General features: G+C 45.7%; 1 protein-coding gene across 4 annotated transcripts; it reads left to right on the top strand.

The window, feature by feature from the left end:
- Positions 1–44610: 44610 nt before the first annotated feature.
- LOC141257939 (cysteine-rich venom protein-like) lies at positions 44611–117550 on the top strand. Of its 4 annotated transcripts, none has more exons than XM_073672941.1 (8): positions 44611–44935; positions 59559–59626; positions 65609–65728; positions 82407–82497; positions 88956–89101; positions 92409–92503; positions 97855–97940; positions 117314–117550. In XM_073672941.1, exons 2-8 carry the CDS (start codon positions 59567–59569, stop codon positions 117436–117438), a joined length of 723 nt encoding a protein of 240 aa, XP_073529042.1. In that variant the 5' UTR covers positions 44611–44935; positions 59559–59566; the 3' UTR covers positions 117439–117550. The 4 variants fall into 4 exon arrangements, with proteins under 4 accessions (XP_073529042.1, XP_073529044.1, XP_073529043.1 ...); XM_073672943.1 differs by lacking the exon at positions 44611–44935 and adding an exon at positions 50458–50730; XM_073672942.1 differs by lacking the exon at positions 44611–44935 and adding an exon at positions 52353–52522.
- Positions 117551–144179: the final 26629 nt, after the last annotated feature.

Raw genomic sequence — 144179 nt, 5'->3', positions numbered from 1 at the left:
TTTTTTGTTAAGTATATAATTCCATATGTGTTAATTCATAATTTTGATACCTTCTGTGTGAATGTACAATTTTCAAAGTCATGAAAATACGGAAAAATCTTTAAATGAGAAGGTATGTCCAAACTTTTGGTCTGTACTGTATATGTTATGAACTGCTACAAACACTAAGGAAAGATAGGAAAACTGTCCCTACAATAGGACTAAGCTGATTCCCTACGATGCAGCGGGGGACCTGTTCCTTGTGAACAGACCCGCCTAAGTCCTCGGCTAGTCTGAACGCAGACCTATAGATATAAGGGAGGGGTCCCTACAAGAACTAAGGACTGGGATATAGTTGGACACCTCCTAGCAGAAATTGAAGCAGAGCAAAGACAAACAAACAAACAAAAGTACTAGTGGTCAAAAGACCAAGCAAACTACAGAGTAAGGTACAAGGCACCAGGCTAGCTTAAGAGTAAATGTAACACTGTAGTCCAGCAAGGCCAGGAGGGCGGAGCTGGATTATATAGGCAAAAAGTCATGTGACCAGCAAAATAGAAAAAGCTAACAGGAGGGTTCTAACAGTATATATACCTAAAAGAATAATATCAGTAAATAACTATGTACACAGTGAGGTATGTATGATTTACATAGAAATATAGATTGGAGTGCCAAAAAAAGGATAGCCTGAAAAAAGGCTAAAAAGAGTATATGAAATGATAGCAACAAGATAAATTTGGCCTGACCATCAAACACACCTGACATGCTTTTCACAAGTGCTTTGTGAGGGATCGCCCTGCATGTTTTTTATTTTTTGGTTCTTGTTTTAAGCTTGTACTTTGAGACCCTCTGCTATACACAGGGTTACATTTTTTTGGCTTTCTAATACAAATGTAGCGTTCCCTAAACTAAGTGCAAGTGTATCAACACAGTATCTGTGCACCCAGCTTGTATTCCTGACTTTCTTCTTTAGTGCTACTAATTGAAACAAAGGTGGAGCTCGATGCTTCTGAATTCCAATGCAAAATTTGTAACAGTACCCCCACCTTCCAGCTGCCATTTATGTTAATGATGTCATCTTAAGTGGCTAATAAGTGTTTACCTGCCAAGGTATGACTCGTCCTACCCAAATGTGACTATTAGTGTTGAGCGATACCTTCCGATATCGGGAAATATCGGATCGGATTGGATCGGACCGATACCGAAAAAGTATCGGATATCGCCGATTCCGATACCGGAAACCAATGCAAGTCAATGGGACAGAAATATCGGAATGAAAATAAACCCTTTCTTTCCTTGTAGGTTAATTCTACATGAAGGAAAACAACTGAGAATAATGTAGAATGTATTGGGGGAGGTGGGGGAGACAATAAAGGCATAGAGGTTTAGCCCAATCAAATGGAATAGCAGGAATTAATATTTTTTTTAAGACGTTCTGAGTTACGAAATATTGACTATGTTAAGTATTTTTATATTTTGTCAGATATTTATGTTTCACTACTTCCATGCTCTTCACCTTCTTTTTTACTTCTCCCACACTTTCTCCTTCATCATCCTCAGCATCTTTTTCATCCTCTTCTTCTTCACCTTCTTCATCTTCTTCTTCTTCACCTTCTTCGTATTATTCTTTTTTTTTACATTCTTCATATTCTACTTCTTCATCTTCTTCATATTGTTCTTCTTCATCATATTCTTATTTGTGACAGGCATTCCTGTAGTTGTTATCTATAAAAGGTTAGACATTACACCTTTCGTTCTGCCCGTCACAAAAGATTTACAACAGGATTGGTCCGCGTTCAGTTTGGCCTGCAGCAGCAGGTCTTTTCCAGGGGCACCACGAGGAGGAACGGACTAACCCCCATACACTGCTTAGTCATCTTCTGCTTATAATTTAGATATTATCTTTAGCTCTGATTTTTAGTCTTATGCTTAATGTTCTTCCGCTTTTTGTTCTGCAGCTTCTTGTATTTCTGCTTCTTGGTTTTCTGTCTCTTGTTCTTCTGTATCTTGGTGCTTGTCTTCTCTTCTTTGTCCTCTTGGTCAACTTCTTCAGGGTGATCTTCTTGGTCTTCTTCGGGGTGGTCTTCAGGGTCGTCGTCTTCGTGGGTCCTCGTCTTCGGGGTCCTCGTCTTCTTCGGGTTGGTCTTCTGGGTCCTCGTCTTCGGGGTCCTCGTCTTCTTCGGGGTGGTCTTCAGGGTCCTCGTCTTCTTCGGGGTGGTCTTCAGGGTCCTCGTCTTCAGGGTCGTTGTCTTCGGGGTCCTCGTCTTCTTAGGGTTGGTCTTCAGGGTCCTCGTCTTCAGGGTCCTCGTCAGGGAGACCCAGAGTGATTACCAAGAACCATTTCAAAAAGCTTGAACTTGGAAATGTAGCAGAAGGTACAAGAAAGCTGAGGAACTACCGAGAACCAGCTGACGGTACTGGAACCCGGATGGGTAGCAGAAGGTACAAGACCCAATGGAACTGCCAAAGACCAGCTGACGGTACTGGAACTCGGTTACTAAGAAGGAGGTACCTGTGCCAGAAAGCACTACCAAGGACCAGCAGACGTTGGTGGAACTTGGATACCGAGAAGGAGGCACCTAATCCAAAGGCACTGCCGAGAACCAGCTGACGGTACTGGAACCCGGATGGGTAGCAGAAGGTACCCATGTAAAAAAAAGTTCAAGGCTGCGAGCCGGCCGCAGTTACCAAAACCCACAGTCCTACAGGGGGTGCTTGTCCTATTGGCACTATGGAACCAGCCTTCATTGCCAGATCCCGCAGCCCACATAGGAGTCACCTAAACTGCAGGCACCATTGAGTCGGCTAACCCGACCGCAACACGACAGGACAACGCATTGGAGGCAAAGTGACGTTGACACTACCCGGAAATAGCTGGCGTGCTGGAACCAGGCTGGGCAGGAGGGAGTACCCGTGCCAAAGTCACTGCCGAGAACCAGCTGACGGTACTGGAACCCGGATGGGTAGCAGAAGGTACAAGAGCCAATGGAACTGCCGAAGACCAGCTGACGGTACTGGAACTCGGTTACTAAGCAGGAGGTACCTGTGCCAGAAAACACTACCAAGGACCAGCAGACGTTGGTGGAACTTGGATACCGAGAAGGAGGCACCTAATCCAAAGGCACTGCTGAGAACCAGCTGACGGTACTGGAACCCGGATGGGTAGCAGAAGGTACCCATGTAAAAAAAAGTTCAAGGTCGCGAGCCGGCCGCAGTTACCAAAACCCACAGTCCTACAGGGGGTGCTTGTCCTATAGGCACTATGGAACCAGCCTTCATTGCCAGATCCCGCAGCCCACATAGGAGTCACCTAAACTGCAGGCACCATAGAGTCGGCTAACCCGACCGCAACACGACAGGACAACGCATTGGAGGCAAAGTGACGTTGACACTAGTGTTGAGCCACCCCCGTAGTGTTCGAGTTCGGTTCGGTTCGTCGAACACCCGTGTGTTCGCCGAACTGTTCGTCGAACTGTTCGTCGAACACCTTCGAACACCGTTAAAACCAATGGCAGGCAAACAAAAACACATAGAAACACATAGAAAACACCTTCAAAGGTGTCCAAAAGCTGACAAACTGCTCAGAAGACACAACTAACACATGGAAAAGTGACAAGTACATATAGTCATGCGAAAAGAAAAGAGGTGGAGGAGTAAAAGGAGGGGGAGACACAGATATAGGCATGTCATGCCCTTCTAAAATCCAAAAAGTGAGAAACCGACACGTTCAGTCCGCTCCTGCCCGTGCCACCTCCGTGTCGCCGGGTTTGTGCCAGAGCCGCGGTGAACCCTGACGGCCAGCCCCCCTCTCCCAATACTGGTGCCTGTCCGCTGGTGGGTCGAGCGAACCCCCCTGTGGTGGAGGCAGCTCTAAGCTTTTTAATTTAAATTGTCTCTCTAATTTGAATGAATACACTTTAAATCCATTTACAAGGATCTATTGGAGGGCAAGTCTCATGCCAGCAGCCGCGTAATTCCAGCTCCAGTAGCGTCCACTAAAGCTGCTGCAGTTAAAAAGCTTTTATAAGGATCGAGCTCGGCTGTCCACCGCAAGGCATCCTACTGCCAGTCCCAGCCCCTATGCCTTGGGGTGCCTCCTGATGCTCTTCACTGAGTATCCCGTGGTCCCGAAGCATTTCCTTTGAAAAAATTAAGTGTCCAAACTACAGGTGGTGTAGCTTGCTTAACAGCCGGGATAATCCGCTGACTAGCAGACACTGCTACTAGGCACAAAGTATTTCCTGGACTAGATGCAGTTAAAAATTTGTAATTAGATACTCTCGTTGGATGCTGAGAAAGCATTCCATAGAATCTCCTGGCACGCCATATATGATTCTCTTAAAAAGCTTGGGTTAGGGGTCTAGGGGACCCTTTTATAGCCAAAATCACGGCCCTGTATCACAATACGTCACCTAGGCTGAAGATAAATGGAACTGTAGCACCCTGAGGGCTCGGTTGCTACAGAGGTATTGCACCTCACCCAGAGGTGTGATATCTCACTCTCAGGTAAGGATGGAGTGTGGATCAGGACCCGACACCTGCATGCATTACAACACATTGCCGTGGGGCAGGGCGACCAATATGCCTCTGAGATGGGCACGACAGTCTCTGTCCCTGGCTGGAGTGGGGGGAGGGAACACTGAGGAAGGGGAACCCTGTAGTGCAGGAGCAGGGAGGAAGCAGTTCCTGGGTGCATTGAGAAGGGAGTATAAAAGGTGGGCACCATCTTAGTTCAGTGCAGAGAAGTCTGAGCAGAAGTGGCAGGGAGCAGGGGCTCTGCATGAGCTCTGCTCCGGAGGCGGGCCTAGTAACAGAGGCCCAGGCCTGGAAGAGGGAGAAGGAAGGAAGAGGAGCGGAGAAGGCTCCAGGAACGAGGAATGAAGGGATCCCAGGGGTGCGGATGAGCGAGTCGCCACCGCACGCCCGAATCCACCTGCGTGGAGGGGTCAGGCCAAAGGGGGAGACCGGTCCCCGAAACTAGTGGAGGCAGGAAACTACCCTCAGCTAGAAACCGGAGGCTGTGACATTTTATGTGGCGCAGCCCCTCGCTACACCCGCTAGGAAGGCACCACATAGGGTCAAGGAAACTGGCGCCAAGTTTACCAAGAGGAGGCCCGAGGCAGCCGGACAGAAGGGTTGGTAAGAAAGGCCAGACAAAGGACACACAAAGGGGGTCCTGTGAAGCGCTCCAAAGTTATCTGGGAGTTGTCTGAGCCCCTCACCTGGTGAGCACAGTACGACGTGGGCAGCCGTTACCTGCAGACGTGGTCTGGATAATAAGAACTGTGAGTAAAGGCCCTGGACTGCATCACTGACTCCGTGTCGTTACTGCTGCTGCCCTGCACCATCACCCCCATCCTCCGCATACACTGCCCTGAGGCTGTACTCCTCCCGTGGGGAGTTATGCTACGCTCTGCTGCACCCACAGCACCAGCCTCAGCGGTCTGCCCTGCAGCGGCGGTTCACTCTGACCGCAATCCACGGGTGGCGTAGTCGGACATTTAAACATCAAAACCACATAAATAGTTCCGCCACTGGTTTGACCACCCTGAGCCACGGAACCGGGTCGCCGCCACGAAGACTACAACCACCAGCATCCACCAAAAAGGGTCCGGCTCCAGGTGTCCCAAGGCCCAGGGGGTGCATCAGAACATTTTCATCACCTTTCACAATCACCAATGGGACAAGACAGGGATGTCCTCTGTCCCCTCTCTTATACATCCTAGTGACGGAGCACCTGCTCTCATCAATTCGCCATAACCCCAATATTAGGTGGATTGAGGTGGGAGGCACCGAGTACAAGTGCTCTCTATTTGCTGATGATGTCCTAGTATATATCACTCAATCACATATATCCATCCATGCTGTTATGGCTGAAATAGATCACTTTGTTACATGGTCAAATTTTAAAATCAATGCAGCGAAGTCTGAGGCCCTCGATGTCTCCCTCCCCAAATCCATATAGGATTCCATCCAGTCCAACTTTCCCTTTGCCTGGCCCTCACAGGGTATCAAATACTTAGGAATTCCTATTCATAGAGACCTCTCCCATCTATGTTATCTTAATTTTGGGCCCTTTATTGAACAACTCCATACAGACCACGGTTGGCAAGTTAGAACTGTAAGATTCACTATGTGAACCACTGGTGTTTTGTGGAAAAGCACATGTACACTGTGTTCCAAATTATTATGCAAAAAGTGTTTAGGAGTGATAAGGGATGAATTTGTTTTTTTGTCAGTTAAACTCATTGACGGTGATGTGTGTCAGGGCTCTTTATATAACTGTAAGCAATTGCAGACACCTGTGCTAATTAGTTTGGCAGGTGTGTCCAATGAAAGGCAAGACTACTTAAGAAGGCTGTCTCACATTATTAAGCAGCCTACATTTTCTGCCAAAATGGGAAAGAAAAAGGATGTGTCGGCTGCTGAGAAGCAACAAATTTTGGAGTGTTTAGGTCAAGGCATGACTACAATCAACATTGTGCGATGATCAGGATGAAGTGTCTTGGCAATCAAGAAGTATGTAGCTGATTCACAGTACACACGTGTGCGTGCTGATAAGGGCAAATTGAGGACTCTTTCCTACAGGCAATTACGTCAGGTTAAAAGACCAGCGGCAAAAAAGCCTTGTCATAGCAGCAGACAAGTTTTTGAAGCTGCTGGTGCCCCCAACGTCCCCCGAACAACAAGATGCAGGGTCCTTCAGAGGTTTGCAGCTGTGCATACGCCATCCTGTCGACCTCCTCTATCCACTTCACACAAGCAGAAACGGCTCCAGTGGGCTAAACATTACATGAAGACTGATTTCAAAACTGTTTTGTTCACGGATGAGTGCCGAGCAGCGCTCGATGGTCCAGTGGGATGGAGTGGAGGATGGCTGGTTGATGGACACCCCACGCAAACACGGCTACAGCGCCAACAAGGAGGAGGTGGAGTAATGTTTTGGGCTGGAATCATGGGGAGAGAGATTGTCGGCCCCTTTAGGATCCCTGAAGGCGCTAAAGATGAACTCCATAATGTATGTGGATTTTCTCAAACAGCACTTCCTGCCATGGTTCAAGAAGAAGAACCGTGTATTTCACAGCAAGATCATTTTTTTGCATGATAATGCACCATCTCATGCTGCACATAAAACATCTGCATCTATGGCTGATATGGGCATAAAAGGGGACAAACTTATGGTGTGACCCCCATGCTCCCCTGACCTCTACCCCATTCAGAACCTCTGGAGCATCATCAAAAGGAGTGTCTATGATGGCGGGAGGCAGTTCACATCTAAGCAACAGCTCTGGGAGGGTATTCTGTCCTCATGCAAAACAATTGAAGCAGAAACCATCCAAAACCTGACAAATTCAATGGACGAGAGAGTTCAGAAGCTCCTTTCGAACAAGGGGTCCTATGTGAAAATGTAACATCACCTAGAATAAAGTTTTGAGTTGAAAACTGTTTGATTTCAGTTTCTATTAACCTGCTAATGCTTATAATTTCAAAAATGACAATTTTTTTGGTCTTTATTAAAATGAAAAGGTTGATCGAAAAGTTTGGGGGATCTAAGAGTGTGGCAACCCAGTAGTCATGATTACTTCGAATTCTGACAATATGAGGGTCATGTTGCAGGTAGTGCAGCAAGAAGGCACTTATGTGTCTTGCGCATCTCGGAGCCCCAAAATTATTTTCCGGGCTAGATGCAGCTAAAAATTATTATTAATTTTAAATCTGGTGGAGCTTAGTATAGATGGCCTAATAGGATCAGTGCTGCACACTGCTATAAAGCCCAAATTATTTTCCAGCCAAGATACAGATAAACATGATTAGTAATTTTAAATCTGGTGGAGCTTATTATAGATGGCCTAATAGAATCAGTGCTGCACACTGCTACAAAGCCCAAATTATTTTCCAGCCAAGATACAGATAAACATGATTAGTAATTTGAAAGCTTAAAACGGTTGGTAGGGTGATTTTAACCAATCATCAAGCTTTTACTCTCCCCAGGATGACACAGTGGTAGAAAAGTCGTTTCGGATCCATGATTTGTTCATCTTTATGAACGTGAGTCTGTCTACATTATCAGTGGAGAGCCGGTGCGCTTATCTGTCAGCACACCACCAGCAGCGCTGAACACACGTTCAGACAGAACGCTGGCTGCGGGGCATGACAAGATCTCCAAGGCGTAAGTGGCTAGCTCCGGCCATTTATCCAGATTGGAAGCCCAAAAAGAGCAAGGGTCCAGTGACACAGTCATGGCTTCAATGTTTACTTGGAGATACTCCTGTACCATCGTCTCTAGGCGTTGACTATGTGTCAGACTTCTTGTCTCCTGTGTCCTTGCAAATGATGGGCTAAAAAAGTGATGAAATGATTCCGCAAAATTGATGTTACCAGCAGATACTGTGGTTCTGTTACGGTTTGAGTGCTGAACACTTGACGGTCCCACGGTTGGCAAGTTGGAACTGTGAGATTCACTACGTGCACCACTGGTGTTTTGGGGAAAAGCACATGTAAGATTCTGCAACAGTCTCTGCTGATACTCCTGCATGTGTGCAGCCCTTTCTATGGCAGGAATAATTTCGGCAAATTTACTTTTGTACCGGGGATCTAACAGTGTGGCAACCCAGTAGTCAGGATTATTTCTAATTCTCACAATTCGAGGGTCATGTTGCAGGTAGTGCAGCAAGAAGGCACTCATGTGTGTTGCGCATCCAGGAGCACCAAGTCCCTGTTCTGTTGGTGGCGAGGTAACAATCATGCTTCCTTCCTCTGTCCTCTCCCCCCAACCTCGCACAACAGAAATGTGATCAAGGTCTCCCTCATCTGATGAGTCTTCCATCAGTTCTTCCTCCACTTCTTCCTGGGCTCCTGCACCTTCCTCACTAGTTTGGCTGCTACCATGCGCCCTGGTAAAACCATCTCCCCCACCCTCACATGCCTGCCGCCTTGGTGCTGCCGACCGTCTGGACCTTGCAGATGTTAGCCCTTCCGCATACAACTCCTCCTCCTCTACTTCCTCCACCTCCTCTTGTGCCACCACCTGACTCCGAATTCTGTTTAACATGTGCTCCAGCATGTAAATAACCGGAATAGTCATGCTGATAATGGCATCGTCAGCACTAAACATCTTCGTCGCCATTTCAAAACTGTGCAGAAGGGTGCATAGGTCCCTGATCTGAGACCACTCCTCCAGCGTGATTTGCCCCACCTCTGGATCTCGTTGGCCCAGGCTATACGTCAGAACGTATTGCACCAGGGCTTGTCGGTGCTGCCACAGTCGCTGCAACATGTGCAGAGTTGAATTCCACCGGGTAGGCACATCGCATTTTAGCCGGTGAAGTGGCAGGCCCAACGACTTCTGTAGAGATGTAAGTCGCTGAGCTGCGGGATGCGAACGGCAGAAGTGAGCACACAGCGGCCGTGCCCTCTGAAGAAGGCCATCTAGTCTGGGATAGTGGGCTAAAAATTGCTGGACAACCAGGTTCAACACGTGAGCCATACAAGTGTCACGGGTGTGTCGCCACGAAGATCGTCACGATTACACAGCCTGACTTCTCGCAGCTGAGTTTTTGGTGCTTTGTGTTTTTCGGCAGTGAGGGAGTTAACTCTCTCTCTCTGTGCTAGACGAGGTCCAGCCTCGCCCAGCTGCAATCAATGCTGCTGTAGTGGGACTCCTTCAAATGCCTGCCGGTCTGTTGGGGAAGTGTCGGTGAAAGCATTTCATGCAGACTAACTGAGCGGATCGTGGTATTTGGAGTTTCAGAGATAAGTGTATTTAGAGTGTTTTTTCCCTTCCTCGCTTTATCATTTATCTCCTTTCCCATTGGTGTTCCCTCTGTTGTAGTTGTGTAGTTTTTGTATGCAAGGTGGTTTTGGTTTTACCCTTGTACTGTCTCGTTCGTCTAAGTACTGAGTGTGGGCATATTATTACCTGTCCCCTTTTGTTGTGATCGGGGTCCTTCTCAGGACTAGATTACTTAGGTGCAGGGATCCTCAGGAGGTAGGGGTTACGCTGGCGGCCTGGACCTCTGTACCTTTAACAGTACCTCCAGGTTGAGGGATTAGTCAGGGCCCCAGCTTAGGGTCAGCTTAGGCCCCCTACCTCCAGTACACAGAGACAGCGTGACATTTTCACCGACCCCTTAGATTTTCTCCAGCTACCATGGATACAGTAGCCGGTCTAGCTTGGCAGTTGCAGGGTTTGTCCATGGAGCTGGCGGACGTTCGGTCCAAGGTTTTGTATCCTCAGGAGCAAGCCGGACCAGAACCTAAAGTAGCTCTCCCTGACAGGTTCACTGGGGGGCGGGACAAGTTTTTTGTTTTCCGGGAGGCATGCAAGTTGTACTTTCGGCTGCGGCCTCGGTCATCGGGGAGTGAAGAACAAAGGGTGGGAATTGTCATCTCGCTCCTACAAGGGGACCCACAATCTTGGGCGTTCTCTCTTCCCCCGGGCTCCCCGGCTCTCCAGTCAGTGGATAGGTTTTTTGCTGCTCTGGGTCTTGTATATGAAGACCCGTAACGGATCTCCCTTGTTGAATCTAAGTTACGTAGGATCCAGCAGGGAGATCGTCCGGCGGAGGAATTCTGTTCGGAGTGCCGTAGGTGGGCCACTGACACTCAGTGGAATGACCCGGCTCTTAGGAGCCAGTTTTGTCAAGGTTTATCCGACAAATTACAGGATGTGTTGGCACAGTATGACTCTCCCGCGTCACTGGAAGCCGCTATGGCCCTTGCTGTTCGCATTGACAGACGGCTTCGGGAGAGGTGCGGGATAACTCCACCCCCTGTGATGACTCCACCTCCTACAAGGTCCCCTCATATGGTGGTTCCCCTGGTCAGTCCAGAGGAGCCTATGCAATTAGGAGGGACATCATTTCGGGGGAGGGGACCGGTGGTGCGCCATAAGACAGGAAGGTGTTTCTTCTGCGGGAGAAAGGGACATTTTATTGGGGGGTGTCCATCCCGTCCCTTGCAGAGTGAAGAGTCGTCGGAAAACTGTTGATCCCAGGTTGTGTGGTGGACGGCAATCTGGGAGTAGGTATTTCGTCCCTAGGTTCGTCTCAGTTTCTCGCACCGGCGGAGGTGGTGGTGGGTACGAGAACTGAGAGGATATCTGTTCATCTGGATAGTGGGGCCGGGGCTAATCTGGTGGACGCTCGGTTTGCCCGGGTTCAAGGTATGCGATTGAGTGAGTTGGCTAAACCCATCCCCATATTCTCGATCGATGCCAGGCCTCTCGGTCAGGGAAGTTTTTTGCAAGCTGTGCATAACGTAAAACTTCAAGTGGGGGCGATACATAAAGAACTGTTGTCTTGCTACGTGTTGGAGGGTCTTCCCACTCCTATAGTGTTGGGCCTTCCTTGGTTAACTAAGCATAACCCGGTTATTAATTGGCAATCTAGAGAGATAAGCCAATGGAGTAAATTCTGGAATAAAAACTGCATGAATACGGTCATCGGTGCGGTTACTCCTAGGGCCTTACCTCCATTTCTGGTGGACTTTGAGGATGTATTCTCGGAGAAAGGGTGTCAGGAACTACCTCCTCATCGCGAGTATGACTGTTCTGTAAAACTGCTCCCTGAGGCCAAGTTACCTAAAGCTCCCACTTATTCCCGATCTCTTTAATCAGATCGTGGGCGCCAAATGGTTCTCTAAGTTGGATCTCAGGGGGGGCGTACAATCTGATTAGGATGAAGGAGTGGGATGAGTGGAAGACGGCGTTTAACACTCCGGAGGGGCATTATGAGAACCTTGTCATGCCATTCGGTCTGACTAATGCCCCGGCGGTGTTCCAACACTTTGTTAATGACATTTTTCGCCGCCTGGTGGGACAGTTTGTTGTCATATATCTGGATGATATCTTAATTTACTCGCCGGATCTGGTGTCTCATCAGGAGCACGTTAGGCAGGTGTTACAGATCTTGCGGGATAATAAACTGTATGCCAAATGGGAAAAGTGTGTGTTCGCCGTACAGGAACTCCAGTTTTTAGGCTTCCTGGTTTCAGCGTCCGGTTTTCGTATGGACCCTGGGAAAGTGCGGGCAGTTCTTGAGTGGGATCGGCCAGAGAATCTTAAGGCACTACAACGTTTCCTGGGGTTTGCTAATTATTACCGGAAGTTCATTCGTAATTTCTCATCCATGGTTAAGCCTCTCACAGACATGACTAAAAAGGGGACGGATTTTTCTAGGTGGTCTAACAAGGCTTGTCAAGCATTCTCCTCCTTGAAAAAATGTTTTGCCTCGGCACCCATACTCATTCAACCTGATGCGTCACAGCCATTCATTGTAGAGGAAGACGCTTCCGAGGTAGGGGTGGGAGCAGTATTGTCACAAGGTTCGTCCCCTGGTAAGTGGCATCCGTGCGCCTTTTTCTCTAAAAAATTGTCGTCCGCTGAGAGGAATTATGATGTCGGCAATAGGGAACTCTTGGCCATTAAGTTAGCTTTTGAGGAGTGGCGCCATTTTTTAGAGGGGGCAGTCCATCCGGTCACCGTCATCACCGATCACAAGAACCTGCTATATCTGGAGTCCGCGAAACGTCTGAACCCCAGACAAGCTAGGTGGTCATTGTTTTTTACCAGGTTTAATTTTGTCGTTACATATCGTCCTGGGTCAAAAAATGTAAAGGCGGATGCCTTATCTCGTAGTTTCCCTGGGGCCGGGAATACGGACGACCCGATTCCTATCCTTCAGGAGGGGGTGGTGGTTTCGGCAGTATGCTCTGAGCTTGAGGAGGAGGTATTGGAGGCTCAGGGGGACGCCCCTGTTGGACCTCCGGGGAGACTGTTTGTTCCAGATCAGTTGCGACAAAAGGTGATCGAGGCACACCATAACTCAGTTTTTGCGGGACACCCGGGGAGTAAAGCAACTGTGGATCTCCTCTCGCGTCGGTTTTGGTGGCCTAACTTACATAAGGAGGTGGTAACTTTTGTCGCGTCCTGTGGGGTTTGTGCGTGCTCTAAGACCTCACATACCCGTCCGTCTGGGGCCCTCTTACCTTTGAAGATCCCGGAGCGTCCTTGGACTCATCTGTCTATAGACTTTATTACGGACCTCCCTCCGTCTTCGGGTAAAAAGGTCATACTCGTTGTAGTGGACAGGTTCAGCAAGATGGCACATTTTATCGCTCTTCCTGCTCTTCCTAATGCTAAAACTCTTGCGCAGGTGTTCATTGGGGAGATTGTGAGGCTTCACGGGGTACCTTCCGAGGTGGTGTCAGATCGAGGGTCTCAGTTTGTGTCCAAATTCTGGAAGGCGTTTTGAACACGGCGGGGGATGCATTTATCGTTCTCATCGGCTTTTCATCCTCAGACCAATGGTCAGACGGAACGTATGAACCAGAGCTTGGAGACATATCTCCGGTGTTTTCTGTCAGAGAACCAGGAGGACTGGGCTTCTTTCTTACCTCTGGCAGAGTTTGCTCTTAATAATAGGCGGAGCGAGTCCACTGGTAAGTCCCCGTTTTTTGGGGCATATGGTTTTCACCGCCAGTTTTGTACTTTCAGTAGGGGGGGCTCTTCGGGTGTTCCTGAGGAGGAACGATTTTCCTCATCACTCGCTTCAGTATGGGGAGGGGTGCTGAAGAATCTGAATACTATGGGGAACCGATACAAACGTATGGCTGATAGGAGGAGAGTGTCTGGTCCGGACCTAAGTGTGAACGATCGGGTATGGTTGTCTGCCAGGAATAAAAAACTTAAGGTTCCCTCCTGGAAACTGGGTCCCAGGTTCATCGGGCCATACAGGATCAGTTCTATAATTAATCCGGTGGCATTCCGTCTTGACCTCCCCCCTACGTTTAAAATTCACAACGTGTTCCACAGATCGTTGCTTAAGAGGTATGTGGCGCCGGTGGTACCATCACCTTTACCTCCCCCTCCAGTGGTGGTCAATGGTAACTTGGAGTTCCAGGCTTCGAAGGTCATCGATTCACGCTTTAATCGCCGGTCCCTTCAGTACCTGGTTCATTGGAAGGGGTATGGTCCTGAGGAGGGGATGTGGGTTCCTGCGTCGGATATTAACGCAGACCGATTAGTTCGGGCCTTCCACACGACTCACCTGGATAAACCTGGCCCTGAGGGTCCGGAGGCCCCTCGTAGAAGGGGGGGTACTGTCACGGGTGTGTCGCCACGAAGATCGTCACGATTACACAGCCTGACTTCTCGCAGCTGAGTTTTTGGTGCTTTGTGTTTTTCGGCAGTGAGGGAGTTAACTCTCTCTCTCTGTGCTAGACGAGGTCCAACCTCGCCCAGCTGCAATCAATGTGGCTGTAGGGGGACTCCTTCAAATGCCTGCCGGTCTGTTGGGGAAGTATCGGTGAAAGCATTTCATGAAGACTAACAGAGCGGATCGTGGTATTTGGAGTTTCAGAGATAAGTGTATTTGGAGTGTTTTTTCCCTTCCACGCTTTATCATTTATCTCCTTTCCCGTTGGTGTTCCCTCTGTTGTAGTTGTGTAGTTTTTGTATGCAAGGTGGTTTTGGTTTTACCCTTTTACTGTCTCGTTCGTCTAAGTACTGAGTGTGGGCATATTATTACCTGTCCCCTTTTGTTGTGATCGGGTTCCTTCTCAGGACTAGATTACTTAGGTGCAGGGATCCTCAGGAGGTAGGGGTTACGCTGGCGGCCTGGACCTCTGTACCTTTAACAGTACCTCCAGGTTGAGGGATTAGTCAGGGCCCCAGCTTAGGGTCAGCTTAGGCCCCCTACCTCCAGTACACAGAGACAGCGTGACAACGAGGCACATGTGTGACATTGCCCCGGCGAAGGGCCGCACCCAGGTTTGCAGCATTTTCGCACACGGCCTTCCCTGGTTTCAGGTCCAGTGGAGACAACCATTCATGAAATTGGTTCTCCAGAGCTGACCACAACTCCTCAGCTGTGTGACTCACATTTCCCAGACATTTCAAAGTAAAAACCGCCTGATGACGTTGAGCCCTACTGCCAGCATAGTAAGAAGGTGTGCAGGATCCCTTCTGCGCAGTTAGAAAGCTTGTGGCATGACCAGACAGGCTTTGGGTGCAGGTGGAAGACCGAGAGGAGGTTGAGGAGGCAGAAGCAGTGTAGGAACTTTGACATAAAGAGGATTGACGCACAACTCGTGGGGACGGCAAGACTTGGACAGCAGCCCCTTGTCCTGCTGTCACCATAGTTACCCAGTGCCCAGTCAGCGACATGTAACGCCCCTGTCCATGCCTACTCGTCCAAGTGTCTGTGGTGAAATGCACCCTGTCACACACAGAGTTTCTCAAAGAAGCGGTGATGTTGTGTGCGACATGCTGGTGGAGTGCAGGCACACCTTTCTTTGAAAAGTAGTGCCGACTGGGCATCTGGTACTGGGGCACTGCGACGGACATAAGGTCTCGAAAATCCTCTGTGTCCACCAGGCGGAAAGGCAGCATTTCTGTAGCCAAGAGCTTGCAGATGGTGAAATTCAACCTCTTAGCTTTCTCATGGCTAGGAGGAAATGGTCTTTTACTTGTCCACATCTGAGGGACCGAGGGCTGGCTATTGTGCTTAGACGGGGTTGATAAGGGTGTCCCCGGCAAACTGCCGGTCTGTGAGGAAGATGCAGGCGGACATGTTAGGTTGCCTTGATCCAAAGGTGGTGCTATCGATGTCGGACAGCGCTCAACACCAGCTGGTGTTACCACCTCCAAAGAAAATGATGACCTGCCAATCACGCTGGCTGTTGCGGGTAAAGAGGTGGCAGGTCTGCGCCCCAAAACAGGTGTGACTGCTGTCCCCCCAGTCACAGAGGATGAAGAGGCCGCGGATGCACAAGATATGGCAGTCGATGGTTGGCCCGGCCGGCTAGGCCGCATTGTAGCACACTGAGCTTCCCACTGCAACTTATGCTTCATGTCCATGTGCCGGTTCATGCATGAAGTACTCAAACTATGTATTTTTGGCCTCTACTTAGCTTTTGCTGCCAAATGTTACAGATAACACAAGTTGGGTCATCTTTATCGATCTGAAAAAATGCCCAGGCTATGCAAGGCTTAGCACCCATGTGACCTGAAGAGCCACCACGACTTGTGGTGAGAGGCAGAGTTGTGTTTGAGGATGCAGTTGTTGACGTGCTTCCAGTACTACGTCTCTGTCCAGGAAGGCGCAACCTGACCTCGTCGTCACTAGCATCTTCCTCCACCTCCTCTGCTGACCTCATCTCTTGTCTGACTGTGGGTTGACAGTAAGTGGGATCTCCAACCTCATCATCATCACCCTGTGCGTTATCACACCCGTCGTCCTCAGAGCCAACCTGTTCCTGCCCTGACAAAAAACTAAAGTTGTCGCTCCAATCAGGTATTTGAGTCTCATCATCGTCTTCCTCATTGTCTCCACCAACAGGAGTTACAGTTTGGGAATGAGGGTCTACATTATGGTCAGAACCTTCTGCGTCTGGTCCTGGATCATAAAGATTCTGGGCATCAGTGCAGATCATTTCCTCGTCTGGATTCACAGAAGCGCTGGAGTCAACCTCTGATTCCCAGGCTATAGTATGAGTAAACAGCTCTGCAGACTCAACCAACTGTTCTACCTCATACTCAGACGGGCAGCTGGAGATTTGGGAGCTGTGAGGAAGCAAGTGCGATTGGGGTGACACCTTTGAGGACTGGAGTATTTGTGATGTTGAAGTTGATGTGGAGGAGAGCCCACTTAAAGGAGCACTTGATATCCGTTGAAGCACCTGCTGTTTTTGTGCCTCATCTGGAATTTGTAGCGATTGGCGTGGCCGTAAGAAAGGGATCTTATCACATTGTCCGCTAAAAGAAGTAGACATTTTAGTTTGGCTGGAAGATGGTCTTTCTTCTGCAGATGTTACTGTTGCTTTAACACCTACCCCACGGACACAACCTTTTTTCCCCTTCCCAACACGCCTATTCCCCTTTCCACCAGCAGCAGGCCTTTTTCCACTCATTTTGGTGGTTAACTAGTTCACAACTCTGAAGTTGTTTGCACAAAAAAACAATGGATGGGAACCGAGCAGAGCTGAGTGGCCAAACTGTGGTATTAGGCCAAAACTATTGGCTGGGTTAGATGCAGAAAAAAATTATATTCGATTTGCAACCTGATGGAGGTCAGTATAGATGGACTAATAGAACAAGTCCCACACACAGCTAGAAGCCCAAATATTTTTTCAGAGGTAGATGCAGAAAAAAATATATTCAGTTTGCAACCTGATGGAGGTCAGTATAGATGGACTAATAGAACAAGTCCCACACACTGCTAGAAGGCCAAATATTTTTTCAGAGTTAGATGCAGACAAAAAATTATTTTGAATTTGCAACCTGATGGAGGTCAGTATAGGTGGACTAATAGAACAAGTCCCACACACTGCTAGAAGGCCAAATATTTTTTCAGAGCTAGATGCAGAAAAAAATTATATTCAGTTTGCAACCTGATGGAGGTCAGTATAGATGGACTAATAGAACAAGTCCCACACACAGCTAGAAGCCCAAATATTTTTTCAGAGGTAGATGCAGATAAAAATTATTTTTAATTTGCAACCTGATGGAGGTCAGTATAGATGGACTAATAGAGAAAGTCCCACACACTGCTAGAAGGCAAAATATTTTTTCAGAGGTAGATGCAGAAAAAAATTATATTCAGTTTGCAACCTGATGGAGGTCTGTATAGATGGATTAATAGAACAAGTCCCACACACAGCTAGAAGCCCAATATTTTTTCAGAGGTAGATGCAGATAAAAATTATTTTTAATTTGCAACCTGATGGAGGTCAGTATAGATGGACTAATAGAGAAAGTCCCACACACTGCTAGAAGGCCAAATATTTTTTCAGAGCTAGATGCAGAAAAAAATTATATTCAGTTTGCAACCTGATGGAGGTCAGTATAGATGGACTAATAGAACAAGTCCCACACACAGCTAGAAGCCCAAATATTTTTTCAGAGGTAGATGCAGATAAAAATTATTTTTAATTTGCAACCTGATGGAGGTCAGTATAGATGGACTAATAGAATGATGCTATGCCCAAAAGATTTTACTTCACTGGGTGCAGTAAAAAAATTGGTATTCTATACACAGGTGGTATATCTTGCAACACAGATAGGCTACTCCCCTGACTAACACACTCTGCAATAGGCCAAAAAGGATTAGCTTTGCTAGATTCAGCCAAATGCTGTGAAAAAAAACACAAGAGAGAACTGAGTATACAGCATATAAAAAAGACTTTATTAATAGAAGTATAGATACACAATATTATAAATATAATGAAATGATGCAGATAGGGAGACGATACAGAGCCACAAGGGCGCAAATAGGGAGACAATCTGGAGCCACAAGGGCACGTAATAACTATCCACGACTAACCAAAATGGTAGGATAGTGTAATGGAGGGAAAAAGGGGAGGGAAAGAGGGGGGGGAAGGGGAAAAAGAGCGACCCAAAGCAGCATATGCTGATAAATGGTAAGATAGGAGAGGTATCTATAGAAGCATATCAGTACATTAAATAATGGTAAATACATATCCCATTTTTCCCCCTAATGGGGCCAAAGTAGATAAAATCCATATATAGGATACACTCACCAAAAAGGTCACCAAGGGGCGCTCAAGGAGGGGGTCAGGGAACAAGGCAGGAGCAGACCAGTGTGGAACCTGCGGGCCTCGACGCGCGTTTCGCGGGTTTGCTTTATCAAGAGGCGTCACGGTGAAAGCGCCGACATCTTTTTAAATATGCCCCCAAAATAGGTCACATGTGCACACTTGAGGCCGGAGGAAAATGGCCGCCAACCGGAAGGCGTAAGCGGCGCATGCGCGGGAATCGTCAAACCGTCCCGCCCCCAAAACGCCCGTCATGACGTCGGCGCGAACCCGGAAGTACTAGGAGTAAAATTCGGGGTAGCGCCGACACCAAGGAGACAGGCGCCTGGGACGCCCGGAAGGCGAGTAGCCCCGAGCATGCGCACCGCCAGACAAGGGGGCCAATTGTGCACACCAAGACATTAATGTCCACACATGTATAACAACATTCCAATCAAAATGTGACCAGTGTCGCCTAAAGCATATACAGACAATGCAATTATATAAATTAGGACACACAAAAGACAACAAATGCATGTGTAGAGAAAGGGGAGCCAAAAATGTCCACGACACAAGGGCAATCTAAAGACAGCATCCAAAGATGTCAGTGATCATCCATTTCACCATCTCCAATCCATGTCAGCGGACATCACTAGAAGCGGGCTTCACAATAGATACAAGGTCCACAAGAAAAAAACTGTATATACAAAAGAAGAAAAGATTAGAAAAGAAATAAAAGGTAAAAATAAAGAGTAGACAATAAAGGATAACAAGTAAAAAACAATGAATCAATGTTAATAAATATTAAAAACAGCAAAAGCAAAAGCAAAAGGGGCTCACTACCTTGAGAACATATGTACAGGAGGGGCCACGGGAGAGCATGCAAAAATGGAGTATAGACCGCATAAACAGGAATATGGTCAGAATGACAAAATTTATTGTTCCATAATATCCAAAAAAAAAAAGATGTAGGGACTATCACTCCTATAGAGGCACAGGACAAAAAATGGAAGGACAATGTATGTCACAAAAAAGGTGAAAAACCAAGGTTTTCATTCAGACCCCGCGGTGCCAGGGTATTAAGGGTGATGATCCATCTCGCCTCCTTCTGGCGAGGAGGCGTTTAGCATTCCCACCCCGAGAGCCAAGACACACCTTATCAATCCCCCGCACTCGTAATGAGCGGGGGTCACAGTTATGGACGGCCTTAAAATGCCGTGGTAGTGTCTTCAGCTCTCGGGGGTCCGTGGCAGTGCGGGCAGCGCCAATGTCCCGGACGTGTTCCCGAACTCTGATTCTAAGCTCCCTACTGGTTAATCCTATGTAGATTAATTGGCACTCACATGTGGCAAAATAGACCACATGTGTAGTGCCACAACATATATAATGACGAATGTCAAATTGGCGGGAGCCATCAGAGTTGGAGAAAGACGTACAACGTAGGACATTGGCGCATGCGACGCAATGACCACAAGGGAAAGAACCCACCGTGGGACCGCGGGATCCAAAGAAATTGGGGCGCGAGGGGACGTAGTGGCTGGAAACCAGAACGTCCCCTAGCGTCCTCGATCGACGTGGCGTCATGTGAGGAAAATCGCCTAGACAGTCCCGAAGGGAGGGCTCCGTGTGAAGTATACTCCAATGTCGAGAGAGGATCCGCCGCATAGCTCCCCACTCATGGTTGAATGTGGATATGTAGCGGATCCTCTCAGATGTCCCATGTCTAGGATCTAGCCAACACCTGCTCTCTTGGCTTCCTTAGCCTATTGAAGGATCTGAATGGCTCATCTCTTGATACCATGGAAAAGGAGATTGAGTCGATTCAAACACAAATTAAAAAAGAACTGGATCCCATTAAACTGAAGCAGCTGAATGACGAGATGGACCTGGAGTGCCAGAGATGGGCGTAAGATATTCACGCCAATAAACTTAAAAAATTGCAACGTGATATTCACGATAAACAATCAAAGAGTGTTTATAGGTGGCGGATTCCCTTGGATAGATCTCGAGTTAGATCTCATAACGACCGTCCCTCGCGCTCCAGGTCCTCCTCGCTCGCATCCACTGCTTCTACAAGTGAACAGCCGTCTTCTGACAATCTAATCACCCGACGGGTTCCTGAGGTCCAGCAGATTTCGAGGATTAAGACGCGACCCTTCAATAGGAGGAAACCTGCCATACCCTACCAGGTTAGTGAGTCTAGGGGAGGGCTCCGTGTCATCAACCTATCGTCACACATTCTTACCCGGGCACAGATGGAGGTCTTGGGTTTAGGTCTCTCTTTTTCACCTACTAATGCTTTTGATTATTTTACTGCCCTCAAGGACCTCCATCTGTTTGCCCGGAAACTAATTTTACATAAATTACATTCTAGAGCACCTGGTGAGGGATGTCCCCTGACTGTGAAAGAGAGCGAGGCCCTACGCAATCTTGAAGATCTTCTCCTGGAGCAGCAGGAGCCATCTAGTACAGGTACACGATTGCAATGTCGATACCCTAGATCAACGAAGTTCCCTCCTTTGTCTCTAAGTCCGGCAATTGAGATCTTTGTTCGCTTGGTGACTGAGGAGTTGCGGCGCCTCCCCACATGGAGACGCCGTGACAACCTCACGTATCACCAGCGCATAGAACTTCACCAATTACGATCCTTGCCGGACATTGTCATTAAACCGGCAGACAAGGGAGGGAACATTGTTCTTTGGCCCTGCTCCATGTATGAGAAGGAGGCACGTCGTCAATTAAGAGATATTCATACTTATACCAAGCTGTCATATAATCCTACGTCTTCTTTCTCTGCCACACTTCAGGGCATCCTTGGGCGGGCCTGTAATATAGGTATCATCGATCAGCGCACTGTGGAGGCATTAACGGTCCGCTTCCCTAGGATGGCGACCTTTTATCTTTTGCCCAAAATTCACAAGGACGCCCTCAACCCACCTGGACGTCCGATTGTGTCAGGAATTGAGGGGCTATGTGGCCCCATTTGTCAATATATTGACTACCACCTTCGTCCTCTTGTAAGCACTCTTCCTTCTTATGTCAAGGACACGACGGACGTCCTCTCACGGGTTGATGGCGCCCTTGTGACAGATGGTACCCTTATGGTCACGGCCGACGTCGAGAGCTTATACACATGCATCAGCCACGATCTGGGCCTGTCTGCGGTGCGCCTCTTCCTGGGGGGCTCGGACCTGGATGGACCTTCCAGGGAATTTATCCTTGAGCTCCTCCATTTTGTCCTCTGCCATAACTATTTTCTTTTCAACGACACGGTAAATCTTCAGAGACGTGGCACGGCCATGGGTGCGGCCTGTGCCCCCTCGTACGCCAATCTCTTCTTGGGTGCCTGGGAGAGAGAGATTTTTGGCGACGAGGGGGTGCAGGGCGCGGACCGGGTCGTGTCATGGATAAGATAAAAAGATATATAGATGACATTCTTTTCTTTTGGCTGGGGACGGTGGAGGAGCTCGACGACTTCATGTTAAGATTGAATTCTAATACTCATTCAATTAGACTTACCTATACCCATCATTCTAAGAGGATTGACTTTCTCGATATCACCCTTGCGGTGGATCTGGATGGTCGAATCCAAACAGATGTATATAGGAAGCCTACTGCAACAAATTCCCTGATACATGCCTCTTCGGCTCATGATTATTCCACCATTAGAGCCGTCCCAGTTGGACAGTTCCTCAGGATGAGGCGCATCTGCTCAACTAATTCGTATTTTGAGAAACAGGCTACAGATCTTGCTGATCGCTTTAAACAACGTGGTTATAGCAATCGATGTATTCGCCGTGGCTATAGGAGGGCCCGCAGCACACCCAGGGACCATCTTATTCATCCCTCCCCGGTGCCTAGACATGGGACATCTGAGAGGATCCGCTACATATCCACATTCAACCATGAGTGGGGAGCTATGCGGCGGATCCTCTCTCGACATTGGAGTATACTTCACACGGAGCCCTCCCTTCGGGACTGTCTAGGCGATTTTCCTCACATGACGCCACGTCGATCGAGGACACTAGGGGACGTTCTGGTTTCCAGCCACTACGTCCCCTCGCGCGCCAATTTCTTTGGATCCCGCGGTCCCACGGTGGGTTCTTTCCCTTGTGGTCATTGCGTCGCATGCGCCAATGTCCTACGTTGTACGTCTTTCTCCAACTCTGATGGCTCCCGCCAATTTGACATTCGTCATTATATATCTTGTGGCACTACACATGTGGTCTATTTTGCCACATGTGAGTGCCAATTAATCTACATAGGATTAACCAGTAGGGAGCTTAGAATCAGAGTTCGGGAACACGTCCGGGACATTGGCGCTGCCCGCACTGCCACGGACCCCCGAGAGCTGAAGACACTACCACGGCATTTTAAGGCCGTCCATAACTGTGACCCCCGCTCATTACGAGTGCGGGGGATTGATAAGGTGTGTCTTGGCTCTCGGGGTGGGAATGCTAAACGCCTCCTCGCCCAGAAGGAGGCGAGATGGATCATCACCCTTAATACCCTGGCACCGCGGGGTCTGAATGAAAACCTTGGTTTTTCACCTTTTTTGTGACATACATTGTCCTTCCATTTTTTGTCCTGTGCCTCTATAGGAGTGATAGTCCCTACATCTTTTTTTTTTTTTTTTTTTTTTTGTGGATATTATGGAGCAATAAATTTTGTCATTCTGACCATATTCCTGTTTATGCGGTCTATACTCCATTTTTGCATGCTCTCCCGTGGCCCCTCCTGTACATATGTTCTCAAGGTAGTGAGCCCCTTTTGCTTTTGCTTTTGCTGTTTTTAATATTTATTAACATTGATTCATTGTTTTTTACTTGTTATCCTTTATTGTCTACTCTTTATTTTTACCTTTTATTTCTTTTCTAATCTTTTCTTCTTTTGTTTATACAGTTTTTTTCTTGTGGACCTTGTATCTATTGTGAAGCCCGCTTCTAGTGATGTCCGCTGACATGGATTGGAGATGGTGAAATGGATGATCACTGACATCTTTGGATGCTGTCTTTAGATTGCCCTTGTGTCGTGGACATTTTTGGCTCCCCTTTCTCTACACATGCATTTGTTGTCTTTTGTGTGTCCTAATTTATATAATTGCATTGTCTGTATATGCTTTAGGCGACACTGGTCACATTTTGATTGGAATGTTGTTATACATGTGTGGACATTAATGTCTTGGTGTGCACAATTGGCCCCCTTGTCTGGCGGTGCGCATGCTCGGGGCTACTCGCCTTCCGGGCGTCCCAGGCGCCTGTCTCCTTGGTGTCGGCGCTACCCCGGACTTTACTCCTAGTACTTCCGGGTTCGCGCCGACGTCATGACGGGCGTTTTGGGGGCGGGACGGTTTGACGATCCCCGCGCATGCGCCGCTTACTCCTTCCGGTTGGCGGCCATTTTCTTCCGGCCTCAAGTGTGCACATGTGACCTATTTTAGGGGCATATTTAAAAAGATGTCGGCGCTTTCACCGTGACGCCTCTTGATAAAGCAAACCCGCGAAACGCGCGTCGAGGCCCGCAGGTTCCACACTGGTCTGCTCCTGCCTTGTTCCCTGACCCCCTCCTTGAGCGCCCCTTGGTGACCTTTTTGGTGAGTGTATCCTATATATGGATTTTATCTACTTTGGCCCCATTAGGGGGAAAAATGGGATATGTATTTACCATTATTTAATGTACTGATATCCTTCTATAGATACCTCTCCTATCTTACCATTTATCAGCATATGCTGCTTTGGGTCGCTCTTTTTCCCCTTCCCCCCCCTCTTTCCCTCCCCTTTTTCCCTCCATTACACTATCCTACCATTTTGGTTAGTCGTGGATAGTTATTACGTGCCCTTGTGGCTCCAGATTGTCTCCCTATTTGCGCCCTTGTGGCTCTGTATCGTCTCCCTATCTGCATCATTTCATTATATTTATAATATTGTGTATCTATACTTCTATTAATAAAGTCTTTTTTTATATGCTGTATACTCAGTTCTCTCTTGTGTTTTTACACTCATTTTGAGTAAGCAATTTCTAGTGCGACCATGGGGTGTGAGTTGTGGTTTTTCCGCACTCCATATTCGTGATTTTCATTATGCTGGCCATAGTGTTTACTATTACTTATCTCTGTGTTCTCACAGTTTTTCATAGGCCAAAGATGGACTTTCGAGCACGGGACGATACCTGGCTCGCCCAACTCAATGAAATATCGGGTGACGGTGCAGACCAAGCGGAAGGGGGTTCGGGGACACAGCAGGGGCTACGGGACAGCATTGCTAAATTTAAATCACTCCTGAGGCGCAGGACACGTACATGGTGGAACAGGGCCTTCCTAGTCAAATATATTGAGAAGGCCCTGATTCCACGTGGTTTGCGGGTGCAGATCTTCCCTTCTTTTCCCATTGAGGATGAGACTTTTAAAGACAAATGGGAGGATCTAGCCAACACCTGCTCTCTTGGCTTCCTTAGCCTATTGAAGGATCTGAATGACTCATCTCTTGATACCATGGAAAAGGAGATTGAGTCGATTCAAACACAAATTAAAAAAGAACTGGATCCCATTAAACTGAAGCAGCTGAATGACGAGATGGACCTGGAGTGCCAGAGATGGGCGAAAGATATTCACGCCAATAAACTTAAAAAATTACAACGTGATATTCACGATAAACAATCAAAGAGTGTTTATAGGTGGCGGATTCCTTTGGATAGATCTCGAGTTAGATCTCATAACGACCGTCCCTCGCGCTCCAGGTCCTCCTCGCTCGCATCCACTGCTTCTACAAGTGAACAGCCGTCTTCTGACAATCTAATCACCCGACGGGTTCCTGAGGTCCAGCAGATTTCGAGGATTAAGACGCGACCCTTCAATAGGAGGAAACCTGCCATACCCTACCAGGTTAGTGAGTCTAGGGGAGGGCTCCGTGTCATCAACCTATCGTCACACATTCTTACCCGGGCACAGATGGAGGTCTTGGGTTTAGGTCTCTCTTTTTCACCTACTAATGCTTTTGATTATTTTACTGCCCTCAAGGACCTCCATCTGTTTGCCCGGAAACTAATTTTACATAAATTACATTCTAGAGCACCTGGTGAGGGATGTCCCCTGACTGTGGCAGAGAACGAGGCCCTACGCAATCTTGAAGATCTTCTCCTGGAGCAGCAGGAGCCATCTAGTACAGGTACACGATTGCAATGTCGATACCTTAGATCAACGAAGTTCCCTCCTTTGTCTCTAAGTCCGGCAATTGAGATCTTTGTTCGCTTGGTGACTGAGGAGTTGCGGCGCCTCCCCACATGGAGACGCCGTGACAACCTCACGTATCACCAGCGCATTGCACTTCACCAATTACGATCCTTGCCGGACATTGTCATTAAACCGGCAGACAAGGGAGGGAACATTGTTCTTTGGCCCTGCTCCATGTATGAGAAGGAGGCACGTCGTCAATTAAGAGATATTCATACTTATACCAAGCTGTCATATAATCCTACGTCCTCTTTCTCTGCCACACTTCAGGGCATCCTTGGGCGGGCCTGTAATATAGGTATCATCGATCAGCGCACTGTGGAGGCATTAACGGTCCGCTTCCCTAGGACGGCGACCTTTTATCTTTTGCCCAAAATTCACAAGGACGCCCTCAACCCACCTGGACGTCCGATCGTGTCAGGAATTGAGGGGCTATGTGGCCCCATTTGTCAATATATTGACTACCACCTTCGTCCTCTTGTAAGCACTCTTCCTTCTTATGTCAAGGACACGACGGACGTCCTCTCACGGGTTGATGGCGCCCTTGTGACAGATGGTACCCTTATGGTCACGGCCGACGTCGAGAGCTTATACACATGCATCAGCCACGATCTGGGCCTGTCTGCGGTGCGCCTCTTCCTGGGGGGCTCGGACCTGGATGGACCTTCCAGGGATTTTATCCTTGAGCTCCTCCATTTTGTCCTCTGCCATAACTATTTTCTTTTCAACGACACGGTATATCTTCAGAGACGTGGCACGGCCATGGGTGCGGCCTGTGCCCCCTCGTACGCCAATCTCTTCTTGGGTGCCTGGGAGAGAGAGATTTTTGGCGACGAGGGGGTGCAGGGCGCGGACCGGGTCGTGTCATAGATAAGATATATAGATGACATTCTTTTCTTTTGGCTGGGGACGGTGGAGGAGCTCGACGACTTCATGTTAAGATTGAATTCTAATACTCATTCAATTAGACTTACCTATACCCATCATTCTAAGAGGATTGACTTTCTCGATATCACCCTTGCGGTGGATCCGGATGGTCGAACCCAGACAGATGTATATAGGAAGCCTACTGCAACAAATTCCCTGATACATGCCTCTTCGGCTCATGATTATTCCACCATTAGAGCCGTCCCAGTTGGACAGTTCCTCAGGATGAGGCGCATCTGCTCAACTAATTCGTATTTTGAGAAACAGGCTACAGATCTTGCTGATCGCTTTAAACAACGTGGTTATAGCAATCGATGTATTCGCCGTGGCTATAAGAGGGCCCGCAGCACACCCAGGGACCATCTTATTCATCCCTCCCCGGTGCCTAGACATGGGACATCTGAGAGGATCCGCTACATATCCACATTCAACCATGAGTGGGGAGCTATGCGGCGGATCCTCTCTCGACATTGGAGTATACTTCACACGGAGCCCTCCCTACGGGACTGTCTAGGCGATTTTCCTCACATGACGCCACGTCGATCGAGGACGCTAGGGGACGTTCTGGTTTCCAGCCACTACGTCCCCTCGCGCCCCAATTTCTTTGGATCCCGCGGTCCCACGGTGGGTTCTTTCCCTTGTGGTCATTGCGTCGCATGCGCCAATGTCCTACGTTGTACGTCTTTCTCCAACTCTGATGGCTCCCGCCAATTTGACATTCGTCATTATATATCTTGTGACACTACACATGTGGTCTATTTTGCCACATGTGAGTGCCAATTAATCTACATAGGATTAACCAGTAGGGAGCTTAGAATCAGAGTTCGGGAACACGTCCGGGACATTGGCGCTGCCCGCACTGCCACGGACCCCCGAGAGCTGAAGACACTACCACGGCATTTTAAGGCCGTCCATAACTGTGACCCCCGCTCATTACGAGTGCGGGGGATTGATAAGGTGTGTCTTGGCTCTCGGGGTGGGAATGCTAAATGCTTCCTCGCCCAGAAGGAGGCGAGCTGGATCATCACCCTTAATACCCTGGCACCGCGGGGTCTGAATGAAAACCTTGGTTTTTCACCTTTTTTGTGACATACATTGTCCTTCCATTTTTTGTCCTGTGCCTCTATAGGAGTGATAGTCCCTACATCTTTTTTTTTTTTTTGGATATTATGGAGCAATAAATTTTGTCATTCTGACCATATTCCTGTTTATGCGGTCTATACTCCATTTTTGCATGCTCTCCCGTGGCCCCTCCTGTACATATGTTCTCAAGGTAGTGAGCCCCTTTTGCTTTTGCTTTTGCTGTTTTTAATATTTATTAACATTGATTCATTGTTTTTTACTTGTTATCCTTTATTGTCTACTCTTTATTTTTACCTTTTATTTCTTTTCTAATCTTTTCTTCTTTTGTATATACAGTTTTTTTCTTGTGGACCTTGTATCTATTGTGAAGCCCGCTTCTAGTGATGTCCGCTGACATGGATTGGAGATGGTGAAATGGATGATCACTGACATCTTTGGATGCTGTCTTTAGATTGCCCTTGTGTCGTGGACATTTTTGGCTCCCCTTTCTCTACACATGCATTTGTTGTCTTTTGTGTGTCCTAATTTATATAATTGCATTGTCTGTATATGCTTTAGGCGACACTGGTCACATTTTGATTGGAATGTTGTTATACATGTGTGGACATTAATGTCTTGGTGTGCACAATTGGCCCCCTTGTCTGGCGGTGCGCATGCTCGGGGCTACTCGCCTTCCGGGCGTCCCAGGCGCCTGTCTCCTTGGTGTCGGCGCTACCCCGGACTTTACTCCTAGTACTTCCGGGTTCGCGCCGACGTCATGACGGGCGTTTTGGGGGCGGGACAGTTTGACGATCCCCGCGCATGCGCCGCTTACGCCTTCCGGTTGGCGGCCATTTTCTTCCGGCCTCAAGTGTGCACATGTGACCTATTTTGGGGGCATATTTAAAAAGATGTCGGCGCTTTCACCGTGACGCCTCTTGATAAAGCAAACCCGCGAAACGCGCGTCGAGGCCCGCAGGTTCCACACTGGTCTGCTCCTGCCTTGTTCCCTGACCCCCTCCTTGAGCGCCCCTTGGTGACCTTTTTGGTGAGTGTATCCTATATATGGATTTTATCTACTTTGGCCCCATTAGGGGGAAAAATGGGATATGTATTTACCATTATTTAATGTACTGATATCCTTCTATAGATACCTCTCCTATCTTACCATTTATCAGCATATGCTGCTTTGGGTCGCTCTTTTTCCCCTTCCCCCCCCTCTTTCCCTCCCCTTTTTCCCTCCATTACACTATCCTACCATTTTGGTTAGTCGTGGATAGTTATTACGTGCCCTTGTGGCTCCAGATTGTCTCTCTATTTGCGCCCCTGTGGCTCTGTATCGTCTCCCTATCTGCATCATTTCATTATATTTATAATATTGTGTATCTATACTTCTATTAATAAAGTCTTTTTTTATATGCTGTATACTCAGTTCTCTCTTGTGTTTTTACACTCATTTTGAGTAAGCAATTTCTTGTGCGACCATGGGGTGTGAGTTGTGGTTTTTCCGCACTCCATATTCGTGATTTTCATTATGCTGGCCATAGTGTTTACTGTGAAAAAATCTTGCACAGACCTGCCTGGCAAAAACTGATAGGAACTGATGTAACCTAGTCCTGAAAAGGACTGCAATTACAATTAGTCTTTACTCCCACAATCTATCTATTTAAGAGCACAGACCTCCCTGATAAAAGTTGTAGGAAATGCTGTAACCTAGTCCTTAAAAGGACTGCAATCACAACTATTCCCTACTCCCAAGCTATCTGTAGATTTGTGCGAAAATTGGCTTGAAATTAACAAGGTATAGCGCACACAGCAACAGCGGTGCCATCTAACACGCAGCTGCAGCAGTGAGAAAATGGTGGCGACGGGGAAAATGGCTTGGTCTTATAGGGCGAGGACATGTGACATACACTGCCAATGACACATGCCCTTGCTTGTGTGAAAAACAGCAGTTCGCTCCGTGTGTGCGCTGCTGATAGGCTGACAGACTGCACCTCCCCTCTGCAAATGCGGGAAAGAGAAAAAAAAATGGAGATCTTCATTATTCCTGCAGAGATCCATCCCCTGCCCCTCCCCCCACCCCGCTGTACACTCAAACTGCGTATTAACATTAATTTTCATCATTACTGAGAAAAAATCCAGTTATGATTTTGGTGCACAAACAGTTATCGAACATAACCTCGAACAGCCAAATTTTTGTCAAATCGTTCGTGTTCGCCGAGCGGCTCGAACACCGCCCAAAACAGCTCGAATTTGAGATTGGCGAACAGTTCGAGTAGAACAACGCTCATCTCTAGTTGACACTACCCGGAAACAGCTGGCGTGCTGGAACCAGGCTGGGCAGGAGGGAGTACCCATGCCAAAGACACTGCTGAGAACCAGCTGACGGTACTGGAACCCGGATGGGTAGTAGAAGGTACAAGAGCCAATGGAACTGCCGAAGACCAGCTGACGGTACTGGAACTCGGTTACTAAGCAGGAGGTACCTGTGCCAGAAAGCACTACCAAGGACCAGCAGACGTTGGTTGAACTTGGATACCGAGAAGAAGGCACCTAATCCAAAGGCACTGCTGAGAGCCAGCTGACGGTACTGGAACCCAGATGGGTAGCAGAAGGTACCCATGTAAAAAAAAGTTCAAGGCCGCGAGCCGGCCGCAGTTACCAAAACCCACAGTCCTACAGGGGGTGCTTGTCCTATTGGCACTATGGAACCAGCCTTCATTGCCTGATCCCGCAGCCCACATAGGAGTCACCTAAACTGCAGGCACCATAGAGTCGGCTAACCCGACCGCAACACGACAGGACAACGCATTGGAGGCAAAGTGACGTTGACACTACCCGGAAACAGCTGGCGTGCTGGAACCAGGCTGGGCAGGAGGGAGTACCCATGCCAAAGTCACTGCCGAGAACCAGCTTACGGTACTGGAACCCAGATGGGTAGTAGAAGGTACAAGAGCAAATGGAACTACCGAGGACCAGCTGACGGTACAGGAACCCGGATGGGTAGCAGAAGGTACAAGAGCCAATGGAACTGCCGAAGACCAGCTGAAGGTACTGGAACTCGGTTACTAAGCAGGAGGTACCTGTGCCAGAAAGCACTACCAAGGACCAGCAGACGTTGGTGGAACTTGGATACCGAGAAGGAGGCACCTAATCCAAAGGCACTGCCGAGAACCAGCTGACGGTACTGGAACCCGGATGGGTAGTAGAAGGTACAAGAGCAAATGGAACTACCGAGAACCAGCTGGTGGTGCTGGAACCCAGGGTAGGTACTAAAAACAGAGTGGAGCCAGAGGTGTAATTGGAGCAAGTTTTAAATCAGTAGTCCAGTGGATGTGGACAAAGCAGGAGAATTTGCAGGACACACAGCAGGGGAACAGCTGACGTTACTGAACCCCAATAACACTGGAGCAAGCGTTGACTGTGGAGACGGCACTTCTGAGCAGCAACTAGCGGTATTGGAGCCCAGGGTAAATACTAAAAAGAGAGGAGCCAGAGGTGTATTTGGAGGAGGTTTTAAATCAGTAGTACAGTGGATGTGGACAAAGCAGGAGAAATTGCCGTCCGCACAGCAGGGGAACAGCTGACGTTACTGAACCCCAATAACACGGCAGCAAGTGTTAACTGTGCAGACGGCTCTTTCGAGCGCCAACTGGCGGTGTTGGAGCTCAGGGATAATACTGAAAACAGAGGAGCCAGAGGTGTATTTGGAGGAGGTTTTAAATCAGTAGTACAGTGGATGTGGACAGAGCAGGAGAAATTGCCGTCCGCACAGCAGGGGAACAGCTGACGTTACTGAACCCCAATAACACGGCAGCAAGTGTTAACTGTGCAGACGGCACTTCCGAGCGCCAACTGGCGGTGTTGGAGCACAGGGATAATACTGAAAACAGAGGAGCCAGAGGTGTAATTGGAGCAACTTTAAAATCTGTAGTAGTGAGAATGTGGACAGAGCAGGAGAAATTGCCGTCCGCACAGCAGGGGAACAGCTGACGTTACTGAACCCCAATGACACGGCAGCAAGTGTTGACTGTGCAGACGGCACTTCCGAGCGCCAACTGGCGGTGTTTGAGCTCAGGGATAATACTGAAAACAGAGGAGCCAGAGGTGTAATTGGAGCAACTTTAAAATCTGTAGTAGTGAGAATGTGGACAGAGCAGGAGAAATTACCGTCCACACAGCAGGGGAACAGCTGACGTTACTGAACCCCAATAACATGGCAGCAAGTGTTGACTGTGCAGACGGCACTTCCGAGCGCCAACTGGCGGTGTTGGAGCTCAGGGATAATACTGAAAACAGAGGAGCCAGAGGTGTATTTGGAGGAGGTTTTAAATCAGTAGTACAGTGGATGTGGACTGAGCAGGAGAAAGTGCCGTCCGCACAGCAGGGGAACAGCTGACGTTACTGAACCCCAATAACACGGCAGCAAGTGTTGACTGTGCAGACAGAACTTCCGAGCGCCAACTGGCGGTGTTGGAGCTCAGGGATAATACTGAAAACAGAGGAGCCAGAGGTGTATTTGGAGGAGGTTTTAAATCAGTAGTACAGTGGATGTGGACTGAGCAGGAGAAAGTGCCGTCCGCACAGCAGGGGAACAGCTGACGTTACTGAACCCCAATAACACGGCAGCAAGTGTTGACTGTGCAGACAGAACTTCCGAGCGCCAACTGGCGGTGTTGGAGCTCAGGGATAATACTGAAAACAGAGGAGCCAGAGGTGTATTTGGAGGAGGTTTTAAATCAGTAGTACAGTGGATGTGGACAGAGCAGGAGAAAGTGCCGTCCGCACAGCAGGGGAACAGCTGACGTTACTGAACCCCAATAACACGGCAGCAAGTGTTAACTGTGCAGACGGCACTTCCGAGCGCCAACTGGCGGTGTTGGAGCACAGGGATAATACTGAAAACAGAGGAGCCAGAGGTGTAATTGGAGCAACTTTAAAATCTGTAGTAGTGAGAATGTGGACAGAGCAGGAGAAATTGCCGTCCGCACAGCAGGGGAACAGCTGACGTTACTGAACCCCAATGACACGGCAGCAAGTGTTGACTGTGCAGACGGCACTTCCGAGCGCCAACTGGCGGTGTTTGAGCTCAGGGATAATACTGAAAACAGAGGAGCCAGAGGTGTAATTGGAGCAACTTTAAAATCTGTAGTAGTGAGAATGTGGACAGAGCAGGAGAAATTGCCGTCCACACAGCAGGGGAACAGCTGACGTTACTGAACCCCAATAACATGGCAGCAAGTGTTGACTGTGCAGACGGCACTTCCGAGCGCCAACTGGCGGTGTTGGAGCTCAGGGATAATACTGAAAACAGAGGAGCCAGAGGTGTATTTGGAGGAGGTTTTAAATCAGTAGTACAGTGGATGTGGACTGAGCAGGAGAAAGTGCCGTCCGCACAGCAGGGGAACAGCTGACGTTACTGAACCCCAATAACACGGCAGCAAGTGTTGACTGTGCAGACAGAACTTCCGAGCGCCAACTGGCGGTGTTGGAGCTCAGGGATAATACTGAAAACAGAGGAGCCAGAGGTGTATTTGGAGGAGGTTTTAAATCAGTAGTACAGTGGATGTGGACTGAGCAGGAGAAAGTGCCGTCCGCACAGCAGGGGAACAGCTGACGTTACTGAACCCCAATAACACGGCAGCAAGTGTTGACTGTGCAGACAGAACTTCCGAGCGCCAACTGGCGGTGTTGGAGCTCAGGGATAATACTGAAAACAGAGGAGCCAGAGGTGTATTTGGAGGAGGTTTTAAATCAGTAGTACAGTGGATGTGGACAGAGCAGGAGAAAGTGCCGTCCGCACAGCAGGGGAACAGCTGACGTTACTGAACCCCAATAACACGGCAGCAAGTGTTGACTGTGCAGACGGCACTTCCGAGCGCCAACTGGCGGTGTTGGAGCTCAGGGATAATACTGAAAACAGAGGAGCCAGAGGTGTAATTGGAGAAACTTTAAAATCTGTAGTAGTGAGAATGTGGACAGAGCAGGAGAAATTGCCGTCCGCACAGCAGGGGAACAGCTGACGTTACTGAACCCCAATGACACGGCAGCAAGTGTTGACTGTGCAGACGGCACTTCCGAGCGCCAACTGGCGGTGTTGGAGCTCAGGGATAATACTGAAAACAGAGGAGCCAGAGGTGTATTTGGAGGAGGTTTTAAATCAGTAGTACAGTGGATGTGGACAGAGCAGGAGAAAGTGCCGTCCGCACAGCAGGGGAACAGCTGACGTTACTGAACCCCAATAACACGGCAGCAAGTGTTGACTGTGCAGACGGCACTTCCGTGCGCCAACTGGCGGTGTTGGAGCTCAGGGATAATACTGAAAACAGAGGAGCCAGAGGTGTAATTGGAGCAACTTTAAAATCAGTAGTAGTGAGAATGTGGACAGAGCAGGAGAAATTGCCGTCCGCACAGCAGGGGAACAGCTGACGTTACTGAACCCCAATGACATGGCAGCAAGTGTTGACTGTGCAGACGGCACTCCCGAGCGCCAACTGGCGGTGTTGGAGCTCAGGGATAATACTGAAAACAGAGGAGCCAGAGGTGTAATTGGAGCAACTTTAAAATCTGTAGTAGTGAGAATGTGGACAGAGCAGGAGAAATTGCCGTCCGCACAGCCGGGGAACAGCTGACGTTACTGAACCCCAATGACACGGCAGCAAGTGTTGACTGTGCAGACGGCACTTCCGAGCGCCAACTGGCGGTGTTGGAGCTCAGGGATTACAGTACAGGTGGTAGAAACATGAACAGAACAGGAGACCTGGATACTTTTGCCAACAATTATTTATTCTGGAAGAGGACTGGCAAATTCATGAGAGATCCAGGCCTTGTTCATTTTGAGAAAAGTAAGCCGGTCAACGTTATCGGAGGATAGTCGCTTGCGACCGTCTGTTAGTACACCACCTGCGGCACTAAAGACGCGTTCCGATAATACACTAGCAGCAGGGCAAGCTAGCACCTCCAATGCATACTGACTTAGCTCTGGCCATGTATCTAGCTTGCAGACCCAAAACTTGAAGGGAGAAGAGCCGTCTGGGAGTACACTAAGAGGGCAAGACATGTAGTCTGTCACCATCTGACGGAAACGTTGCCTCCTGCCGACTGGAGCCGTCTGTGATGGTGTAGACATTTGTGGCGGGGGGACACAAAATTTTGCCACATTTCGGCCATACTGGTCTTGCCTTGTGCTGAGGCGCTGCTTCTGCTCCCTCTTTGTGCAGAGCTTCCTCCACTGCCTCGACGCACTGAGCTGCTTTGTAAAGCACTAGCAGCACTGCTCTCGGTTGGAATGAAGAACATGATGGAATGCACCAGTGCGTCTTGGTACTCCCGCATTTTACGCTCCCGGTTCAACGGTGTTATGAGGCTTTGTAAGTTGTCCCGGTAGTGAGGATCTAGGAGGGTGGACACCCAATAATCAGCCGTGTTGAGAATGTGGGCAATGCGGCGGTCGTTTCTCAGGCACTGCAGCATGAAATCAACCATGTGCTGCAGACTGCCAACTGGCCAAGAAACGCTGTCCCCTGCTTGAGGCGTGATCTCTGCCTGCTCTGCATCACCCCACCCTCGCTCTAGATACTGACTACTAGAGCATTGTGTACCTCCCTCCTCTGGACAGATGTCTTCCTCATCCATTGACTCCTCCTCATCCTCCTCACAAAGTGTCCCCTGCCTAGGCCTTTGTGAGGAACCACGTTGCGCAGACTGTAGAGAAGCAGATGGCATTTGTGACTCCTCATCCTCCACCTCTTCCAAAACCTTGTCCCTTAGTGCTTGCAGTGTTTTTTCAAGCAGGCAGATAAGGGGGATAGTCATGCTGACTAGTTCATCATCTGCACTCGACATCCGCGTGGAATAATCGAAGGCACGCTGCTGCAGCTGGTACTCCATTACTGCTGCCTGCTGCTCACACAACCTCTCCAACATATTTAACGTTGAATTCCACCTGGTGGGTAGGTCACATATGATGCGATGTTCCGGAAGACGTAATCGGCGCTGCAGAGCTGCAATGCGTGATCTTGCATTGCTGGAACGCCGCAAGTGAGCGCACTCTATGCGGACCTTGTGAAGCAGTGCATCAAGATCCGGATAGTCCCTCAAAAAACTCTGCACGATCAAGTTGAGCACATGTGCCAGACATGGGATGTGAGTGAGGTTGCCTAGGCCCAGAGCTGCCACCAGATTTCGGCCATTGTCACACACTACCATGCCTGGCTGGAGATTCGCTGGCACAAACCACACGTCGCTCTGCTGCTTGATGGCATTCCAGAGCTTCTGCGCTGTGTGGCTTCGATTCCCCAAAGAAATTAATTTTAATACGGCCTGTTGACGTTTGGCCACGGCTGTGCTCATATTGGTCACCATAACAGGTAACCGTTCACGGGTCGATGTGGAGGTAGACCGTGACGGCTCCTGCAGCGCTGATTCAGAGGAACTGGAGTATGAGGAGGAGTCAATGTGTACAGACTGGATTCCTGCAATCCTTGGAGTTGGCAGAACACGTACAGCGCCACTCTCAAGATCTGTACCCGGCTCCACAACATTTACCCAATGGGCAGTGAGGGAAAGGTATCGTCCCTGTCCATGCTTACTGGTCCACGCATCGGTGGTCAGGTGGACCTTGCTACTGACGGCGTTTTGTAGCGCATGTTTAATTTTTCCCTCCACATGATGTTGCAGGGCAGGGACGGCTTGCCTGCTGAAATAAAATCGGCTGGGCACGTTGTATTGTGGGACTGCCAATGCCATAAAGTTACGGAATGTGTCAGTCTCCACCAGCCTGAATGATAGCATTTCAAGAGCCAGTAGTTTAGCAATGCCAGCATTCAGAGCCTGTGCTCGGGGGTGGTTTGCCGAGTATGGGCGCCTTTTCTCCCATGCCTGTGCTAACGATGGCTGTAGACTGGCCTGGGAGTGTGAGGATGACTGGGAAAGTGGTGCTGTGGGTGGAATTACACTGTGTCTCTGTACAACAGTGCCAGAGATTCTTCCATGGCGATCCTGTGAGGAAGCCGAACCAGCTGTGTGTGAGCTGGAGGAAGAGGCTACAACACGAGCTGAAGAGGTGGTAGGTGGCGCTGTAGGTTGGCCTAGGTCTTCAGTGTGTTTTTGTAACTCCACCACGTGCTTGGTCCGCACATGTTTCCACATATTTGTGGTATTGAGGTTGCTGACACTTTTCCCTCTTTTCACCTTCTGATTACACAGCTTGCATTTGACAAAGCAAATGTCATCTGCAACTGTGTCAAAAAAGGACCAGACACTGCAAGTCTTGGGAGCGCCCGCTTTGGATTTTGGAAGAGCCATGCTCCTAATGGGTGCCGAAGTGGAGGCTACAGGCAACCAAGTCTGCCCCCTCCCTCTCCCTCCTTTTTGGGCCGTTCGGGGAATCTCTTCCTCAGAGCTGCTCCCACCACCTTCCTGTCCCTCACGCCATGATGGGTCAAGGACCTCATCATCTACACCACCCTCTTCAAACAACTGCTTCTCCTGGGTAGTCTCGACAGCACAGTACGCACCAGAAAGTGGCACCTGAGTCTCATCATCAGATGCGTACTGAGGTGTGCTGCTGACCATAGGCACTGGCCCACCCGCCTCTTCAGATTCAGAGAGACAAAACGGTTGCGCATCACTGCATACTACCTCTTCTTCAAATTCTCGAATTCTGCTTGGCTGGCCCCCTCTTTCCAAGCCAAGAGATTCAGAGAACAGAAGTAGAGATGGCTCCTGTCCAGGGCTCTCTGACTGCCTGGGCAATTTGGCAGGTGGTGACGAGACAGATGGGTGCTCTTCAGTGCTCAGGACCTTAGAGGATCTGGAACTAATTGAAGTCGATGCGTTAGCTGCCATCCATCCGACAAGGAATTCAATTTGGTCCTCCCGCAGCAGTGGGGTACGGCTAGCTCCTACAAAGCTGCGCATAAAGGACTGTTCCCTGGTAAAACTGGGGAATGCTGAGTCACTGGTGCCCGCAGCAGGCACAGAATCCCCACGTCCTCTCCCTGCAGGCACAGAATCCTCACGTCCTCTCCCTGCAGAAACTCCACGCCCACGCCAACGCCCACGACCACATGCCTTACTCCCTGCCTTCTTCATCTTGGTAGACTGATGAAGATAGGCAGAAAAGTACTAAGGGCTTAGTGTGCTTATTCCTGAACAGCTGCTAACAGGTATAAGAAACACTAATTTTATAAAGTGTGGACTAGACTTTAATATGAGCTAATGTGGCCTACACAACTGTAAAGTGGAGTGTTTGGTGAACTTTATTTAGGTTTTTTTTGTCACAAAAAGACATTGGATGTTCCTAAAGATGTAATAACGATAGTATCACAAACTTTTTGTAGCTATTACAATGTAGGAAGGTAACCTACAATGCAATAGATGAGGCTGCAAAAAATAGGCTAATACTAATCTGGCTGGGGCTGCAGGGCCCAATGCTGCAGAAAGGCTCCTCTAACTACTCCCATATAGTGTGTTTGGAACCAATTTAGCTGAATACGGATGGAACCACCACACTAATAGGAGAAATCAGGAAAAGTTATGAATTGGCAAAAAAGGACAATGTATGAGGCAGTGACACACACTGAGTGCACTACAACCAGACGTGGTTGAAGCACACACTACAGGGTGAGCTGCACTCACACACCAGACCTTGCAGACAGCGGTGAACAGTACAGATGCAGAGCACTGTGCACTAGCGCTGCAAGACCAAAAAAATTTCTCTATCTACTCCTATATAGTGTGTTTGGAACAAATTTAGCTGAATACGGATGGAACCACCACACTAATAGGAGATATCAGGAAAAATTATGAATTGGCAAAAAAGGACAATGTATGAGGCAGTGACACACACTGAGTGCACTATAACCAGATGTGGCTGAAGCACACACTACAGGGTGAGCTGCACTCACACACAGAGACCTTGCAGAAAGCGGTGAACAGCTCAGAGAACTGTGCACTAGCACTGCAAGGCACAGCGATTTATAAAGTAGCTTGGGTAAAGCAGAATAGACCAAATAGGTAGCTTAAACTGTCCCTCAGAACAACAGCATCCTATCCCTAACTGAATTCACAGCAGAGTGAGCTCAAAATGGCGGCGGCGGCTTTTAAAGTGCATCATGACATCATTTCAGCAGCCAATCACAGCCATGCCATTAGTTAAGATGCCTACATGCCTAACAGGATGTGCCCACACTTCTTAGGATCCTCATTGGCTGAATAAAATGAAAATGGCTCATTGCATTATGGGAACTTCCGATTCCGGTATACGATATTGCAAAAGTATCGGAATTAAGTATCGGAATTCCGATACCGCGAATATCGGCCGATACCCGATATTTCAGTATCGGAATGCTCAACACTAGTGACTATATATATATATATATATATATATATATATATATATATATATATGTAGCACCCTGAGGATTCGGCTGCTACAGGGGTATTGCACCTCAACCCAGAGGTGTGATATTCCACTCCCGGGTAAGGATGGAGTGTGGATCTGAGCTCGGTAGGCTGCATGCACTACATACATCCCATTTCCGAGGAACAGGCCGACGGTACTCCCACTTAGAAATGTGCAGGTACGACCGAGTCTGTTCCTGGCTGGAGTGGGAGGGGGGTGGAACATCCCAAGTAGTGTAGGGGCAGATAGGGGGAGCAGCCTGGGTAAAGATAGGAGCTCATTGGGTGCTGGTCACCTGAGCTCACACATAGAGGGTGTATATAAGGTGGGCACCAACTAAGAACAGGGTCAGTTGCAGAGAGAAAGTCAGCGAGCGGAGGAGAAGAGAGACCCAGAGTGAGAGAGGAGAGAGAGAGACCCAGAGGGGGAACCAGAAGAAAAGGACTCCAAGAACCCAACTTAAATCCCCGGGTGAAGAGTCGGCACAGGGTACCGGAACCCAAGCTGGTGGGGGCAAAAACACTCCCCAGCCAGAGACCGGAGACCGTGGGCAGCGTTTGTCACGGTCACCCACCACATCCACCACGAAGGCATACCACGAGGAGGGTCAGGGAACCCCAGGCCAAGGGTCTCCCCACAGAAGGCCCGAGGGAGCTGGACCTGGGTGGATCAATAGTGGGGACGGCCAGAGAAAGGACAGAAGGAGAGCTCAGGGTCACGCTCCGGACTTATTTGGGAGTTGGCTGGATCCAGAACCTGGTGGACGCAGCACGGCTCGGGAGGTCACTCGAAGCTGGAGTGACCGGAACATCAGCAGTGAGTAAACATCCTAAACTGCATAACCCGACTCTGTCTCTGATTGCCGTCTACACTGCATCACCACAACTCCCATCCTCTGCACCTGATCCCCCTGAGGCTATACCCCACCCGTTGGGGGTTATACCATCACAAGCTGCACCTACACCATCAGCCTCAGCGGACCCTGCTGCAGCGGCGGCCATAGTGACCGCAACACAACGGGTGGCGTAGTCGACAATAAAGAACTTATAACATCTGTAGGACTGCCACATACAACTGAGTTTGACACCCTGGGCACGGACCGGGTCACAGCCACTCGGAAGACTACAACTCCCATCTGATCCGGCTCCGGGTATTCCCCTAAAGAATATGGCCCAGGGGGTGCGTCAACTTTGGCGTAGTCGGCAGGATAGCGTGCCCGCAACACCCGGGTACTGCGTGCCTGAAGAAAAGAACGAGTTTACCTCAAAAAGAAGTCTCCTGCCGGTTCCGGAGGGTCCCCGCCATCGGACCCCATCACCAGTCGATTCCCGCCGGTTGTCCGCCATTAACAGCTTTTTCCCGCCATCTGCAGAGTTTCCCGCCACTGGGAGACGATTCCCGCCATTTCCAAAGGTTTCCCGCCTTGGAAGAGCGGACGCCATTATGGGCGTGCCAGAGGGTGGCGAGAGGCCACCTCCCATCGTGGGCCAGGACCGAAAATGGCGCCAAAAGTGGAAACCGCCCCCACCAATAGAGACTGTGATGCTAGAGGTGTCTGTCAGCGTGAAAGAACCGCCCCTGGAGCTGACAATCACCAAGTGGCCCCGGGACCGCCCTCGAAGGGGGAGGAGACGAAAGGAGAGAGCAAAGATGGGTGCCGCTTGGAGCAGTCTGGAGCGAGCGCACCCGGAGGCAAGAAGCCTGGAGAGGAGTAGCAGAGAAGCTCACCCGGAGATGGCCAGAGAGCAGAGCAGCACCGGCCCGCTGGCCAGGAGCCTGCTAGAAGGAGAGCAGAGCAGCACCGACCCGTTGGTCAGGAGCCTGCTGGAAACCACGACCCCACTAGGCCTAGTGGAGGTCCTCGCACAGCTCCCCCGAGACCGGGAGTGTGCACAGACTGCGCTGGAGGGCCTCGCACGGAGGATGGCCCGGGTGCAGCGAGAGACGTTAGCGGAGTGGAGCCGAGAGATGGCCCAGCAGACAAGAACCCGTCAGCGGAGCACGCCACCCGAGACGAGGAGACAGACCGCCTCTGAGGATGGCGCAGGAGGACTGAAGGCCGGAGACGGCGCCGAGAAGGGAGCCGAACGAAAGGAGGCAGGTAAAGGGGACGTCTCTACCCCAAACCGGGAAACCGCGTACCTGCCCCAGCTCCCCGTCGCAGAGCCCGAAGTCTATCCTGCCGTGCCCGTCGCTGCAACGTCACCGCCGCAGACTAGGCCTCAAACGGGAGCCGCGACCCCTGTGACGTCACACGCCTCGACCCTGAGCGTGACCAAACAGGAAGTAACACCAGCCTGGTCGCAGGGCCTAGAATTCCCGGGCGTCGCATCACCAACAGCGCCCCCTACCTCCGCGGAGCCTCCGGCCTGGCCGCAAGGCCAGGTAGCCCAGGGCGCCGCCGTCCTAACGGTGCCCTTCACCTTCCAGGTGCCCCAGGCCTGGCCGCAAGGCCTGGGCAACCCGGGCGCCACCACCACCGCGCCCGCACCCGTAAAACCAAGGGTGCCGCGTCTGGGAGTGTACTTGTTTGCCCAGCACACGTGGCCGGACGGGCAGCCTTTCATCTGGCCCCAGAAATATTATGAACTGGAGCACCAGAGGAGAGTTGGGGCCATGTGTGCACCCCTGATTCCGGCTCCGAAGCCCGTGATAAGGATCTCGCCCCCGCTTGAAGAGACCCAATTTGAGTGGGACCCCACCGGAGAAGACCTAATGGGGTTCACTCAAGAAACCAGGGCAGCTGCAGCGGAGCGTGCTGCGTGCTGCCGACAGCAGCTCGAGGAGTTTGCGAGGGAGCGGAGAGAGAGGCGGGTCCGGGAACAACAGGCCCAAATAAGGAGCGCCGAGCAGAAGAGCCGAACCAGGAGGGACCCCCGTGCAGCTCATGGTCCCCCTTCCACCGGGACTGTGATAAAGTTTAACATGCAGCATGGGTGGGGCTTCATCCGAGACCACCACACCGTAGGCGACGTCTTCGTAACCAGGAGAGACGTTGAGTCCCACCTACCGGAGGGACACAGAGGTCGTGACCTTTACATCGGGGACGAGGTCACCTTCACCCGGCACAAGTGTGCCAAAGGTCCCTACGCCCTCCATGTGCATCGCCTGACGGAGGAAGAGCTGCGGTGTGAGGAGGAAGAGCAAGAGGACCCGGACGGGTCTGAAACTAGAGCCAAAGGTAACAATAAAGAAAGAGCAGGAGGAATCCGTCGTTAAGTACAGCGAAGCAGGTGCTGTAAATAGTTACCCGATCGGGGTATAAAGAAACTGTTACTGCAAATATACTCCCCGTTGGGACCAGCTGAGTGAACTGTTTACCCGTTTACCCTTAATCCCACAGGCTGAGGACTGTGAGCAGCCATTCCCTTTCCTTCCATACCTGGCCGAGGACTGAGAGCGGCCATATCCCTGTATATAGTTGCGCGTCCTAAAGCGCCCCCTACCGGTTTTATAGGAAAACCAGTTTTCTAGAGAGACTGTCGCACTTTACCCGGTCACACGTTGCACAGTGACCGGAGGAGGAGCCAGAGGCGACGAGAATGTTTTATAAGGAAGAATGTTTTATCTGCTAAGATATGTTGTTTTATATGTTTTATGTTGTTTATAAAAAAATTTTGTATGTTTTGGTGTTTATGTCTTACAGCCCGAGGACGTGCTGTGATTTACCAGGGGGGAATGTAGCACCCTGAGGATTCGGCTGCTACAGGGGTATTGCACCTCAACCCAGAGGTGTGATATTCCACTCCCGGGTAAGGATGGAGTGTGGATCTGAGCTCGGTAGGCTGCATGCACTACATACATCCCATTTCCGAGGAACAGGCCGACGGTACTCCCACTTAGAAATGTGCAGGTACGACCGAGTCTGTTCCTGGCTGGAGTGGGAGGGGGGTGGAACATCCCAAGTAGTGTAGGGGCAGATAGGGGGAGCAGCCTGGGTAAAGATAGGAGCTCATTGGGTGCTGGTCACCTGAGCTCACACATAGAGGGTGTATATAAGGTGGGCACCAACTAAGAACAGGGTCAGTTGCAGAGAGAAAGTCAGCGAGCGGAGGAGAAGAGAGACCCAGAGTGAGAGAGGAGAGAGAGAGACCCAGAGGGGGAACCAGAAGAAAAGGACTCCAAGAACCCAACTTAAATCCCCGGGTGAAGAGTCGGCACAGGGTACCGGAACCCAAGCTGGTGGGGGCAAAAACACTCCCCAGCCAGAGACCGGAGACCGTGGGCAGCGTTTGTCACGGTCACCCACCACATCCACCACGAAGGCATACCACGAGGAGGGTCAGGGAACCCCAGGCCAAGGGTCTCCCCACAGAAGGCCCGAGGGAGCTGGACCTGGGTGGATCAATAGTGGGGACGGCCAGAGAAAGGACAGAAGGAGAGCTCAGGGTCACGCTCCGGACTTATTTGGGAGTTGGCTGGATCCAGAACCTGGTGGACGCAGCACGGCTCGGGAGGTCACTCGAAGCTGGAGTGACCGGAACATCAGCAGTGAGTAAACATCCTAAACTGCATAACCCGACTCTGTCTCTGATTGCCGTCTACACTGCATCACCACAACTCCCATCCTCTGCACCTGATCCCCCTGAGGCTATACCCCACCCGTTGGGGGTTATACCATCACAAGCTGCACCTACACCATCAGCCTCAGCGGACCCTGCTGCAGCGGCGGCCATAGTGACCGCAACACAACGGGTGGCGTAGTCGACAATAAAGAACTTATAACATCTGTAGGACTGCCACATACAACTGAGTTTGACACCCTGGGCACGGACCGGGTCACAGCCACTCGGAAGACTACAACTCCCATCTGATCCGGCTCCGGGTATTCCCCTAAAGAATATGGCCCAGGGGGTGCGTCATATATATATATATATATATATATGTAAAAATTTGTACTATGTTTGGATTTGACTTATTAACCAATATTAATCCTCTGCACTTCCCTTTTCTATGTTCACCTGGTCCTTGCTTCCTGGTCTTGTCCTTGACGCATCGGTGATCTGCACTACCCCTGATTTTCTAGGACTCCACTCAGTAAATCACTATTCACATCGGTGACCAAACTTGCCCAGGCTACTACTGGTTGAGATTGGTCACCTACATGGCCATGGTTTGCTGAGTGGAGTCATAGGAAATTGGACTGCTATAAGTGAAAAATTGAGACCAATAAAGTTCCTTGCACAATTTGTTCAAAATTTGAAATTTCACTTTAAGTTTTATTTTTTATTTTTTTAGAATCCCATAATCCTCTTTAATATTGACAACCAAACCTATCTCTTCACTATCCCTTCAAGAGTGCATTGTTTCTTGGACATTGCTAGTAGAAGATACATGAGATGTTCCCTTCAGGTAATCCTGTGCTTTGCACGGTACTGCACTTCACATTCTGTGCGGCTCCTGTATGTTTACTCTAATAAGACTCACTTGTTTAGTTTGGCTTACTGGTATTATATTGTGTCAGACATATCAATTGTAAGAAAACCAAGTCTGCAGAAGAAGAAAAACCCAAGAATAGAAAACACCTTGAGAAAATATTGTTTCATCTAAGGGAACTCCTGAGGATTAGTGCTGCGTGGGCACAAATATTTTCATATCAACAAATTATATTCAAGGGCATGTTTGAGGCTGCACTATTCCAATATATGGACCACATCTGATATTGCATCTAAACCCTATTCAAAGGAATCAAGGTACACTGCAAAAGCACACGTTATCTGATACTGAATACTGGAATCTGCCTGACTTTTGTTACCGACAGCTGGACTAAGCAACTGAAATCTCATCTCTTTCACGTATGTATTTGTGCCTTTATGATATTCCTTATAACAATAGTGTGTCCAACTATTGTCAAATGGTCTAACTCTCCTCTTGCTAAATATTTATTAGACAACCACTTAACCATTCGGGGGGGAACCTAAGTCTTTGGGCCAGAATAATACATTATCTTTAAAAAAATGACTACTTGAGATGAATATGTGCTATTTTTTTCTTTTTTTGGGTATCAGAGCATAGTGACAAATGGGGTCAATGTCTTTACCTTTGGAAGTCTCAGAGGATAATGTCATCCATTTTTGAGACCACTAGTTGACATAAAATAATGGTTTAGCTGAGGTGGGCCCCGTACCTCCACACCACCTGTACCCCGTACCTCCACACCTTGTACCTTCACACCCCCTGGGCCTCGTACCTCAACACCTCCTGGGCCTTGTACCTTCTTACCTCCTGGGCCCCTTACCTCCACACCTCCTGGGCCCCGTACCTCCATACCACCTGTAACCCATACCTCCACACCTTGTACCTTCACAACTCCTTGGCCTCGTACCTCAACACCTCCTGGGCCTGTAACCTTCTCACCTCCTGGGCCTCGTACCTTTGCCCCTTGTACCTTCACACCTCCTGGACCTCATACCTTCTCACCTCCTGGGCCTCGTACCCTCTCACCTCCTGGGTCTCGTACCTTCTCACCTCCTGTGCCCCGTACCTTCACACCTCCTGTGCCCCGTACCTTCACACCTCCTGTGCCCCATACCTTCACACCTCCTGTGCCCCGTATCTCCACACCTCCTGGGCTTCATACCTGCAGCAACATAGATTCTCTGCCTTCTGGCTCAGAAAGCCAGGGAACAGTAACGGCAGCTGGGTGACTACCACATACTTACTATGTCCACTGGTGAAATACGGATGCCTCCCCTGGGAAAAAAGGTTTAAAAATTAGAGGAAAGAAAAATAGCTGCGCCATAAGTCAATGTTCAATCCTTTAGTAAGTCTTGCAATATCACTAAGGATTTAAGCTAAATAGTGATGAGCGAGCATGCTCATTACTCGAGATTTACGAGCATGCTCGGGTGTTTTCTGAATATCTTCAGCGTGCTCGGTGTTATGTTTGAATCACTCCCGTGCGCATGATTTGCGACTGTTTGACAGCTTTAATACTGTTTCTTAGGCATTCGTCACATGTATTAAAGCTGTCAAACAGTCACAAATCATGCTCATGTTGGAATCACTCCATAACACCGAGCACGCTGAAGATACTCGCCGAGAGGGTTAACAGAACATAACTCGCTCATCACTAAAGCTAAACCAGAGTCTCCACCAAAAAATACCATCACCTGCTTGATTCTAGCCCCCTTTCAGTACAGAGCAAGGTTTGGTGAAAAGTCTTTGATGTGAGTCTAAAGGGGCAAAATTTTACCTTTTAGAGATCCCCATCAATCTCTAATAGGGGACAATTGCAGAGATAATTTGCATTATCGTTTGTCGAGGGACCATTGCTTATCCTATAAGATTGTTGGCCTTCACAAGGAGAAACATGACTTCCCAAAACTCACATCAATGGCCTGCCATTCATTCAACTGGGAATTTGCATTGCCAAAAAGGCTCACATGACCACAGATGCACCAAGGTGGGTTTCCCCATAATGACATGCAGCTCTCACATCACATGAGGCCACACAATCAATGAGGAGGGACTATCATAGCCTGGTTAAAGGAAATGTGTCATAATTTAAAATTTTGTATTAATAATTATTGATTATATAGTCAATTTCGTTTTCATACAATATTAAGTGTACTCGTTTAACAGTTTTTTATTTATTATTTTTTTTATTCAGCCAATTGAATTTGCTGGTGTGTAAAAACATTTACACACACTTCAACTATGGCAGCCCCTGTACATAGGAGTCTGTGGTCGCTGTCCAACCGCATCTCTTACACTATGGCTGCCTCCTACAGTGACCTGTTCACACCCCCTGGGCTGTCCAGGTCACAGCTGTGTGCCAAATTCTTGAAAACCTGCAATGTAGCTGCCAGCTCCATTTTTCCTCTGTCACGTCCCACAGTGCTCAACGTGATCAGTGACAGGAGCAGAGGTCCGGGATGAGGTGAGTATCTGCGGTGGTGAGCGGTGATCAGCAGCCTGGAATTAGGGTGCTTCCACATTGTGCTCTGTGTCCCCGTAGGGGCATACGTCTGAAATACCCCCACAAAATGGGGTCCGGACATATGTGCCGATGGGGCCATAGATTGTAATGATGCAGAAAGATCGAACATGCGCTCTGAGGTGCATCATTTTCGGGAGTATATACCTGCTGGAGGTGGACACTCAAACGTGGTAGACTGCATCTGAGAGTCCTCCTTCAATAGGCGTATATTTCCTAAAATGATGCACATTACAGCGCATGTTCGATCTTTCTGCATCATTACAGTCTATGGCCCCTTTGGTGCATACGTCCGGACCCCATTTTAGGGGGATATTTCGGTCGTATGCTTCCACGGAGATACAGAATGCAATCTGAAAGCAACCTCAGTAATATAATTCAGGCTGCTGATCACGGCTACCCCTGCAGCTACCTAAAATAAGGACTCTGCTCTGTGGGAAGAGACCTGAGATAAGACTTAATCCATGGAGATATATGAGATGTCTCCTGTGACACGGGCTACACCCTATCACTGGAACACGAGGAACCAGAACAGAAGTGTTGTTTCCTCTCGCCCACATCACCTATATTGTAAATCAATGCATCTCTTGTACTATACTTTGCACAGTTTGTTTGTGATAATATAATAACACTATCCATTATTCAGGAATTTAATGCACAATGCTCAGGTATAAGTGATGACAGGAGAAGACCAGCCCTATATTAAATATTTATGCAGATGGGATATTCTATTCTTGTAAAGTGAACAAATTCACAGGATCCACAGCAACCGCCATTCAGAATAGGTGTTATCACAGCTCCTCAACATCACTTTGCAGTCCCCAAGAAAATGGCTCCACACTGTGATCCTAAACTTCATCCTCCCATATCCTTTTGCAAACGCCCAGAAGAGGAGGAGAGGAGTGACGTCACACACATATGAGCAGATCCCATCCACTTTTACTGCAGTCCTATTGCGAGCTAGTTGTACACTAGGTTTTCGTGGAAAATTTCAGCATTTTCTCCACCAAGTGTTTAAAAGCAGAAAATATCAAGCTTTTTAAATTATTTTTCATATTTTACTCCATTAAAAAAACAAATTATAATATTAAAAAAAATAAAAACATACTTTTCATTTTTTCAATTATTCAAAACTTATTTTTTTTTTCATGGCACCTTCCATTGTTTAAAACCAAAAAATCCTATAGCTATTTTTTGGTGAATCTGTATAAAGAAGAAACATCACACCTCACAGTTTAACCATAGAAGTAAGGAGAAAATAAAAATTGACGAGAGATTTCAACGCAAGATTGTGCGGATGGTGGATAAAGAACCTCGACTAACATCCAAACAAGTTCAAGCTGCCCTGTAGTCCGAGGGTACAACAGTGTCAACCCATACTATCCGTCGACGTCTGAATGAAAAGGGACTGTATGGTAGGATACCCAGGAAGACCCCACTTCTTACCCCCAGACATAAAAAAAGCCAGGCTGGAGTTTGCCAAAACTTACCTGAGAAAGCCTAAAACGTTTTGGAAGAATGTTCTCTGGTCAGATGAGAAAAAAGTACAGCTTTTTGGCAAAAAGCATCAACATAGAGTGTACAGGAAAAAAAAGAGGCATTCAAAGAAAAGAACATGGTCCCTACAGTCAAACATGGCGGAGATTCCCTGATGTTTTGGGGTTGCTTTGCTGCCTCTGGCACTGGACTGCTTGACCGTGTGCATGGCATTATGAAGTCTGAAAACTACCAACAAATTTTGCAGCATAATGTAGGGCCCAGTGTGAGAAAGCTGGGTCTCCCTCAGAGGTCATCGGTCTTCCAGCAGGACAATGACCCAAAACACACTTCCAAAAGCACTATAAAATGGTTTGAGAGAACGCACTGGAGACTTCTAAGGTGGCCAGCAATGAATCCCATAGAACACCTGTGGAGAGATCTCAAAATGGCAGTATGGAGAAGGCACCCTTCAAATATCAGGACCTGGAGCAGTTTTCCAAAGAAGAATGGTCTACAATTCCAGCAGAGCATTGTAAGAAACTCATTGATGGTTACCGGAAGCGGTTGTTCGCAGTTATTTTGGCTAAAGGTTGTGCAACCAACTATTAGGCTGAGGGTGCCAATATTTATGTCAGGCCCATTTTTGGAGTTTTGTGTGAAATGATCAATGATTTGATTTTTGCTTCATTCTCTTTTGTGTTTTTTCCTTGCAAGCAAATGAAATGAAGATAATAATACCAAAGAATTTGTGATTGCAATCATTTTCAGGAAGAAACTGAGTATTATCAGATAGAATTGCAGGGGTGCCAATACTTTTGGCCACCACTGTACATATGATGATGTAATTTTTATATTATTAGAGCTATGTTTGCATTAAACAGCTTGAAAGTAGTTGGATGCAGTCCTAGAAATCCTCAGAGTGTTACACACATATTTTCAGGGCATTTGGAGTACACGTTGCTAATTGAGTTTGTTGCTAATTCAAATATGAAATGATCTGCTCATCTCTCACTGATATCTAATTAGAGGCAAAACCATAAAACATCAGTCTCTTGCTCTTGGAAAATAGTCTAATTTGGCTTATGTCATCAGATATAAAGCAAGGATGGTTAAAGGGAACCTGACAGCTCATACATGCCACCTGATCCTTGGGCAGCATGCATCAGGCACCGGCTGTATGAATTCAGCCATGTATATTTGCCTCTGAAGCACTGTGGCATTTCAGAGAAAAACCTACTTTACAAGCCACCGGGAACAAGCTGCATGGGTGACTAGTCAGAAAGACGGTTCCCTGGCGGCATTTCCCCACCCGCTGACAATGACTAACAGATATCTCTATATACACAAAGGGAGAGACCTGTCACTCAAGGGGAGTGGTTGGAGTGAAGTGCCTATCCGAGTACTCTCTTGTTCGATTGGTCCCCAGTGGCTTTCAAAGTATGTTTTTCTCGGAAACGTTACAGCGTTTCTGTCAAGTCTATCAGAGGCCACAGGCTCAAAAAGGCCACCTCTGACAGACATGGCACAAGTGACTCCATCTGGCAGATTCCAAAGGAACATTGGCCTCTACCCTTTAACCCCTGAAAAGAGATATCATCTTAAAACAAAGTCCACTGAATTGCTTTCACGGAGGAGCAAACCAGAGGCAAGAGAATAGTTGTGTCAGAACCAGGAGGTCGGTGTAGAGACAAAATCGTAATGAGAAAGAATCATTAAAATCCAAGACGAGGTCAAAAATCATGAATGTACACTCGGAGAATAGCAAAGCACAACTTAAACAGAAGCAAAGTCAGATTATAATTGGCAGTGTACAGCAGGATTTCATGAGCTTAAATAGCTTGCAACCCCACCCAATTCACACAGTAATTAACTTTATATTTCCCAGTCTGAAAGGAAACAACAAGTCCCAGAGGACAAAAAACTAGAACTGTCTACTTGTGTCGCCTGCAACCAGAGTGCGACATATGAAGAGGATGGAAGGGCAGGCATCAAAATAGATGTGACCGTTTCAGAGTCAAAGACTGGTTGAAATTCTGGGCAGTATGGATCAGCTGTCAGCTTCCCTTTATGGGTTTGGGCTTTGATTTATAAGGTTGCTAGTGTAACCTCTAACGGTGGCCACTAGAGACATCATTTTCTTTCTTCTGGAGAAGAGCTAATTTGGAAATCCATGTAAGTAATACACTAAAGATTTTCTAGATAAAGTGATTCTGATGTCAATGTGTCTCATCAGCACTTTTCTCTCCAACTGTTGGTCAAAATTTGTTGAGTTTTCCTATGCTTTGCCATAATTTACATGACTGTATGGAACCATACTTATCATTGTTCCATATGGTGTTGCTGTTTATGGCCAACTGGTCTGGGTGTAGTAAAATATAGTCATCCATATTAGGTCATTCTTAGTTATTGGAGGAGAAACTCTAATTCATGACTCCCCTCTCCATGGTGGCGCAGTAGGGGAAGGAGACACTTGGATGCATCTGGTCACTGAAGGTTTGAACAGGATGTGAACATGTGTTCAAATTATTTTCCAGGGGACCAGTTTTACAAAAAATGGATTTTATAATTTGGACAATCCCTTTAAGTAAGACGGCTTCCTAATTAAACTTTTAAAGGGACAGAAAACCCTTAACAAAGTTATGACATTCGGTTGAGCACAGGTTGTTCTAATTCTAAGATCCCTAGTGATTGGTAGTAAAGATCCCAGCAGTAAGCCTTTAGTTTTCCCGCAGAGCCACCACAGGGTAATTAAAACATTACACATTTTTAATCAACCTAATTAAGCAAGATTCTTAATAGACATTATCTGCTTTGGCTAACGGTAGAGTAAGGTCACACGACTGCTTTCTCTACATCCGAGAAAAGTGGTCCAAGTTCTCTGGTCATACTTTGATCAGAGTTTGATCAGAGAGGCATCAAATATCATTTGAGTGTGGTCCAATTTTTTTTCAAGGCTCTATAGACTCACATTGTCGATTTTGACCGGACACTCTGTTCAAAGTCAGAGTTGTCTCCAATTTTTTCCGCAGACCACGGGGACATCTGCACAACCCTAAAGAATATTATAGGCATGAGTGCTATCTGTGAAAACCACTGATAGCAGTCACCTGAGAAAATCAGTCTTGTGCTCAAGACCTAAGAGAGAATCCTCCTCTATTTACCCAAAATAATTTATAGTTTAATATGAAAATTGCCTCCTCAGAGAGGCTCAGGACTTGAACTCTATAGTGCCACCTGTTGGAAGCAGCAATCCTACAAGTCATTATCGACCCTTAACGAGTCAATATGACTTAGGATAAAAGCCAAATCAGAATCTCAATTTGCACCACAATGTTTCTGGGTATTACCCCTCATCAGTGTAAAGTATGAGAACTGATTTGGCTAGGTGAGAGGCTCCCGACTGAGGTCTAAGGGGTAACGTTTCTCCTTGTGTAGCGAGACTTACATTATAGTATTTAATACATTTTTTCTTTTAACTCTAACAACTCTTTTAATGAAACGTAATTAGTTTAATCTCTTTTTTCCCTCAGGCAAATTTGAAGATTGTCCTTTACCAATTTTAGTGTCACAGTATTACTTGCCATAATCACATTTTTTTTTTTTTGCCCCAATACATGGCTCGATGTCCAGATGCGGCCGGGCTGTTTGCACAAGGACATCCTTTTTTTTTTTCTTCCTTTATTTCTATCATTGTTGCCATAAACAAAGTGTGTCCATTTCTCAGAACGTAGGAAGGGTTTCTTCTATGGATAATCAACAATAAGGAAGTTTTAATGACATTCTCGTGCGATCTTATAGGCATATTTGCAGAACACTTGTGTAACCTCGGTCATTGTCTTGTGGCTTTTTAAAATGTAAATTGCTTCATCCGTTTATGACAAATCACAGGATGTGCTTCGTACATCAGCCTTATAAATAGAGCATCAGATCACATTTTACTCATCACTATAATCAAAGACACAAGGTACGCAGATTCTCCTTCAAGAGTCAGGTGAGAGTTGGGGAGCAGCGACAGCCGGGAATTCACTGCTCCTGTCCTATTTAAGCTTATATTTATTATATTTTTATATTGTACTTATACAATTTTTTACTTTATTTCTTTTCCTTTAAATATGTATTTTGTACTTATTTTACATTTTTCAATGCTTTGTCCAAAGGGGAAAATATATATTTTTTTTGTATAAGCATGGATGTTTTCAAAACAATAAATGGAAGCCTTCTCCTTGGTCCATCATTCCCATGATTCTGGTGGTCTGCACCATATCCGGGAGCAAAGTCTGTGCCGCCCGGATGTCAGCAAGACAGCTAAAGCCGGATATTGGCTGCCGCAAGCAAATGACTACAACATGCATTGTCCGATGACGTTCTTCTCTAGACTCCTGCGGCACTGGTTTTAACTGTCCTGTCAAAATACGGATAGCACAGGCATTGTTTCAGCAGCTGGAGTGGACCTCTGGAATGACCTACGCTTGATCCATGAGGATGACGAAGGTGAATTTGTTGTTTTGCGAACATTTATTTATAGGCGTGAAAACAATGTCAAAATTGTAAGCTTGTAAAATTTGAAAAAAGGGATTGTCCACTTTGTGAAATCCCTTTTAATTAGAACGGTCTACTAAAATTAAGCTGATTATAGGATATACTGATTCTAAGAGCAAGTGTTTTATTCTTTTACTGCTCCTCTACAGGTGGAGTAAGGTACTACACTGTTCACATAAAATTCAATGATTTGTCTATGTTTGGTTCCTCCCGAGCAAGCGATGCCCATTATAGCTGTTCTTCACTCAGACTAATAGCATTTGGAAATTGTATATCTATAGGTATAGTTTATATTTAAGGTGCATTTACACCTGCCGACTTCAGCCGTTAATTACTTTCATGAATGAGTTATAGCAATGATTTTCAGCCTGCTGCTTTCCAGCTGTTGTGAAACCAGAACAACCAGAAGGGCCAGAGAAGGGCCAAAAATTGAGGTCCATAAATTTACATGGTGAAAGTATTTAATTTTTTTTTTTGAAAAATTAACATTTTGGGTTCAGTAAGCATATAGATAGAGTTCCCATCCATAAAGCAACAAGTAACTCCAAAACAAAAAGTGTCTCTCTCTGGAGGACATGTCCTCTCCTGCATGATACATACATTATCTCTCTCTGTTTCTCTCTGGAGGACCTCTCCTTTTCTGCATCATACATACATTGTCTCTCTCTGAGGGACCCGTCCTGTCCTCCATCATACATACATCATCTCTCTCTGAAGGTCAAGTCCTGTTCTCCATCATACATACATTGTCTCTCCCTGGAGGACCTGTCCTTTCCTGCATCATACATACATTGTCTCTCCCTGGAGGACCGGTCCTGTCCTCCATCACGCATACATCGTCTCTCTCTGGAGGACCTGTCTTGTCCCGCATCATACATACATCATCTCTCTCTGGAGGACTTTTCCTGTCCCGCATCATACATAGTCTCTCTCTGGAGGACCTGTCCTGTCCTGCTTCATACATACATCATCTCTCTCTGGAGGACCTGTCCTGTCCCGCATCATACATACACTGTCTCTCTCTGAGGGACCCGTTCTGTCCTCCATCATACATACATTGTCTCTCTCTGAAGGACCCGTCCTGTCCTCCATGATACATACATTGTCTCTCTCTCTGGAAGACCTGTCCTGTCCCGCATCACATATACATCCTCTCTCTCTGGAGGACCTGTCCAGTCCGGCATCATACATACATCCTCTCTCTCTGGAGGACCTGTCCTGTCCTGCATCATATATACATTGTCTCTTTATGGAGGACTCATCCTGTCCTCCATCATACATAGATCGTCTCTCTCTCTGGAGGACCCGTCCTGTCCTCCATGTTACATACATTGTCTCTCTCTCTGGAGGACCTGTCCTGTCCCGCATCATACATACTTTCTCTCTCTCTGGAGGACCTGTCCTGTCCTGCATCATATATACATCCTCTCTCTCTGGAGGACCTGTCCTGTCCTGCATCATATATACATCGTCTCTTTATGGAGGACTCGTCCTGTCCTCCATCATACATACATCGTCTCTTTCTGGAGTACCTGTCCTGTCCTCCATCATATATACATTCTCTCTCTCTGGAGGACCTGTACTGTCCTCCATCAGATATATATATCGTCTGTCTTGGGAGGACCTGTCCTGTCCTGCTTCATACATACATCGTCTCTTTCTGGAGGACCTGTCCTGTCCTGCTTCATACATACATCGTCTCTCTCTCTGGAGGATCTTTCCTGTCCCCCATCATACATACATCGTCTCTCTCTGGAGGACCTGTCCGGTCCTGCATCATATATACATCGTCTCTTTATGGAGGACTCGTCCTGTCCTCCATCATACATACATCGTCTCTCTCTCTGGAGGACCTGTCCTGTCCTCCATCATACATACATTGTCTCTCTCTCTGGAGGACCTGTCCTGTCCCGCATCATACATACTTTCTCTCTCTCTGGAGGACCTGTCCTGTCCTGCATCATATATACATCCTCTCTCTCTGGAGGACCTGTCCTGTCCTGCATCATATATACATCGTCTCTTTATGGAGGACTCGTCCTGTCCTCCATCATACATACATCGTCTCTTTCTGGAGTACCTGTCCTGTCCTCCATCATATATATATTCTCTCTCTCTGGAGGACCTGTCCTGTCCTCCATCATATATATATCGTCTGTCTCGGGAGGACCTGTCCTGTCCTGCTTCATACATACATCGTCTCTCACTCTGGAGGATCTTTCCTGTCCCCCATCATACATACATCGTCTCTCTCTGGAGGACCTGTCCGGTCCTGCATCATATATACATCATCTCTCTCTGGAGGACCCGTCCTGTCCTCCATCATACATACATCTTCTCTCTCTCTGGAGGACCTGTCCTGTCCTGCATCATATATACATCGTCTCTCTCTGGAGGACCGTCCTGTCCTCCATCATACATACATCGTCTCTCTCTCTGGAGGACCTGTCCTGTCCTGCATCATATATACATCGTCTCTCTCTGGAGGACCCGTCCTGTCCTCTATCATATATACATCGTCTCTCTCTCTGGAGGATCTTTCCTGTCCCACATCATACATACATCGTCTCTCTCTCTAGAGGACCTGTCCTGTCCTGCATCATATATACATCGTCTCTCTCTGGAGGACCTGTCCTGTCCTGCATCATATATACATCGTCTCTCTCTCTGGAGGATCTTTCCTGTCCCACATCATACATATATCGTCTCTCTCTCTAGAGGACCTGTCCTGTCCTGCATCATATAAACATCGTCTCTCTCTGGAGGACCCATCCTGTCCTCCATCATACATACATCGTCTCTCTCTGGAGGACCTGTCCTGTCCTGCATCATATATACATCGTCTCTCTCTGGAGGACCGTCCTGTCCTCCATCATACATACATCCTCTCTCTCTCTAGAGGACCTGTCCTGTCCTGCATCATATATACATCGTCTCTCTCTGGAGGACCCATCCTGTCCTCCATCATATATACATCGTCTCTCTCTCTGGAGGATCTTTCCTGTCCCCCATCATACATACATCGTCTCTCTCTGGAGGACCTGTCCGGTCCTGCATCATATATACATCGTCTCTTTATGGAGGACTCGTCCTGTCCTCCATCATACATACATCGTCTCTCTCTCTGGAGGACCCGTCCTGTCCTCCATGATACATACTTTGTCTCTCTCTCTGGAGGACCTGTCCTGTCCCGCATCATACATACTTTCTCTCTCTCTGGAGGACCTGTCCTGTCCTGCATCATATATACATCCTCTCTCTCTGGAGGACCTGTCCTGTCCTGCATCATATATACATCGTCTCTTTATGGAGGACTCGTCCTGTCCTCCATCATACATACATCGTCTCTTTCTGGAGTACCTGTCCTGTCCTCCATTATATATACATTCTCTCTCTCTGGAGGACCTGTCCTGTCCTCCATCATATATATATCGTCTGTCTTGGGAGGACCTGTCCTGTCCTGCATCATATATACATCGTCTCTCTCTGGAGGACCCATCCTGTCCCCCATCATATATACATCGTCTCTCTCTCTGGAGGATCTTTCCTGTCCCCCATCATACATACATCGTCTCTCTCTGGAGGACCTGTCCGGTCCTGCATCATATATACATCGTCTCTTTATGGAGGACTCGTCCTGTCCTCCATCATACATACATCGTCTCTCTCTCTGGAGGACCCGTCCTGTCCTCCATGATACATACTTTGTCTCTCTCTCTGGAGGACCTGTCCTGTCCCGCATCATACATACTTTCTCTCTCTCTGGAGGACCTGTCCTGTCCTGCATCATATATACATCCTCTCTCTCTGGAGGACCTGTCCTGTCCTGCATCATATATACATCGTCTCTTTATGGAGGACTCGTCCTGTCCTCCATCATACATACATCGTCTCTTTCTGGAGTACCTGTCCTGTCCTCCATTATATATACATTCTCTCTCTCTGGAGGACCTGTCCTGTCCTCCATCATATATATATCGTCTGTCTTGGGAGGACCTGTCCTGTCCTGCTTCATACATACATCGTCTCTTTCTGGAGGACCTGTCCTGTCCTGCTTCATACATACATCGTCTCTCTCTCTGGAGGATCTTTCCTGTCCCCCATCATACATACATCGTCTCTCTCTGGAGGACCTGTCCGGTCCTGCATCATATATACATCGTCTCTCTCTGGAGGACCCGTCCTGTCCTCCATCATATATACATCGTCTCTCTCTCTGGAGGACCTGTCCTGTCCTGCATCATATATACATCGTCTCTCTCTGGAGGACCGTCCTGTCCTCCATCATACATACATAGTCTCTCTCTCTGGAGGACCTGTCCTGTCCTGCATCATATATACATCGTCTCTCCCTGGAGGACCTGTCCTGTCCTGCATCATATATACATCGTCTCTCTCTCTGGAGGACCTGTCCTGTCCCACATCATACATACATCGTCTCTCTCTCTAGAGGACCTGTCCTGTCCTGCATCATATATACATCGTCTCTCTCTGGAGGACCCATCCTGTCCTCCATCATATATACATCGTCTCTCTCTCTGGAGGATCTTTCCTGTCCCACATCATACATATATCGTCTCTCTCTCTGGAGGACCTGTCCTGTCCTGCATCATATATGTGACGCGCCCCCTGGGCCGTGGGGGGTACCTGGGGCCGGGCCTTGTAATTCCTGGGGGTTGTAATCACCGTGGCTGCGACCCGGTCTGTGACCCAGGGCGGTCAAACCAGTGGCAGTCTATGTGTATAGGTTATATAGTCCGACTACGCCACCTGTGGATTGTGGTTAGGGAGAACCGCCGCTGCGGAGCAGTCCACTGAAGTTGGTGGTATGTGCAGCAAGTGTAGTATAACTCCCCACAGGAAGAGTATAGCTTCAGGGCAGCGCAGGTGAATGATGGTGGTTGTGCGGGGCGTCCCAGTGCAGTGAGTGCTGGCGTGGTAAGAAACACGTAGACAAGTTGATGCAGTCCCAGGGTCTTTACTCACGGTTATCTGTTTCCAAGTTACACTGCAGATCATAACTTCCCACGTCGTGCTGTGCGTACTCAGTGAGGGGCTCGGTCCACCCTCCGGTATCTCCAGAGCACTTTTCAGGACCCCATTCTGTGTACCTTTCTCTGGCCTCTCTCCTTGTACCTCACACCTAGCGGCACCTCTGTCCAGTGTCCTCGGGCTTTGGCGGATGACGTGTGTTCCGTCCCCTGGCCCTATGTGGCTACCTTCCTGATGGCTGGTGTGGTTGGCCTGCTGTACTTAAAGTGCTGCAGCCTCCGGTTCCCAGTTGAGCCCTGTAGTCTCTGCTGGCTGAGGGATCCGGTTCCCTTTCTTCTGGTACCTCCAGGCAGCGGCGGGCGTACGGGTGGCAGCATCACAGCCCGTACCCCTGGGGTCCCATCTGTTCCTTTCCTGGAGCCTTCCTGCTCCCTCTTTCCTCTCCTTTCTCCTTCAGGCTCAGGCCTCTTGACGAGGCTTGCCTGCGGAGCAGAGCTCGTACAGAGCCCCTGCTCCTACACTCTCCTCCTCTGACTGAACTCTCTGAATGACCGACCTAAGATGGCTACTCTATTTTATATACTCCTACTCCAGTGCTCCCAGGATCTACGTCCTCCACCCATCCACTACCTAGTTCCCCTTCTCTAGTGGTTCCTCCCCACTCCAGCCAGAAATCAGGGACAGTTGTGCTTCCCCACAGGAGCATTGTCGCCCTGTCCCCCGGAAATGTGGTGTAGTGAATGTAGTGTTAGGGTCCTGAGCCATACTCCTTCCTTACCTGAGAGTGAGATACCGCACCTCTGGATGAGATGCAATACCTCTGTGGCGACCGAACCCTCAGGGGCGCCACATATGCATCGTCTCTCTCTGGAGGACCTGTCCTGACCCGCATCATACATACATCGTCTCTCTCTCTGGAAGACCTGTCCTGTCCTGCATCATATATACATCGTCTCTCTCTGGAGGACCCGTCCTCTCCTCCATCATACATACATCGTCTCTCTCTCTAGAGGACCTGTCCTGTCCTGCATCATATATACATCGTCTCTCTCTGGAGGACCTGTCCTGTCCCACATCATACATACATCGTCTCTCTCTCTGGAATTCCTGTTCTGTCCTCCATCATATATACATCGTCTGTCTCTGGAGGACCTGTCCTGTCCTGCTTCATACATACATCGTCTCTCTCTGGAGGACCTGTCCTGTCCTGCATCATACATACATCGTCTCTCTCTGGAGGATCTTTCCTGTCCCACATCATACATACATCGTCTCTCTCTGGAGGATCTTTCCTGTCCCACATCATACATACATCGGCTCTCTCTCTGGAGGACCTGTCCTGTATCACACATCCTTCCCAATGATTTAAATGGGCACAGTGTAATACTTCATTTCACCTGTTGATGGAGCAGCACCACCCATTGCAAATAAGTTATACAGTATGTAACAAAATAAAATGTCTCTTACAGGAAGAAAAATGGGGATTTTTACCCTTTACTTCTCAACCCTTCTTATGGCCCATGTGGTCCAGATTCAGGTATGTGCACCTTATAAACATATTTGTAGGAATATTTTTAAATGTATTTTCTCAGATGAAAAATTTCACACTGTAATCTGCATTCGTAATAAATATCTCGCTTAACCCTGATGAGGCTGGAGCTTTTTCTTTGAATATTCATGTTATTCATGTTTTTGCTGATTTCTAATATTCTAATACTTTCTGCAATATGTGTATTACAGTCAATAGTGTTTTCTATGACTTATACAGTTATATGAAAAAGTTTGGGCACCCCTATTAATCTTAAGCTTAATGTTTTATAAAAATTGGTGTTTTTGCAACAGCTATTTCAGTTTGATATATGTAATAACTGTTGGACACAGTAATGTTTCTGCCTTGAAATGAGGTTTATTGTACTAACAGAAAATGTGCAATCTGCATTCAAACTAAATTTGACAGGTGCATAAGTATGGGCACCTCACCAGAAAAGTGACATTAATATTTAGTAGATCCTCCTTTTGCAAAAATAACAGCCTCTAGTCGCTTCCTGTAGCTTTTAATGATTTCCTGGATCCTGGATGAAGGTATTTTTGACCATTCCTCTTTACAAAACAATTCCAGTTCAGTTAAGTTTGATGGTCGCCGAGCATGGACAGCCTCTTCAAATGATCCCACAGATGTTCAATGATATTCAGGTCTGGGGACTGGGATGGCCATTCCAGAACATTGTAATTGTTCCTCTGCATGAATGCCTGAGTAGATTTGGAGCGGTGTTTTGGATCATTTTCTTGCTGAAAGATCTATCCCCTGCGTAACTTCAACTTTGTCACTCATTCTTGAACATTATTGTCAAGAATCTGCTGATACTGAGTGGAATCCATGCATCCCTCAACTTTAACAAGATTCCCGGTGCCGGCATTGGCCACACAGCCCCAAAGCATGATGGAACCTCCAACAAATTTTACTGTGGGTAGCAAGTGTTTTTCTTGGAATGCTGTGTTTTTTTGCCGCCATGCATAACGCCTTTTTGTATGACCAAACAACTCAATCTTGGTTTCATCAGTCCACAGGACCTTCTTCCAAAAAGAAATTGGCTTCTCCAAATGTGCTTTTGCATACCTCAGCCGACTCTGTTTGTGGCGTGCTTGCAGAAACGGCTTCTTTCGCATCACTCTCCCATACAGCTTCTCCTTGTGCAAAGTGCGTTGTATAGTTGACCGATGCACAGTGACACCATCTGCCGCAACTTGATTCTGCAGCTCTCTGGAGGTGGTCTGAGGATTCTCCTTGACTGATCTCACCATTCTTCTTCTCTGCCTTTTTGATGTTTTTCTTGGCCTGCCACTTCTGGCCTTAACAAGAACTGTCCCTGTGTTCTTCCATTTCCTTACTATGTTCCTCACAGTGGAAACTGACAGGTTAAATCTCTGAGACAGTTTTTTGTATCCTTCCCCTAAACAACTATGTTGAATAATCTTTGTTTTCAGATCATTTGACAGTTGTTTTGAGGAGCCCATGATGCCACTCTTCAAAGGAGATTCAAACAGGAGAACAACTTGCAAGAGGCCACTTTAAGTAGCTTTTCTCATGATTGCATACACCTGGCTATGAAGTTCAAAGCTCAATGAGGTTACAAAACCAAAAAAGTGCTTTAGTAAGTCAGTAAAAAGTAGGTAGGAGTATTTAAAACAAGAAAATGATAAGGGTGCCCATACTTATGCACCTGTCAAATTTAGTTTGAATGCAGATTGAACATTTTCTGTTAGTACAATAAACCTTATTTCAAGGCAGAAACATTACTGTGTCCAACAGTTATTATGTATATCAAACTGAAATAGCTGTTGCAAAAACACCAATTTTTATAAAACATTAAGCTTAAGATTAATAGGGGTGCCCAAACGTTTTCATATAACTGTATATGTTGTTGCCTATTCTGTTAATCAATAATTAATAAAAACAGCCTAAAAAAGCACAAATAACCACAACAAAATGAATAGGAGTTGAGCTGCAATTCTCGACAACCGGGACGTGAGTTGGGTTTGCTGTTTCGCTCTGGATACCACTTCCATTCTGCAAGCAGAACGTCTGAAAATAGCTGATTTGTGCAAAATGTCTGACGGTCCTCCAGACCCCAAATGAGCTGTCATCAAAAATCAATATAGTGGACAACCCCTTCAAAGGGAAACAGCCGATTAGGAGCTCTTTGTAAGAAAAATACAACTCTTAATTTTGTTGCTGACGGTGGAGAGCCATGAGTTTCCCTAGAGCCCTGTGCCATTGGGCAACTGATTGCCAAAATAGGTCCTTCTTGGTGTCATCAAGGGAAACTAAAGTATCAGAATAAGTGAATGCTCACACACTGTGTTTCTGCAGTGTTTTTTCAGCACCAAAAACAAGAGTGGTGGCAGGAAAAACGCTGGGTACAATGCGCACATTTCTGTTGAGTTTTTGCTAGTTTTTACTTGCAGTTTTGCAGCATTTTTACTTGCATTGTTTCCTATTAATCTGAATGGATGAGAAAAGCAGTAAAAATGTTGAAAGAATTGACATACTGCGAATTAAAAAAAAAACACAGCATGCGAATCATATTTTTTGACATCTCATTCGCTTTGCTGGTATTGTAAAATGCAACATTTTTTCAGCACATTTTTTTTCTGCGGCAAAAATGTTGCATTTTACAGTTTACGTACATTTTACACACCCCAAAAGACGCAGGTGTGAACATACCCCAAGGATACAAGGTTATAAGGATGGCATGTTAGATGGCATCATCGATATTGTGGCCAGAACAGAGATACAGGTGCATCTCAGTAAATTAGAATATCATCAAAAAAGTTAATTTATTTCAGTTTTTCAATACAAAAAGTGAAACTCATATTATATACAGTGCATTGTGAAAGAATTTGGCCCCCTTGAACTTTTATACCTTTTGCCACATTTCTGGCTTCAAACATAAAGATATAAAATTCAGTTTTTTGGGGAAGAATCAACAACAAGTGGGACACAATCATGAAATGGAACGAAATTTATTGGATATTTTAAACTTTTTAACAAATTAAAACTGAAAAGTGGGGCGTGCAATATTATTCCGCCCCCTTGAGTTAATACTTTGTAGCGCCACCTTTTGCTGCGATTACAGCTGCATGTCGCTTGGGGTATGCCTCTATCAGTTTTGCACATCGAGAGGCTGAAATACTTGCCCATTCTTCCTTGCAAAACAGCTCGAGCTCATTGAGGTTGGATGGAGGGCGTTTGTGAACAGCAGTTTTCAGCTCTTCCAACAGATTCTCGATTGGATTCAGGTCTGGACTTTGACTTGGCCATTCTAACATCTGGATAAGTTTATTTTTGAACCATTCCATTGTAGATTTTGCTTTATGTTTGGGATCATTGTCTTGTTGGAAGATAAATCTCCGTCCCAGTCTCAGGTCTTTTGCAGACTCCAACAAGTTTTCTTCCAGAATGGTCCTTTATTTGGCTCTGTCCATCTTCCCATCAATTTTAACCATCTTCACTGTCCCTGCTGAAGAAAAGCAGGCCCAAACCATGTTGCTGCCACCACCATGTTTGATAGTAGGGATGGTGTTTTGAGTTTGATGAGCTGTGTTGCTTTTACGCCAAACATCGTTTTGCATTGTGGCCAAAAAGTTCGATTTTGGTTTCATCTGACCAGAGCACCTAATTCCACATGTTTGGTGTGTCTCCCAGGTGGCTTGTGGCAACCTTCAAATGAGACTTTTTATGGATATCTTTGAGAAATGGCTTTCTTATGGCCACTCTTCCATAAAGGCCCGATTTTTGAAGTGTACGACTGATTGTTGTCCTATGGACAGACTCTCCCACCTCAGTTGAAGATCTCTGCAGTTCATCCAGAGTGATCATGGGCCTTTTGGCTGCATCTCTGATCAGTCTCCTCCTTGTTCTGGATGAAAGGTTAGAGGGACGGCCGAGTCTTGGTAGATTGCAGTGGTCTTATACTCCTTCCATTTCAATATGATTGCTTGCACAGTGCTCCTTGAGATGTTTAAACTTGGGAAATCTTTTTGTATCCAAATCTGGCTTTAAACTACGTCACAACAGTATCTTGGACCTGCCTGGTGTGTTCCTTGTCTTCATGATGCTCTCTGCACTTGAAACAGAACCCTGAGACTATCACAGAGTAGGTGCATTTATACAGAGACTTGAGTACACACAGGTAGATTCTATTTCTCATTACCAGTCATTTAGGACAACATTGGATCATTCAGAGATCCTCACTGAACTTCTGGAGTGAGTTTGCTGTGCTGAAAGTAAAAGGGCCGAATAATATTGCACGCCCCACTTTTCAGTTTTGAATTTATTAAAAAAGTTTAAAATATCCAATAAATTTCATTCCACTTCCCGATTCTGTCCCACTTGTTGTTGATTCTTCCAAAAAAATTAGAATTTTATATCTTTATGTGTGAAGCCAGAAATGTGGCAAAAGGTAGAAAAGTTCAAGGGGGCCAAATACTTTCACAATGCACTGTAGAGTCATTACAAACAGAGAGATCTATTTCAAGTGTTTATTTCTGTTAATGTTGATGATTATGGCTTACAGCCAATGAAAACACAAAAGTCATTATCTCAGTAAATTAGAATACTTTATAACAACAGCTTGAAAAATGTTTTTAAAATCCAAAATGTTGTGCTACTGAAATGTATGTTCAGTAAATGCCCTCAATACTTGGTCGGGCTCCTTGTGCATCAATTACTGCATCAATGTGGCAATGTGGCATGGAGGCGATCAGCCTGTGGCCCTGCTGAGGTGTTATGGAGGCCCATGTTGCTTTGATAGCAACCTTCAGCGTGTCTGCATTGTTGGGTCTGGTGATTCTCATCTTCCTCTTGACAATACCCCATAGATTCTCTATAATAGATTCTCTATGGGGTTAAGGTCAGGCGAGTTTGCTGTCCAATCAATCACAGTGATACTGTTGTGTGTAAACCAGGTATTGGTACTTTTGGCAGTGTGGACAGGTGCCAAGTCCTGTGGAGAATGAAATTTCCATCTCCAAAAAGCTTGTTGCCAGAGGGAAGCATGAAGTGCTCTAAAATTTCCTGGTAGATGGCTGCGCTGACTTTGGTCTTGATAAAACACAGTGGACCTACACCAGCAGATGACATGGCTCCCCAAACCATCACTGATTGTGGAAACTTCACACTAGACCTCCAGCAGCTTGGATTGTGGCCTCTCCACTCTTCCTCCAGACTCTGGGACCTTAATTTTCAAATGAAAATTGGAACTCTGGGACCTTGTGGAGTGTGTCAATGACTGAATTATGGACATCTGTCAAGTCAGCAGTCTTCCTCATGATTGTGGAGCCTACTGAAACAGACTAAGGGACCTTTTTAAATGCTTAGGAAGCCTTTGCAGGTGTTTTTTGTTAATTCTTCTAATTTACTGAGATAATGACTTTTGTGTTTTCATTGGCTGTAAGCCATAATCATCAACATTAACAGAAATAAACACTTGAAAGAGATCACTCTTTGGGTAATGACTCTATATAATGAGTTTCACTTTTTGTATTGAAGAACTGAAATAAATCAACTTTTTGATCATATTCTAATTTAGTGAGATGCACCTGTAGTATCTTGCTGCTAATTTAGTTCTTGGCCAACTGCCAAAAGAACCAGAAGTTGTTTTTGATCTTTTTTCAGCTTTTCTTTGATGCAGAGTTTACAGAGTTTGGAACAAGATGATGCCTAATGACATGTTAGGTCAAACCCCTAATTTTCTTCATAGTCTTAAATTGTACGACTATTTACAGCCCGTCGCATAGTAATTACAACAATCCTTTTAGGATCCAGCCCTAGAATGTGGCTTTTCTAGAAGAGAGCAGATTATAGGATGAGAAAGTCAACACCTAGAAGATCTCAGACAAGAATTGTGCCGAGAATTTCTCGGATTCTTGATGTTGGGATTTCATCCTCTTATAACCCTTCCATATTCTTACAGCCGGACTCTGGAAATATATTATCTGTCTACTGTTCTTCTTTTAGGCTTCTGATCCATTGGCTCGTCTATTAACAAATAAACCTGAAGTAAAGAAAGAGATTGTTGACTTAATGAATAAACTCAGAGCGAAAGTCGTGCCATCCGCAAGCAACATGTTACAAGTGGTAAGTCGTGTCATTCGCAAGCAACATGTTACAAGTGGTAAGTCGTGTCATTCGCAAGCAACATGTTACAAGTGGTAGGTTGTGTCATTTGCATTGCATGCTTGAAAACAAAGGTAGCAACTTGTTCATCCTCCTTTCGATGTAGCATGCGTCAACTTTTTACTTTACTACAACTGTGTACAAGTTTTTAACATTTAATAGGTTTTCCAGTTTTATTATGTAAAAGTTCATCTGTTTCAACTTAACGTAAAATTAACTTACCAATGTGATGCCAGCCTCCTTTTCCTTTCCTCTTTATACCATATTGGTCTTACTATACATCGAAAGTAGGAAAATTGGGAGCAAGTTTGGGAATAAATTCAATAGAATAACAGCACTAGAGATGGGAGAATCGATTTGCAGGACTCCGGGTCCATCGGCCCGATCTGTAGTATGTGACAGCTGGACGGGAGTCCTACAAATCTCCTTACCTCCAGACTGATTGACCATACAAAGACACATATACCATAAGCATCCTCCCAACAGAGTACTACTAAATCATATTTTCTACAATGCTGCTCATCATTCCGTAAAGGGAATCCATTAGCATGTTTTTGCCATGTTATCTGAGAACAGAATGATGGAGGGGCTGAGAACCCTGATTCCTGTGATGTGTTACTTGCTGGCCTGCATGCTATCATTTTGATACAATTCCTGTTTTCTCTGCTGCAGTTCTAGCAGTTCTCAGAACACCGAGCTCTGTGTAACTCCCCCCACACCACTGATTGGCAGCTTTCTGCGCACACGGTACATTGACAGAAAGCTGCTAATCAGAAAAAAAAATATCTGGGTAAATACAAAGGCACTCCCCAGTTAATTACATATCCTACACAAAAACAGACTAAACTGCCAAAAGTTATAAAAAGTACCATTTTATTAAAAAAACACATACATAGTATATAGAATAAATAAAAGACAAATTAAAAATGGATGTACAAGCAGTAAGGAAGCACTTGCATACTGGTCACCATAAGGGTGTAAATAATAGATAAGTAGCTGCCTCTACCAAAACCAACTAACCATGATCACATAACATATGACATTAAGGTAATAAATCACCCAAATCAATATATCAGATCACATAGTATACCCTATACCATCATTCTATGTTGTGTTAGATGACAGTCCATTCATATAGAAACAAAAGGCAATACATAAAAAAAACACAAATTCCTCAAAATAGAAACTGGTTGAATCAATCATACAAATCCAGTGCATGCACGTGCAAATATAGAGGTAATAATACAGTGCAAATAAAATATATATTAAATAAAGCACTGTGCACTTTGCTGGGTGTGTGATAGAGGGATGGCATAATAGTTATTGTAAATGGGAAATATACAATTCAATATGGGAGCTTAGGTGAGCGGTAAAAGGGTATCAATGAGGCATCAGAGAGGTATACCAGAGTAGGAGTGCAACCAGGAATCACCCATGACGCGCGATTCACTTCAGTTTCTTCAGAGGGGTTTGGGGTGGGGTTATACAGAACAGCAGGACTAGAATACACAAGACACCTAGTCTTGTAGTGATAATCTCCTGCTGATAAAACACTGATTATATTAAAACAACAAGCACAAACTAGTGACACATCACTGGAATAAGGGTCCCTGCTTCTACATCATGCCGTCATGCTGCTCTTAAATTACATAGAAAAAAAACTGCTGGCGGATTCCTTTTAATCATTTTGGGATTTGTCAATTCAAGGGGAAAAGTAAGAAAGAACAAATGACAGTTCTGTTATAGATGGTCACAACCACGAGATCTCTTAGTAAGTTCTGCCTTAGTTTACAGACACTTTTCTTCTTTTTAGAAGATATACTGATTTAGAGAAACTTGCGAAATGGATGTTAGAACTCTCCTGTTAGATTTTTTCTATCTTGCTGGTCACATGACCTTGTTTGCCTATTTAATCCTGCTCCGCCCTCCTGGCCTTGCTAGACTTCATTGTAATTTCTACTCTTAAGTTAGCCTGGTGCTTAGTTACCTTTCTCACTCAGTTTAGCTTGGTCTTCGGACCTTTATGTTCTATGTTGTGTGTTTGTCTTTTACTGCTACAATTTCTGCTAGGAGGTGCCCAACTTTATCCCAGTCCCTAGTTCTTGTAGGGATCCCTCCCTTGCATCTATAGGTCTTCGTACAGACTAGCCGAGGACTTTAGCGGGTCTGATCGCAGGATCAGGTTCCCCGTTACATCGTAGGGATCTAGCTTAGTTCTATTGTAGGGACAGATCTCCTTTCTTTCCTTAGTGCTTGTAGCAGATCATAACAATGGATTTTCTGTCGACATATGTTGGGGAAGAAAAGATTTGACGTGCCCAATAAGTTAGTTTTTAGATTTCGACACATTGGATATTTGTCGGCCAAATGATAGTCCAGCCGAAAGCTATTTCCCCAGACTCCCCAATACTTTAGGAAAGTTTGGCTTGACCGAGTCTCCTATGTTCAGTATGAGTGAATCGCTGCTACATTCCTCTGTCAGCGGCATATTATGAAGAGGAAAAAAAGGATTAGCCATTGGGAAACCAATTGGATCTTTTATGTCCCCATCATTATCTTTCCGGGAGATTGGGGATCCCATACAAGTTAGACTTTTATCTGGTCCTGCCAATATCGGGATTACGATACCAGGATTCTTCAGTCTATTGGGAAGGAGCCCTACACTGTTTTTCCCTTATTCTGGACACATGAATTCTCACCTGAAATGAGCATGTGTATGCGGATCTATCATCGTATTCATATCATGGGTAGAGATGAGCGGTCTTCGACCCGAACTGTTCGCCAATCTCAAATCGAGCTGTTTTTGGCGGTGTTTGAGCCGTTCGGCGAACCCGAACGATTTGCAAAAAATCTGGCTGTTTGAGGTTATGTTTGATAACTGTTCGTGCACCAAAATCATAACTGGATTTTTTCACAGTAATACTGTTAATCAATGTAAATAGACAGTTTCAGTCTTTTTCTTTCCCGCATTTACAGTGGGGAGGTGCAGTCTGTCAGCCTATCAGCAGCGCACACACGCAGCGAAGTGCTTTTATTTCACACAAGCAAGGGCATGTGTCATTGGCTGTGTATGTCACATGTCCTTGCCCTATAAGACCCAGCCATTTTCCCCGTCGCCACCATTTTCTCACTGCTGCAGCTGAGTGTTAGATGGTACCGCTGCTGCTGTGGGCGCTATACTTTGTAACTGTGTGAATTGCAAGCGAATTTGCTCTTAAATAGACAGATAGGTTTAGGGTGTAGGGACTAGTTGGAATTGCAGCCATTTTGAGGGCTAGGTTACAGCAGTTCCTAGCACTTTTTGCCAGGCAGGTCTGTGCCAGTGCTGTGCAAGTGTTTTTCATAGCATTTTGCTAAATCTAGCTAAGCCAATCCGTTTGGGCCTCTAGCAGTGTGTGTTAGTCAGTGGAGTAGCCTATCTGTGTTGCAAGCTACACCACCTGTGTATCTAATACCAATTGTTTACTGCACCTAGCCAAGTAAAACCTTTTGGGCATACTAGCAGTGTCTGTTACTCATTGTAGTAGCCCATCTGTACCAAGCTACACCACCTTTGTATTTAATAACAATTTTTTACTGCATCTAGCCAAGTAAAACCTTTGGGGCATAGTAGCAGTGTCTGTTACTCACTGTAGTAGCCCCTCGGTACCAAGCTACACCACCTTTGTATTTAATAAAAAATTTTTACTGCATCTAGCCAAGTAAAACCTTTTGGGCATAGTAGCAGTGTCTGGTAGTCAGTGGAGCAGCCCATATGTACCAAGCCACACCACCTTTGTATTTAATAATAATTTTTTACTGCATCTAGCCAAGTAAAACCTTTTGGGCATAGTAGCAGTGTCTGCTACTCATTGTAGTAGCCCATCTGTGCCAAGCTACACCACCTTTGTATTTAATAACTATTTTTAACTGCATCTGGCCATGTAAAACCTTTTGGGCATAGTAGCAGTGTCTTTTACTCATTGTAGTAGCCCATCTGTACCAAGCTACACCACCTTTGTATTTAATAACATTTTTTTACTGCATCTAGCCCAGTACATCCTTTGGGCCTGTAGCAGTGTCTATTACTCATTGTAGTAGCCCATCTGTACAAAGCTAAACCATCTTTGTATTTAAAAATAATTTTTTACTGCATCTAGCCCAGTAAATACTTTTGGGCCTGTAGCAGTGTCTGTTACTCATTGTAGTAGCCCATCTGTACCAAGCTACACCACCTTTGTATTTAATAACAATTTTTTACTGCATCTAGCCAAGTAAAACCTTTTGGGCATAGTAGCAGTGTCTGGTAGTCAGTGGAGTAGCCTATCTGTACCAAGCTACACCACCTTTGTATATAATAACAATTTTTTACTGCATCTAGCCAAGTAAATCCTTTTGGGCATAGTAGCAGTGTATATAACTCATTGTTGTAGCCCATCTGTACCAAGCTACACCACCTTTGTATTTAATAACAATTTTTTACTGCATCTAGCCAAGTGAAATCTTTTGGGCATAGTAGCAGTGTCTGGTAGTCAGTGGAGTAGCCCATCTGTACCAAGCTACACCACCTTTGTATTTAATAACATTTTTTTACTGCATCTAGCCCAGTGAATCCTTTTGGGCCTGTAGCAGTGTCTGTTACTCATTGTAGTAGCCCATCTGTACCAAGCTACACCACCTTTGTATTTAATAACAATTTTTTACTGCATCTAGCCCAGTAAATACTTTTGGGCTTGTAGCAGTGTCTGTTACTCATTGTAGTAGCCCATCTGTACCAAGCTACACCACCTTTGTATTTAATAAAAATTTTTTACTGCATCTAGCCCAGTAAATACTTTTGGGCCTGTAGCAGTGTCTGTTGCTCATTGGAGTAGCCCATCTGTACGGATGTGCAGCGATACTAAATAACCAATGGTGCACAAGCTTATGGCCTCCGTATTGGGCAGAACAAGTGCTGACAAAAAAACAGACACTCCTGAAACTCTTCCCAATAGTGAAAAACAGACAGCATAGCCAGAACAATAGACAGAATTTTTAGAAAATAGCAAAAGGCAATGGTACTCATCAGCCAAGGTTTCAAGAAAAAATGCACACCAGGACACGGCCGGCCCCCTTTTGTTAGAAGGAGGTAACACAGGTGCAGAATGCTAATGAACAATCGCCCTCAACCACTCTCACTGGAGGGGCGACTACCCAGCACTAAAACTGCACACAGATGAAACTTGCAGTAGGGTGCAATTCACACACTCGCGGCACCGTGCCTAGCCAGCATCCTATTATACGCCCGTACTATTCGACTAGGCGGGATGCCCGGCACCCTATCCGTGCATCGCAGAGTTGTGAAGCCCCCACTCACAAGGTCACCATTACTGGGCCTGGCCGTGCCCTAGCAGATAAAAAAAAGTGCAAAAAATATCATATGAGGTATTAGTTGATATTTTGGCCAAAATACGTAAGCTCGCAACCCATCGTCAAGGGTCCTCACGGTTTTGCGAGTCCCTACTCTAATATTAAAAACAGACAGCATAGCCAGAACAATAGACAGAATTTTTAGAAAATAGCAAAAGGCAATGGTACTCACCAGCCAAGGTTTCAAGAAAAAATGCACACCAGGACACGGCCGGCCCCCTTTTGTTAGAAGGAGGTAACACAGGTGCAGAATGCTAATGAACAATCGCCCTCAACCACTCTCACTGGAGGGGCGACTACCCAGCACTAAAACTGCACACAGATGAAACTTGCAGTAGGGTGCAATTCACACACTCGCGGCACCGTGCCTAGCCAGCATCCTATTATACGCCCCTACTATTCGACTAGGCGGGATGCCCGGCACCCTATCCGTGCATCGCAGAGTTGTGAAGCCCCCACTCACAAGGTCACCATTACTGGGCCTGGCCGTGCCCTAGCAGATAAAAAAAGTGCAAAAAATATCATATGAGGTATTAGTTGATATTTTGGCCAAAATACGTAAGCTCGCAACCCATCGTCAAGGGTCCTCACGGTTTTGCGAGTCCCTACTCTAATATTAAAAACAGACAGCATAGCCAGAACAATAGACAGAATTTTTAGAAAATAGCAAAAGGCAATGGTACTCACCAGCCAAGGTTTCAAGAAAAAATGCACACCAGGACACGGCCGGCCCCCTTTTGTTAGAAGGAGGTAACACAGGTGCAGAATGCTAATGAACAATCGCCCTCAACCACTCTCACTGGAGGGGCGACTACCCAGCACTAAAACTGCACACAGATGAAACTTGCAGTAGGGTGCAATTCACACACTCGCGGCACCGTGCCTAGCCAGCATCCTATTATACGCCCCTACTATTCGACTAGGCGGGATGCCCGGCACCCTATCCGTGCATCGCAGAGTTGTGAAGCCCCCACTCACAAGGTCACCATTACTGGGCCTGGCCGTGCCCTAGCAGATAAAAAAAGTGCAAAAAATATCATATGAGGTATTAGTTGATATTTTGGCCAAAATACGTAAGCTCGCAACCCATCGTCAAGGGTCCTCACGGTTTTGCGAGTCCCTACTCTAATATTAAAAACAGACAGCATAGCCAGAACGATAGACAGAATTTTTAGAAAATAGCAAAAGGCAATGGTACTCACCAGCCAAGGTTTCAAGAAAAAATGCACACCAGGACACGGCCGGCCCCCTTTTGTTAGAAGGAGGTAACACAGGTGCAGAATGCTAATGAACAATCGCCCTCAACCACTCTCACTGGAGGGGCGACTACCCAGCACTAAAACTGCACACAGATGAAACTTGCAGTAGGGTGCAATTCACACACTCGCGGCACCGTGCCTAGCCAGCATCCTATTATACGCCCCTACTATTCGACTAGGCGGGATGCCCGGCACCCTATCCGTGCATCGCAGAGTTGTGAAGCCCCCACTCACAAGGTCACCATTACTGGGCCTGGCCGTGCCCTAGCAGATAAAAAAAGTGCAAAAAATATCATATGAGGTATTAGTTGATATTTTGGCCAAAATACGTAAGCTCGCAACCCATCGTCAAGGGTCCTCACGGTTTTGCGAGTCCCTACTCTAATATTAAAAACAGACAGCATAGCCAGAACAATAGACAGAATTTTTAGAAAATAGCAAAAGGCAATGGTACTCACCAGCCAAGGTTTCAAGAAAAAATGCACACCAGGACACGGCCGGCCCCCTTTTGTTAGAAGGAGGTAACACAGGTGCAGAATGCTAATGAACAATCGCCCTCAACCACTCTCACTGGAGGGGCGACTACCCAGCACTAAAACTGCACACAGATGAAACTTGCAGTAGGGTGCAATTCACACACTCGCGGCACCGTGCCTAGCCAGCATCCTATTATACGCCCCTACTATTCGACTAGGCGGGATGCCCGGCACCCTATCCGTGCATCGCAGAGTTATGAAGCCCCCACTCACAAGGTCACCATTACTGGGCCTGGCCGTGCCCTAGCAGATAAAAAAAGTGCAAAAAATATCATATGAGGTATTAGTTGATATTTTGTCCAAAATACGTAAGCTCGCAACCCATCGTCAAGGGTCCTCACGGTTTTGCGAGTCCCTACTCTAATATTAAAAACAGACAGCATAGCCAGAACAATAGACAGAATTTTTAGAAAATAGCAAAAGGCAATGGTATTCACCAGCCAAGGTTTCAAGAAAAAATGCACACCAGGACACGGCCGGCCCCCTTTTGTTAGAAGGAGGTAACACAGGTGCAGAATGCTAATGAACAATCGCCCTCAACCACTCTCACTGGAGGGGCGACTACCCAGCACTAAAACTGCACACAGATGAAACTTGCAGTAGGGTGCAATTCACACACTCGCGGCACCGTGCCTAGCCAGCATCCTATTATACGCCCCTACTATTCGACTAGGCGGGATGCCCGGCACCCTATCCGTGCATCGCAGAGTTGTGAAGCCCCCACTCACAAGGTCACCATTACTGGGCCTGGCCGTGCCCTAGCAGATAAAAAAGTGCAAAAAATATCATATGAGGTATTAGTTGATATTTTGGCCAAAATACGTTAGCTCGCAACCCATCGTCAAGGGTCCTCACGGTTTTGCGAGTCCCTACTCTAATATTAAAAACAGACAGCATAGCCAGAACAATAGACAGAATTTTTAGAAAATAGCAAAAGGCAATGGTACTCACCAGCCAAGGTTTCAAGAAAAAATGCACACCAGGACACGGCCGGCCCCCTTTTGTTAGAAGGAGGTAACACAGGTGCAGAATGCTAATGAACAATCGCCCTCAACCACTCTCACTGGAGGGGCGACTACCCAGCACTAAAACTGCACAAAGATGAAACTTGCAGTAGGGTGCAATTCACACACTCGCGGCACCGTGCCTAGCCAGCATCCTATTATACGCCCCTACTATTCGACTAGGCGGGATGCCCGGCACCCTATCCGTGCATCGCAGAGTTGTGAAGCCCCCACTCACAAGGTCACCATTACTGGGCCTGGCCGTGCCCTAGCAGATAAAAAAAGTGCAAAAAATATCATATGAGGTATTAGTTGATATTTTGGCCAAAATACGTAAGCTCGCAACCCATCGTCAAGGGTCCTCACGGTTTTGCGAGTCCCTACTCTAATATTAAAAACAGACAGAATAGCCAGAACAATAGACAGAATTTTTAGAAAATAGCAAAAATTTTGCTATTTTCTAAAAATTCTGTCTATTGTTCTGGCTATGCTGTCTGTTTTTAATATTAGAGTAGGGACTCGTAAAACCGTGAGGACCCTTGACGATGGGTTGCGAGCTTACGTATTTTGGCTAAAATATCAACTAATACCTCATATGATATTTTTTGCACTTTTTTTATCTGCTAGGGCACGGCCAGTCCCAGTAATGGTGACCTTGTGAGTGGGGGCTTCACAACTCTGCGATGCACGGATAGGGTGCCGGGCATCCCGCCTAGTCGAATAGTAGGGGCGTATAATAGGATGCTGGCTAGGCACGGTGCCGCGAGTGTGTGAATTGCACCCTACTGCAAGTTTCATCTGTGTGCAGTTTTAGTGCTGGGTAGTCGCCCCTCCAGTGAGAGTGGTTGAGGGCGATTGTTCATTAGCATTCTGCACCTGTGTTACCTCCTTCTAACAAAAGGGGGCCGGCCGTGTCCTGGTGTGCATTTTTTCTTGAAACCTTGGCTGGTGAGTACCTTTTGCTATTTTCTTCCCAATAGTGGTAGCAATAGAAATATGGGGCGCGCGCCTGGCTAACAAAAATATACGCTTCATAACAAAAAACACCAGCCTAGCGCACTGCATTAATAAGATGGCATCATCATCTCTCCCAGTGTTAGGCCTACTATGCCGGATAGCATTCCTGTGCCTAAAACACAATGTATGGATCCGCGCTAGCCACGATGCTGAGGTGTCTAACGCTGCTGCTAATGCTTTATCACAATTCAATTGGCAGATTTTCACAGAGCTCCTCCCCAATGCCCACCAATTGGGCAACAGTTGCCCACCCTCCCTATGGGATCTAGTGGCGAATAGTTGATGCCATTAATCAGAGCGTCAGTTGCCCCGTCAATGTGGCAAGCATACGGTAAGGCATGGGAAGAGTGGACATGACTAGTAGCAGGCAGACGGGTTGACCAATATGAACAAGCCAGATTACAAGTCACCATAGAATTTCTCCACCAGCTAATGATGAGGGGTGTCTGACTGGAGTAGCATTTCACTTCCAACTACGGAATTGGGGAGATGTGAGAAAGAGATTCATCATCAGACAATCCATAAAAGGGTGGAAAATGGGTCAGCCAAGTCAGGAGTGTAGACATCCCGTCCCGTGTCACTAAAACTGATTTCTCACATCATATCCCTAACACCATTAACATGACACACAATTTAAAGCAACACTACTGTGTACTGCATTTGCGATCGCCTTCTTCGGGGCGCTATGCATGAGCGAATTAGTCCCTCAATCCAAAATTACCCCCAGTGGAGGCTTATTACACCAGGATGTAGTCATAGCCAATAATGCAATACGTCTACGCATACGCAAATCGAAAACGGTTCCAGTGGGCAGGGGCACTTGGGTACTTCTACAACCCACAAACGGTACACTGAGTCGGGTAACAATAGTAAAAACATATATAACCATCAGATCACAAAGTAATTTCTTCCTATCACACATTGATGGAATGCCATTATCAAGATACCAGTTCCAAGCTATATTTAATAAATGCATAACATCGGCAGGGGACCACCCAAAAGATTACGGGACACACTCATTCCGCATAGGCGCGGCCATAGAAGCAGCAAGGGCAGGACTGTCAGAAACGGAAGTTCAGAGGATAGGGAGATGGCGATCCACGTGTTTGGCGAGATACATAAGACCGGACTTGTTATCCTAACGTGGTTTGTTTCTTTTACAGGTGACGCTAAGCCAACAGTGTGGGTGATAGGCCACTCATATATATATTGGGCAGAAAAAAAGGGCGAAAGTCCACCCAGACGGGAGGAAATTAGAGTTTCATAACACATATTTCAACTGGAGAGGTGTTAGAGGTCTGCAATGGCCACAGGTACTAATAGAGGTAATCAAAGTAGGGAGAGAGGCAAGAGGTCAAGTCATCTTAGTTATACAGGCCGGGGGAAACGACTTAGCTCATCACAAGAGCGCATAACTAATGGCAATAATTAAACTAGACACTGAGTGCTTCAGAGAATTTTTCACAAAACTAACTATAGTATGGTCAGAGATTGTGGCGATAGCGGTATGGCAAGGTGCACGAGACATCACGGCCATCGAACGGAGAAGGCGGGTAATAAATATTCGTATGGCAAAATTTAGAAGAGACAGAGGCGGTGTAGTGATATGACACCGACAACTGGAAAGAGATAAAGCAGGCCTCATACGGCCCGACGGTGTTCACTTAATGGATATTGGACTGGACATATTCCTGTCAGGACTCCAGGACGGAGTGGAACAAGCGTTAAGAGTGATGGATGGGGGTCAGAGTCCTGCATACGAGTACGCAGGATCCTCCGTGGCCTGGAAATAGAAAGGACATGTTGGAGAGTTACACTTGTTGGCCAACTTGCCGGTGTGGAGACACAGGGCATGCTGCAACAAGCTGAATTGTTTTAGAAATAAAATGCCTTTCTAATGGAATGAGTATAAAGAGTTAATAAAGCTGTGACCGATCCTCACCCATCCAGTTGTAAGAGTTACACTATTGTATTGTCAAGGAAAGGGGGATGGTAGGGCGGCTGAGCGTCTGGGTTTGGTTGGGGGTCCCCACAGTCTGCCTAGGCTAGATGCAGTTAAAAATTCTTATTAGATACACAGGCGGTGTAGCTTGCTTCAGAGCTGGGCTACTACGCTGACTAGCAGACACTGAAGCTTTGGAGTAGACCTCTGAGTAAACAGCTCTTCAGACTCAACCATCTGTGCTACCCCAAGCCATAGTGTATATAGTTTCTTATGGTTAAAAGGGGGGGGCGACCCAACCCACCTGGAATTGACTATGCCAACGTCACGTAAAACACAGCAAGGGGACTTCAAAAAGAGTCTCCATTTTTTCCAAATATTGTGGCACAGACACCACTTAAGTGGCATCAATTGCCCCAGAGTTGCTTAAAACGGTTGGTGAGGTGATTTTACCAAATCCTCAAGCTTTTAGTCTCCTTAGGATGACACAGGGGTAGAAAAATCCTTGCTGGTCCATGATTTGTTCATCTTTATGAAAGTGAGTCTGTCTACATTCTCAGTGGACAGCCGCGTGCGCTTATCTGTCAGCACACCACCAGCATCGCTGAACACACGTTCAGAGAGAACGCTGGCTGCAGGGCATGACAAGATCTCCAAGGCGTGAGTGGCGAGCTCCGGACATTTTTCCAGATTGGAAGCCCAAAAAGAGCAAGGGTCCAGTGACACAGTCATGGCTTCGATGTTCACTTGGAGATACTCCTGTACCATCCTCTCTAGGCGTTGACTATGTGTCAGACATCTTGTCTCCTGTGGCCTTGCAAAGGATGGTCTAAAAAAGTGGTGAAACGATTCCACAAAATTGCTGTTAGCAGCAGATACTGTGTTACTATTACGGTTTGAGTGATGAAGACTCGACAGTCCCACGGTTGGAAAGTTAGAAATGTGAGATTCACTACGTGCACCACTGGTGTTTTGTGGAAAAGCACATGTAAGATTCTGCAACAGCCTCTGCAGCAAGAAGGCTCTCATGTGTCTTCAGGATCCAGGAGGACCAAGTCATTGTTGTTTTGGTAGCGAGGTAAGAATCATGCTTCCTTCCTCTGCCCTCTCCCCCCAACCTCGCACAACAGAAATGTGATCAAGGTCTCCATCATCTGATGAGTCTTCCATGCCCATCGCCAGTTCTTTCTCCACTTCTTCATCAGCTCCTGCACCTTCCTCAACAGTTTGGCTGCTTCCATGCGCCCTGGTTAATTCCTCTCCCCCACCCTCACATGCCTGCCGCCTTGGTGCTGCCGACCGTCTGGACCTTGGAGATGTTATCCCTTCCGCATACGACTCCTCCTCTACTTCCTCCGCCTCCTACTGTCCCACCACCTGACTCCGAATTCTGTTTAATGTGTGCTCCAGCATGTAAATCACTGGAATAGTCATGCTGATAATGGCATCGTCAGCACTAAACATCTTCGTCGCCATTTCAATACTGTGTAGAAGGGTGCATAGGTCCCTGATCTGAGACCACTCCTGCAGCGTGATTTGCCCTACCTCTTGATCTCGTTGGCCCAGGCTATACATCAGAACTTATTGCACCAGGGCTTGTCGGTGCTGCCACTGTCGCTGCAAAATGTGCAGAGTTGAATTCCACCGTGTCGGCACATCGCATTTCAGCCGGTGAACTGGCAGGCCCAACGACTTCTGTAGAGATGTATGTCGTTGAGCAGTGGAATGCGAACGGCAGAAGTGAGCACACAGCGACCGTGCCCTCTGCAGAAGGCCATCTAGTCCGGGCTAGTGGGCTAAAAATTGCTGGACAACCAGGTTCAACACGTGAGCCATACAAAGCACTTGTGTGACATTGCCGCGGCGAAGGGCCGCACCCAGGTTTGCAGCATTGTCGCACACGGCCTTCCCTGGTTGCAGGTCCAGTGGAGACAACCATTCATGAAACTGGGTCTCCAGAGCTGACCACAACTACTCAGCTGTGTGACTCACATTTCCCAGACATTTCAAAGTAAACACCGCCTGATGCCGTTGAGCCCTGCTGCCAGCATAGTAACTTCTGCGCAGTTAAAAAGCGGGTGGCATTACCAGACAGGCTTTGGGTGCAGGTGGAGGACCGAGAGGAGGTTGAGGAGGCAGAAGCAGTGGAGGAACTTCTAGATAAAGAGGATTGACGCACAACTCGTGGGGACGGCAAGACTTGGACAGCAGCCCCTTGTCCTGCTGTCACCAGAGTTACCCAGTGCCCAGTCAGCGACATGTAACGCCCCTGTCCATGCCTACTCATCCAAGTGTCTGTGGTGAAATGCACCCTGTGACACACAGAGTTTCTCAAAGAAGCGGTGATGTTGTGTGCGACATGCTGGTGTAGCGCAGGCACACCTTTCTTTGAGAAGTAGTGGCGACTGGGCATCTGGTAATGGGGCACTGCGACGGACATAAGGTCTTGAAAATCCTCTGTGTCCATCAGGCGGAAAGGCAGCATTTCTGTAGCCAACAGCTTGCAGATGGTGAAATTCAACCTCTTAGCTTTGTCATGGCTAGGAGGAAATAGTCTTTTACTTGTCCACATCTGAGGGACCGAGGGCTGGCTGTTGTGCTTTGACGGGGTTGAGTAGGGTGTCCCCGGCAAACTGCCTGTCTGTGAGGAAGATGCTGGCGGAAAAGTTAGGTTGCCTTGATCCAAAGGTGATGCTCTCGATGTTGGAGAACGCTCAATACCAACTGGTGTTTCCGCTTCCAAATGAAATGATGACCTGCCAATCACACTGGCTGTTGCGGGTAAAGAGGTGGCAGGTCTGCGTCCAAAAACATGTGTGACTGCTGTCCCCCCATTCACAGATGATGAAGAGGCCGCGGATTGACAAGATGGGGCAGACAGTGGTTGGCCCGGCCCGCTAGGCCGCATTGTAGCACAGTGAGCTTCCCAGTGCAACTTATGCTTCATATCCATGTGACGGTTCATGCATGAAGTACTCAAACTATGGATTTTTTGGCCTCTACTTAGCTTTTGGTGACAAATATTACAGATAACACGAGATGGGTCATCCTTATCGATCTGAAAAAATGCCCAGGCTATGCAAGGCTTAGAGCCCATGCGACCTGAAGAGCCACCACGACTTGTGGTCAGAGGCAAAGTTGTAGTTGAGGATGGAGTTGTTGACATGCTTCCAGTACTCCGTCTCTGTCCAGGAAGGCGCAACCTAACCTCGTCATCAATAGCATCCTCCTCCACCTCCTCTGCTGACCTCATCGACTGGCTGACTGTGGGTTGACAGTAAGTGGGATTTCCAACCTCATCATCATCACCCTGTGTGTTCTCACACCCGTCGTCCTCAGAGCCAACCTCTTCCTGCCCTGACAGAAAAGTCAAGTTGTCGCTCCATTCAGGTATTTGAGTCTCATCGTCGTCTTCATCATTGACTCCACCAACAGGAGTTACAGTTTGGGAACGAGGGTCTACTTTATGCTCAGAACCTTCTTCTTCTGGTCCTGGATCCGACTCATAATGATTCTGGGCATCAGTGCAGATCATTTCCTCGTCTGGATTAACAGAAGCTCTGAAGCAGACCTCCGTTTCCCAGGCTATAGTGTGAGTAAACAGCTGTGCAGACACAACCATCTGTGTTACCCCACACTCAGATGCTCAGCTGGAGACTTGGGAGCTGTGAGGAAGCAAGTGCGATTGGGGTGACACCTCTGAGGACTGGAGCATTTGTGATGTTGAAGTTGAGATGGAGGAGAGCCCACTTGTTGGAGCACTTGATATCAATTGAAGGACCTGCTGTTTTTGTGTCTCATCTGGAATTTGTAGCGATGGGCGTGTCCGTAAGAAAGGGATCGTATCACATTGTCCACGAAAAGAAGTAGACATCTTAGTTTGGCTGGAAGATGGTCTTTCTTCTGCAGATGTTACCCCCCCCACACCACGGGGGGGGGCTTGACCCACCCACGGACAGGCACTAGTATTGGTAGAGGGGGGCTGGTCGTCAGTGTCCACCGCGGCTCTGGCACAAACCCGTCGACACGGAGGTCGCACAGGCAGGAACGTACTGGCCGTGTCGTCTTCGCACTCCAGTTTAGTCCCTCTGCCCGCTCGCGCCCGTAACCTCAAAAGGATGCGCAAGCGGCTTTTCTTCCCAGGGCTGTTCCCCGCCCAGCAGGAACGTGGGGGAGCTCAAGTCGGCCTTCCACTGTACCCCCTTACCTCCCTCGCCCTCTTTCCTTCTTCCGTTCTCCATCTTACCCTTCGGCTATGTGGTGTCCGCTCTCCCTCCTGCTCTCTCCTTCTCACAGGTGGACTACCGTGTGTATTCACCCTGTGGCGAATCTTTTGGGCCCAGGCATAAGAAGTTGTCGAGGTAATGGATAATATGTGCCCCCTTAGAAATGTGCATTGCAACCCATTCGAGGAAGCAATTAAACGCCTCAAATAGTGAGCAGGATCTGGACCACCCCATGGGCAAACAGCGATCTATATAGTATGCTCCTTCCCAGAAGCAGCCCAATAGGTGCACTCTATTCAGAGGCACAGGTAGTAACCAGAATGCCGCATCAATGTCTGTTTTGGCCATTAGGGTGACCCTTCCCAACTTCTTGATCTGCCTGATTGCCTTGTCAAAGGATGTACAGTATATACTACTGTACTTGGTTCCGCGTCGATGTTGTCGTGTACTGACCTGCCCCTTGGATATGACAAATGGTGGATTAGTCCGAATGTATTGGGTTCCGTTTTTGGCACAACTCACAACGGGGATACCACTACGTCTTGAAAGGAAAGTGTTCTGAATGGAACCGCCATTCTACCTAAAGATATTTCTATTTTTAATTTTCTAGTCACGACGTCTGGGTGTTGGTAGGCTGATTTTAGATTTATACTCCAGCCTTTCTTGATTTTAGAAGGGCATGACATGCCTATATCTGTGTCTCCCCCTCCTATTACTCCTCCACCTCTTTTCTTTTTGCATGACTATATGTACTTGTCACTTTTCCATGTGTTAGTTGTGTCTTGTGAGCAGTTTGTCTGCTTTTGGACACCTTTGAAGGTGTTTTCCATGTGTTTCTATGTGTTTTTGTTTGCCTGCCATTGGTTTTAACGGTGTTCGACAGACAGTTCGACGAACAGTTCGGCGAACACTCCGGTGTTCGCCGAATCGAACCGAACCCGAACACTACGAGGGTGGCTCAACTCTAATCATGGGGGAAAAAAAATAAATTTTCTTAAATAGTTTCCCAATTCAAACAGTGGGAAGATATAAGTAACAATGGAGAATATAATATGCATATAGTGATTTATAGCCAATGATAGCATCTGAGTAATGGAACAGGACAATGTGGAAAATCCTCTTGAAAACAAGTGACGACTTTATTGTCGTGTATTTTTTGCTTGCACCAATTAATTATTTTATTAAATAACAATTGAGCAAAAATGAATGTTTAATTTTGTTACCAAACTTATTATTAGATGATGTTCTTGTGTGTGTTTTTATTGAGGAATGGAGTGAAGAAGCTGCACAGAATGCTGAAAAGTGGGCTAATAAGTGTACCCTGAAACACAGCAAAGCAGAGGACAGAAAGATCTCAAGTGGGTGAACCTGTCATGCTGAACCATCTACATTACTATTGTACTTTATAGACAACTGGGGTTTAGAAAAAAACACTAATGTCAGTTTTCTCCAATGAAAAATTACATAAAGAGGAAAATATGAAATCACCTAAAACCAGGAAAGAATAATATATGATACACAAGCAGAAGATTAGAGAAAGGATTAACCTAAAAGCATCTATTGTGCAAGAATAACAAAAGTAACAATATACAATCCCAATCTCAAAAGATTACATAAAGGGGTAACCCAAAATCTACTAATACAAAAAAAGTAGGGAAAGGGGTAACTTAAAATCCAGGAATACAAAAAAAATAGAGAAAGAGATAATGTACAATCTCCTAATATACAAGATTAGGGTAAGGGGTAATGTACAATCCTCTAATACAAATGATTAGGGAAAGGGGTAATGTATAATATCCTAATATACAAAAGATTAGGAAAAGGGGTAATGTGCAGCCTCCGAATAGAAATGATTAAGGAAAGGGGTAATGTATAATCTCTTAATAAAAATGATTAGGGAAAGAGGTAATGTACAATCCCCTAATATAAAATGATTAGGGAAAGGGGTAATGTATAATCTCTTAATAGAAATGATTAGGGAAAGGGGTATTGTATAATCTCCTAATACAAAATATTAGGGAAAGGGGTAATGTATAATCTCCTAATACAAATGATTTGGGAAAGAGGTAATGTATAATCCACTAATACAAATGATTAGGGGAAGGGGTAACCCCTGATACAAATGATTAGGGAAAGGGGTAATGTATAATCTCCTAATACAAATGATTAGGGAAAGGGGTAATGTATAATCTCCTAATACAAATGATTAGGGAAAGGGGTAATGTATAATCTCCTAATACAAATGATTAGGGAAAGGGGTAATGTATAATCTCCTAATACAAATGATTAGTGAAAGGGGTAATGTATAATCTCCTAATACAAATGATTAGGGAAAGGGGTAATGTATAATCTCCTAATACAAATGATTACGGAAAAGGGCTAATGTATAATCTCCTAATACAAATGATTAGGGAAAGGGGTAATGTATAATCTCCTAATACAAATGATTAGTGAAAGGGGTAATGTAAATCTCCTAATACAAAGATTAGGGAAAGGGGTAATGTACAATCTCCTAATACAAATGATTAGGGAAAGGGGTAATGTATAATCTCCTAATATAAATGATTAGGGGAAGGGGTAATGTATAATCTCCTAATACAAATGATTAGGAAAAGAGGTAATGTATAATCTCCTAATACAAATGATTAGGGAAAGGGGTAATGTATAGTCTCCTAATATAAATGATTAGGGAAAGGGGTAATGTATAATCTCCTAATACAAATGATTAGGGAAAGGGGTAATGTATAATCTCTTAATAGAAATGATTAGGGAAAGAGGTAATGTACAATCCCCTAATATAAAATGATTAGGGAAAGGGGTAATGTATAATCTCTTAATAGAAATGATTAGGGAAAGGGGTAATGTATAATCTCCTAATACAAAAGATTAGGGAAAGGGGTAATGTATAATCTCCTAATACAAATGATTTGGGAAAGAGGTAATGTATAATCCACTAATACAAATGATTAGGGGAAGGGGTAACCAGTGATAGAAATGATTAGGGAAAGGGGTAATGTATAATCTCCTAATACAAATGATTAGGGAAAGGGGTAATGTATAATCTCCTAATACAAATGATTAGTGGAAGGGGTAATGTATAATGTCCTAATACAAATGATTAGGGAAAGGGGTAATGTATAATCTCCTAATACAAATGATTAGGGAAAGGGCTAATGTATAATCTCCTAATACAAAGATTAGGGAAAGGGGTAATGTACAATCTCCTAATACAAATGATTAGGGAAAGGGGTAATGTATAATCTCCTAATACAAATGATTAGGAAAAGAGGTAATGTATAATCTCCTAATACAAATGATTAGGGAAAGGGGTAATGTATAGTCTCCTAATATAAATGATTAGGGAAAGGGGTAATGTATAATCTCCTAATACAAATGATTAGGGAAAGGGGTAATGTATAATCTCTTAATAGAAATGATTAGGGAAAGAGGTAATGTTCAATCCCCTAATATAAAATGATTAGGGAAAGGGGTAATGTATAATCTCTTAATAGAAATGATTAGGGAAAGGGGTAATGTATAATCTCCTAATACAAAAGATTAGGGAAAGGGGTAATGTATAATCTCCTAATACAAATGATTTGGGAAAGAGGTAATGTATAATCCACTAATACAAATGATTAGGGGAAGGGGTAACCCCTGATACAAATGATTAGGGAAAGGGGTAATGTATAATCTCCTAATACAAATGATTAGGGAAAGGGGTAATGTATAATCTCCTAATACAAATGATTAGGGAAAGGGGTAATGTATAATCTCCTAATACAAATGATTAGGGAAAGGGGTAATGTATAATCTCCTAATACAAATGATTAGTGAAAGGGGTAATGTATAATCTCCTAATACAAATGATTAGGGAAAGGGGTAATGTATAATCTCCTAATACAAATGATTACGGAAAAGGGCTAATGTATAATCTCCTAATACAAATGATTAGGGAAAGGGGTAATGTATAATCTCCTAATACAAATGATTAGTGAAAGGGGTAATGTATAATCTCCTAATACAAAGATTAGGGAAAGGGGTAATGTACAATCTCCTAATACAAATGATTAGGGAAAGGGGTAATGTATAATCTCCTAATATAAATGATTAGGGGAAGGGGTAATGTATAATCTCCTAATACAAATGATTAGGAAAAGAGGTAATGTATAATCTCCTAATACAAATGATTAGGGAAAGGGGTAATGTATAGTCTCCTAATATAAATGATTAGGGAAAGGGGTAATGTATAATCTCCTAATACAAATGATTAGGGAAAGGGGTAATGTATAATCTCTTAATAGAAATGATTAGGGAAAGAGGTAATGTACAATCCCCTAATATAAAATGATTAGGGAAAGGGGTAATGTATAATCTCTTAATAGAAATGATTAGGGAAAGGGGTAATGTATAATCTCCTAATACAAAAGATTAGGGAAAGGGGTAATGTATAATCTCCTAATACAAATGATTTGGGAAAGAGGTAATGTATAATCCACTAATACAAATGATTAGGGGAAGGGGTAACCAGTGATACAAATGATTAGGGAAAGGGGTAATGTATAATCTCCTAATACAAATGATTAGGGAAAGGGGTAATGTATAATCTCCTAATACAAATGATTAGTGAAAGGGGTAATGTATAATCTCCTAATACAAATGATTAGGGAAAGGGGTAATGTATAATCTCCTAATACAAATGATTAGGGAAAGGGCTAATGTATAATCTCCTAATACAAAGATTAGGGAAAGGGGTAATGTACAATCTCCTAATACAAATGATTAGGGAAAGGGGTAATGTATAATCTCCTAATACAAATGATTAGGAAAAGAAGTAATGTATAATCTCCTAATACAAATGATTAGGGAAAGGGGTAATGTATAGTCTCCTAATATAAATGATTAGGGAAAGGGGTAATGTATAATCTCCTAATACAAATGATTAGGGAAAGGGGTAATGTATAATCTCTTAATAGAAATGATTAGGGAAAGAGTTAATGTTCAATCCCCTAATATAAAATGATTAGGGAAAGGGGTAATGTATAATCTCTTAATAGAAATGATTAGGGAAAGGGGTAATGTATAATCTCCTAATACAAAAGATTAGGGAAAGGGGTAATGTATAATCTCCTAATACAAATGATTTGGGAAAGAGGTAATGTATAATCCACTAATACAAATGATTAGGGGAAGGGGTAACCCCTGATACAAATGATTAGGGAAAGGGGTAATGTATAATCTCCTAATACAAATGATTAGGGAAAGGGGTAATGTATAATCTCCTAATACAAATGATTAGTGAAAGGGGTAATGTATAATCTCCTAATACAAATGATTAGGGAAAGGGGTAATGTATAATCTCCTAATACAAATGATTAGGGAAAGGGCTAATGTATAATCTCCTAATACAAATGATTAGGGAAAGGGGTAATGTATAGTCTCCTAATACAAATGATTAGTGAAAGGGGTAATGTATAATCTCCTAATACAAAGATTAGGGAAAGGGGTAATGTACAATCTCCTAATACAAATGATTAGGGAAAGGGGTAATGTATAATCTCCTAATATAAATGATTAGGGGAAGGGGTAATGTATAATCTCCTAATACAAATGATTAGGAAAAGAGGTAATGTATAATCTCCTAATACAAATGATTAGGGAAAGGGGTAATGTATAATCTCCTAATATAAATGATTAGGGAAAGGGGTAATGTATAATCTCCTAATACAAATGATTAGGGAAAGGGGTAATGTATAATCTCCTAATATAAATGATTAGGGAAAGGGTTATTGTACAATCCACTAATACAAATGATTAGGGAAAGGGGTAATGTATAATCTCCTAATACAAATGATTAGGGAGAGGGGTAATGTACAATCCCCTAATACAAATGATTAGGAGAAGGGGTAATGTATAATCTCCTAATATAAATGATTAGGGAAAGGGGTAATGTATAATCTCCTAATACAAATGATTAGGGAGAGAGGTAATGTATAATCCACTAATACAAATGATTAGGGGAAGGGGTAACCCCTGATACAAATGATTAGGGAAAGGGGTAATGTATAATCTCCTAATACAAATGATTAGGGAAAGGGCTAATGTATAATCTCCTAATACAAATGATTAGGGAAAGGGCTAATGTATAATCTCCTAATACAAATGATTAGGGAAAGGGGTAATGTATAATCTTCTAATACAAATGATTAGTGAAAGGGGTAATGTATAATCTCCTAATACAAAGATTAGGGAAAGGGGTAATGTACAATCTCCTAATACAAATGATTAGGGAAAGGGGTAATGTATAATCTCCTAATATAAATGATTAGGGGAAGGGGTAATATATAATCTCCTAATACAAATGATTAGGAAAAGAGGTAATGTATAATCTCCTAATACAAATGATTAGGGAAAGGGGTAATGTATAATCTCCTAATATAAATGATTAGGGAAAGGGGTAATGTATAATCTCCTAATACAAATGATTAGGGAAAGGGGTAATGTATAATCTCCTAATATAAATGATTAGGGAAAGGGTTATTGTACAATCCACTAATACAAATGATTAGGGAAAGGGGTAATGTATAATCTCCTAATACAAATGATTAGGGAGAGGGGTAATGTACAATCCCCTAATACAAATGATTAGGAGAAGGGGTAATGTATAATCTCCTAATATAAATGATTAGGGAAAGGGGTAATGTATAATCTCCTAATACAAATGATTAGGGAGAGAGGTAATGTATAATCCACTAATACAAATGATTATGGGAAGGGGTAATGTATAATATCCTAATACAAAGATTAGGGAAAGGGGTAATGTATAATCCCCTAATACAAAGATTAGGGAAAGGGGTAATGTATAATCCCCTAATACAAAGATTAGGGAAAGGGGTAATGTACAATCTCCTAATACAAATGATTAGGGAAAGGGGTAATGTATAATATCCTAATACAAAGATTAGGGAAAGGGGTAATGTATAATCCCCTAATACAAAGATTAGGGAAAGGGGTAATGTACAATCTCCTAATACAAATGATTAGGGAAAGGGGTAATGTACAATCTCCTAATATAAATGATTAGGGAAACAGGTAATGTATAATCTCCTAATATAAATGATTAGGGAAAGGGGTAATGTATAATCTCCTAATACAAATGATTAGGGAAAGGGGTAATGTATAATCCCCTAATACAAATGATTAGGGAGAGAGGTAATGTATAATCCACTAATACAAATGATTAGGGGAAGGGGTAATGTATAATCCCCTGATACAAATGATTAGGGAAAGGGGTAATGTATAATCCCCTAATACAAAGATTAGGGAAAGGGGTAATGTACAATTTCCTAATACAAATGATTAGGGAAAGGGGTAATGCACAATCTCCTAATACAAATGATTAGGGAAAGGGGTAATGTACAATCTCCTAATACAAAAGATTAGGGAAAGGGGTAATGTATAATCCCCTATTATAAAATGTTAGAGAAAGTAATTTAAAGTGAATCTCCTAATTTTCAAGATTAGATAAAGGATAATAAATGACCCCCTAGTATACGATGGGCTGCTCTGGTTCAAGTCTAGGTTAGGATGATTGCGTTGGGGACTTGGAACAGTGTAGTTTCCTAAACAACAGAATGTCCGAGGCAATTACCCTTTTGTCTATAATATAATCCATCTCCACTGTTCTCATCATGGAGACGGCTAGCAGATTATCTAGGTGTGGATTACAACAGAGACAGACTGCACAGGGGGGCAATACTGTACGTGCTCCCAATTATAGCAAATAACATAGAGAGTTATATTCTCTGCCCTCTAGGATACGGCTGTGGTGAGAACCTTTACATGTCCACAAATAATGCCACCTGGGCACATGCAATAGTGACACAATTCGATGAATATCGCGATTTTGAGTATGGAAAAGGAGCAAAGACGAAGACATCGGTCGTTGGCCATTACACTCAGGTATTCTTTTACACCAGATTTTAAAATTGTATTTAGCCAGCTTTTTCAAGGTTTCTTCACCAGAAATGACTGAAAATTAATCAAGAGGATAATCAATGGATAAGAGGTGACCTATCCCACCGGTCCTCAATTTAATGTTCATATTCACCTGATCACTCTAGTATGTGATCAACACTGGCATAGTCTGTGTTTCCACCACACTAGGTCTGAAATCCAGTATACATCTAAGGCCACGTTCACACTTTCAGTATTTTGTCAGTATTTTACATCAGTATTTCTAATCCAAAACCAGAGGTCGAACAATCGGAAGAAAAGTGTAATAGAAACACATGCTCCACTTCTGCGTTATTCACCTACTTTTTGTAAAATACTGAACATATGAATGTGTTCTTAAGCAAAGAAAGTCTCGAAAATTACACATTATAGGGTTCCACTAAACTAATGATCCCCAAACAGTGACTTTATACAAGTCCCAGGTTGAGATGAGCCAATTGATTTTATGGAAATTAAACTTGTGTCAAATTTTTGGGAATTTCCTGAATCTGATGAATTAGAATAATTTGTGACTCAATTAGAACGTATCGCTTAAAGTGGTCATAGCCATTTACCAATAATGCCTTGCACTTACCAGATCACATGGTATAGCACACATAATTGAAAGGGACTTGCAAACATGTGTAAAAGGAAAAGCAAAGAATGCAAGAGCCATTTTCTGGTGAATCTGGACAGTGAGAGGACATCAGTTATACTGTAGGTTAGCCATAGGGTTATGGAGAGAAAGCCATAAAACACTGAATAAACTGTACAAATAGTGTGTGACAGCAAAGCAAGGAAAAGATTAGAAAAAGAGGAAAACAAGCTCCCCGGCACAGCTAATGCAATCCAATGTGATCTTCAAATGGATAGTGTCATATTCAGCTGATAAGCAGATAAGTAAAGGAATTTTAGCAAATCCATCCATTGATAAATATATTCTACTTTATTAGTGGTCCATTAAAAAAACAATGAAAGTAGAATATATAGCAAAAGACATTAAAATCCACACTTCACTTTAGGGCTCTTTCACACATCAGTGTCTCCAGTACATGTGGTGACAGCTTCCACACATAGTGGAGACACAGACACACGTAGACCCTTAAAATGAATAGGTCTGCGCACATGTCAGTGTGTTTCCACGGACCCTGTGTCCATGTGCTCCACACGCTGACATGTCCGTTTTTTTGCGGATGCACGGTCCACAAAAATGTCTCACGCTGAACACATATAGATGACATCCATGTGTCATCAGTGTGACACGTACCGGCGCTTGGGAATCAGTGTACAATTAGCGCTGTTCCCAAGCGCCGGGTGCTGAATGCTGCCCTCATCATTGTCACCTGCTGGTGCTGCAATCAGCACCAGCAGGGACAATGATGAGGGTAGTAGTAGTCTCTGCTCCCACAGTGTTCCTGTGTAAAAATAAGTTAAAATAATAAAATCCTTATACTCACCTATCCGGAGATGTCCCCCACTGTAATCCTCTGACCGCTGACACTGAGGAGCCAGGGAGAATGAGCCGCTCTTGCAAGCGGGACCCGGAACTGAGCTCAGGAGTGATGTCCTGTCACTCACTGAGCGCAGCTCTGGATCTACTTGCTGGAGCAGCTCATCTCCCTGGCTCCTCGGCGTCAGTGGTGAGAGGATTACAGCGGAGGCCATCTCCAGACAGGTGAGAATAATGATTTTATTATTTTAATCTTATTTTTACACTGGGACACTGCGGGAGCCGGCAACCACTACCCTCATAATTGTCCCTGCTGGTGCACATCACAGCGCCGACAGGGAACCATGATGAGGGCAGTGTTCAGAACCCAGCGCTTGGGAACAGCGCTAACTGTACCGCTGATTCCCAGGTGCCGGTCCGTGTGATCCTGATGTGGCACACAGCTGCCACACGTGTGACACACATGGACAAGCGGGACACAGATATCTCCAGTACCGTTTTTTACAGTGCCGGAAATATACGGATGTGTAAAACAGGCCTTATAGGAAGGAAGTCTCCGGCAACACCATGCTTTTGGCTTCCAGCTGCCACCTAAATCACACAACCAAATCAATCCCCTATGGGATCTGGTGTGAACCAAACGCAGTTGCTCGGATGAAAAAACTTTTACTATGGAAAAGGATAGAGTTTTTTTCTAGATTGGAAGATAGAGGATATAATGTATCTACCATAAATTCAACTTTGATTAAAGTAAATAAAAAAAACTAAGTAGGAACATCTGTACAATAACAGACGCAAGCCCAAGGAATCATTTCTATGCCATGTTACCTTTCCCACTTCTTTCAGTCTTCAATTTTAGCAAAATGAAAGCCATTATTTCATTTGCTTTTCCTTCTGTTTTTCTGAGTCTTTTTTCATTGTTAAATAAATTATGCAAAAAACCTTCACGATTGGCTGTATAAATACCTATATGTGATTAGTCCTTCTCCCTATATGTGATTAGTCCTTCATTTATCTATTTAAACCTTGCTGATGTCATTTCTATTATACTATGACTAAGGGCATTTAGCTCCAGAAACGCGTTAGATTCTAATGTCTTTTGCTATATATTCTTCTCTCCTTGACGAGAAAAGATTACTGTCTGAGGAAAAGAGAATAATGTGCATATTTTCATGGCAATTGGAGGCTTTGGGTAACTTTAGATTCTGTGAAAATTTGTCTAAGCTGGCAACTTTATATTTCATTTATATGTCCTCACAGCGATATACTGGAAAGAGCTGAAGAATCTCCAGTTGACGAAGAATGGATTCTTTCCACCTATCTTTCGACCTATTCAAAAAGTCTGCCAGATGGCCGTCAGGTTGACATTATTAGGACCTGTTAGGCTGTACTGATATCTAGCACTTAGGACGACCCTCTGTGAGCCAGAAAGAAGAATAGTGGCTTCTGCTCTGCAGAGCTGGGCTTCTATTCCATCTGAGTGGCCACTAAGTAAAATCCCTACTTTTTCAAGCAAAAAAAAAATGTTTGCCAGGATGCTGGGAGAGGACACCAGTAGTAGAGGGTTGTGTGAATGAAGAAAAGCCGGCACTGGCGGAAACAGAGAGTAGAGGGCCCCTGTGCATGAACAATATACTGGCCCTTTGCAGTCCAAAATCTCATCACAATGCACAATTCCACCTGCGTTTGTAGATGGAGATGGACCCCCTTTCCTCTTAAGCCCCTGTGACGCTGCACACATCGCAACAATGTCCGTCATTGAAGGGGGAGGTATGATTTGCTGCTTTCTTTATAAGCCGTTTATGAATATTGATTCCTTTCCAGATCGTCTGGGCCACCTCATGGGAGGTAGGATGTGCAGTAGCCAGATGTCCTGGAAAAGATTTTGAATACTACTATGTCTGTCAGCAATGCCCAGCGTAAGTGAGAAATAATACTACTAATAATAATAATAATAATAGACTCATCTCTTTTGTGACGTCAAATGAAAGCAAACATGTATTTAGTGTTACCATACTGGTAAAAAATATTATATAAAAGCATATTATCTATCTATCTATCTATCTATCTATCTATCTATCTATCTATCATCTATATATTATCTATCTATCTATCTATCTATCTATCTATCTATCTATCATCTATCTATCTATCTACCATTTATCTATTTATCTTATTTTTTGAAAGTAAAGCTTACTGAGTAATAACACAGTTTAGATCAAATGTTTTTATTGTCTTTATGTATCTTGGCCATAATGGAGTGCTGCTGCTCTTTCTTTTTACGTACTGTATACTGTGCAGTTTCTGCAGCTAGCACATGTTCACACTTAGGATGTGCTGGTCAGTTTTCTTATTACATATCTATCTATCTATCTATCATCTATCTATCTACAATATCTATATATCTACATTATTAATTATCTATCTATCTATCTATCTATCTACAGAACAGACCAAAAGTTTGGACACACCTTCTCATTTAAAGATTTTTCTATATTTTCATAACTATGAAAATTGTACATTCACACTGAAGGCATCAAAACTATAAATTAACACATGTGGAATTATATACTTAACAAAAAAGTGTGAAACAACTGAAAATATGTCTTATATTCTAGGTTCTTCAAAGTAGCCACCTTTTCCTTTTATGACTGCTTTGCACACTCTTGGCATTCTCTTGATGAGCTTCAAGAGGTAGTCACCAGAAATGGTCTTCCAACAATCTTGAAGGAGTTCCCAGAGATGCTTAGCACTTGTTGGCCCTTTTGTCTTCACTCTGCGGTCCAGCTCACCCCAAACCATCTCGATTGGGTTCAGGTCTGGTTAATGTGGAGGCCAGGTCATCTGGCGCAGCACCCTATCACTCTCCTTCTTGGTCAAATAGCCCTTACACAGCCTGGAGGTGTGTTTGGGGCCATTGTCCTGTTTAAAAATAAATGATGGTCCAACTAAACGCAAACCGGATGGAATAGCATGCCGCTGCAAGATGCTGTGGTAGCCATGCTGGTTCAGTATGCCTTCAATTTTGAATAAATCCCCAACAGTGTCACCAGGAAAGCACCACCACACCATCACATCTCCTCCTCCATGCTTCACAGAGGGAACCAGGCATGTAGAGTCCATCCGTTCACCTTTTCTGCGTCGCACAAAGACACGGTGGTTGGAACCAAAGATCTCAAATTTGGACTCATCAGACCAAAGCACAGATTTCCACTGGTCTAATGTCCATTCCTTGTGTTCTTTAGTCCAAACAAGTCTCTTCTGCTTGTTGCCTGTCCTTAGCAGTGGTTTCCTAGCAGCTATTTTACCATGAAGGCCTGCTGCACAGTCTCCTCTTAACAGTTGTTGTAGAGATGTGTCTGCTGCTAGAAAACTCTGTGTGGCATTGACCTGGTCTCTTATCTGAGTGTGAAACAACTGAAAATTTGTCTTATATTCTAGGTTCTTCAAAGTAGCCACCTCTTGCTTTGATGACTGCTTTGCACACTCTTGGCATTCTCTTGATGAGCTTCAAGAGGTAGTCACCGGAAATGGTTTTCACTTCACAGGTGTGCCCTGTCAGGTTTAATAAGTGGGATTTCTTGCCTTATCAATGGGGTTGGGACCATCAGTTGTGTTGTGCAGAAGTCAGGTGGATACACAGCTGATAGGAATGGACATTAGACCAGTGGAAATCTGTGCTTTGGTCTGATGAGTCCAAATTTGAGATCTTTGGTTCCAACCACCGTGTCTTTGTGCAACGCAGAAAAGGTGAACGGATGGACTCTACATGCCTGATTCCCACCGTGAAGCATGGAGGAGGAGTTGTGATGGTGTGGGAGTGCTTTGCTGGTGACACTGTTGGGGATTTATTCAAAATTGAAGGCATACTGAACCAGCATGGCTACAACAGCATCTTGCAGCGGCATGCTATTCCATCCGGTTTGCGTTTAGTTGGACCATCATTTATTTTTCAACAGGACAATGACCCCAAACAGGAGAGTGATGGGGTGCTACGCCAGATGGCCTAGTCTCCAGAGTCACCAGACTTGAACCCAATCCAGATGGTTTGGGGTGAGCGGGACCGCAGAGTGAAGGCAAAAGGGCCAACAAGTGCTAAGCATCTCTGGAAACTATTTCAAGATTGTTGGAAGACCATTTCCGGTGACTACCTCTTGAAGCTCATCAAGAGAATGCCAAGAGTGTGCAAAGCAGTCATCAAAGGAAAAGGTGGCTACTTTGAAGAACCTAGAATATAAGACATATTTTCAGTTGTTTCACAATTTTTTGTTAAGTATATAATTCCACATGTGTTAATTCATAGTTTTGATGCCTTCAGTGTGTATGTACAATTTTCATAGTCATGAAAATACAGAAAAATCTTTAAATGAGAAGGTGTGTCCAAACTTTTGGTCTGTACTGTACATTAAAAACATAAAAGGTAGACAAAAAGACATCAAGAACAAATAAAATGAAAATGGTCACAGGGAAAAGTGCGATATCAGTGAATAGGATCTCGGTGTGATAGGGCCAAGGATAATACCAGGCTGCAAAAAGTTGACCCTGACATTCAAGGGAACAATATAAAATCAGTTGAGTCTCATGAGTTGGGAACCTTTCCATGCATGTGACGCGCCCCTGGGCCTGTGTCGCGCTGCGTTGCGCATGCGGGAGCTTACCGGAGCCGGATCTCTTGAGGGTTGTAGTCTCGTGGCGGTGATCCGGTCCGTGCCCAGGGAGTCAGACTAAGTGGCGCTGTATTAGCGGTAGATGTTGTACGACTACGCCACCCATTGAATGCAGCTATGGAGCTGCCGCTGCAGGGCAGACCGCTGAGGCCGGTGGAAGGATGGTGCAGCGTGGATGGTATAACCCCCAACGGGAGGGGTATGGCCTCAGGGCAGCCGACGTGGATGATGGGGGTAGCAGGAACCACTCAGAGACGATGCGGTGTAGTTCAGGGTCTTTACTGGTGACAAAGATAGACCCTCCCGGAGTACTGGCTAGCGGTTGGGGCCTGGTCAGTCCTTGAGCAGATGGGATCTCCCCTGGCCAGGCGGAGTTGTAGGCCTCCCAAACTAACGATACTCTTCTGGCTACCTTGCTAGAAGCGAGTATAAGTAGCCCACGTCCCTGAGTGTACCGTGTGGTGCTCACCCGTATGGCCGGTGACTCGGGGCCTTCTAGTAGCTTCCGCTCCACGACGGCGGTGCTGGTCCCATGCGTGTGACCGTGCCTTCGGGTTTCTTGGCCAGAGGACCTGAAATCCCCTGCCTGACGGATTCTGCTGCTGGGTAGGAGTTAGTCCCCACAGCCTCGGACTCCGGGTCCGGTAAGAAATCTTCTCAGTCAGGGCGAGCTCTGCAGCTGCCAGCCCCTGACTCTTTGTAACACTGCTCCCACAGAGCTCCTGTTGTTTCTTCCTATGCTGCTTCTCTTCTCTACTTCTGGCATGGCCCAGGGGCTGGGCCCAGCCGGAGCCACAGCTCCCTGTCAGCCCTCCTGGCTGAACTCTCCCTCTGAACTCTCTAACCCTGCCTCAGCCCCAGGTTTATACAGGGGAAGTTCTTCCCCTCCCAGGACTGTGCAGGAGGTGTGGCATGCATAGGATTCCTGACCAAGAGACCTCCCACCTGCTCTCAGACATAACATTGCCGTTACTGTGGAAACCAGACCCCTGGGGTGCCACACATGCATCAAGAGCATTAAAGAGAAGTTCTCATGGTTAAGCTACTGTAGGTCAGCAAACATAAAGGTGAAAGGATGCCTGTCATTCAAAAGTGGTGGATAGTCAACCACAAGTACAGACCAAAAACATAGAGTAAAGTGCCTTTTCCATAATTCTACAAAGTTGGCATATGAAATCGTATGTAAACATAGGTATAAGATACGAACAGCTACACATCACATGTATACAAGGTAAGTATCTATTGCTTAGATCCTGGTTGCACCTCACCCCGGGACTCCAACGCACTTTTCGCGTCGGTTGCTTCCTCAGGGGGCGTGGCTACAAATAATAATTGTATAATATTATATCCTTCAGCTCCTGATGTGGCCACGTGGGACAACCGGCGTCTGGCCGCAAACCAGGTGAGTGCAAGCAACTATCCTCCTATAGTTCCTTGCGATCGCATGGTCTATGGCCAGGCGCCACCACCCCACCTGACCGCATAAAGACCTGACAAGAGGGTGGGTGGAGTTAGGCCTCCTCACCGCCAGGGTGCATGCGCCAACACAACCACTACGATTGGCTGCAATCCGTTCAGCTGACTGGAGCAGCCGGGTATAAAATTAGACAATTATCATTTGTAGCCATGCCCCCTGAGGAAGCAACACTCACGAAACACACATTGGGGACCCGGGTCGAGGTGCTGCCAGGATCTAAGCAATGGGTACTTATCTTGTATACATGTGATGTCTTGCTGTTCGTGTCTTCTAGCTATGTTTACATACGATTTCATATGCTTACTTTGCACAATTATGGAATAGGCACTTTACTCTTCTTTGTTTTAGGTCTGACTTTGTGGTTGACTATCCCCCACTTTTGAATGACAGGCATCCTTTCACCTTTATGTTTGCTGACCTCCATCAGCTTAACCATGAGAACTTCTCTTTAATTCTCTTGATGCATGCATGGAAAGTCTCCCAACTCATGAGACTCACCTGATTTATACTGTTCTCTTGAACGTCAGCGTCAACTTTTGTAGCCTGGTATTATCCTTGTCCCTATCACACTGGGATCCTATTCACTTATATCGCACATTTCCCTGTGACCATTTTCATTTTATTATTTCTTGATGTCTTTTTGTCTATCTGTTATCTTTTTAATGTATATCAATAAAATTGTTATTTTTATAGTAGCATTGACTCTTGTCCTCCTCTTAACTCATATATTCATTTGGATTTTTACATGTATATGGGTGCTAGTAATTAATTATATGTATGTTAAACTGGACTTTTTATATAAACTGTCTTGAATTGTGTTACTGGTCCCAATTTTTCACCACAACCATCAACACTCAATTCACATCACAACCACTGGGTGGCCACATAGACGTATACAGCACAAATGTCTCCTGACAGAGTATATAGAAATTAAGTTTTTATTTACAAAAATCTTGTCACTTTGGCCGGATCTTAGGATCCGTCGAGCCAAGGAGAGAGGTAAGGAAGGACACATCTTTTCTAATGCATCATAGTATTTTAATGGTTAGTGTCAATGGCTAACTTTTCTTTCATCATCTATGAAACATTAGTATTCACTAGCTTATTTCTTTTTACCATATTTCAGAGGGAATGTGAACTCTGTTGCTTATCCGTACAAATCTGGAATAGGATGTGCAGATTGCCCTAATAATTGTAAAAATGACTTATGCAGTAAGTATGAACATTAAAGGATGCATTTCTAATGTTGAGGCCCATCAGAGTAATAGACACATTTGACACAGTTGACTCCATGGATGTTTTCCAGAAACAAGCAGTAGTGAATGTTGCGGAGTGAAAACTGCAAATCTGCCATTGTAGTGCCCAGTAAAATGTAGTGCCCAGTACATTGTAATGCCCAGTACATTGCAATTATTCATAAATTGTGACCAGCTCGAGCTTCTGCAGGCATTGACCTCATAAATTAAGCAGGCTTTCATCGCTACAGAAATTAAATGAAAAAAACATGATTTTAGGCTGTATCATCACACATGTGGATGCTAAATGTTGTTTAGGCACACACTGGGGCTCAGAAGGGTGGGGGCATTTGGATTTGGGAGCGCAGCATTTGCCTGAATTCTTATGGGGGGTAAGGAGCAATCTAGTCAGGAAAAAGGGAGGTCTTGGTGGAAGGAGAAATAGGCTTGGTGTTCAAGGTGTACGTGAGGTAAGTGGTAATGTTAGTGAAAGCTCTACCGAACCAACATAGTCATGTACTATCCAAACACAACTGACAACTTCTGTTACTGGACAGGCTACTCTACTCCCTTTCCTTGGCAGCCGCTCATCGATAAGCTTTGTATATGAGGGCCAGAAAGAGCATGTGCTCCAGTGGATAGCAAGCACTGCATCAAGTGGCCTCTGCTCCTCTTCCTCCACCTCAACATCACACACAGTACAGTCCTCTGACGTGGCTCTCCAGTTACCCTTGTTTCCCCCCGCATCACAACTGTCCATTTGCCCCACTGACTGTAAGGAACCACAGATGGGCGAGTCTGCAGAGCTGTTCACACATTCTATGCTATGGGTATCAGAGGTCTGCTCCAAAGATTCGTAAACTCAAGAGGAGGAAAGCATCTGCACCGATGCCCACATTTTTTATGTTGGAACCGGGGCAGGACAAAGTAGGGTCCGAGCATAATCCTGACCCTCGTCACCAGACATTAACCCCTGTGGGGGAAGTTGAACTTAATGAGACTCAGATACCTGAGGCACATGCGGACTATACTTTGCTGTTAGGGCAGGAAAAGGAGGAGGGTGACTTTCATGGGGAGGATTGGGAGAACAGAGAGGATGATAATGAGGTTGTAGATCCCACTTCATGTGAACCCAGAGGCACCCAGCTGAGTAGCTCATCTGAGGAGGTGGAGGAGGAGGAAGATGAGCGGGTTACGTTGCGGCCTACCGCACAGACTCAGAGTGTTGAAACCACATCGAGCACTGCATCCTCAGCCACAACTGTGGCTGTGGCCAGCAGCAGTCATGGGTCTGCAGCTCGCAGGGGTGTAAAGGGTTGCCTAGCCTGGGTCCTTTTTGAGACCGCAAAGGATGAGTCAACTCACGTTATCTGCCAACTTTGCCAAAAAAGACTAAGTAGAGGGAAAAATTGCAGTAATTTGACTACTACATGCATGTATATACTCATGAGCAATCAACATGCGTTATGACAATCTCACTGCGATAAAATGCGGACCAGTGGGCCTCACCAACCATCTGCCACCCCATCAACCGCATCTGCTGCTTCTTTCTCCTCCATCACCATGCCAAGTGTTGTCACACAGGTCTCTGGCTGCAAAACCTCCACTTGCTTTCCCGCTCCAGTCAGGCTGAGTGAAAGCTTGTCAGCTGTAATGAAAGTGGACATTTCTGCTGTGTTTACTGCACCAAGCACACCACATCTTTCTCAATCCACCGTAACATCTCCGCCTGCACAACACTCACGGTCCAGCAGTTTGTCCTGTTCACCCTACTCCACCATCTCTCAGCACAGCAACCAGCCTGCAGTTGTGGTCACATAAAAGATTCTTTCATCCTACACATGACAAAGCTAAGAGGTTGAACTCCACCATCTCCAATCTGTTAGCCACGGAAATGCTGCCTTTCCACCTAGTGGATACCGACGGTTTCCGAAAGCTGATAGCCATCACTGTCCCCAGTACCACTTGCCCAGTCGCCATTACTTCTCCAAGAAAGCTGTGCCTGCGCTACACTAGCGTATTACACTAGCAAAAAAGAAGCAAGACAAAAATATATCTCATACCCTACCATAATTATATATAAATGTAAAGCAAAGTTGCATAATAAATATAGGGTACTTAGTGAACTATTTTTGATCAAAAAAAGTATACAAGCCGTCCCACCAGCGGCAAGGTGACCCTAAATTGGGACGGTACCTATACTGCCTATATTAAAAACCTTACTGTATATCAAAGTTGAAGTAATGCATATAAAAGGGTAGACAAATAGGACCGGGTCCCAACTCCAGACCACCTAGGCCCGTGGTAAGCTACATATATACCAATCAGCTCAACAAAGGGCATGCCACACCCTTAAATTGCACAGAATGCAAACAAGTCAAAAAACCAGACAATGTGAACTGAGGTCTAAGATGGCAGACATACAAGAAACAGAGGCATGTTCACACTAGCAAAAAAGAAGCAAGACAAAAATATATCTCATACCCTACCATAATTATATATAAATGTAAAGCAAAGTTGCATAATAAATATAGGGTACTTAGTGAACTATTTTTGATCAAAAAAAGTATACAAGCCGTCCCACCAGCGGCAAGGTGACCCTAAATTGGGACGGTACCTATACTGCCTATATTAAAAACCTTACTGTATATCAAAGTTGAAGTAATGCATATAAAAGGGTAGACAAATAGGACCGGGTCCCAACTCCAGACCACCTAGGCCCGTGGTAAGCTACATATATACCAATCAGCTCAACAAAGGGCATGCCACACCCTTAAATTGCACAGAATGCAAACAAGTCAAAAAACCAGACAATGTGAACTGAGGTCTAAGATGGCAGACATACAAGAAACAGAGGCATGTTCACACTAGCAAAAAAGAAGCAAGACAAAAATATATCTCATACCCTACCATAATTATATATAAATGTAAAGCAAAGTTGCATAATAAATATAGGGTACTTAGTGAACTATTTTTGATCAAAAAAAGTATACAAGCCGTCCCACCAGCGGCAAGGTGACCCTAAATTGGGACGGTACCTATACTGCCTATATTAAAAACCTTACTGTATATCAAAGTTGAAGTAATGCATATAAAAGGGTAGACAAATAGGACCGGGTCCCAACTCCAGACCACCTAGGCCCGTGGTAAGCTACATATATACCAATCAGCTCAACAAAGGGCATGCCACACCCTTAAATTGCACAGAATGCAAACAAGTCAAAAAACCAGACAATGTGAACTGAGGTCTAAGATGGCAGACATACAAGAAACAGAGGCATGTTCACACTAGCAAAAAAGAAGCAAGACAAAAATATATCTCATACCCTACCATAATTATATATAAATGTAAAGCAAAGTTGCATAATAAATATAGGGTACTTAGTGAACTATTTTTGATCAAAAAAAGTATACAAGCCGTCCCACCAGCGGCAAGGTGACCCTAAATTGGGACGGTACCTATACTGCCTATATTAAAAACCTTACTGTATATCAAAGTTGAAGTAATGCATATAAAAGGGTAGACAAATAGGACCGGGTCCCAACTCCAGACCACCTAGGCCCGTGGTAAGCTACATATATACCAATCAGCTCAACAAAGGGCATGCCACACCCTTAAATTGCACAGAATGCAAACAAGTCAAAAAACCAGACAATGTGAACTGAGGTCTAAGATGGCAGACATACAAGAAACAGAGGCATGTTCACACTAGCAAAAAAGAAGCAAGACAAAAATATATCTCATACCCTACCATAATTATATATAAATGTAAAGCAAAGTTGCATAATAAATATAGGGTACTTAGTGAACTATTTTTGATCAAAAAAAGTATACAAGCCGTCCCACCAGCGGCAAGGTGACCCTAAATTGGGACGGTACCTATACTGCCTATATTAAAAACCTTAATGTATATCAAAGTTGAAGTAATGCATATAAAAGGGTAGACAAATAGGACCGGGTCCCAACTCCAGACCACCTAGGCCCGTGGTAAGCTACATATATACCAATCAGCTCAACAAAGGGCATGCCACACCCTTAAATTGCACAGAATGCAAACAAGTCAAAAAACCAGACAATGTGAACTGAGGTCTAAGATGGCAGACATACAAGAAACAGAGGCATGTTCACACTAGCAAAAAAGAAGCAAGAAAAAAATATATCTCATACCCTACCATAATTATATATAAATGTAAAGCAAAGTTGCATAATAAATATAGGGTACTTAGTGAACTATTTTTGATCAAAAAAAGTATACAAGCCGTCCCACCAGCGGCAAGGTGACCCTAAATTGGGACGGTACCTATACTGCCTATATTAAAAACCTTACTGTATATCAAAGTTGAAGTAATGCATATAAAAGGGTAGACAAATAGGACCGGGTCCCAACTCCAGACCACCTAGGCCCGTGGTAAGCTACATATATACCAATCAGCTCAACAAAGGGCATGCCACACCCTTAAATTGCACAGAATGCAAACAAGTCAAAAAACCAGACAATGTGAACTGAGGTCTAAGATGGCAGACATACAAGAAACAGAGGCATGTTCACACTAGCAAAAAAGAAGCAAGACAAAAATATATCTCATACCCTACCATAATTATATATAAATGTAAAGCAAAGTTGCATAATAAATATAGGGTACTTAGTGAACTATTTTTGATCAAAAAAAGTATACAAGCCGTCCCACCAGCGGCAAGGTGACCCTAAATTGGGACGGTACCTATACTGCCTATATTAAAAACCTTACTGTATATCAAAGTTGAAGTAATGCATATAAAAGGGTAGACAAATAGGACCGGGTCCCAACTCCAGACCACCTAGGCCCGTGGTAATCTACATATATACCAATCAGCTCAACAAAGGGCATGCCACACCCTTAAATTGCACAGAATGCAAACAAGTCAAAAAACCAGACAATGTGAACTGAGGTCTAAGATGGCAGACATACAAGAAACAGAGGCATGTTCACACTAGCAAAAAAGAAGCAAGACAAAAATATATCTCATACCCTACCATAATTATATATAAATGTAAAGCAAAGTTGCATAATAAATATAGGGTACTTAGTGAACTATTTTTGATCAAAAAAAGTATACAAGCCTTCCCACCAGCGGCAAGGTGACCCTAAATTGGGACGGTACCTATACTGCCTATATTAAAAACCTTACTGTATATCAAAGTTGAAGTAATGCATATAAAAGGGTAGACAAATAGGACCGGGTCCCAACTCCAGACCACCTAGGCCCGTGGTAAGCTACATATATACCAATCAGCTCAACAAAGGGCATGCCACACCCTTAAATTGCACAGAATGCAAACAAGTCAAAAAACCAGACAATGTGAACTGAGGTCTAAGATGGCAGACATACAAGAAACAGAGGCATGTTCACACTAGCAAAAAAGAAGCAAGACAAAAATATATCTCATACCCTACCATAATTATATATAAATGTAAAGCAAAGTTGCATAATAAATATAGGGTACTTAGTGAACTATTTTTGATCAAAAAAAGTATACAAGCCGTCCCACCAGCGGCAAGGTGACCCTAAATTGGGACGGTACCTATACTGCCTATATTAAAAACCTTACTGTATATCAAAGTTGAAGTAATGCATATAAAAGGGTAGACAAATAGGACCGGGTCCCAACTCCAGACCACCTAGGCCCGTGGTAAGCTACATATATACCAATCAGCTCAACAAAGGGCATGCCACACCCTTAAATTGCACAGAATGCAAACAAGTCAAAAAACCAGACAATGTGAACTGAGGTCTAAGATGGCAGACATACAAGAAACAGAGGCATGTTCACACTAGCAAAAAAGAAGCAAGACAAAAATATATCTCATACCCTACCATAATTATATATAAATGTAAAGCAAAGTTGCATAATAAATATAGGGTACTTAGTGAACTATTTTTGATCAAAAAAAGTATACAAGCCGTCCCACCAGCGGCAAGGTGACCCTAAATTGGGACGGTACCTATACTGCCTATATTAAAAACCTTACTGTATATCAAAGTTGAAGTAATGCATATAAAAGGGTAGACAAATAGGACCGGGTCCCAACTCCAGACCACCTAGGCCCGTGGTAAGCTACATATATACCAATCAGCTCAACAAAGGGCATGCCACACCCTTAAATTGCACAGAATGCAAACAAGTCAAAAAACCAGACAATGTGAACTGAGGTCTAAGATGGCAGACATACAAGAAACAGAGGCATGTTCACACTAGCAAAAAAGAAGCAAGACAAAAATATATCTCATACCCTACCATGATTATATATAAATGTAAAGCAAAGTTGCATAATAAATATAGGGTACTTAGTGAACTATTTTTGATCAAAAAAAGTATACAAGCCGTCCCACCAGCGGCAAGGTGACCCTAAATTGGGACGGTACCTATACTGCCTATATTAAAAACCTTACTGTATATCAAAGTTGAAGTAATGCATATAAAAGGGTAGACAAATAGGACCGGGTCCCAACTCCAGACCACCTAGGCCCGTGGTAAGCTACATATATACCAATCAGCTCAACAAAGGGCATGCCACACCCTTAAATTGCACAGAATGCAAACAAGTCAAAAAACCAGACAATGTGAACTGAGGTCTAAGATGGCAGACATACAAGAAACAGAGGCATGTTCACACTAGCAAAAAAGAAGCAAGACAAAAATATATCTCATACCCTACCATAATTATATATAAATGTAAAGCAAAGTTGCATAATAAATATAGGGTACTTAGTGAACTATTTTTGATCAAAAAAAGTATACAAGCCGTCCCACCAGCGGCAAGGTGACCCTAAATTGGGACGGTACCTATACTGCCTATATTAAAAACCTTACTGTATATCAAAGTTGAAGTAATGCATATAAAAGGGTAGACAAATAGGACCAGGTCCCAACTCCAGACCACCTAGGCCCGTGGTAAGCTACATATATACCAATCAGCTCAACAAAGGGCATGCCACACCCTTAAATTGCACAGAATGCAAACAAGTCAAAAAACCAGACAATGTGAACTGAGGTCTAAGATGGCAGACATACAAGAAACAGAGGCATGTTCACACTAGCAAAAAAGAAGCAAGACAAAAATATATCTCATACCCTACCATAATTATATATAAATGTAAAGCAAAGTTGCATAATAAATATAGGGTACTTAGTGAACTATTTTTGATCAAAAAAAGTATACAAGCCGTCCCACCAGCGGCAAGGTGACCCTAAATTGGGACGGTACCTATACTGCCTATATTAAAAACCTTACTGTATATCAAAGTTGAAGTAATGCATATAAAAGGGTAGACAAATAGGACCGGGTCCCAACTCCAGACCACCTAGGCCCGTGGTAAGCTACATATATACCAATCAGCTCAACAAAGGGCATGCCACACCCTTAAATTGCACAGAATGCAAACAAGTCAAAAAACCAGACAATGTGAACTGAGGTCTAAGATGGCAGACATACAAGAAACAGAGGCATGTTCACACTAGCAAAAAAGAAGCAAGACAAAAATATATCTCATACCCTACCATAATTATATATAAATGTAAAGCAAAGTTGCATAATAAATATAGGGTACTTAGTGAACTATTTTTGATCAAAAAAAGTATACAAGCCGTCCCACCAGCGGCAAGGTGACCCTAAATTGGGACGGTACCTATACTGCCTATATTAAAAACCTAGCGTATTACAGACTATGTCTGCCAGGATGCTTTTCATCTCAGACACCTGGACGAGTAAGGAAAAAGGCAAATTCAGCTCATCTGTTTTCTAACGGCTTGTGGTGCATGGAAGGAAGGAACGTGTGGCCACACATGGAATACATGAAAAGAGATTAGGAAATCCAGCTTCCAAAAATCAAAAATGTATTAAATAGATAGCTTCACACAGATCAAGAGTTCATGTCACATCGGGGAAACTCACATGATGGAATAAGGCTATGCCTTATGGATTTTTGGAATCTGGATTTCCTCATCTCTTCACATGGACGAGTAAGTGACGCGCCCCTGGGCCTGCTGTGTCGCTGTGTCGCGCAGCGTCTCGCGCACGGGGGCTTACCCGGAACCGGATCAGATGAGGGTTGTAGTCTCCGAGTGGCGGGGACCCGGTCCGTGCCCAGGGAGTCAAACTCGGTGTGTGGCAGTCTTGATAGATGTTATTTGAGTGTCGACTACGCCACCCGTTGATTTGCAGCTATGGAGCTGCCGCTGCAGGGCAGACCGCTGAGGCCGGTGTAGAATTGTGCAGCGTGATAGTATAACCCCCAACGGGAGGGGTATGGCCTCAGGGCAGCCGACGTGGAAAATGAGGGTAGCAGGAACCACTCAGAGACGGTGCGGTGTAATTCAGGGTCTTTACTGGTAACAACGATAGACCCTCCCGGAGTACTTGCTAGCGAACGGGGCCTGGTCAGTCCTTGAGCAGATGGGATCTCCCCTGGCCAGGCGGAGTTGTAGGCCTCCCAAACTGGCTGTACTCTTCTGGCTACCTTGCTTGAAGCGGATATAAGTAGCCCACGTCCCTGAGTGTACCATGTGGTGCTCACCCGTATGGCCGGTGACTCGGGGCCTTCTAATGGCTTCCGCTCCACGATGGCGGTGCTGGTCCCACGCGTGTGAACGTGCCTTCGGGTTTCTGGGCCTGAGGACCTGAAATCCCCTGCCGGTCGGCTTCTGCTGCTGGGTAAGAGTTAGTCCCCACAGCCTCGGACGCCGGGTCCGGTAAGAAAGCTTCTCAGTCAGGGCGAGCTCTGCAGCTGCCAGCCCCTGACTTGTAGTAGTATTGCTCACACTGAGCTTCTGCTGTTTCTTCCTATGACTGTTTCTTGTCTCTACTCTCCTAGACTCCTAACCCTGCTTCAGCCCCGGGTTTATATAGGGGAAGTCCTTCCCCTCCCAAGACTGGGCAGGAGGTGTGGCATGCACAGGATCCCTGACCAAAGGACCTCCCACCTGCTCTCAGACATAACATTACATTACTGTGGAAACCAGACCCCTGGGGTGCCACATTCCCCCCTAGTGAAATTTAGTACTCCGGGACTAAACACATTTTTGTAAACATAACAGAGTACAACCAAAACATTATAATAAAGAGACACATAACAATGGTCACGGCGTGTCCGCAACTGGGTGCAGTCTTTGAGGGGAAGCAAGGTGTCCATTTCACCAAAACAGGGAGACGTAACCAGGTAGGGGTCTGTCCTACCCCGAGTCCTTAACAGTCTCTAGTCCATCCTGGGTTACGCTCCAACTAATTGTACAAGGATTCCCGGTAGATCCACCAAGGATTCCTAAAAATAACTAGAAACACAAAATTATACACAAGCAACAATACACAGGTAAACATAAATAAAACAATTTATACACTTTAAATCCTCCAGGGTGCGGGTAACTGGCCTCTAGTGGCCCTAGTGGACCTACGGAGCTGACTGCCTAGCCCTGAACTACAGGGTGTAGGAGCTGTCAAGGGTAAACTGGGCAGCTGTCTACCGGCTCTTTGGCTCACTAGGGATATGGCAGGCTCACTGCAAGCAGAGGGGTGATCCTCCTGGTTTGCGGGTGTGGGGTCTTCTGCCTCCTGGACCGGCTGTTCTTCCAGCTCTACCTGTTGCTCCGTAGGTGCTTGGGATGCTGGTTGGAGGAAGGTGAGTACGGGTACCACAACTGCACCATTGACTTGAGTCCAAGACCGAGGGAAGTCCCCGAGCACAGTACTAACCATATCTTCCCTTTCCTCTACGGGTCGATGGTCTTCTTGTTCCTCTTCAGGGTTCCTCAGTTGTTCGGGACACTTCTTCAGGTGGTCCCGGGATACAATGGCTGTGGCTTCCCCTCCGTCTTTACTGATGGTACAAACCTTCGGGTTTTCGTGGCTTGAGGGCAGTACGGTGTATGGGTCCTTCTCCCACTGGTCGTCCAACTTGTGGAGCCGTCTCTTCCTCTTCAAGACCTGCTCTCCGGGTACCAGGGGAACAGCGGGAGCATACTGGTTGTAAATTTTCTCTATTCTTTCCCTAGCCTGACAGAGACTTCGCTCCACGCTCTCCTGTACTCTCCGGTACTGCTGCTGCCTCTCTGTGTCCCAGTCTGTTTCTGGTGAAGTGTCCTCGGGTGTCAGGACTCCCATTTCCAGGTCAACAGGTAACTTACCAGGTCTCGCCCTCATTAGGTAAGCCGGGGTACAGTTGGTGGAACCTACCGGGATGTGGTTGTATAGGTCCACCAGATCGGGCAACTTCTCAGGCCACAGACTGCGTTCTTCCAGGGGCAACGTTTTTAGAAGATCCATTACCACCTGGTTCATTTTCTCACAAAGTCCATTAGTTTGCGGATGGTAGGGTGTCGTCCTTATCTTCCGGCAGCCATACAGATTGCAGAATTCCTGGAAGACCTCCGCTTCAAAGGCAGGTCCCTGGTCCGTCAGCACTTGGTCCGGGTACCCGTGTGGACGGCAAAAGTGCTGCTGGAAGGCTCTAGCTGCTGTTTGAGCCGTTAAGTCCTTGACGGGGACGACAACCAAAAACCGGGAGTAATGATCCACGATGGTTAACGCGTAGACGTAGCCACTTCTGCTTGGGGTCAGTTTTACATGATCCAAGGCTACCAGTTCCAACGGTTGCCGGGTGACGATGGACTGCAGGGGAGTCTTCTGGCTGGCACGGTCCTTCCTTCTCAGGTTGCACGGGCCACAGTCTCTGCACCACTTCTCAATGGTTCCCCTCATGCCTACCCAGTGGAATCGCTCGCGCAGCAGGAACTCCAGCTTCTTCCACCCGAAGTGTCCAGCTCCGTCGTGGTATGCCTCCATCACCATGGCTGCGTCTCTTCGTGGCACCACTACTTGCCAGAGTAGTTCATGCGTCCGGGAGTTAACCATTCTGCGGCACAACTTCCCCTTGTAAAGGAACAGTCGACTCTTCTCTGCCCATAGTTGTTTGGCTTCCTCCGGAGCGTCTGGTTCAAGGCAAGCCTCCGGGCGAGTCAGCATCTCCTTCACCAGTCGGACGGCAGGGTCGCTGTCTTGCGTTTCCGCCCAGTTGTAGTGAGGTAAGGGGTTCAACGTAACAGCCTGCTTACTCCTTACCCGGTGGGAATACTGGATAGTCCCATGATGGTGGAACGCAGGGAGTTCAACTTCTTCCAGTCCCTCCGGATCTTCTCCTTCGTCCGGCAGGTTGGGCATCCTGGACAGGGCGTCCGCGTTGGTATTGGAGCATCCGGCCCGGTATTTGATTGTGAACTCGTAGTTGGACAGACGGGCCATCCACCTCTGCTCCAGGGCACCGAGTCTTGCCGTGTCCAGGTGTGTCAACGGGTTGTTATCCGTGTACACGGTGAACCGGGAAGAAGCGAGGTAATGCTTAAAGCGCTCGGTGACCGCCCATACTACGGCCAGGAACTCTAGCTTAAATGAGCTGTAATTCTCGGGGTTCCTTTCGGTGGGTCGCAGTTTTCGGCTGGCGTAGGCGATTACTCGTTCCTTCCCCTGCTGGATCTGGGACAGTACGGCTCCTAGCCCGATGTTACTGGCGTCGGTGTAGAGGATAAAGGGCTGGCTATAATCCGGGTACGCCAGGATTTCGTCCCCCGTGAGGGCCATCTTCAGCTGGCGGAAGGACTCTTCTTCCAGCTCCTCCCATTTGAAGGGCGGCTTCTGGTTCTTGGCCTTCCGGGACTGGCCTATCAGGAGGTCCTGCATAGGTGCTGCCTTTTTGGTGAAACCGGGAATAAACCTTCGGTAGTAGCCTACCAACCCGAGGAACTGCCGCACTTCTTTTACGCTGGAGGGGCTTGGCCATTCCTTAATTGCGGTGATCTTATCAGGGTCGGGAGCCACTCCGTCAGCGCTCACCACGTGTCCCAGGTACTGCACCTTTGGTTTCAGGAGGTGACACTTGGAGGGTTTCACCTTTAGGCCGTAGCTTGCCAGAGCGTCGAACACTTCCGCCAGGTGTTTCAGGTGGTCCTCATACGTCTTGGAATATACGAAGACATCGTCCAGGTACAACAGGACCGTCTCGAAGTTTCTGTGGCCCAGACAACACTCCATTAGTCGTTGGAAGGTTCCTGGTGCGTTGCAGAGTCCGAACGGCATGCAGGTGAACTCGCTAAGTCCCATCGGGGTGGTGAATGCGGTCTTCTCCCGGTCCGCCTCTGCTACAGGAACCTGCCAGTACCCGCTAGTGAGATCCAAGGTAGAGAAGAAGTTAGCAGATCTTAAAGCAGCCAATGACTCCTCTATCCTTGGTAAGGGGTACGCATCCTTGTGTGTGATACGGTTGATTTTCCGGTAATCTACACACATTCTCATGGTGTTGTCTTTTTTTCTGACTAAGACTAGTGGAGCTGCCCAGGGGCTACAGCTATTCCTGATCACCCCAGCCTCCTTCATGTCTCTAAGCATCCCCTTGGCGTGTTGGTAGTGGGCAGGGGGTACGGGTCGATACCTCTCTTTTATAGGAGGATGGTCTCCCGTGGGGATGTGGTGTTCTACCCCCTTGACTCGCCCGAAGTCTAACGGGTGTTTACTGAACACTCTCTCGTACTCTTGAACCACCCGATAGACTCCTTGTTTCTGGTGTGCGGGAGTGGAGTCAGTACCCAGATGTAGTTGCTGACACCAGTCCTCCATGTTTTTCTTAGAGCCGTTACCTTCCTCCGGGTGAGATGGAGGCAAGGGTTCCACAGATTGTATAGAATTTTGGTTAATGGTATATAATTTGGCTAGCGTGGCATACCGGGGCAGGTACACTTCCCTCTCCCCGATATTTATTATGCGAACGGGCACCCTCCCATGGCGTACATCAACCACCCCCCGTGCTGTCAAAATGGTGGGCCTACTGTCCGAGTAAACTGGTTCTACCATTGCCTGGTAATCCCTACCTCTCAGACCAATAGCTGCCCGGCACCAAATCATCATTTCACTTTTTGGGGGCATGGCAATAGGAAAAGGGTCACACATTCTTACGCTACCAATCTCACTGCCGGAGAGTTCCACCTGTTGCCGTTGCATCAGCGCCCAGATCTTTTTCTGGAGCACCCGCTGCTCGCCGGAGCTGGCGTTCTTGGCAACCTGCTGTAAAAGGAAAATCACCTCTGCAAGACAATTTTCAATTACATTAGTTCCTAGAGTTATTTTTGGGTGACTCTCATGTTTGTCAATATCTACAATGATCAGTCCCTGTGCTGCCAGTTCGACTCTACCGATTTTGATGGTCACCTCTTTAAATCCGATCTGTGGCACGGGCTGGCCATTGCTGGCGATGATACTCAAGTCGTCGTCAGGGTAGCGGGTAATATCCGAGTCATTCCAGTACTGCTTAAAGAGCACGTACGGGATAGTGGTGACCTGTGACCCGGTGTCCAGTAGGGCACTCATGGGAATGCCATCCAGTACCACAGGCAAGACTGGACGTCCTCCCACATATCTGTCGCGCCAGTTCGATGGGCCTGGTGATCTTTTTCCTGGGGGTTGGCCCTCTACCCCAGGTTGTGCCCGTTTAAAGAACAGTACCTTGCCATATGTCCGGGTTGATTGCAGCGGCGGCAGATGGGTCGTCCGTCCTCGCTGTATCGGTCACTGGGTCTTCCTCTGGCCGGTGGGGTCCTCCTTGGTCGACGCCACGGGATGTCCTCCGGTCCGGATGCCAGCTGGATCTTCCCTGGGGTGGAAGCCTGTAAAGACTGCACAGTTCGGGTTAGCGCAGCAACGCTCTTAGCTAGCTCTTGGACCTGATGGTGTAGGTCTGGAGCCGGGTCATTGTCCAAAGCCTGCGCATCAGCTCCCACAGGCCCTGCCGACAAAGGCGCCGCCTCCTGGTGGTAAGTGATAGCAGGGCGCCTGTGGGTCACAACGCCACCCGGTGCCGGTTCTCGGAGCACCCGGATGGCTCTGTCCTTGAACTGTGCAAAGCCCAGATGGGGATCCTGTAAGGCCATTGCCCGCAACTGGGTTCGGTGGGTATTACAATATAGTCCCTCTATAAACTGTTCGGTCAACAGCCTGTCCTCGTTTCCCACTCCATCAGGGTCGGTCTGCTTAATGGCCCTCAGGGCCTCTTGTAGGTTTAGTGCATAGTCCCTTATACTCTCATGCGCTCGCTGCTTGCACCCGTAGAATCTAAGCTTAATCTCGGCTGAGGTGCGGGTATCAAAGGTGTCCTTCAGCCGGGTTAGTATCCCTGCGACAGTCTTCCTCCCAGGTGGCCAGGATTTTACTTCCCTTTTGGCTGCCCCGGTTAGTTGGGCCACCAGGATGCTCACTTTTTGCTCTTCTGTGAGGGGGTACACCTGGAAGAGGCTATCCAGCTTTTCTCTAAAGTCATGCAGGGTATGTGACTCCCCTGAGTACTGGGGTAGCCAAGCTGCTCCCGGGATATAGGGCATGGTGAAGGGCATAACTGCAGCAGCGGTAGCGCTGGCGGGGGTTGAGGCAGTGAAGCTCTCCTCCGTATCCGACATCCTTCTCCCCCCTAGTGGACCGTGGCCTACCTTGCGATGATCCTCTTCCGTAGGCCGCGGCTCCGCAGTGGATGGTTGAGGACCTTCCGTCGCGCTCCTGTGACGTCGGCGTCTGCTGGGCTCCTTCCAGGACCTTACGCAACGTCTGGACGTGAGGCGGGGCTTCAGTTCTCGCGCGCTTTCGGAGTCCACGCCCCTCTTCTTCCCGCGCGGCTTCCTCAAGATGGCGTCCAATGGCGGGAAAACTCCACGGATGGCGGGAAGGCAGAAGATGGCGCCGGATGGCGGGAAACTTCACCGATGGCGGGAAGAAGGCTGAAGATGGCGCCGGATGGCGGGAATCTTCACCACAGGTAAGTTTGAAAAGTCTCTTTTTCAGGCACGCAGTACCCGGTGGTTGCGGGCACGAAATCCTGCCGACTACGCCAAAGTTGACGCGCCCCTGGGCCTGCAGCGTCTCGCGCACGGGGGCTTACCCGGAACCGGATCAGATGAGGGTTGTAGTCTCCGAGTGGCGGGGACCCGGTCCGTGCCCAGGGAGTCAAACTCGGTGTGTGGCAGTCTTGATAGATGTTATTTGAGTGTCGACTACGCCACCCGTTGATTTGCAGCTATGGAGCTGCCGCTGCAGGGCAGACCGCTGAGGCAGGTGTAGAATTGTGCAGCGTGATAGTATAACCCCCAACGGGAGGGGTATGGCCTCAGGGCAGCCGACGTGGAAAATGAGGGTAGCAGGAACCACTCAGAGACGGTGCGGTGTAATTCAGGGTCTTTACTGGTAACAACGATAGACCCTCCCGGAGTACTTGCTAGCGAACGGGGCCTGGTCAGTCCTTGAGCAGATGGGATCTCCCCTGGCCAGGCGGAGTTGTAGGCCTCCCAAACTGGCTGTACTCTTCTGGCTACCTTGCTAGAAGCGGATATAAGTAGCCCACGTCCCTGAGTGTACCGTGTGGTGCTCACCCGTATGGCCGGTGACTCGAGGCCTTCTAATGGCTTCCGCTCCACGATGGCGGTGCTGGTCCCACGCGTGTGAACGTGCCTTCGGGTTTCTGGGCCTGAGGACCTGAAATCCCCTGCCGGTCGGCTTCTGCTGCTGGGTAAGAGTTAGTCCCCACAGCCTCGGACGCCGGGTCCGGTAAGAAAGCTTCTCAGTCAGGGCGAGCTCTGCAGCTGCCAGCCCCTGACTTGTAGTAGTATTGCTCCCACTGAGCTTCTGCTGTTTCTTCCTATGACTGTTTCTTGTCTCTACTCTCCTAGACTCCTAACCCTGCTTCAGCCCCGGGTTTATATAGGGGAAGTCCTTCCCCTCCCAAGACTGGGCAGGAGGTGTGGCATGCACAGGATCCCTGACCAAAGGACCTCCCACCTGCTCTCAGACATAACATTACATTACTGTGGAAACCAGACCCCTGGGGTGCCACATAAGCATGGTCAGGGGTGTTATATCTCGTATCTCGCTGACTGGGCACTGTGTGACTCTGGTGACTGTGGGGGCAAGCGGGGAAGAGGCTACTCCACAAGTCATGGAATCCCCAAGGCTTGCAGGACTAACCTCTGTATTGAACACTTCCTCCACTGCTTCTGCCTCCACTAGGGCCTGTACCTGTGCCCTCAACCTATTCCTTAAATGAGACACAGATTCCAGCAGTGCAGAGAAAATCCCCACTACCTCTGTACTGCACTGCCAGGGCTCACCGCAATCAGTCAGTGTTAAAATTAATATGTCTTCGAGATAGCAGTCACACAGGTCAAGAGTTGTAGACAGCTAACCAGGCTGAGTTTGAGCTATTGCTGTCTCCACTGAACCTGAAGCCAGAGAAGGCCGTGTGCGATAACGATGCCAACCTAGTGGCGGCCCTATGCCGGGGCAACCTCACAAACATGCTTTGCCTGATTCACGTCCTCAACCTGGTGGAACAGCAATTTTTCCACCACTATCCTGGCCTTGGTGAGCTGCTGCCAAAAGAACGGTCACTGTGTGCTCACTTCCGCCGTTCGCACCCCGCAGATCATCGACTTGCATCGATACAGAGGGCTTTGTCCATACCGGTTAACTGGTTGATATGCGATGTGCTGAAACGGTGGAATTCCACTCTGCACATGTTGCAGCGACTGTGCTAATTTTGCATAGCCTGGGCAAATACAGTATGGACATGGTGAAAATCACGTTTGCTGAGTGTGCACAGATTAAGGACCTCTGCACCCTTCTGCACAGTTTTGAAATGGCTTCTAAGATTGTTAGCGATGATGATGCCGGTCATCTACATACTGGAGCACACTTTGAATAGTCTACAGGAAGAGGTGGTGGTCCCAGAGGAAGAGGAGGAGGCAAAGGAGGATGCAGAAGGGATAACAATGGCTCTAAGTTCCACACTGTAGTCCCACAGGCAGGTGCCAAGGCAGGGTGTATTACAGCCATTGAGGGGGGCTCGTGTTTCCAGACAAACTGTTCATGAAGGTGCAGGAGCCGAGGAACAAATGGAGGAGCAAGAGTAGGAAGAGGAGATGGGCGAGCAACAGTCAGGAGATGAAGAGGATAATGATTCTTCTCTTTTGTCCATGGTTGGTTGGAGGTTATGGAGGAGACCAGCATCAGTGTTATGCAGCCACCAACACACCATGGGCTTGGACCCCATGGAAGAACCCGACACATGAGCACTTTCTTGCTGCACTATCTGCAACATGATCCCTGTATATTTAGGATTCAAAATAGTGCTGATTACTGGGTTGCCAATCTGTTGGATACATGATACAAGAGTAAATTTTGCCAGATGCTTCACGCCCTGGAAAGGGACCCATGCATGCTGGAGTATCGAAACGCACTTTTAGACAACCTTAAGAGAGGTTTTCTCCAAGACAACAGTGAAGCACACATTGTGCATCACAGCTCTAGCCTTCCAACTCCAGGAACGTCAATTAGTCAACGCAAAAACATTAACAGCAGCAGCAGTGTAAGTGTCAGAAGAAATTTATGTTTGTAGTTTCACATATTTTTTAGACCAGCTCGTGCACCAGCACAACAGAGTACAAGTCTGACATGTGGTGAACAACTGGAGAGGATGGTGCAGGAGTATGTCAACCTCAATATCATTACCATCAGGGTGGGTGTGGACCCTTTTACGTTTTAGTCTTCAAAAATGGAAGAGTGGCCAGACCTCGCCTGTCACGCCTTGGAGGTTTTATCATGCCTGGCAGCCAGGATTCTCTCAGAACATTTCTTCAGCTCTGCTGGTGGTGTCCTGATGGATAAGTGCATTCAGTGAACGTGGTAAAAAAACAAAACAAAAAACAACTGTGGAATTGCATTTTTTTTGCAATTTCACCGCACTTGGATTTTTTTTCCCATTTTCCAGCACACGATATGGTACAACCAGGTGGTGTCGCTCAAAAGTACAACTTGTCCCGCAAAAAATAAGCCCTCACATGGCCATATTGACAGAAAAATAAAAAAGTTATGGCTCTGAAAAGAAGGGGCGCAAAAAATGAAAACGCAAAAACAGAAAATGCTCTGGTCATTAAGGGGTTAAAGGTTCACTCATCTCTAGTGATTAGATGACTTTATTCTTGAGGTCGGTACGATTACAGCAATACCAGATTTATATTGTTTTTTTTATGTTTGGCAACTATCACATATTAAAAAAACGCTTTTTTATAAAAAGAAAGTTTAATGCCATATTCTGAGAGATACAGTTTTTCTATACTTATGCCCAAAAGTCATGTGAGGGCTTGTTTTTTGTGGGACAAGTGCACATTTTTACTGATACAATTTTCAGCACGTAGCATTTTTTGATCGCTTTCTAGGCAAAATTACAAAAACAGCAATTCGTTTTCTAGTCCACTTTTTTGGCAGTTTTATGAAAAAGCAAATTTTGTTGCCAAGATTTTTATTTTTTATGGTGTTCACTGAAGGGTTTAACTAGTGTGACAGTTTTATAGATCAGGTCCTTGTGGATGAGGTGATACCAAATATGTGTATTTTGCTCTTTTTTTAACATAAATATATGTATTCTTTGGTATAATATATTTTTCTTTGTGAGGTTTTTTTTTCTTTAATAATTTTTCAATTTTTTTAAAAAAAATTTTTTTTCACTTTTTTTACTTAGTGCCAGTATGGAACTTTAACTTTTATGAATCTGATCACTGGTGTAATGCATAGCAATTCACCAACACTTTAATGCATTATACCTGTCAGTATTACACTGACAGATTGCCTGTTAGACCCTGCTGCTGGCATGGTCTGACAGTCCGCCAAAGCTGACAGATCAGGAGGTCGGTCAGGAGGTTAGTCAGCTGAGGGCGGTGCGGGCATTGCTCCTGGCAGTGACAGCCTGGTCTCAGCTATCAGTTAAACTGAGCTCCCAACGTCGATCGCGCAGGCACGATCGCCAGGACGCACCGGTACATCCAATTTAGGGAAGTCACTGCAAAATAGGACACTACCGGTACGTGCAATGTCGGAAGAATAAAATTAAATAAAAATAAAGCATACACTTTTTTGTGGCAAAACTAGAACACTTTGAACCGACCAAGTCTGATGACTGATAAAAGCGAAACTGACCGAAACAAATTTCTGGGGATTTGCTCATCTCTAATTACAAACCTAAATATCATTCTTTACCAGATGTGTATCCAGCCCCTTTTTATAACCTGACATAATATATGCAATTACTAACTCTCTGAACAGTAAATTCCATAATTTTCTCTAACTGTAAAGAATCCTTTCCTAAATAGAGGTTTAAATTGCCGTTCATCCACATGTAAAGAATGACAATCTTCATAGGAGATATGATTTTTGCCACATGATATATTTAGCTTTGTTAGATGCGTAGAAGGGCTGGCATGTTTTCATTTTGTCTTTTTTTTCTCCTCTTTTTAGCTAATCCTTGTCTAGCAGAGAATAAGTTTACCAACTGCAATGCTCTGGTAAAATACTGCAAGAGTTCGGACACTATAGCGAAAGGATGCAAAGCATCATGCACCTGCGAAAACAAAATTTTCTAGAAATCCGTCTTTTATTTTCACGTTGCGAGAAGTGATTAAACTTTAGTTTGTCTGAATAATGTTTTGTTTTCATTTTGAGTGAATAAAAGCAAATCTGATGGAGTCATTATTGGTGTTGTAAAGAGTCTCCGGTGGCCACAATTACACAATCCTTGTGTATTCATTCAAGGCATTTGCCCTTAATTGCATCTGAAATGGTGGAGAACTTGACGCAAAAAGGGCGATTTGTGGTTATTGATGGGCCAACCAGGAGTTAGGCCTAAAATGACCCACAAGAAATGGTTCAGATGGTAAGAACTATGCTAATCGATCAATTAACTTAGTGTTCCCCAACCAATGCCAAGGGCAGCATGCTACATATCGGCCAATTTCAGGTACTGCCGCTCAGCTCCAAATAAAGTGAATGTGATCTGAGCTGCGTAAATCGCGGAATTGGATCACTAAATAACAGCTGATTGGTGAGTGCGACGATCGGACATGAAATCTATTTTAGGTATCAATATATTTTTGCTGGAGAATATACAACTTTAAAGGGTTATTCCCATCTCTTACATTTTGACACTTGCACAGCTTATGCTATAAATGTGTGATAGATCATTCATCAATCTCAAGAAACAAGGCATATCGTTTATATCGAAGTTCCTGACATTGCTATTCGTGCCAGTGGCGCACTTGCATCTATTACATGTCTGTGCTGCAGGAAATGAGGAGCCTTGGAGCTCTATGCAAAAGGGAACACATTGTCCAACCTGATGATGTTTTAAGGTTGCACTTGCTAGCCATTTGGGATGAACCAATGAGTGGAATAGCATACTTGAGAGTGTGACATTTTGCCTATTCAGGGGAGCGGTGGTGCAGAATTCTGGACCCCATATTCCTTAAAATTATTAAGAACACCTCGCCATACCGATGTAATAGATAAGGAAAACAGTTCCTCCACAAGTACCCCAGAAGGACATTTACTATTGAAAGCACAAAACTGAGCATGAAACTCGTATATGTCTCGAAAAATGGGGACTTGACAGTTGATTCATGACAATGATTATTTACAGTGAACTCCGCAAGGGGTTAAACTGATTCACACACAAAGCATCTAAAATATGTCTCAAGATTTTGGTTTACTCGCTTAGTCTACCAATTAGATGATATAGATGAAAGACGGAAAAAAAAGGTAAAAAATAAAATCTTCACAAAATGCTTTCCAAAATTTAGATATCAATTGAATTTCCCAGTAGTAAACAATTTCAGATGGAATCCCATGCAATTTCACTATCTCCTAAAGAAAAAAATTTGTGCCAAAGTCTTGGCTAAATTTACCCATCACCACCAATATTATTGTGCTACCTGCCGACACTCGCAGATCAGTGATGAAATTTACAGACGAATGAACCAATGGAATATAGGGAATCACCAAAGCTTTAAGATCCCCAGACGAACGAGTATATGGGGTCTTAGACTGCAGGTAGCTACATATACTGTGTTCCAAATTATTATGCAAATAATATTTTCTCAGATTTTCCCAAATTACCTATATGAATTGCAGTCATTGTAATTTTCCAGTCAAATAACTATTAGAGTACAATTGAAAGGTTTTTGTACAAACTGCCTATGATAACAGTATATTTTTAAAAAAATAAAACACTCAAACTGCACTCAAACTGCATGTTCCAAATTATTATGCACAGCAGAGTTTTCAACCTTTTCATTTTAATAAAGAACAAAAAAATGGTCATTTTTGAAATTATAAGCATTAGCAGGTTATTACAAACTGAATTCAAACAGTTTTGTACTCAAAACTTTATTCTAGCTGATGTTACATTTGCACATAGGACCCCTTGTTCGAAAGGAGCTTCTCAACTCTCGTCCATTGAATTTGTCAGGTTTTGGATGGTTTCTGCTTTAATTATTTTGCATGAGGACAGAATACCCTCCCAGAGCTGTTGCTTAGATGTGAACTGCCTCCCGCCATCATAGACACTCCTTTTGATGATGCTCCTGAGGTTCTCAATGGGGTTGAGGTCAGGGGAGCATGGCTGCCACACCATTAGTTTGTCCCCTTTTATGCCCATAGCAGCCAGAGATGCAGATGTGTTATGTGCAGCATGAGATGGGGCATTATCATGCATGAAAATGATCTTGCTGCGGAATACACGGTTCTTCTTCTTGAACCATGGAAGGAAGTGCTGTTTGAGAAACTCAACATACATTAAGAAGTTCATCTTTACTAGAGATGAGCGTTGTTCGACTAGAACTGTTCGCCAATCTCAAATTCGAGCAGTTTTGGGCGGTGTTCGAGTCGTTCGACGAACGTGAACGATTTGCAAAAAATTCGGCTGTTCGAGATTATGTTCGATAACTGTTCATGCACCAAAAGCGTGTCCTGCATGTCTGGCGCTATTTAGAGCACCAATCATGCAGGGATTGTCTGCCACTCACTGTAATGCCACAGCCATGGTGGTTGTGGCATTACAGTGATTGCCCAAATCGATGGGAACAGTGCTCACAGTGAAACATGAAAAGCCGACAATTCAGCAGCGGCATACACCGGTACCCAACAATTTAGAACCAAAAGAATAGAGCATCACACATAGATTAGATAGATAGAAACATGTCAGTCACATATATAAGAAGTACAGTGACAGTGTAGGTTACTGTACTTGTCATTTAGTGTTAAAGGATTTATTAAAAAAAATATTAGTGTTTTCATGCACCGTCTCTTTAAAAAAGCCGGCCGGCAATTTAGCATCAGTACCCGACAATTTATAACAGAAAGAATAGAGCATCACACATAGATTATATACAGTACATAGAAACATGTCAGTCACATCTATAAGAAGTACAGTGATAGTGTTGATTACTGTACTTGTCATTTAGTGTTAAAATAAAGGATTTATTATTAAAAAAAATTGGCGTGGGGTTCCCCGTAATTTTAGTCTCTAGCGGAGGTTAAGCAGACAGCTGGGGCAGATGTTTGAAGCCTGGGAAGGGGGTAATACCCACGGAGCTTCCCAGGCTACTAATATCAGCCCCCAGCTGAATACCTAGCCTTTACTAGCTATTAAAATGGGGGACCCTAAAAAAAATGACGTGGGGTCCCCCCTATTTTAATAGCTAGCAAAGGCTAGGCAGACAGCTGGGGGCTGATATTAATAGCCCAGGAAGGGTGACATGAATATTGGCCCCCTCCCAGGCTAGAAATACCAGCCGTCCATAGGATGCGCCAATTCTGGCACTTAGCCTCACTCTTCCCACTGCCCTGTAGCGGTGGCAGTGGGGTAATAGGGTTGGGGTTGATGTCAGCTTATTATGCCAGCTGACATCAGGCCCAGGTTAGTAATGGAGAGGCGTTTAATAAATACTTTAACACTAAATGACAAGTACAGTAACCAACACTGTCACTGTACTTCTTATATATGTGACTGACATGTTTCTATCTATCTAATCTATGTGTGATGCTCTATTCCTTCTTGTCTAAATTGTCGGGTACCGGTGTATGCCGCTGCTGAATTGCCTGCCGGCTTTTTTAAAGAGAGTGTCTTCTGAGCAGTTTGTCAGCTTTTGGACACCTTTGAAGGTGTTTTCTATGTGTTTCTATGTGTTTTTGTTTGCCTGCCATTGGTTTTAATGGTGTTCGACGATGTTCTAAGGTGTTCGACGAACAGTTCCTCGAACATCCCGGTGTTCGACGAACCGAACCGAACCCGAACACTACGGTGGTGGCTCAACACTAATCTTTACCCCTTCGGGGATCCTAAAAGGGCCGACAATCTCTCTCCCCATGATTCCAGCCCTAAACATTACTCCACCTCCTCCTTGTTAGCGCCGTAGCCGTGTTTGCATGGGGTGTCCATCAACCAGCCATCCTCCACTCCATCCATCTGGACCATCGAGATCATTTCATGCATGATAATGCCCCGTCTCATGCTGCACATAACACATCTGCATCTCTGGCTGTTATCGGCATAAAAGGGGACAAACTTATTGTGTGGCAGCCATGCTCCCCTGACCTCAACCCCATTGAGAACCTCTGAATCATCATCAAAAGGATTGTCTATGATGGCAGGAGGCAGTTCACATCTAAGCAACAGATTAGAGAACATTCTGTCCTCATGCAAAACAATTAAAGCAGAAACCATCCAAAACCTGACAAATTCAATGGACAAGAGAGTACAGAAGCTCCTTTCGAACAAGGGGTCCTATGTGCAAATGTAACATCACCTAGAATAAAGTTTTGAGTTGAAAACTGTTTGATTTCAGTTTGTAATAACCTGCTAATGCTTATAATTTCAAAATTGACAATTTTTTTATTCTTTATTAAAATGAAAAGGTTGAAAACTCTGCTGTGCATAATAATTTGGAACATGCATTTTGAGTGCAGTTTGAGTGTTTTATTTTTTTAAAAATATACTGTTATCATAGGCAGTTTGTACAAAAACCTTTCAATTGTACTCTAATAGTTATTTGACTGGAAAATTACAATGACTGCAATTTATATAGGTAATTTGGGAAAATCTGAGAAAATATTATTTGCATAATAATTTGGAACACAGTGTAATCCCGAACATCCTGGTGCATCCTAGATCACCAAAATTGATGAGTAAGAAGATCTGTGGTGGCTTAACTACCAGGATGTTCAGCCGGGACCGAATCATGATGCTCACTCAAAATTCTAAGATGGAGATTCACAAGGACAAACAAGTTTACCTGAAGGACAGGCATCAGAAAAAGCAATAGTACAAAGGTACTAGTGTCTTTTACCCCAAAAATGATAGATGTGCAGCAGAGATAAATAAAATATACATTTTACTTCTTATAATTAAAAGAATAGATACACAAGACAGACACTTAAAATGTAGTCACATGTGTTGTAGCACAAAACCATCTGACCAAGAGTGTGGCTCAAAAGCAGACTGGTGTCCCAACACAAATCACAATGAGACAGGTACCCAGCAATGGAACCCTATCAAGTACATAAAATCAAATCAAAATGTGGTCCAATCAGTAACCTGTCTCAATGATTATAAAATATCCATAGGATAACTGCATAAATGACTAGCATATTAGTATGGTGTAGGGACACAAGATAATGTGAGAAGGTATATCCATACTTGGTTACTATTCATTCAGGCATAGAAAGTACTCCTAAGATACTTGAGAGATTGCTGAACCCCTTCCCTGGAGGACACAGGACCTCCCAAAGTTACACACTGGCCCTTGTAACCTGGAGTCTTGAACAACTGTGAATAAAACCTGAAGACTGCACCCCACTGTGTCCTGGAATTATTGCTGCACCATCACCAGCCCTGCATTACACAGCACCAGCAACACCTACCTCATAACATCACTATATCCTGCCCCGGAGCATAGCTCTGCCTGTGGAGAGCTGAACCAACTTTGCGGCATCACCACCAGCTCCAGGGGATCTGCACCGCAGCGGCGGCTCCATATAGCCGCATACCACAGGTGGCGTCACGAACATTATCTCTAAAAAACCTTATTACCCTTTTACTTTTACTTTAATTTAGCACTCTGGGTCACGGACCGGGTCACTGCCACCGTGACATCCCCCAGCACCGACTGGCCCGGCTACCGAGTACCCCACGGCCCAGGGGGCGCGTCGCAGGTTATAAGTCACAAAAAAGTAGAATCCGTTAAAAAGTAGTGATGAGCGAGCGGGTTCTGTTAACATGAGTGCTCGCCGAATATTTACAGCGTGCTCGGAGTGTTATGTTTTAGTCACTGCTGTCCATGATTTGTGACTATCTGACAGCTGTCATACATGAGAGGAATACCTGTTTGTCAGGCTCCAACCCCTACCTCCAAAGCATCTACCTCCACAATGAACAGTTGAGTAACATCAGGCAATAAAATAATTGGAGCAGACGTAAAACATTTTTTCAAGGTGGCAAACGCTTCACAGGCCGGTTCAGACCATTTGGAAAAGTGTGTTCCTTTCCTTGTCATATCTGTAAGCGGTTTGGCTACTACCAAAAAGTCCTTGATGAACTTGCGGTAATAGTTGGCAAAACCCAGAAACTGCTATGAAGCCTTTAAATTTTTCAGGACGATCCCAATCAAGTACCGCATGGGCTTTCAAAGGATCCATACGGAAGCCGGTGGAAAATAATAGATACCCCAGAAAAAGAACCTTTTGAATAGTAAACATACATGTTTCAGAGTTGACATAGAGTTTATTTTCCCTGAGTATTTGAAAGACCTGCCTGACATGTACCTGATGCAACTCGAGGTCTGGTGAATAAATCAATATGTCATTCATATAGACTACCACAAATCTACCTGCCTGATGATGAAAAATGTCATTTACAAAGTACTCAAAGATGGTAAGAGCATTGGTAAACCCAAATGGCATAACAAGGTTTTCGTAGTGTCCCTCTGGTGTATTAAAAGCAGTCTTCCACTCAATCCCCTCCTAATGAGATTATAGGCCCCCCTGAAGTCCAGCTTGGAAAACCACTTAGACCTTAGATGATCTGATTTAACAAATTTGGAATGAGAGAGAGAGGGTATGACTCCTGAACAGTGATCAGATTTAGTTCTTGGAAATCCAAGCAGGGGGGGGAAGCCCCCCCCCCAATCGTTTTTCTTAACAAGGAAAAATCCTGCTGTCACTGGAGATGAGAAAGGTCTGATATATCCCTTAGCCAGGTTCTCTGTAATATAATCTTTCATGGCCTGCCTCTTAGGACCTGAAATATTATACAACCTGCTCTTAGGCAACTTAGCCCCAGAAATCAAATTGACTGAGCAATCATAAAGGCAGTGAGGTGGTAGTTCTTGACACCCTTGTTCCAAAAATACATCAGACAAATACTCAGGTAGCGACCTGGAAATTACCATGAATAAACGAGTGCTCATGCAGTTATTTTAACAGTAATTGCTCCACCTCACTACAGGATTGTGTAGCGTCAGCAAAGGTAGGTCAAGAATCACTGGGGATATCAAGCCCTCTAACACATAATATTTGATGGATTCAGTGTGCATGGCCCTTGCCTATATACTGAATAACCTAAGTGAAATGCCCCTGACTCAGGGGTGCAGTATCTATAGCGATTATTGTAATAAGTCTTGAAAACTTAAGACGAATAAGGCACTGAGTCTGGACGAACCGGGTATCAACCAGTTTAAACCCTGTCGCACTGTCAATAAAGGCAGAAAGAGACACCTTTTCCTCCCAAAAGGATTTTGGCACATAGAAATAATTGTGACCTACCAACGGAGGAAAAATGTGCACCACTCTTACTAACCTCCATGCAACCGGCTTCTATGTTTTGCAGCAGCTATTTGCAGTTATGTATGGATGGGCAGGTACAAACAAAATGACTCATCTCCCCACAAAAACACACGCTCACCTTTTGTGTCAAACTGCGGTAGGACCAATGCAATGAGTTTCCCATCCAAACTACATGGGTTCCTCAGGGAACTCAAACATAGGTTCATTAGACACATGACTCAACGAAAATGTGAGGTGTAAGTTTGTCTCTCTCTGAGATGGCAGTCTACACGGATCACTAAAGGCATGTCATCATACAGGGAAATAGGGGTCTCATACAGGACAAAGGCATCTTTTACCTTCTCAGAAAGCTCCTGATAAAAATGACTTCGAAGAGTGGGATCATTCCACCTAATGTCCGTTGACCATCTACGGAACTCAGAGCAAAACTTGTCCGCTGGCTGGTCTCCCCGAAGTTGATGCAATTTAGATTCAGCCAGGGAGACACAATCTGGATCATCATAAATTAGTCCCAGAGCACTAATAAATTCCTTGACCATCTGGGGTGACTGGGACCCAGATGGAAGGGAAAATGCCCAAGCTTGAGGTCCCTCTGTAGCAGGGAGATAACTATCACCACCCACTGTGACTCGGTACCCGCAATATGGACATAACCTAAAGTACAGTCTGCAGGCCTCCCTAAACAACACAAACTTGTCCCAACTTCCAGAGAGCCTATCTGACGAGGCTAGTGTAGGCTGAGACAGATGTTGCCCAGGAGCAGTGTATCCTAAACCTGGAGTCAAAGGTGGATTCTGCAAAGCAACTGACCGGAGGTCTGCCACCTCCAAACATAGTTTTGTTACTGCTCTGCCAGAGCAGCCACAGGATCCATAGTTGATCCAGATAAGGTGTGCCAGTGATAATGTCCCATTATTGCCAGGGCAATGGGTGTGGCGCCCCTGAGGTTTCGGTCGCCACAAGGGGGGATACTGCAGCCTGTCAGCAGGTGTAGTGTCTCCTCACCCAGGTAAGGAAGGTGCACTGGTCAGGACCCTGAATCTACATTCAACACTACACACTCCTGACCTATGGGGGGCAAGTATGCACCATAGTGCTGCCTCAGCAGGATCACGAGTGGGGGGGAACCAAAAGTTAGGGGAACCATGTAGTGGGTGGAGGGTGTAGAACACACTTTTAGTTTGCACCCATAGTTTCATATATATTAGTCTGCCATCTTAGAACAATGTTCTTTGATTGTGATCTTCACAGCTGACAGTGGCCTTGTGTAGGAGCTTGCAGGGTGCTGAAGATGCACAGTCCTCAAGCTCTCAATAAACACTAAACTATGGAGGGCAAAATCCAAATCAAAAAGGGGATCAACATGCTGCACACCACATAAATACACATGAAAAAAGGAAAAGAGGTGTGCTATGAAGCAGTGATCACCCAGCAATACTTCAATAAATTATCATACGTTATAATAAGTGACAATAAATTTTATTCATTACAAATATAAATACATACAAACAACGTCAAAAAACCCAAATCGCTAAAACACAAGTAAAATCAATATAGTGGGGTTACCCACTAATTTGAAGCCCACCTGCTCCAAAAAAAAACAAAAAAAAAAAAACCATCCTTAGTTACAACAGAATAAGCAGTACCATAATACAACAAGTGCCAGTATTATCCCTGGTGATCAATATCGTACACATGCATATTAGTTATGACTGCCTGACATTAGTATTCAAGGAGGTGTACTATAGTCCAGAAAGATGAAAAGGGAAATATGTACCTACTACAGCAGAGTATATATTGAAAGATACAAAAAGTCCCAAACATAAATGAAGCCCATATAGAATATCTGAGCTGACAAATACTATATACTCACATACCACAAAAAGTACTATTCAGGGTATAAATAAATACAAAACCCTTTCATGCTGTAAGTATCCCTCCTGCACATAATAGCGCTAAGATCAATCACCTCCCTGAGCACAAAATCCTATGCTGGGATGATGCAGGCGGGCATTCAGTGCCCAACGCGTTTCGCCACTACACGTGGCTTCATCAGGGGTCTATAGGGCACAGGTAAGATGACGCTGTTATATATAATCAAGAACCTAATTACCATTTCAGCAGCTGATATGCGGCCACTCCAAACCATACATTGCAGGAACATGGCGTGACCCCCAACCTGGAAGTGCTATGCATTGCACATGTGCTGGAGAGCATACAGGAAGTGAGGGGGAGGATCGCATTCTCCCCATGGTAACCCAGACGATGCAGCTGGTAACCCAGACGATGCAGCTTGTGCATAGATGCACATTGCACAAAGCAGACAAAGCCATGATGAGCAGGGTGATGCCCGCATCCCAAATGCTAAAGGTCACATCATATATGTTGGAAAGTTATGCATTATGCGCAAGGAAAGAGCACGATCATAGTGAGAATATTTTGTCTTTCATAGGTGTAATGCCATATGCTGGGCATCCTGCCACAGGCTATCCCATGTCCTAATAAATCCTGTCTGACCCTAAAGGTCATCAAATTAATCTAGTTATTTATAACATACCCCCATAACAGCTTGGCACACAGGAGGGTTGGCCAGAGGCAAACAAAGTATACCTGAATCAGAGAGAGCACAATTATGGATAATTAGCAAAAAAAAAAAAAAAAAAAAAGCGCTTTTAAAAACAACTTTTTTTCCTTTCTTTTCCCTTTTTTCCTTTTAACTTTTTTCATTTCCCTCCCCCTCCTTCTTCTCCCTCTCTTTCCTTTGTAAAGGAAAAAAAAAAAAAAAAAAAATTTCTTATATTTTTATAAATAATATTATGCCGATACACACTGACAGTATCACAAGCATTCTCCAATATACAGTGCGCACTGCTCATTCAAACATGGTATACGACCCGGCGTAGCACCCACACAGCTATAGATAAACGTACACATAAGTCAGAGACAAAAATATATATACGATTTTATTATGGATAAATATGATGAAATTGGATTTCAGTCGATCCCAAGAACCCCATTATATAGAGGGCTTCTCACCATCCCGAAGCTCCCCCAAAAAACTGCTGTATAACACTGTGATGCGGTTGGTTTAGTTATATCTCAGTGGGGGGCCAATCAGGTCTGCAAGGTAAGTAAAATTCTATATGAAATACTGATGGTGAATAAGGAGTACTTTTAGTCCCCACAAACAATCAAGATGCCCATAACAACACCGCAGGACAGACCCAAGTGCTTGCATGTATGTTAGGTATCCAAGTGTAATTATCTGCCACAAGATTGATGTTAAACAAATATATTCACTCGGGTTTATGAGGACAAGGTGCCATTCAAAGAGAGACGAGACCCTCATATTTGAGTATCTTATGCGATATTCAAGTTCAACATATAGCTGATACAGCCACTACGCATACCTTTACCCCCCTTTGGAAAGACCCAAACCTCAAATGAGTTGTTGGTATATATAAAGACAAAGTAAAAGTTATTATAAATATGTCAGGCTTTACGTCTAAAGATGAGGGAAACCCCCCCATATATTCAATATTGATCATCAGGGAGACAAAGAAGGGACAAAATGTCAAACCACCTGGAACACAGCAGAGGAAAAGTCTCCATAAAAGCAGACCCATAGCTCAGATCATCAAAAGACAATTAATTATTTTATAGTTCATGATATACCAGGCAATTGCCATGGAGAGTCCAGAAACAGAGTCATCAAAAACAATAGAAATAGCCACCAATGCTCGTTCCATTAGTCCAGTCCAGATGTTTCCAGATGGTTGCACTATTCCATATGTGAGGTCCAAACAGGCGATGGAGCCTAGGTCCTCCATAATCTTCATGGTGTTCTGTGTATCCCACATCCAGGTGATGTTCCATCTTGTCCTCCTATATTGTTTTGTACCGGGGTCATCCTCACAGTCCTTCCAGTACCTTTTCCATAATGTCCAGACCTGAGCCAGGAAAGTTGGAGACAGGGGCATTATTACAAACAATTCACAGCAGTTTATAAAACCCTGTGAATAATAACTCTCCATTTAGTCCCTTAGGAGCCAGGCTGTGCAAATTATAGATCCATTTCGATTCGCATCTCAAAAGTGCCTTTTTTTTTTGCTAATTATCCATAATTGTGCTCTCTCTGATTCAGGTATACTTTGTTTGCCTCTGGCCAACCCTCCTGTGTGCCAAGCTGTTATGGGGGTATGTTATAAATAACTAGATTAATTTGATGACCTTTAGGGTCAGACAGGATTTATTAGGACATGGGATAGCCTGTGGCAGGATGCCCAGCATATGGCATTACACCTATGAAAGACAAAATATTCTCACTATGATCGTGCTCTTTCCTTGCGCATAATGCATAACTTTCCAATATATATGATGTGACCTTTAGCATTTGGGATGCGGGCATCACCCTGCTCATCATGGCTTTGTCTGCTTTGTGCAATGTGCATCTATGCACAAGCTGCATCGTCTGGGTTACCAGCTGCATCGTCTGGGTTACCATGGGGAGAATGCGATCCTCCCCCTCACTTCCTGTATGCTCTCCAGCACATGTGCAATGCATAGCACTTCCAGGTTGGGGGTCACGCCATGTTCCTGCAATGTATGGTTTGGAGTGGCCGCATATCAGCTGCTGAAATGGTAATTAGGTTCTTGATTATATATAACAGCGTCATCTTACCTGTGCCCTATAGACCCCTGATGAAGCCACGTGTAGTGGCGAAACGCATTGGGCACTGAATGCCCGCCTGCATCATCCCAGCATAGGATTTTGTGCTCAGGGAGGTGATTGATCTTAGCGCTATTATGTGCAGGAGGGATACTTACAGCTAGAGATGAGCGTTGTTCTACTCAAACTGTTCGCCAATCTCAAATTCGAGCTGTTTTGGGCGGTGTTCGAGCCGGTCGGCGAACACGAACAATTTGAGAAAAATTCGGCTGTTCGAGGTTATGTTCGATAACTGTTCGTGCACCAAAATCATAACTGGATTTTTTCTCAGTAATGATGAAAATTAATGTTAATACGCAGTTTGAGTGTACAGCGGGGCGGGGGGAGGGGCAGAGAATGGATCTCTGCAGGAACAATGAAGATCTCCATTTTTTTTTCTCTTTCCCGCATTTGCAGTGGGGAGGTGCAATCTGTCAGCCTATCAGCAGCGCACACACGGAGCGAAGTGCTTTTTTTCACACAAGCAAGGGCATGTGTGATTGGCAGTGTATGTCACATGTCCTTGCCCTATAAGACCAAGCCATTTTCCCCGTCGCCACCATTTTCTCACTGCTGCAGCTGCGTGTTAGACGGCACCGCTGTTGCTGTGTGCGCTATACCTTGTTAATTTCAAGCCAATTTTCGCACAAATATACAGATAGCTTGGGAGTAGGGAATAGTTGTGATTGCAGTCCTTTTAAGGACTAGGTTACAGCATTTCTTACGACTTTTATCAAGCAGGTCTGTGCTCTTAAATAGATAGATTGTGGGAGTAAAGACTAATTGTAATTGGAGTCCTTTTCAGGACTAGGTTACATCAGTTCCTATCAGTTTTTGCCAGGCAGGTCTGTGCCAGTGCTGTGCAAGTTTTTTTCACAGCATTTGGCTGAATCTAGCAAAGCTAATCCTTTTTGGCCTATTGCAGAGTGTGTTAGTCAGTGGAGTAGCCTATCTGTGTTGCAAGATATACCACCTGTGTATAGAATACCAATTTTTTTACTGCACCTAGTGAAGTAAAATCTTTTGGGCATAGCATCATTCTATTAGTCCATCTATACTGACCTCCATCAGGTTGCAAATTAAAAATAATTTTTTTCTGCATCTAGCTCTGAAAAAATATTTGGGCTTCTAGCAGTGTGTGGGACTTGGTCTATTAGTCCATCTATACTGACCTCCATCAGGTTGCAAATTAAAAATAATTTTTTTCTTCATTTATCTCTGAAAAAATATTTGGGCTTCTAGCAGCGTGTGGGACTTGTTCTATTAGTCCATCTATACTGACCTCCATCAGGTTGCAAATTAAAAATAATTCTTTTCTGCATCTAGCTCTGAAAAAATATTTGGGCTTCTAGCAGTGTGTGGGACTTGGTCTATTAGTCCATCTATACTGACCTCCATCAGGTTGCAAATTAAAAATAATTTTTTTCTGCATCTAGCTCTGAAAAAATATTTGGGCTTCTAGCAGTGTGTGGGACTTGGTCTATTAGTCCATCTATACTGACCTCCATCAGGTTGCAAATTGAATAAAAAAATTTTCTGCATCTAGCTCTGAAAAAATATTTGGGCTTCTAGCGGTGTGTGGGACTTGGTCTATTAGTCCATCTATACTGACCTCCATCAGGTTGCAAATTAAAAATAATTTTTTTCTGCATCTAGTTCTGAAAAAATATTTGGGCTTCTAGCAGTGTGTGGGACTTGGTCTATTAGTCCATCTATACTGACCTCCATCAGGTTGCAAATTAAAAATAATTTTTTTCTTCATTTAGCTCTGAAAAAATATTTGGGCTTCTAGCAGTGTGTGGGACTTGTTCTATTAGTCCTTCTATACTGACCTCCAGCAGGTTGCAAATTGAATATAATTTTTTTCTGCATCTAGCTCTGAAAAAATATTTGGGCTTCTAGCGGTGTGTGGGACTTGATCTATTAGTCCATCTATACTGACCTCCATCAGGTTGCAAATTAAAAATAATTTTTTTCTGCATCTAGCTCTGAAAAAATATTTGGGCTTCTAGCAGTGTGTGGGACTTGGTCTATTAGTCCATCTATACTGACCTCCATCAGGTTGCAAATTAAAAATAATTTTTTTCTTCATTTATCTCTGAAAAAATATTTGGGCTTCTAGCAGCGTGTGGGACTTGTTCTATTAGTCCATCTATACTGACCTCCATCAGGTTGCAAATTAAAAATAATTTTTTTCTTCATTTAGCTCTGAAAAAATATTTGGGCTTCTAGCAGTGTGTGGGACTTGTTCTATTAGTCCTTCTATACTGACCTCCAGCAGGTTGCAAATTGAATATAATTTTTTTCTGCATCTAGCTCTGAAAAAATATTTGGGCTTCTAGCGGTGTGTGGGACTTGGTCTATTAGTCCATCTATACTGACCTCCATCAGGTTGCAAATTAAAAATAATTTTTTTCTGCATCTAGCTCTGAAAAAATATTTGGGCTTCTAGCAGTGTGTGGGACTTGGTCTATTAGTCCATCTATACTGACCTCCATCAGGTTGCAAATTAAAAATAATTTTTTTCTTCATTTATCTCTGAAAAAATATTTGGGCTTCTAGCAGCGTGTGGGACTTGTTCTATTAGTCCATCTATACTGACCTCCATCAGGTTGCAAATTAAAAATAATTTTTTTCTGCATCTAGCTCTGAAAAAATATTTGGGCTTCTAGCAGTGTGTGGGACTTGGTCTATTAGTCCATCTATACTGACCTCCATCAGGTTGCAAATTAAAAATAATTTTTTTCTTCATTTATCTCTGAAAAAATATTTGGGCTTCTAGCAGCGTGTGGGACTTGTTCTATTAGTCCATCTATACTGACCTCCATCAGGTTGCAAATTAAAAATAATTTTTTTCTGCATCTAGCTCTGAAAAAATATTTGGGCTTCTAGCAGTGTGTGGGACTTGGTCTATTAGTCCATCTATACTGACCTCCATCAGGTTGCAAATTGAATAAAAAAATTTTCTGCATCTAGCTCTGAAAAAATATTTGGGCTTCTAGCAGTGTGTGGGACTTGGTCTATTAGTCCATCTATACTGACCTCCATCAGGTTGCAAGTTGAATAAAAAAAATTTCTGCATCTAGCTCTGAAAAAATATTTGGGCTTCTAGCGGTGTGTGGGACTTGGTCTATTAGTCCATCTATACTGACATCCATCAGGTTGCAAATTAAAAATAATTTTTTTCTGCATCTAACCCAGCCAATAGTTTTGGCCTAATACCACAGTTTGGCCACTCAGCTCTGCTCGGTTACCATCCATTGTTTTTTTGTGCAAACAACTCCAGAGTTGTGAATTAGTTAACCACCAAAATGAGTGGAAAAAGGCCTGCTGCTGGTGGAAAGGGGAATAGGCGTGTTGGGAAGGGGAAAAAAGGTTGTGTCCGTGGGGGAGGTGCAGAAGAAAGACCATCTTCCAGCCAAACTAAAATGTCTACTTCTTTTAGCGGACAATGTGATAAGATCCCTTTCTTACGGCCACGCCAATCGCTACAAATTCCAGATGAGGCACAAAAACAGCAGGTGCTTCAACGGATATCAAGTGCTCCTTTAAGTGGGCTTTCCTCCACATCAACTTCAACATCACAAATACTCCAGTCCTCAAAGGTGTCACCCAAATCGCACTTGCTTCCTCACAGCTCCCAAATCTCCAGCTGCCCGTCTGAGTATGAGGTAGAACAGATGGTTGAGTCTGCAGAGCTGTTTACTCATACTATAGCCTGGGAATCAGAGGTCGACTCCAGCGCTTCTGTGAATCCAGACGAGGAAATGATCTGCACTGATGCCCAGAATCTTTATGAGTCGGATCCAGGACCAGACGCAGAAGGTTCTGACCATAATGTAGACCCTCATTCCCAAACTGTAACTCCTGTTGGTGGAGACAATGAGGAAGACGATGATAAGACTCAAATACCTGATTGGAGCGACAACTTTAGTTTTTTGTCAGGGCAGGAACAGGTTGGCTCTGAGGACGACGGGTGTGATAACGCACAGGGTGATGAAGATGAGGTCGGAGATCCCACTTACTGTCAACCCACAGTCAGCCAAGAGATGAGGTCAGCAGAGGAGGTGGAGGAAGATGCTAGTGACGACGAGGTCAGGTTGCGCCTTCCTGGACAGAGACGTAGTACTGGAAGCACGTCAACAACTGCATCCTCAAACACAACTCTGCCTCTCACCACAAGTCGTGGTGGCTCTTCAGGTAGCATGGGTGCTAAGCCTTGCATAGCCTGGGCATTTTTTCAGATCGATAAAGATGACCCAACTCGTGTTATCTGTAACATTTGTCAGCAAAAGCTAAGTAGAGGCCAAAAAATACATAGTTTGAGTACTTCATGCATGAACCGGCACATGGACATGAAGCATAAGTTGCAGTGGGAAGCTCAGTGTGCTACAATGCGGCCTAGCCGGCCGGGCCAACCACCGTCTGCCATATCTTGTGCATCCGCGGCCTCTTCATCCTCTGTGACTGGGGGGACAGCAGTCACACCTGTTTTGGGGCGCAGACCTGCCACCTCTTTACCCGCAACAGCCAGCGTGATTGGCAGGTCATCATTTTCTTTGGAGGTGGTAACACCAGCTGGTCTTGAGCGCTGTCCGACATCGATAGCACCACCTTTGGATCAAGGCAACCTAACATGTCCGCCTGCATCTTCCTCACAGACCGGCAGTTTGCCGGGGACACCCTTATCAACCCCGTCTAAGCACAATAGCCAGCCCTTGGTCCCTCAGATGTGGACAAGTAAAAGACCATTTCCTCCTAGCCATGAGAAAGCTAAGAGGTTGAATTTCACCATCTGCAAGCTCTTGGCTACAGAAATGCTGCCTTTCCGCCTGGTGGACACAGAGGATTTTCGAGACCTTATGTCCGTCGCAGTGCCCCAGTACCAGATGCCCAGTCGGCACTACTTCTCAAAGAAAGGTGTGCCTGCGCTCCACCAGCATGTCGCACACAACATCACCGCTTCTTTGAGAAACTCTGTGTGTGACAGGGTGCATTTCACCACAGACACTTGGACGAGTAGGCATGGACAGGGGCGTTACATGTCGCTGACTGGGCACTGGGTAACTATGGTGACAGCAGGACAAGGGGCTGCTGTCCAAGTCTTGCCGTCCCCACGAGTTGTGCGTCAATCCTCTTTATTTCAAAGTTGCTCCACTGCTTCTGCCTCCTCAACCTCCTCTCGGTCTTCCACCTGCACCCAAAGCCTGTCTGGTCATGCCACAAGCTTTCTAACTGCGCAGAAGGGATCCTGCACACCTCCTTACTATGCTGGCAGTAGGGCTCAACGTCATCAGGCGGTTTTTACATTGAAATGTCTGGGAAATGTGAGTCACACAGCTGAGGAGTTGTGGTCAGCTCTGGAGAACCAATTTCATGAATGGTTGTCTCCACTGGACCTGAAACCAGGGAAGGCCGTGTGCGACAATGCTGCAAACCTGGGTGCGGCCCTTCGCCGGGGCAATGTCACACACGTGCCTTGTATGGCTCACGTGTTGAATCTGGTTGTCCAGCAATTTTTAGCCCACTATCCCAGACTAGATGGCCTTCTGCAGAGGGCACGGTCGCTGTGTGCTCACTTCCGCCGTTCGCATCCCGCAGCTCAGCGACTTACATCTCTACAGAAGTCGTTGGGCCTGCCACTTCACCGGCTAAAATGCGACGTGCATACCCGGTGGAATTCAACTCTGCACATGTTGCAGCGACTGTGGCAGCACCGACAAGCCCTGGTGCAATACGTTCTGACGTATAGCCTGGGCCAACGAGATCCAGAGGTGGGGCAAATCACACTGGAGGAGTGGTCTCAGATCAGGGACCTATGCACCCTTCTGCACAGTTTTGAAATGGCGACGAAGATGTTTAGTGCTGACGATGCCATTATCAGCATGACTATTCCGGTGATTTACATGCTGGAGCACATGTTCAACAGAATTCGGAGTCAGGTGGTGGCACAAGAGGAGGTGGAGGAAGTAGAGGAGGAGGAGTTGTATGCGGAAGGGCTAACATCTGCAAGGTCCAGACGGTCGGCAGCACCAAGGCGGCAGGCATGTGAGGGTGGGGGAGATGATTTTACCAGGGCGCATGGTAGCAGCCAAACTAGTGAGGAAGGTGCAGGAGCCCAGGAAGAAGTGGAGGACGAACTGATGGAAGACTCATCAGATTAGGGAGACCTTGATCACATTTCTGTTGTGCGAGGTTGGGGGGAGAGGACAGAGGAAGGAAGCATGATTGTTACCTCGCCACCAACACAACAGGGACTTGGTGCTCCTGGATGCGCAACACACATGAGTGCCTTCTTGCTGCACTACCTGCAACATGACCCTCGAATTGTGAGAATTAGAAATAATCCTGACTACTGGGTTGCCACACTGTTAGATCCCCGGTACAAAAGTAAATTTGCAGAAATTATTCCTGCCATAGAAAGGGATGCACGCATGCAGGAGTATCAGCAGAGACTGTTGCAGAATCTTACATGTGCTTTTCCACAAAATACCAGTGGTGCACGTAGTGAATCTCACAGTTCCAACTTGCCAACCGTGGGACCGTCAAGTGTTCAGCACTCAAACCGTAACAGAACCACAGTATCTGCTGGTAACATCAATTTTGCGGAATCATTTCACCACTTTTTTAGCCCATCCTTTGCAAGGCCACAGGAGACAAGAAGTCTAACACATAGTCAACGCCTAGAGACGATGGTACAGGAGTATCTCCAAGTAAACATTGAAGCCACGACTGTGTCACTGGACCCTTGCTCTTTTTGGGCTTCCAATCTGGATAAATGGCCGGAGCTAGCCACTTACGCCTTGGAGATCTTGTCATGCCCCGCAGCCAGCGTTCTGTCTGAACGTGTGTTCAGCGCTGCTGGTGGTGTGCTGACAGATAAGCGCACGCGGCTCTCCACTGATAATGTAGACAGACTCACGTTCATAAAGATGAACAAATCATGGATCCGAAACGACTTTTCTACCCCTGTGTCATCCTGGGGAGAGTAAAAGCTTGATGATTGGTTAAAATCACCCTACCAACCGTTTTAAGCTTTCAAATTACTAATCATGTTTATCTGTATCTTGACTGGAAAATAATTTGGGCTTTGTAGCAGTGTGCAGCACTGATCCTATTAGGCCATCTATAATAAGCTTCACCAGATTTAAAATTAAAAATAATTTTTAGCTGCATCTTGCCCAGAAAATAATTTTGGGGCTCCGAGATGCGCAAGACACATAAGTGCCTTCTTGCTGCACTACCTGCAGCATGACCCTCATATTGTCAGAATTCGAAGTAATCATGACTACTGGGTTGCCACACTCTTAGATCCCCCAAACTTTTCGATCAACCTTTTCATTTTAATAAAGACCAAAAAAATGGTCATTTTTGAAATTATAAGCATTAGCAGGTTGTTAGAAACTGAAATCAAACAGTTTTCAACTCAAAACTTTATTCTAGGTGATGTTACATTTTCACATAGGACCCCTTGTTCGAAAGGAGCTTCTGAACTCTCTCGTCCATTGAATTTGTCAGGTTTTGGATGGTTTCTGCTTCAATTGTTTTGCATGAGGACAGAATACCCTCCCAGAGCTGTTGCTTAGATGTGAACTGCCTCCCGCCATCATAGACACTCCTTTTAATGATGCTCCAAAGGTTCTGAATGGGGTAGAGGTCAGGGGAGCATGGGGGTCACACCATAAGTTTGTCCCCTTTTATGCCCATATCAGCCAGAGATGCAGATGTTTTATGTGCAGCATGAGATGGTGCATTATCATGCAGAAAAATGATCTTGCTGTGAAATACACGGTTCTTCTTCTTGAACCATGGCAGGAAGTGCTGTTTGAGAAAATCCACATACATTATGGAGTTCATCTTTAGCGCCTTCAGGGATCCTAAAGGGGCCGACAATCTCTCTCCCCATGATTCCAGCCCAAAACATTACTCCACCTCCTCCTTGTTGGCGCTGTAGCCGTGTTTGCGTGGGGTGTCCATCAACCAGCCATCCTCCACTCCATTCATCTGGACCATCGAGCGCTGCACGGCACTCATCCGTGAACAAAACAGTTTTGAAATCAGTCTTCATGTAATGTTTGGCCCACTGGAGCCGTTTCTGCTTGTGTGAAGTGGATAGAGGAGGTCGACAGGATGGCGTATGCACAGCTGCAAACCTCTGAAGGACCCTGCATCTTGTTGTTCGGGGGACGTTGGAGGCACAAGCAGCTTCAAAAACTTGTCTGCTGCTATGACAAGGCTTTTTTGCCGCTGCTCTTTCAACCTGACGTAATTGCCTGTAGGAAAGAGTCCTCAATTTGCCCTTATCAGCACGCACACGTGTGTACTGTGAATCAGCTACATACTTCTTGATTGCCAAGACACTTCATCCTGATCATCGCACAATGTTGATTGTAGTCATGCCTTGACCTAAACACTCCACAATTTGTTGCTTCTCAGCAGCCGACACATCCTTTTTCTTTCCCATTTTGGCAGAAAATGTAGGCTGCTTAATAATGTGAGAGAGCCTTCTTAAGTAGTCTTGCCTTTCATTGGACACACCTGCCAAACTAATTAGCACAGGTGTCTGCAATTGCTTACAGTGATATAAAGAGCCCTGACACACATCACCATCAATGAGTTTAACTGACAAACAAACAAATTCTTCCCTTATCACTCCTAAACACTTTTTGCATAATAATTTGGAACGCGGTGTACATGTGCTTTTCCACAAAACACCAGTGGTTCACGTAGTGAATCTTACAGTTCTAACTTGCCAACCGTGGTCTGTATGGAATTGTTCAATAAAGGGCCCAAAATTAAGATAACATAGATGGGAGAGGTCTCTATGAATAGGAATTCCTAAGTATTTGATACCCTGTGAGGGCCAGGCAAAGGGAAAGTTGGACTGGATGGAATCCTATATGGATTTAGGGAGGGAGACATCGAGGGCCTCAGACTTCGCTGCATTGATTTTAAAATTTTACCATGTAACAAAGTGATCTATTTCAGCCATAACAGCAGGGATGGATATATGTGATTGAGTGATATATACTAGGACATCATCAGCAAATAGAGAGCACTTGTACTCGGTGCCTCCCACCTCAATCCACCTAATATTGGGGTTATGGCGAATTGATGAGAGCAGGTGCTCCGTCACTAGGATGTATAAGAGAGGGGACAGAGGACATCCCTGCCTTGTCCCATTGGTGATTGTGAAAGGTGATGAAAATGTTCTGACGCACCCCCTGGGCCTTGGGACACCCGGAGCCGGACCCTTTTTGGTGGATGCTGGTGGTTGTAGTCTTCGTGGCGGCGATCCGGTTCCGTGGCTCAGGGCGGTCAAACCAGTGGCGGAACTATTTATGTGGTTTTGATGTTTAAATGTCCGACTACGCCACCCGTGGATTGCGGTCAGAGTGAACCGCCGCTACATGGCAGACCGCTAAGGCTGGTGTTGTGGGTGCAGCAGAGCGTAGCATAACTCCCCACGGGAGGAGTATAGCCTCAGGGCAGTGTATGCGGAGGATGGGGGTGATGGTGCAGGGCAGCAGCAGTAACGACACGGAGTCAGTGATGCAGTTCAGGGCCTTTACTCACAGTTCTTATTATCCAAACCACGTCTGCAGGTAACGGCTGCCCACGTCGTACTGTGCTCACCAGGTGAGGGGCTCAGACAACTCCCAGATAACTTTGGAGCGCTTCACAGGACCCCCTTTGTGTGTCCTTTGTCTGGCCTTTCTTACCAACACTTCTGTCCGGCTGCCTCGGGCCTCCTCTTGGTAAACTTGGCGCCAGTTTCCCTGACCCTATGTGGTGCCTTCCTAGCGGGTGGAGCAAGGGGCTGCGCCACATAAAATGTCAGAGCCTCCGGTTTCTAGCTGAGGGTCGTTTCCTGCCTCCACTAGTTCGGGGACCGGTCTCCCCCTTTGGCCTGACCCCTCCACGCAGGTGGATTCGGGCGTGCGGTGGCGACTCGCCCGTCCGCACCCCTGGGATCCCTTCATTCCTCGTTCCTGGAGCCTTCTCCGCTCCTCTTCCTTCCTTCTCCCTCTTGCAGGCCTGGGCCTCTGTTACTAGGCCCGCCTCCGGAGCAGAGCTCATGCAGAGCCCCTGCTCCCTGCCACTTCTGCTCAGACTTCTCTGCACTGAACTAAGATGGTGCCCTCCTTTTATACTCCCTTCTCAATGCACCCAGGAACTGCTTCCTCCCTGCTCCTGCACTGCAGGGTTCCCCTTCCTCAGTGTTCCCTCCCCCCACTCCAGCCAGGGACAGGGACTGTCGTGCCCATCTCAGGGGCATATTGGTCGCCCTGCCCCATGGCAATGTGGTGTAATGCATGCAGGTGTCGGGTCCTGATCCACACTCCATCCTTATCTGAGAGTGAGATATCACACCTCTGGTGAGGTGCAATACGTCTGTAGCAACCGAGCCCTCGGTGCTACAGTTCCATTTATCTTCAGCCTAGGTGACGTATTGTGATACAGGGCCGTGATTTTGGCTATAAAAGGGTCCCCTAGACCCCTACCCCAAGCTTTTTAAGAGAATCATATATTACGTGCCAGGAGACTCTATGGAATGCTTTCTCAGCATCCAACGAGAGTATCTACTTACAAATTTTTAACTGCATCTAGCCCAGGAAATACTTTGTGCCTAGTAGCAGTGTCTGCTAGTCAGCGGATTATCCCGGCTGTTAAGCAAGCTACACCACCTGTAGTTTGGACACTTAATTTTTTCAAAGGAAATGCTTCGGGACCACGGGATACTCAGTGAAGAGCATCAGGAGGCACCCCAAGGCATAGGGGCTGGGACTGGCACTAGGATGCCTTGCGGTGGACAGCCGAGCTCGATCCTTATAAAAGCTTTTTAACTGCAGCAGCTTTAGTGGACGCTACTGGAGCTGGAATTACGCGGCTGCTGGCATGAGACTTGCCCTCCAATAGATCCTTGTAAATGGATTTAAAGTGTATTCATTTAAATTAGAGGGACAATTTAAATTAAAAAGCTTAGAGCTGCCTCCACCACAGGGGGGCTCTCTCGACCCACCAGCGGACAGGCACCAGTATTGGGAGAGGGGGGCTGGCCGTCAGGGTTCACCGCGGCTCTGGCACAAACCCGGCGACACGGAGGTGGCACGGGCAGGAGCGGACTGGCCGTCTCGGCTTCTCACTTTTTGGATTTTAGAAGGGCATGACATGCCTATATCTGTGTCTCCCCCTCCTTTTACTCCTCCACCTCTTTTCTTTTCGCATGACTATATGTACTTGTCACTTTTCCATGTGTTAGTTGTGTCTTCTGAGCAGTTTGTCAGCTTTTGGACACCTTTGAAGGTGTTTTCTATGTGTTTCTATGTGTTTTTGTTTGCCTGCCATTGGTTTTAACGGTGTTCGAAGGTGTTCGACGAACAGTTCGACGAACAGTTCGGCGAACACACGGGTGTTCGACGAACCGAACCGAACTCGAACACTACGGGGGTGGCTCAACACTACTTACAGCATGAAAGGGTTTTGTATTTATTTATACCCTGAATAGTACTTTTTGTGGTATGTGAGTATATAGTATTTGTCAGCTCAGATATTCTATATGGGCTTCATTTATGTTTGGGACTTTTTGTATTTTTCAATATATACTCTGCTGTATTAGGTACATATTTCCCTTTTCATCTTTCTGGACTATAGTACACCTCCTTGAATACTAATGTCAGGCAGTCATAACTAATATGCATGTGTACGATATTGATCACCAGGGATAATACTGGCACTTGTTGTATTATGGTACTGCTTGTTCTGTTGTAACTAGGGATGTTTTTTTTTTTTTGGAGCAGGTGGGCTTCAAATTAGTGGGTAACCCCACTATATTGATTTTACTTGTGTTTTAGCGATTTGGGTTTTTTGACGTTGTTTGTATGTATTTATATTTGTAATGAATAAAATTTATTGTCACTTATTATAACGTATGATAATTTATTGAAGTATTGCTGGGTGATCACTGCTTCATAGCACACCTCTTTTCCTTTTTTCACGGTCCTCAAGCTCTGACCTCGACACGAGGAGCGGGGACGAGTTAACAGAGTCTCTACCCCGGTCAAGTTCCCTTGCTTAAGAAGGTCGGGAGCTATGGTGAGAGCTCCACCAGCAAAAGGATCCCAGGGAGCACGGACGGAGCGGCTTACGCCACCTATACTCTTTATTCTGGCCAGCCAGAGGGACTCCTGCTGCAAGAGGGGTACTGGCCCCCGACATCTGACTTTGCCACTTTAACTCTCTGTCAGAGAAGCCCGGTGGGCTACAGTGGATCCCGTCGTGGGACGTACGAAGCAGCAATTGCCGCCGTGCCCCCAATCTGTATATAGTCCAGATGGATACCCAGCCTTACTCTACACACGGACAGGAGAGGACTCAAAAGAGGAGAGTTAGGAACACTCTGAGGGTCCTGATCTAGACACCTGAAGTACTTGGGTGCGCTGAGCCCTCATTCCTGGTGGCCGCAGTCGTCCGTGAGGAGCAGGGAGAAGCCTTGCGGCTGCGCTTGAAAACTGTGACTAAAAGACCTGGAAGACTTTCCTTATGGCCTCCGGACTCTTTATTTCCACACTGCACCACACAGCACCTGTGTGACTCTGGACTACTCTCCCCATCCTCCTGTCACATCCGCCCTGAGGCCCAGTCCGCCTGTGGGGAGATATACCATCACAAGCTGCCATAACATCCAGCCTCAGAGGACTGCTAGCAGCGCTGGTGGCGCATCACCAGGCACCGCAGGTGGCGTAGTCATAATAGCACCACTCGTTACACCAACACCGAATGTCCTTCATTTTTAATGTGACGGCCCTGGGCACGGGACGGGTCCGGTCCACGACTACATCCCCCAAACATCTGCCCCGGCTCCGAGTACCCCCCACCTTCTTCCCAGGGCAGGGCTGCGAGCGTCACATCTCTGGCGTAGTCGGCAGGATCTCGTGCCCGCAGCAACGGAGAAGATTGCCCATTGCTATCGGGTACTGCGCGCCTTTCTAATAGACTGTCATTTTTTCACTTAAAGTGGCGCCCGCCCAAGAAAACCAGGGGAGGAGTCCTGAGGAGATAATTTGCATATTCCCACTGCATTTTGGGGTAAGTGAAGAGTCTCCGCGAGCTCAAAGAACACTGGATTTTGGCTGTTGGAGCTGAAAAGAGGACATCGGTAAACCGCGCGCCTGCCGGCGCGCGCATTTTGAAGCTTTTTGAAGCTTTTTTTTTAAGCTTTTTTCACTGTTTTCAGAACATTAACAATAAGAACATGGAAGAGTCCAGGAGCCATTTGGTGAGCTGCATATCCTGCTACATGTTCACAGACTTGCCAGTGGAAAAGCCAGACTTCACATGCCAGAAATGCAAGCTTGTGTCCCTGTTGGAGGAAAAGTTGCGAAATCTAGAAGAGAGGTTAACTACCTTGAAAATCATTAAGGAAGGTGAAGAGTTCTTAGACAGAGCAGAATTATCTCTTCATGATTCAGAAAGAGAAGAAATTCGAACTGCACCTGACGAAACAGAGGAATGGAAGCATGTGACCCACAGAAGCAGGAGGATCGAGAGGCAGTCAGCACCCATACTGCTCAGGAGCCAGTACCAGGCTCTCACACAGGAGAACCATGAAGAAATACAGCAAGATAAGACTTTGCCAGCAATGAATAACCTTGTAAGCCCTCAGAATCCTCCTGGATGGAGAAAGAAGAATGTTGTGAAGAAAAAACGGAGAGTGGTGGTCATGGGGGATTCCCTGTTAAGAGGAACAGAGGCCGCTATCTGCAGACCAGACATAACTGCAAGAGAAATGTGCTGTCTTCCAGGAGCAAAAATTAAAGATGTGTCTGACAGGATATCAAGACTCTTCAGACCTACAGATCACTACCCATTCCTGCTAATACATGTGGGGACAAATGACACCGCAAGAAAGGACCTGGAAACCATCTGCAGTGACTTTGAAGACTTAGGCAAGAAAGTGAAAGAATTGGGAGCGCAGGTGGTCTTCTCATCCATCCTCCCAGTGGATGGCCATGGAACAATGAGGTGGAATAAGATTCTACAGGTGAACAACTGGCTACGTCGATGGTGCCGTCAACAAGGATTTGGATTTCTGGATCACGGAATGAATTACCTATACGATGGACTACTTGCTAGAGATGGGGTGCACCTTACGAAGACTGGAAAACATGTATTTGGAAGTCGCCTTGCTACACTCATCAGAAGAGCTTTAAACTAGAACAATGTGGGAAGGGAAGCAAAAGGCCAGAAAAAGCCATACAGCTGACAAATACTATTGAGATCTCTGCTACTGGAAGTGGAAAAGAAGAACAAAGACAAAAAAATCGAAATAATAAAAATATGGGAGGAAGAGAAACCAATCACAAACTAAAATGTTTTTATACAAATGCACAAAGCATGGGCAACAAACAAGGAGAATTGGAACTACTAATGCAGGAAAAGGAATATGATGTCATTGGAATCACTGAAACTTGGTGGGACGATACACATGATTGGAATAAAAGGCTAAAAGGATACAACTTATTTGCAAGAAACAGACTTGATAAACGAGGAGGAGGTGTTGCATTGTATGTTAGAAAAGCGTATATCTGCACAGAGATTGAAGCTTCAGAGACTGGGAGTTCTGTGGAAACTGTTTGGGTAAGAATACAAGGAGAGAACAACGGAAAGGACACCATTGTAGGCATTTACTACAGGCCACCTGGGCAAGCTGAAGATATGGATGAACTCTTTATGTATCAAATGACCAAGTTCTCCAAAAAATATGACGTAGTGGTCATG

This window comes from Phyllobates terribilis, unplaced genomic scaffold (genome assembly GCF_046119375.1).
Source record: "Phyllobates terribilis strain yellow unplaced genomic scaffold, ASM4611937v1 Scaffold_3__8_contigs__length_932513732, whole genome shotgun sequence".
NCBI lineage: Eukaryota > Metazoa > Chordata > Amphibia > Anura > Dendrobatidae > Phyllobates > Phyllobates terribilis.
This window is presented reverse-complemented; position numbering and strand designations above follow the sequence as displayed.

What these genes read in the sequence shown, in the direction of transcription:
- LOC141257939 (XM_073672941.1), top strand. Translation starts at nt 59,567, where the DNA reads ATGGGGATTTTTACCCTTTACTTCTCAACCCTTCTTATGGCCCATGTG. An exon ending in CAAGCAACATGTTACAAGTG is followed by an intron (nt 65,729 to 82,406) that starts GTAAGTCGTGTC and finishes GTTTTTATTGAG; the next exon opens with GAATGGAGTGAAGAAGCTGC. An exon ending in AGAGGACAGAAAGATCTCAA is followed by an intron (nt 82,498 to 88,955) that starts GTGGGTGAACCT and finishes TCTGCCCTCTAG; the next exon opens with GATACGGCTGTGGTGAGAAC.